The 121,896-nt window shown below is 34.8% G+C and overlaps 10 protein-coding genes and 1 long non-coding RNA gene across 15 annotated transcripts; 7 read left to right on the forward strand and 4 right to left on the reverse strand.

Annotated features, from left to right (window-relative positions):
- The first annotated feature begins 25,017 nt into the window (after nucleotides 1-25,017).
- LOC126778593 (uncharacterized) lies at nucleotides 25,018-26,604 on the forward strand. Its single transcript, XM_050502273.1, has 3 exons — nucleotides 25,018-25,160; nucleotides 25,744-25,944; nucleotides 26,319-26,604. The coding sequence occupies exons 1-3, from the start codon at nucleotides 25,101-25,103 to the stop codon at nucleotides 26,580-26,582; spliced, it is 525 nt and encodes a 174-aa protein (XP_050358230.1). The 5' UTR covers nucleotides 25,018-25,100; the 3' UTR covers nucleotides 26,583-26,604.
- A 1,960-nt stretch (nucleotides 26,605-28,564) lies between these two features.
- LOC126778571 (uncharacterized) lies at nucleotides 28,565-30,557 on the forward strand. 2 transcript variants are annotated; one of them, XM_050502245.1, is made up of 3 exons: nucleotides 28,565-28,725; nucleotides 29,048-29,269; nucleotides 30,134-30,557. In XM_050502245.1, the coding sequence occupies exons 1-3, from the start codon at nucleotides 28,675-28,677 to the stop codon at nucleotides 30,536-30,538; spliced, it is 678 nt and encodes a 225-aa protein (XP_050358202.1). In that variant the 5' UTR covers nucleotides 28,565-28,674; the 3' UTR covers nucleotides 30,539-30,557. The 2 variants fall into 2 exon arrangements, with proteins under 2 accessions (XP_050358202.1, XP_050358203.1); XM_050502246.1 differs by having other exon boundaries at nucleotides 28,572-28,725; nucleotides 29,054-29,269.
- Nucleotides 30,558-31,291: 734 nt separating this feature from the next.
- LOC126778502 (proton-coupled amino acid transporter-like protein pathetic) lies at nucleotides 31,292-46,851 on the forward strand. Its single transcript, XM_050502120.1, has 13 exons — nucleotides 31,292-31,390; nucleotides 33,355-33,387; nucleotides 37,408-37,559; nucleotides 38,398-38,542; nucleotides 38,860-38,987; nucleotides 40,288-40,372; nucleotides 40,559-40,697; nucleotides 43,266-43,463; nucleotides 44,314-44,419; nucleotides 44,887-45,000; nucleotides 45,857-45,956; nucleotides 46,307-46,401; nucleotides 46,723-46,851. Exons 1-13 carry the CDS (start codon nucleotides 31,373-31,375, stop codon nucleotides 46,802-46,804), a joined length of 1,395 nt encoding a protein of 464 aa, XP_050358077.1. The 5' UTR covers nucleotides 31,292-31,372; the 3' UTR covers nucleotides 46,805-46,851.
- Nucleotides 46,852-48,919: 2,068 nt separating this feature from the next.
- LOC126778385 (uncharacterized) lies at nucleotides 48,920-50,650 on the reverse strand. Its single transcript, XM_050501875.1, has one exon. The coding sequence runs from the start codon at nucleotides 50,645-50,647 to the stop codon at nucleotides 48,920-48,922; it is 1,728 nt and encodes a 575-aa protein (XP_050357832.1). The 5' UTR covers nucleotides 50,648-50,650.
- Nucleotides 50,651-50,800: 150 nt separating this feature from the next.
- LOC126778387 (ionotropic receptor 25a-like) lies at nucleotides 50,801-52,638 on the reverse strand. Its single transcript, XM_050501876.1, has 2 exons — nucleotides 50,945-52,638; nucleotides 50,801-50,819 (listed from the first exon to the last, which is right to left on the reverse strand). Exons 1-2 carry the CDS (start codon nucleotides 52,636-52,638, stop codon nucleotides 50,801-50,803), a joined length of 1,713 nt encoding a protein of 570 aa, XP_050357833.1.
- Nucleotides 52,639-64,656: 12,018 nt separating this feature from the next.
- LOC126778500 (proton-coupled amino acid transporter-like protein CG1139) lies at nucleotides 64,657-79,831 on the forward strand. Of its 2 annotated transcripts, none has more exons than XM_050502116.1 (9): nucleotides 64,657-64,751; nucleotides 69,279-69,433; nucleotides 74,822-74,966; nucleotides 75,631-75,761; nucleotides 76,462-76,697; nucleotides 77,659-77,856; nucleotides 78,187-78,292; nucleotides 78,720-78,936; nucleotides 79,455-79,831. In XM_050502116.1, the coding sequence occupies exons 1-9, from the start codon at nucleotides 64,731-64,733 to the stop codon at nucleotides 79,647-79,649; spliced, it is 1,404 nt and encodes a 467-aa protein (XP_050358073.1). In that variant the 5' UTR covers nucleotides 64,657-64,730; the 3' UTR covers nucleotides 79,650-79,831. The 2 variants fall into 2 exon arrangements, with proteins under 2 accessions (XP_050358073.1, XP_050358074.1); XM_050502117.1 differs by having other exon boundaries at nucleotides 64,662-64,751; nucleotides 69,288-69,433.
- Nucleotides 79,832-83,360: 3,529 nt separating this feature from the next.
- Nucleotides 83,361-95,549, reverse strand: LOC126778442 (uncharacterized). Its single transcript, XM_050501983.1, has 10 exons — nucleotides 95,301-95,549; nucleotides 94,070-94,217; nucleotides 90,569-91,683; nucleotides 90,105-90,273; nucleotides 89,705-89,877; nucleotides 88,765-88,988; nucleotides 87,279-87,443; nucleotides 86,704-86,830; nucleotides 85,606-85,695; nucleotides 83,361-85,178 (listed from the first exon to the last, which is right to left on the reverse strand). The coding sequence occupies exons 1-10, from the start codon at nucleotides 95,373-95,375 to the stop codon at nucleotides 84,633-84,635; spliced, it is 2,832 nt and encodes a 943-aa protein (XP_050357940.1). The 5' UTR covers nucleotides 95,376-95,549; the 3' UTR covers nucleotides 83,361-84,632.
- A 1,446-nt stretch (nucleotides 95,550-96,995) lies between these two features.
- LOC126778544 (uncharacterized) lies at nucleotides 96,996-105,640 on the forward strand. Of its 2 annotated transcripts, XM_050502206.1 has the most exons (9): nucleotides 96,996-97,158; nucleotides 97,322-97,381; nucleotides 97,449-97,709; nucleotides 101,538-101,660; nucleotides 101,976-102,029; nucleotides 102,120-102,170; nucleotides 103,939-104,049; nucleotides 104,836-104,916; nucleotides 105,512-105,640. In XM_050502206.1, exons 1-9 carry the CDS (start codon nucleotides 97,102-97,104, stop codon nucleotides 105,623-105,625), a joined length of 912 nt encoding a protein of 303 aa, XP_050358163.1. In that variant the 5' UTR covers nucleotides 96,996-97,101; the 3' UTR covers nucleotides 105,626-105,640. The 2 variants fall into 2 exon arrangements, with proteins under 2 accessions (XP_050358163.1, XP_050358165.1); XM_050502208.1 differs by lacking the exon at nucleotides 97,322-97,381 and having other exon boundaries at nucleotides 97,008-97,158.
- LOC126778495 (zinc finger matrin-type protein 5) lies at nucleotides 105,623-113,183 on the reverse strand. 2 transcript variants are annotated; one of them, XM_050502108.1, is made up of 6 exons: nucleotides 113,031-113,183; nucleotides 112,192-112,966; nucleotides 110,445-112,102; nucleotides 110,012-110,146; nucleotides 108,390-108,668; nucleotides 105,623-106,545 (listed from the first exon to the last, which is right to left on the reverse strand). In XM_050502108.1, the coding sequence occupies exons 3-5, from the start codon at nucleotides 110,569-110,571 to the stop codon at nucleotides 108,412-108,414; spliced, it is 519 nt and encodes a 172-aa protein (XP_050358065.1). In that variant the 5' UTR covers nucleotides 110,572-112,102; nucleotides 112,192-112,966; nucleotides 113,031-113,183; the 3' UTR covers nucleotides 105,623-106,545; nucleotides 108,390-108,411. The 2 variants fall into 2 exon arrangements, with proteins under 2 accessions (XP_050358065.1, XP_050358064.1); XM_050502107.1 differs by lacking the exons at nucleotides 105,623-106,545; nucleotides 108,390-108,668; nucleotides 110,012-110,146 and having other exon boundaries at nucleotides 111,072-112,102.
- Nucleotides 106,760-108,034, forward strand: LOC126778620 (uncharacterized). The gene is made up of 2 exons (XR_007670166.1): nucleotides 106,760-106,936; nucleotides 107,735-108,034. It is a non-coding gene; the product is annotated as an uncharacterized LOC126778620 (long non-coding RNA).
- Nucleotides 113,184-113,411: 228 nt separating the features above from the next.
- LOC126778504 (proton-coupled amino acid transporter-like protein pathetic) lies at nucleotides 113,412-120,355 on the forward strand. Its single transcript, XM_050502122.1, has 10 exons — nucleotides 113,412-113,814; nucleotides 114,204-114,319; nucleotides 115,091-115,235; nucleotides 115,960-116,090; nucleotides 116,509-116,639; nucleotides 116,981-117,097; nucleotides 117,429-117,626; nucleotides 118,152-118,257; nucleotides 119,226-119,442; nucleotides 119,738-120,355. Exons 1-10 carry the CDS (start codon nucleotides 113,812-113,814, stop codon nucleotides 119,933-119,935), a joined length of 1,362 nt encoding a protein of 453 aa, XP_050358079.1. The 5' UTR covers nucleotides 113,412-113,811; the 3' UTR covers nucleotides 119,936-120,355.
- Nucleotides 120,356-121,896: the final 1,541 nt, after the last annotated feature.

The raw sequence follows: 121,896 nt of genomic DNA on the forward strand, positions 1-121,896 counted from the left end.
AACAATATCAAGTACTACTGTTTTGCGGTAAAGCATCTGATGAGTGGGTGGCACCTAAGCAGACGAGCTTGCAGAAAGCCCTACTGTATGTTATATATCAGTTGTCTGGTTTCCATAGTACGAGCTCCACTTAGCTTGGGATCAGATGGCCTTGTGTGAATAACGTCCCAGGCCATTATTATTATAATAAGTTGAAAAATTAAATATTTCTGAAGATACAAAAATTTATATTTCAAATTAAATCAGATAAATATTAAAATTTATATGATACTAATAAAATACTTAGCACCTCTATCTTTGTTTTTAAATAATAAAAACGTTTCAACATTGCAGATAAGCCTAATTTATTTAAAAGGTTTGTAATACTAAATAGACCCGTTTAAATTAACTAAGTACTTAAAATGTATTTTTAACACCGAAATCATGTTTTAACATATTTATCTTCATTATATAAAATAGATCGCTTTTTGCATTTGATGTAACATTTTTTTTTTTTAAACAATATTTCCATAAGATCGGAATTGAGATTCTGTAAGAACTCAATTCGTTACTCAGTAAAACGTTGACAACCGACTTATCGTGACATACTATTTTGTTGCGTGTATTCTCGAAATGCTATAATTATTACGGTCAATGTCGCAAATCATTATCTGACATTTCACGACCGTTTTCAACGGTGAGATTCGAGTTTCTTCTTACAGAACAGGTAATTCATAAATAATTATATAGAGAATAAATTACATCCTCAGAATGGCGTATATACTAAGTTTTATGCTTTTGAATAGTAACATTAGCAATCACTTACGTTATCGCTGATAAGAACCAATGGAAACACCGGCATGGGGTTCTATTTCAAATTTCGGGAACTCAATCGGGAATGTTATGTCCGGTGTATTTCTTCTTAAGCATTTACATTCCTATATTGTAGAAGTCCAATCTCCAATCTGCACACACAACAATCACTGTTTCTGATACGAACTGCTAGAATGAGGAATACTTGATCAGCTTCTGTGTTTTTTACAACATATCACCTGAGTAACTTCAGAACAGGAGTGAATTGTCTTATATGCAAGTCTTTTAGAAACGATTGACGAAGCGACAGCTGATTTTTTACAAAAAAAAATATATAGATAGCTAATTAATAGAGCCCAGCTCTACCAAGCCGCGCGAGTGAAGCTCGGTCACCCGGTAATAGTACTAATGTCATTTACTTTGCGTTAGAGAATTTTAGACTGCTAGGTTAGTCTGAATAAGAGACCTGTGTCTGAATTTATATTTATGAGAAGTAATTAAGGCTCCTACGTGTAGAAGCGGAACAAATAAATAAACTCACTTTAGTAATAATTCTAGATCGAATTACCTTGACATGCGTAGCACAAACTTACTGATCTTAAAAAAATAACACAAGTATAATACGTAAAGCACATAACGTCTAAAGGGAAATTGCGTCAGAATGGTTTCAACCGAACGTTACATGAAAAGCGTTGCACTTAATTTCAACCTTAAAATATAACTCTCATTTAACATCAAGAAGTTTAATTGAAAATACATACGCGAAATAGCAATAATATTGTTTTTTTTTTTTAAATGTTCATTTATCCATCGTGTATAAACTAGATTATTTTGTCAACAGTACAAGATCAATCATTCTCGACCAAGTCTAATTTGATATACACTATAATTAATATGAATACATACACGTAAATGAATACTGAAATGAAATTAAATTGCTCCACAGCTTTAAAAGCTCCTCAAAACAACGGATTAATAAAATCGTTCCACGGCTTTGAAAGACAAAACTATTTCATTATTACGTTGTGATATAAGAAGTTAAGTAAATGAATTGCTGCCATTCCGTATTTAATTTTATTGTTATTCCATATATAACTAAAATTTAAATAAAAAAAAAATCAAGGCGGACATTTCCAACTGTTGAATTGAACTAAGACCTGGAGGCCTGTATCCTCATGAACTAGCTAATAAACCAACAATTAAATTTATATTAATTTTATCATTAAAGTAGTTACCAAAAATACTTAGCTATGTAGCGATAAAGAAAATCTACCCGACACACAAACCACGGCTTTATATTAATTTATTCATTTGTTCAGGATTCAATTTTAATTAATACCCCTTTATTCTTGGTCTCGGGGAAGTCATCGAGTATTTTCTGTATTAGAATTTTACAAAACAATGCGATGACGTCATTATACTTGACTGACGGTTCATTTGTTTCATTATTAGCTGTTAATTGTAAACGAACGCTGTAAGGGATTGTTTACACTAACGGCTTACCTGACTTTTCAATAGTTGTTTTTTATATTAAGACAACGGTACACGTTCTTATGATCGGAAAACAATTCATTTCTGAGTTTTCATATGACAGTGGAGACCACTTACCATAATATGAATGTATTTCTATTTTTTTTAATGGTATGAATGGCAAGGTGTTGAAAAAAATTCATGTGTAAATAAGAAATCTTACGCTGACGTCATCTGTCGCTCGAAGTCTCAGTTAGCCCCTGCAGCTTACCGAGCGCTGAGATATTTATACATCAAAACGAGTTTTTTTTTGTATTTCTAAAGCAATTATTTATTATTTGCCATTTAAGGGTTGTCAGCACTAAAAAATTGTTATTTGAGTGTATATACAAACACATATCAATCATCATATTACCTTTTATTAAACAAAAATATAAATAAAATATTTTATTCATCGTTATCAGATAAAAATAAAACCAAATCATCTAACCATCGTTCCGATCTCAATGCGGTAGTAACGTTGCAACATAAAACGAACATTATCGACAACAATTGGTACTTCTCGATTTACGACTTCTCGATTACGCCTTACTCGATATCGTTTCAGTATCGCAATCATATATAAATAAACTATAGTGGACTTATTTGGCCATATATAACACCATAATTACAATTAAAGTCTGTAAATATACCTCAACTGGATTAAGGCCTCTCCACTTGAGATAAACGCTTTTCTCTCTCTTTTTCTGACTTTCTTTTCTCACGATGATGTTTAATCGAGCACGAGATGAATTATCATATAGCTTAATTAATTGATTCATAACAAGAAGACAGACAAGCAAAGTGGTATCTTATAGTAAGCGGTCCAATCGTTCATTAAGCCTTAAATCCTTATTAATAAAGAGAACTTGTACCGGTAATTACTGGGTCACCTTCAAACCGTAAAACAACAAAACGTAGTATTGATATTATGAAGCAGAATAATTGACATATTGGACGCGTTTGCAATGCAAAAATATATAAATGTATAATTTATATTAAAAAGAAAAATACTCTTGAATTAAGATATAAATATTAAGAAATCGACACGACTTATGTTTATCAATATTCACTCTTAAACGTATTTAAATATGATTCAAATTCGTATATCAGTTCGAAGCTCACTGGTTTCAAACCCCATATATTTTGACCAGTTGAAGAGCCTCAGGAAATTTGAATGCGGGTTTTATTAGCAGAGATATACGGGTTCCACCATAAATGACTTGCCGGTTGATGTTCTCTTCAACGCATAAAAGTCTCACTTTACGATTTAATTTGCAAACACAAATATATACTGGAAGTGATAGAGAAACCATTTATAATTTGGTTTGTTTTATTAAATTAATAAAATTATGTAGCTGATCGTTAAATAGTATTATAGAATAGAAAGGCGGACGAGCATATGGGCCAATAGAAAATGGCATTGTAAGAAATGTCAACCATCGCTTACATTACCAATGCGCCACTAACCTTGGGAACTTAGATGTTATGTCCCTTGTGCCTGTAATTACACTGGCTCACTCACCCTTCAAACCGGAACACAACAATACCAAGTATGTTGTAGTAATGTATGACTGTTAATTGAATTAAAGATTCAGTCAATTAAGTTTTTTTTTAATGTAAAAAACTGTGCATAAAAATATTACCGATCACTCATTGAACCACCAAGGCGAGCATCTAGGTGTTACAACCTAACATTCAAACCCAAATAAGGCCTTTTCCCGTCATTTAAACGTTATAAATTTTGTACCAATTTACTTCTTAATAAACTCAATCACAATTCGAAATTCGAATTATCCGAAAGGTGACGTCACTGAACATTACAGATTCCTAAAAAAAATAAGCCACTTCCATAGTTAACGAAACAGCGTTCACGAGCTTGTCTGGATTATTGAAAGTTTTACGTTAGCCACAAGGAGTACTCGAATACTTAAATGATTGAATAATACATTTAAGGAAACGTCAATAAAATACGCTTTTTATCTCTTAGCAATACTATCAATATTTATGAAAACATTCCTAAATTATTTCTGAGGGAAGATTCAATAATTCCGGAGGTCAGACTGAAGACCGCGTGGCCACGTGGAAATTTTTTTATTATCATTTTGAACTTGTAATGTTTTTAATTTGAATTATTTATAACATTAGTTATATACGATGGATGCTATGGCTTTCTATAATCGAGGGAGCATAGAAATATAACTAGAGTTGTTGGAGATCCTAGTAAAAAAACAATATATCTCTAAGCTCACCCATATTAAATATTGCTGTTTGGCAGTAGAATAAGTGATGAGTGGGTGGTACCCAGAAAGGCTTGCACAAAGCACTACAAACGATAATAGAAATTACCTCAGTGAAAAGATCTTAAAAATAGACCATATATAACATACCATAGACCATACCTTAATTTTCATCTTTAAACATAATATCTATCAAAATTAAGTATTATTCTTGTAATAAATAATACCGAGCATAATAAACAATTACTACCTTATATAATAGCATCGATAAAAGGCTAGTAATAATTTATAATTAATCATTATTATACTTCAGCTTTAGTACAAAAGCTTAGCACTCTGAGAACCTAGGTATAATCAAATTTACCTACAATAAACTTTGTAAATACTAGTGTTTACCATTTTTCGTATCGTTATCGATAAATAATATTTTTCAAATATTTAACTTTAACAAATGCATAGATAAGCATATGCATATAATGCATAGAAACTTAATCGATGATCGTGGATTCAAACCCGGAAAAGCACCACTGAAATTTCATGTGCTTATTTTGTGTATATAATTCATCTCGTGCTTGACGGTGAAGGAAACATCGTGACGAAAGCTGCATGTGTCTAATTTCACCGAAATTCTACCACATGTGTAGTCCACCAACCCGCATTGCAGCACCGTGGTAGAATAAACTCCAAATCTTTTTCTCGAGAAAGGAAATTTACCATTATTTGATTATTATTATGAATTTAAGGTTATTTGTTATTTTTTACTATTTTTTTAAACAAATAATGGTCACTAAAAAATTATCCATTATAGATGCTGAGGTGAACTACATTGTAGACGATTTGAGGATCCAGGAAGATTTGTATTGGGATAATAAGTATCTTCGCATTTGTTATAGTGTTGACGGTATTCGCTTGAAACGCCCCAGATTAACGATTTCGCTATCTGAATACGTTGAAATAATTAACTATATTATCGCGAAAATATATTAAATCAACACTCTTTACAATCTACGTCCATCTAGAAACCATGTTCAATCATATTGTGATAAAATATCAGTCTGTTAGTAATTAAAACACAAACAAACAAAACTTTCCACTTTTTTATATAAGTAATACACACACAAATACACATTACACTAATAAAAATTTAATAAATCGTTTATAATCAAGTGTCTTCTTAACATATTTGCGGACTAGAGTTTTTTTTTCAATTCAAGTCCGTTATAGGCGAATTGCCACACTGTATATAACGGTATGTATATAGGTATTCATTGGGCGATCCAGAATATATATGTCAAATCTATTCTAAGCAGTATCTTGAAAAACAGTTATATCTCTGAGTGTAGCTAGAAAATTATATGCCACAAAAATACAATATAAAACTTAAGTTACTTTTATGTATCTTAGAAATATGATCTTGTATGTTAAACTTCTATGTCTAATGGATAACATAAATAAAAAAACTTCACGTGTTATGAAAATAGTTAATAGTTAAAAATATATTTATCGATTTTATTATATTCGATACTAACATTACATCACTACGGTATTAAGCCGTCTAGCCTTTATAAGAAGGTTAATTTGTTGTTATTTTTTACTAAAGCTTACATTATATTTTTTTATAATTTATTAACATAATTATTTAAAAAAAACTAGATTAAATTGAGTGAAACGGACGGACAAATGAGCCACCTAATAGTAAGTGGTCACCAACACCCAATATCGATTGGCTCATTGGCGATGTAATTGATGGGCAATGTAAGACATATTAATACATCCCACAAATCCATCAATAACATCGCCAATGCCACCAGCCTTGGAAACTAAAATTTTGTGTCCCCGTAGTTGTACTGAACACAATAATAGTAAGTATAGTACCAAATGAACTTTCACGAAGCCCTGCCACCAAGTAGTTATTAAATCAGTTACAATTATATAAAGACACACACACACACACGTCACGTACGTCTAAAAAGCATAAGATGGTAATACATAGACAATTGTAAGCGTTGAATTTGAATAAAATACGAAATTTAAAAAATCGAACCTATTCTAAATTTAAAATGAGAACTGAATAAGTTTACAACTAAATTATTTTTATATTCACAACGGATACCAGTTGTATTGTAGTTAACATTAACTGAAAGTAACATAAATCGCAGTTAACTTGTCTAAACTCGTTTCCACCCTTGCACGGTTCCGACTTCCCACCAGAAACTATAAACGTTAACGTTAAAATTTGTTTATTTTATGAATACTAACTGAAATATCAAATTACGACGGTTTTTATATTAATTTGAAAAGATTTGCTTCATATATAATAATCCGTTATAAATAGCTATATCCGATGATTTTTATGTTATAGGACAAATGGGCCACCTGATGTGAAGTGGTCCATCGCTCATAGACATTGGTGATGTAAGAAATATTAATCATTCCTTACATCGCCAACCGTGGGAACTAATATGTTGTTATGTGCCTGTTACACTGGCTCACTCACTATTAAAATCGGAATACAATAATTCGAAGTATTGCGGTTTAGCAGTAGAATATCTTATGAATGGGTGGTATCTATCTAGACGGGCTTGCAAAAATCCTTTTGACCAATATAATAATAAGAATTTCGTCCAGACCGATTTCGGCCACAGCGGCATCTTAAGAGAGAGCCAACTACGCAGGAGATATTATAGTGCACAAATGTGTGCGCAAACACAGGTGCACTCTCTATTCTTGTTCTTCTCAGGCAATCCGACACGACCGGAAAAAGTTCAGGCGCAGGACCAATGGCTTTACGTGCTTTCCAAGGCACGGGACTGTACACACTTCCAATTTCCGACTCCGGGCTGCTACTGAGAATTTTCTGACAGAAAAACCCAATAAATTTTTATTGGCCCGACCTGGGAATTGAACCCAGGACCTCGGGGTCTGCGGCCTTACATCAAGTCACTAGAACAACGAGGCAGTCGACCACCACCACCAATATATATATTACGTTTATTAATGTCATGAACACATCTTAATTTCTTTCGTTTCTCTCATCGACCTTACGGTAGCCTGTAAGATATTAGCGAGGAGGCCGCCTATTATGTATTTTTTGTATGTTTTTTTATGACTATGTTTATTGATGTATAGTTTATGTATCTGGAAATATGCAGGGCTTCATGTGACGGTCTCATTTTTTCAATAAGAAAATAATTTACGGATTCGTAAATGTGTGTAAAATGCTAGCAAAAAGTTAGTATCTGAATTTCAGTAGATTATTTTGGCGGTAAAACCGTTAAATGTCAAAACATATAATTTATGCAGCCAAAGTTGCTGGCGACGAGCCAGTGTTAGTCTACATTATTGTTTGTAATTAAAGTCTTAACCGTAACCGTAACAGCCTGTGAATGTCACTGCTGGGCTAAAGGCTTCCTCTCCCTTTTTTTTGAGGAGAAGGTTTGGAGCTTATTCCACCACACTGTTCCAGTGCGGGTTGGTAGAATACACATGTGGCAGAATTTCAGTGAAATAAGACACATGCAGGTTTCCTCACGATGTTTTCCTTCACCGTAAAGCACGCGATGAATTATAATCACAAATTAAGCACATGCAAATTCCGTGGTGATTGCCCGGGTTTTTACCCACGATTATCGGTCAATTTTCACGCGTTCTTACCACATTTTTTCTACGCAGTGGAAACCTTCAGAAAGGTACCCAGCTCCCATGGGGGGGGAACTAGGTTATGTGGGATTTTTGCCCACTAAAACCACTGCGATGGCCGACCTCGGCACGGATCGGAGAGGCTGCGGGATCGTGTAAATATAACGCATCCGCGGCCTCTTCCGTGCTTTGCTCCGCTCGTGACTCGGCGGAGCTCTCCTCAGGGGGCAAAGGTAATATCTTATAAAGGTAATAGCCCCCCCCCGCACTCCTCGCTAGTACGTACGACAGCGCGAGGCCATCCCGGCTGCCGTCCACCTCAGGAAATTCTAGCCACTAGGTCATCTCGTCTTATTAAAATATGATAACCTCCATAATATTCCAAGTAAAGGCTGAGTAAGCCAATGTTGTTACAGGCATAAAACAAATGTCAACTTAAGCTTTACGCTCGACAGCGCCTAGCGTATAAATAAAACGTTCCTAAAACAATACTATAAAAGGGATTATGACGTACTCAGTCGACCATCTTTTTATTCCGTTAAAGAGTTTACCCAAAGCCTATTCCGACCAGATGAGGAATATAGACAAATAAACAACTTTGACATTTATTTGACGCAATATCTTTGACTAATATCTTTGACTGATATCTTGAGTAATATTATGACTACGATATTCATTATGGATTCCTGAAAAAATGACGAAAATGACGTAATGTAAATGAAAATAGTAAAATTAATATAAAAATAAATAATTTGAAAATGATATATGTAAAGTCAAAGTAACAGCCTGTGAATGTCCCACTCCTGGACTAAGAGTCCTTTTTGAGAAAAGAATTTATGTAAAATTTAAGTGAAATTAGATACATGCAGGTTTCTTCACAATGTTTTCCTTCACCGTTTACCACGAGATGAATTATAAACACAAATTAAGTACATGAAAAATCCGTGGTGCGATTATCGGCTAAGATTCACGCGTTCTTACCGCTGGGCCATCTCGGCTTATAAAGTCTTAAGTCAAAACATTTTTTAGAACAAAACTAACCAAGCATTACATTCAAAGTTGCTATATATATCATATCACGCGCAACATATCATAATGTAAGTGATGTTGTAGTGTAATCCTACAGATATTCGGCAGTCGAATTCATTGAGAATTTTTTTATACCGCTTGAAAAGCTATTATTTGTCCATATCCAACTAAGGTATGTATGTATGTATGTATGAAGTATTATATATAGATATATATATATGTCTGTATGTGTATATATATATGGTTAGTGGGATGTAGATATGTGTAGTTTATTAAATATTTAGTATCTCCTTTTTATATGTAAATGCACTTACCTGTTCTCTTATAAAATTCTTTCACCAAAGGTTGTCTGTAAGAGATCGCTATAAGCGATAAGACCGCCTTTGCGCACCATTTTTTATTTTTCTTTTTCTTTGATTGTTTCCTACTTCTCATCTTGTTTATATGTTGTGCAACAAGTATTAAATAAATAAATAAATGTAAGATATCAATCTATTAAATCTAGACAAATCAGCGGCTTCACAAGCGTGGAATTCAGATTGACGAAAATCCATTAAAATCAGCCATTTTAACGTACATATGTAAACAAAAATGTACATATATAGGCAATATGTGACGGATGATATCTTCTTGTGATTTCATTTATAAATTACTCTCGTACATATTTTTCGTTAACGTTATGACGTCATTAGAATATCTGTAGCCCTGTAACTAACTCGTGATCCGGCTTAAAATCCGACGATATTTCTTTTTAATATTAATATATGATTTAAAACACATTGTACTGATATTTTTCAATACTGTTTCTTATAAAGTATTTAAGAAAATACAATTATTTCTCATTCGATAACTCATTATTCTATTCTATCTCTTTCTATTACTCTATTTTCTTCTCTTTCATTACACAATTGTTATATTAACTTATCCAACACGAGCGAAGTTAGAAAATACACAGAACCTTTATTAGTGTTGTAAATCTACAGAAATCGTAAATTTTACAGTCTGACCCCAACGAAAGGGCCCGACCCTTTCACCCTAGACGGGTGAGCCCTTGCGGAGTTCATGACATTTACACAACACTATTTGTATAGTTAATAATATACTCTCTTTTATACATTGTGACAGGAATATTTTAACCCAGTGTGTTACTGACTTTAAAGGCGAGTAACTGAAAAAGTGAAAAAATATGAATCAGCGTCATTTGTAGCCAAGAAAAACATTTCACTAAATTGTTGATTACTAATGGTTTTAATTCAAGCTATTATAAAGTAACTAATTAAAATTAAGTCGTATTAATGAATTAATTAAAATGATGACGATCAAGTTTATGTCTAAATAAAGAGAACAAATCTTTTTACGTAAAATGAAAAAACAAACAGTATTATTTTTATTTTTATTAGACTATAAATAAATAACAAAAGAAAAATAATCATCGCGGCGAAATATGTTATATGTTAGATAAAGGCATTTATGATAAATCAAATCAGTTTATAAATTATGAATGATACATATCATTTTTTAATATATAGTGCTAATATCAGTTGTGTTATAAACACAAGAGCGTAACCTAAAATATATTGTGACCAGCTTACCGTCACTTCGAAATTGCCTATTTGAAAAAAAGGCAAAATATTGAACATATTTGTCTTTAGATTTATATATAAAAGCAGTAAGAGAGAAAATTTTCAATAAACTAACCTAAGAAAATAAGGAGGACGGTATTATGTAATTGGCTGTGTTGTAGATTTTGTAAGGAAATTTTTCTTCTTTCTAAAATAGAACATGCAGGCATTATTAATGAACCGTAAAGCTGCGTTGTCAAGTGCGAGCTTTTAAGGGTGCATCGATTTCAAGGCAGTGGGGTTGAATCCAATGTAGGGTAATTAAAAAAAATCTAGGTCTAAGGGTAAAATTTGTCATACTCATATAATAGGTAACTCATAACTTTAGAAACATTTTCTAGATTACTTATCCCATTCAAAATTCCATTCCATGATTTGGTAATCAAATTCCGTACTTTAATAAAAAACACTAATTTTTTTGCTCGGAAACCGAATAAACAGCGGTAGTTATACACGGCAGGATTTTTGACCATTTTTCATAATAAGCCTTATAATTTAGAAATTAGAGAGCCAAGCTAAGAAGGACATGTTTATCCTAATGGCGGCACTCCACTTGGAGTAGCTCGTTCGCATATTTGCATTAATTACCCTAACACAGCTATGTGTAGAGGACCTGTTTCATTATATCTGCTTCATTTGCGTAAATCAGATAATATAATAAGCTATTTGATGATCTAGTTGAGATTGAGATCAATCACAGAAACGACGCTTGGAGTTTTCGTAACTTTTATTTGTCTTCGTAGAAGAGCTACTCAGTAATACGGGTATAAACCTATTTTAATATATTATACCATTGCGAGAAAAATTTTTTAGTCATTATGTACGTTTAATTTTTTAACAGTTTTCAGTGTACAGATTGATTATAAACTAACGCTTACAATTTTACGGCTTACTCGTAAGTGTATATAAAAAAAGGACCACGCGGAAAAAATTGCAAGCATTACGACGATGAGTAAAAATACAAAGTACTGTCATCAATGGAGACGCGTTAATCCTTTTATGAATAAAAATTAATGTTTCTTTGTATGTTTACCCTTGCAACACCATTCATCCAATGGTGGTGAAACTTTGGCTAGTTTTCCTACCGCGAGTTTCCTGGTCCAAAATAATCTAATTTTTTTATACGTTCGTGTTATATTGTGTTGTTCAATAAAAGGTTTAAGGATACCTTTATTCTGTCCGTGGCAATGGTGGAAGCGAGTCATTTTATAAACGTGGTATTCATTCTAATTCATATAAGTACTTAGACGAGATCAGCTAACACCCAATTTTTTAATATAATTATTTCAACTAAACACCATTTTCGTTTGTTTTGACATATTGTTTACGAACGCATATTGCTGTTACATCTTGTGAAATATGTACCTTATGCCCATTGAAATAGAGACTTATAATTCTGGATAACTATATTGCTTCTTCATGTAACATATGTCTGGTGCACAGCCAGTGCATGGGTTCAGTAATGTTTACCAAAAACCATCTATCATAAAAAAAATTACAGCCTGTAAATGAGAGGAGTATGACTATTGGGCAAAGCTCTCTCTCTGTTTTTGAGAAGTTTTGGAGCTCATTTCACCTCTTTACTCCAACTCAGATGGATCCACTTGTGGCAGAATAAATCACAGCAGATTCAAGTTTTCTCAAGAACATCTTGGTTCTTCCGATTTAATTTAAGATTACATAAAAATATTTTCATAAGGCGATATTTCTGATAAAAATAAAATGTTCTTAAAAAGCAGATTCCCTTAAGCCGACATAATTTGAACCAAACCGAATAACATAATTTAATAAATCTTTTCTAAAAGATGGCTCTGAGATAAATCCATCTATATATACTATAGTAGTAATAATATATTTTAAATAATGGTTAATAATTTATTTGTATTATTTCGAGCCAAATACAATAATTTAATTAAAACACTGTGACGATGTGAACGATGAATGAATATATAGATTAATATAGAATAAATATTTTTAAATTGAATGTGCCTCCTATAAAATTATACCAAAAGCATCTAGCCTTTAATTTTCCTAAAACTCATAGAAAAAACCTATGATAAATTTTGTTGTAGTATAAAGTTATGTTAAGTGCAACAATGAATAAATATAAACGTCGTTTAGCGGCTGTCTCTTTCTGTCATTATTAATTTGACATTCGAAGAAAAAAGACACGGCATTATTTACTAATCACCCCATAAACAAAAAGTATAGCTAATTCGAAACTGAATTAATATGTTTATGAAAAATATCAAATATATACAGAACCAATGAAAATCTAAAAGTTACCGCTTGACATCCTCCGTCCTCTATTTTCACCGGCAGTTCGTTAGCACTGCATGTAATTCAGTATACTATTCGCATGATGGTTTCTTTGGATTCCAGTTAGATTGAACTATTTTAAAAGTTCAGCTTTTGTTCTTTTTGGCTATCGGAAAATGTAATATGAAAGGAAACTCTAATCTCATAATTAAATCATAAAAAACAGAATGTAAAAAACCTTTCTTTACGTCTTCCGAAGCATGAAAATTAATTATGAAACGAAAATAAACCATAAACCGGATTAAGCCAGATTAAACTGCATTATTTATTTAATTATAAATGTTTGAAATGAAATGATATATATATATATATATATAATATTCATATATATATATATATATATATTCATTTAATATATATATATATATATATATATATATATATATTCTAATATACATTTTTGATGTGTAAACAACTTAAAGCTATACAACTGGCTAACTGGGATCTCGAGTGTCAAATGACGTCAGCGTAAGATTCAAATCTCTAGAGCCATATTGAATAATTACTGCAGTTTTAGTTACTTTTCAGGGCCTTTCGTCATTACTCACTTGAGAACAGGAGAATTTATTGCAATTATATATAGCAACGAAGTAGGTATTTTGCTATTTTAAATCAATCAGTTCCTTTTACAATTTTTTTTTATGTAAAAACTCCAACAGAGGGCACTTAGGACGGGGTATGACTTTAGAGTAATGCCGTTTGCCGTTACAACATACGAGTCGGTCTTACCACGAAGTACACCTCCAATAGATGTTTCATATCAAAAATATAATATTTTAATTTAATTTAATGGTTCCAGAAATAATAATACTATTCGTAATGTTAGTTAGGAATATTTATTTTTATTTTTGAACGATTGATTTTTGCATGTGCCGATCGCGCCGTGCGGCACATTGGCGGAGGCGGCATTTCACCGGCGGCGGTAAAAAAAATATTTATATTAATGATATGCAATCTTATCAATGTTTTTTTTTTAAATCTATGTTGTTCATATGTAAACAAATGTCAGTTTCACTTTTCAGATTAGCGTTTTTCAATAAGAGAACTCTTTTAGCATACTCCAAATTTTTATAATCAATTGCAAAAATAAGAGGGTCCGCAACGAGTGTTCTATGCTACGCCTTTGCCAGGATGATAAGCTAGTTTGCTATAATACCTCACAAATTTTCATCTCATGTAATACACCAAGTTACGTTCCAAGCTTTCGCTATTTAAGGACCGAAGCACAATAAACTTTATAACGTAACCTTACTTAAGTTAACCTTTACTTAGTAATTTGTGCTTAAATTACATTGTTAGGAACTGCTTAACTTGAAACGGTCGAAAACCATCTATTTAAAGTACCCTCTCGGGCTCTAGGTTATCTAGTTTATGTTAAAAGATTAAATATATGAAAATTTTTACTATATATTACTATATAACAAAATGATTATTATTTTTTCTAATAATGCCAATGCCAAACAGATGGTAGGTGGTCACCATAACTCATAAACGTTGGCACTGTAAGAAAAATTAACCATTCCTTACATAGCCAATACGCGAATCAAACTTGGAAACTAAGAATTTATGTCCCTTGTGCCTGTGTAACATTGGCTTACTCACGCTTCAAACCGTAACACAATAATAAGTGCAGTATTGCTGTTTGGCGGTAAAATAGATGACGAGTGGGTGGTACCCACCAAGACGGGCTTGCAAATTCTACACCAAGTAGTATATAAATAATAAGTTTCTGTATTAGTTATTTCTTGTCTTAATTACGTTTTGAGTTATCTAAAGATTATTTGTGAGAGAGATCTTAAAGCAATAAAACCGCCTTTCTAAACTAAAACTTTAATATTATTTGTATTTCACTTTATTTAATAGCGACGTTTTACTTTTATTCTTTCTTTTTAGCTTTTTAATCCCTTTTATTTATAAATAGCTCTGTTATCAAACCTAGTTTTGTTGCTATTTGTAATCAGTAGGAGAAAATTTCTAATTCTTAAAATCACCAAATCCTATAATATGTTCACCCAGATCAAGTGGCTGGCTGATGAGTCTGCAGATCCTAAGAATCGTGGGTTGTTCTGTCAAGAAATTTGACATGGGTTTATTCTATCTGGTCATGTCGAATTTGCAACGCCATCAGTTTATAAGAGTGAGGAATCCTGGAATGTGAAGTTGGCAACAAACAGCAGGGCATCTGTTTTATTGAAATGAAAAATTCTCGTCGTCCATAACGATAAATCTTACTAAAAATACTCACAAAGAGACTTACTTTATTATATATATAAGAGCACACAACACTCCATTACATAGCGCTCTCACGAATGTATCAGCACTTACATTTAGAAAGTGTACATTAAGACGATTTCAGAAGACATAATTTAGACAGACCGCTTTAAATATGTATCGCTATGAAATACAGGGTTATCTTTGCAGACAATAAACAAAGACATATGGAAATTGTACATCATAAACGTACCTTAGGTATAAAGCTTCGTGCACATGTGAAAAATTGCTTGTAAATTGCTAATACGGAAATGTTACGGCAACTTTATCTACTTAAGCAGTGATGTAGGGCTTTACTTTTATTTATCGAAAAAACAACCTATACTTATGTTTTCGCTACTGAACCATTGAACATTAATATTGATTAAATTTTATATGAAGCCACTGACTTCTAACATATTAAGCATTAAATAATCTATTATAATTTACATCATTATCTACTTATACTAATATTTAAAGTGAAATTACATCTGTCTCTCCGGCTAAACCAGTAATACTTACTCCTTAGGCTACTTTAGGCTACTTTTTTATACCTAACATGTACTCCCCGCTTCAAACACGCGAGTGCGTGTTATATTATATTGTTTGCTTGTAGTATTATATTATAATTTGTTTTTTAATTTTATGTATATTACATAATCATTAAATCACTGATTTCAATAAATAATAATTTTTATTAAACAAAATCATAAATTTATTTTAAAATAATTTACTATTTTCCGAGTAAATAAAAACTCGATATTTATGATCGTGAGTCTAAGACTTTAATCGTAAAACATGCAAACCGTCCACTCGTGCAGTTCAAATGTGTTTTCTAAGCGACCATAATAAACTAGCTTTAGAGATAAGTTTTATGAGACCAAATTCTGTGTCCGTGACTTAGACGTGGACATTGGATATATATAACTAATACTAAGTCTGGCTGCCACGGCTTTCACGGCTAAAACACTGAACCGATTTTGATGAAATTTCATATCATCAAATCTTAAAACATTAGGTTCTTCCTATAGTATAACAGGCTACTTTTTATACCTAACAACTGGCCAGTAATAAAAAAAAGTTTTGGTATGGAGAGTATATATATATGCATTTTTTTATTATAATATTGTTCATACAATCAATTGCTTATTAACTTTGTAAATTACAATGTATATTCCGACTCAGTTATCAACATTATACGTTAAAATGTAACTGTAATTATTTGTTTAGTGTGTAGCAGTAAAAATATTATTTTTTATTTGTACGAATATATTTTAAAAAACAACTCTAAAAAAACATGGCCGTCACGGGACGTCCTGCAAATTGGAAGCGTTTTGATAGTTAATAAAAAAAATATAATTAACGAAAATTAATAAATAAATATTAATTAAGATAACCCAAAACACGGAGTTACGTATAAAATATTTATTTTCTTATTATTTTAATAATATATAGCGATGATTATAATAAAATAAGTGCTACACATGACGCAAGCATAAAGGATTATAAAGCGGCGGCGTAGGCATGACAGCATAAGACAGCATCATACGGGCATACGAGTCTGGTTTGCTCCCAAGGTGTGCTAAATAGATGATTCACGAGAAAAAATCCACTTTGTTCATTATGTATAGTTACAGCATTGGAGTTTTATTTATTTAATTATTTTTTTTAGTTTGATTTTTATAATTTCTTTTTGTCTTTTTTTTCTTCCTTAAATAGTTTAAGTTCAGTGTAAGGTTAAAATTATAAGTGTATTCATTATTTTGTATTATTCAATTGTATTTTTGTAAATGCCTATAATATTGAATGAATTTTCATGTGCTTAATTCATGATTATAATTCATCTCGTGCTTGACGGTGAAGAAAAACATCGTGAGGAAACCTGCATGTGTCTAATTTCAATAAAATTCTGCCACATGTGTATTCCACCAACCTGCATTCGAGCAGCGTGGTGGAATAAGCTCCAAAAAACTCCTCAAAAAAGGAGAGGAGGCCTTAGCCCAGCAGTGGGACATTCACAGGCTGTTACTGTTACTATAATAGTGTATCACACTGTACTAGCCTAGTCTTGTCGCCTTGTAAAGGATTTTAGGTTACATTTATACATAAATAGTTTTTGAGAATCTGCATTATTATTAATTCATTTCTATCCGTGCAGTGACGGAGAAAGAATACATTTCATTATCCGTGCAGTGACGGAGAAAGAATACATTTCACTGCCCCTCTCTTTCCCATGGGTGTCGTAAGAGGCGACTAAGGGATATCTGAGCGACCATCTGCTCATCTGGTGGTAGGATGCTAACATCCGCCTGGCTTGTTACCACCGTACGCATGGTGAAAAACTCGTGAAGTGGCTTGCAGCCGCGTTTCGAGGTCAGACAGCGTACAGCCAGAGCCCGAGCGAGTATTGCCGCGATGGGTGTTGGTCCGGTTAGAGACGGCTGTTGAACCAATGCCGGGGGAAACTGTATTGACCTGCCGGTCAGGGAGACCTGAAGAAACGGCTGTTCCGCTGTCCGCCCGTGGCATAGTACAGGGGCCCGAGCGTGCCTAACCAGCTCGTGAGGCTGCACCACCAGGCCACGCATAATCTCGGGGTGGACCGTCGTGCCGGTTGGTGACCGGTGGGGTCCCGGCGGCCACTTCCGGGGGGGTTCGGGGGCCCTTCCGTCCGGCGAGTCAGTGTATTTTTCCTTTTGGCAACCACTTGGGGAAACACGCCTCCACACTTTGCCCATCCCTATCGTGGCAATACATCGCTCGCTTCACGTCTCTTTTCCATTAATTTCTCCCAAATGGCGCAACAAAAAAGAAATAACGGTCGTACAGCGGTGCTCACCCCCACCATACCCTCGCTGTTTGAGGTCGAGTTCTCTAACATCCGAGGACTCCACACTAACCTCAACGCTGTCCACCACCATCTCGAGACAGCACGGCCAGCAATGTTGTTTCTCACGGAGACACAAATACTCCGTCCTGCCGATACCAGCTACCTTAATTATCCCGGCTACACGCTTGAAGAATCCTTCAAAGCGAAAGCCGGAGTATGCTTGTTCGTCAGGACGGATGTTTGCTGTCACCGACTGCGCTGCTTGGAGGACCCCTCCTTCTCCATGTTGGTGGTACGTGTGGACCTGGTTCGTCAGAGCCGAGTCTACGTGTGCCTCTACAGATCCCACAATGGTGACTTGGAGACAAGCCGACTATTTGACCATCTTAGTCGGGTGGCAGATGCTGCGCAAGAGCAATTTCCTAACGCGGAATTGGTGTTTTTGGGGGACTTTAATGCTCACCACGAATCCTGGTTGAAATCCCTCAAAACTGACCATGCTGGAAGGACTGCTCATGCTTTTGCTCTCACACATGACTTGACCCAACTGGTTGATCAGCCCACCAGGATCCCAGACATTGATGGGCAAGCACCTTCTCTACTGGACCTTCTGCTGACTTCTCACCCGGTGGAATATCAGGTTTTGGTTCAGGCTCCTCTTGGCTCTTTGGATCACAGCCTTATTTCTACCAGAGTGCCACAGGCCAAGCTGCCGCCACTAGCGGTATGCAAACGTCGCGTTTGGCACTATAAGTCGGCGGATTGGGACGGTATGCGCGATTACTAAGCGTCGGTCCCTTGGAAGGAACGTTGCTTCAGTGGGAATGACCCGACAGCTAGTGCCGCTGCTGTTGCTGGCGAGATCATGCTGGGAATGGAATACTACATTCCTAGCTCAGATCTCGTCAGTAGGAGTACGCGTAACCGTTGGTTCACTCGTGAATGTGCCGATGCTGTATCAGCTAAGCAGGCGGCATGTCGCAAGTGGATCAACGGCTGCATTAGCGGGGCATCTAACATTGACTCACTGAAAGCAAACTATAATAAAAATTCCAAGTCCTGTAGAAAGGCATACACGAGAGCGGATGCACAGCGCATTGTACAGATTGGTCATGACCTTATTTCGCATCCTAGGGGCTCCCGTAGCTTCTGGCGTCTGACCAAGTCTGTGCAAAACAATTTCTGCCAACCTTCGCTGCCACCGCTCAGAAATCCGGACGGATCGCTAGCTCACAGTCCGCAAGAGCAAGCTGATCTCCTGGCTAAACTCTTTGCCGACAATTCCGTCATCGATGATTGTAGTGCACTGCCACCTACAATACCTGCATGTGGCCATACGATGCCTGACATTAAAATCAGGCAACGTGATGTGCGTGCGGAGCTGCAATCACTTGATGTACGGAAAGCTAGCGGTCCCGATGGAATACCAGCCATAGTGCTGAAGAAGTGCGCAGCGGTGCTGTCTCCTGTGTTAACGCGCCTGTTCCAACTTTCTCTCTCTTCGGGAAGTGTGCCGGAGGCTTGGAGAAGAGCTAATGTGCAAGCGGTTCCCAAAAAAGGGGATCGGTCTGACCCGGCAAATTATCGGCCAATAGCTATCACCTCAGTACTTTGTAAGGTGATGGAACGGATTTTAAACAACCAACTGATCCATTACCTAGAAGATCACTGTCTAATTAATGATCGTCAGTACGGGTTTCGACCAAAACGGTCCACAGGTGATCTTCTAGCGTACGTAACACACCTCTGGGGTGAAGCTATCGACAAGCATGGAGAATCGTTGGCTGTCAGCCTCGATATCTCCAAGGCTTTCGACAGGGTCTGGCACAGAAGTCTTCTCTCCAAGCTACCGGCATATGGTCTGCCTGCTCAGCTATGCACCTGGATTGCCAGCTTCCTACACAAGCGTAGCCTTCGTGTTTTAGTAGATGGTTGCACTTCACAATTCTATGTAGTGAATGCTGGGGTCCCCCAGGGATCTGTGCTATCTCCCACACTCTTTCTTTTGCATATCAATAATATGCTCTCCCTTGGGAACATACATTGCTATGCAGATGATAGTACAGTGCATGGTGGATACCACGGACGCGCAGTGGCTGGGCGGGCGGAAACTGAGGAGAGGCGGGAGAATCTTGTCATTGAACTCGATAGGACGTTAGATCTCATCGCCAAATGGGGCTCTGATAATCTTGTTGAGTTTAATGCCAAGAAAACACAGGTATGCGCTCTCACGGCGAAAAAGTCAACATTTTCCCCTCTTCCCTCCCTCTGTGGTACTCCGCTGGTGATGCAAAGCAAAATCGCCATGCTGGGGATTGACGTTCGCTGCGACCTTAGTCCAAGGGATTACATCGAGGCTGTTATAAAAACAGCTTCACGGAAACTCGGAGTTTTGAACAAGGTGCGGCGTTTTTTCACGCCACAACAACTGTGCCTGCTGTACAAAACACAGGTACGGTCTTGCGTGGAATATTGCTCGCACCTTTGGGATGGCTCCGCTAAGTACCTACTTGAGGCCTTGGACCGGTTGCAGCGACGTGCCGTACGCATTATTGGCGACGTAAAGGTCACAAACACCCTTGAACCTTTACAATTGCGTCGTGAGATAGCAGCACTGAGCGCTTTCTATCGACTGTATCACGGCGAGTGCTCTGAGGAATTATTCTCTCTAATTCCTGCTTCCCCCTTCCTTCTTAAGTCCACGCGAGCTGGTTCTCGATGTCACCGCCTAACTGTGACATTAATTCCATCGCGAACAAAGAAATTTGGCAACTCCTTTCTTTGTCGCACTTCCAAAAAATGGAATTCCTTACCAGCTCACGTATTCCCCTCCTCTTACAACCCGGGTTCCTTCAAACGAGGCGTGAAGAGGCATCTTGCGGGCCGGCAAGGCGAAGGCGGCTAGTGCAGAACGTTTTTCCCGTCTGTACTGGCCGTCGTCGCGTTTGGACTCTACTACCACTTACCATCAGGTGGAGTAGAGTCATTTGCCCTCCCGGCGATATAAAAAAAAAAAAATTAATCTCTTATAAAATAGCAAATAATATGAAATATAGCATATAGTAAGAGTATAGTATATTCTGAACGAGTATGATAAATTACGTGTGCGTCTGCTAAAAGTGCGCGAAACCTATTCATTGCGAGCTCACAGTTCAGCCGTGCTCTAATATCATGAAGATATCAGACTATAATGTCGATATTACATATGAATTCCAATCGATACTGGTACGTGCGTGAGCTTGCAACGCCGCGACAAACTGCAGTGATATATTATTATATAGAATAGGAAGGCGGACGAGCATATGGGCCACCTGATGATAAGTGGTCACCAACGCCCATAGGCATTGGCATTGTAAGAAATGTTAACCATCGCTTATATCGCTAATGCCAACCTTGGGAACTAAGATGTTATGTCTCTTGTGCGTGTATTTACACTGGCTCATTCACCCTTCAAACAAGAACACAACAATACCAAGTACTGCTGCTGCTACCCAGACCTACCTACCTAATGTACCATGATAGCTATATAGATTGCGTAAAAGAACAATCAAAATTAGTCGTATAATTTTTGGAAAAACCACACAATAAATACACGGGAAGAGCAGACCAACTTTATTATGTCGGTTAATAATTGGTTTTCTTACAACAACTTACATCGTAATATCTAAGATAAAACGCAGACGACCGTTAAAATGACCGGTCTCGTTAAATCAATAGAGATTCAATATATCTTATCTAATGTTATTCCAGACCAGACCAAACTTCAGTCGGTCAGTTGGTTTGGATTCAATTAAGCCTGCGTCGTCTATTCTGAGAACGATTTGATACTGAAATTCACCCATTTTCGAAGGAACGACTTGGTATATTCATGATAATAAAAGAATATTGCATTGAATAAAGTAGTGACAATTACTTAACTAGTTTAATATTATTTAATAAAATCATAAATGGTTTTTATAGAAACTGTGATTCTTAATACCATGGCCAAGCATAAGTTTGTTGTTTTTTATGTCGCCTGCTACTAGGTTAGCAATTTATTTATTTATTTAGCATCTCCAATGAAGGATACACACTTACGAGTATATAAGAATAATGTTTAGTGGAATAATGTTTTAAATAATATATGATCATTAATTTATAAAGGACCACATCAAGCACATTTAATAATGACTAAACTGAATTAAAAAAATATGAAGAAATGTTTTATAGGAGTACTAAATCAATCAATGTAAAAACTACAACAATGCTTAACAATGGTTATTAAGACTGTTGTGCATACGTGAATTTAAGTACATAATATAATATTATGGAACTTGACTTCCTCGCTAGTCTAGTGGCAAGATATAAGGCCGCTGACCCGGAGGTCCTAGGTTCAATTCCCAGGTCGGGCTAATTAAAAGTTATTGGGTTTTTCGTCAGAAAATTCTCAATAGCAGCCCGGGGTCTGGATGTAGGAAATGTATATACTCTCGTGCCTTGGAAAGCACGTAAAGCTGATGGTCCTGCGCCTGAACTATTTCCGGTCGTGTCGGATTGCCGTCCCATCGGATTATGAGAGTTAGGTAATACAGAGTACACCTGTGTTCACGCACACACTTGTGCACTATAATATCTCCTACTAATCTAATCGGCTAATCTCTCTTAAGATTGGCCGCCGTGGCCGAAATCGGTCTGGAGGACATTATTATTAGGGGACAATGTGATGTGTTCGCATTGAACGCTTTTACATGATCCTAGAAAACGTTTAGATGTTCAATTGTGAAATAAAAATTGTGTTAAGATAAAATTCAAAATATTATAAAACTATCGACTTTCTTTATGATAACGTCTCGCAAAAGTACCGAGATTATTGTAGGTCACTACCATCTATAAATATAGCCATATGTTAGTGCCGCCTGTGCCTGTGGTTACATTTTGTCACTCAGCTACCACTCGTTGCTTCGTCCAAGCCACATGTGAGTGGGGTCAGCTATGTGCCTATTAAGTCAGGGTATTAAGTATCCCTATTCAAAATTTCATCCTAATCCGTCTAGTCATTTTTACGTGTTTGAGTAACAAACACGCAAAAATACAAACTTTTATATTTATGATATTAGTAAGGCAGAGATTTCGACTGAGTTTTCTTCGGTTTCGCAGAATTTTGAAAGCTTATTACAGTGGAAACTTTTGAATAGAGTTCGTTCATGGAAAGACTTAATTACTAAAATTTAATGAAAGCAATGTTTAAAAGGATAAACTTCTCTGTGATTTAATTATGTTCGTTTAAATCTCTTATAGAATTAATTTTAAAAAGATAAACAAAATATTATACTATAACATTCTTCCATACCTCACAGTTGATCGATGATTTTTTATAAAAATCATATAATGACATAAATATAACGTCTGTTGTTAAAATAATTATGGAATGAAACAAATAAAACATAGTTTTAAATATTTTCAAACATTTCTTAACAACTCTTCTTCTTCCACATAAATACTTCATCCATTTTAATTTCACCTCAAAAGTTTCGATAACACTGCCGACAATTAAAATGCGAAATATTTGCGAGTCCATAATGATACATACATTATTCAAGATCGACATGATATCGCGTCAATTAAATATCAAAGTTCTTTTTCTGTTAACTTCTTTTTGATTGGAATAGGCTATTAATAGTAAATTATCAAGAAATTAAAGAAAGAAGAAGACCATCCCAAAACGGCACTTGATATTTTAATATTTTATCGTAATACAAATTTACAAAGTTCACAAAACAACTTTGTATAAACTTAAGATAATTAGCTAAACAGATTACAGTGAGGTGACAGCTAATTAACAAATTGGGAATAGTTTCGTTCGTAAGTTTGTCTTGTTTATAAAGTAGCGATATTTTACCTGAATAAACTATTATAAGTAAAACATGAATTAGTAAAATAAAAAAAAATTGGAATAGTGATTAAAAATACTAATGGCCCAATCAGTCACATCTTAGGTATTCATTATGTGCGGAGTGATACATCTAGCAATGCCATCATGTCTTACCAGGTTGCGTATATTAAATAATAATAATAATAATTTATTTATTCAAGTAACAAGACTCATATACAAAAAAAAAACATTTTTTTTAATTCTGTTCTCAATCACACATGAACGATGCAATTGTTTGTAAAAGTCGATTATATTATGAATTATCTCGTTGGATACTTATTATATAGTTTAATAAAGTATTTTGATATTAGGCTTCTATTCTTGAATAAAAAGTCGCTAACGCTCTTCGCTTTCTTGAATTCTTCTCTTAACAAAATATTATTATAAAAAAAGAAAAACATATATTATATATATTAAATGTATGGATGAAGTATTTAAATGCAATAGTATTGTATCATAAATTAAGATATATTAATCTAGAACTGTTTGTAGTGCATAATAATAACAGAGCTAGCAAATCGTGTCGAATATGTAAATTGGAGCATCAAACTGGAATAAGCCACAAAGCTATTCCTCAAAAGGGAAGCCTTAGCCTTAGCTATTACTATATAAGTTAGTTAATCTACACTAATATTATCAATGTGAAAGTAAATCTGTCTATCTGTTATGCTTTTACGACTAAATCACTGAATCGATGAACTTTAACCCCAAGGAAGCATATAGGCTACTTTTTAAACCTAACCTGGGGAGGTTAGGTTTAAAAAGGGATGTTAGGTCCCTCCTACACGAAACGTGCTCTTTCTAATGAAACTAACATTTGAATAAACCTTATAAGTGTGAATCGAGCCTTAGAAAATATCGTACTTGTTCACGTATGCTGATTAATTAAGGTGAATGTTTGTCCTTTAATTAAATCACTTCATGCGTGATCATAAATCTTAGTTTTACTTCTTATCAATATGAAGTTCAAGCAATTGGGTATTGAGTTTATTTTGATTTTTCTAAGTTTTTCCTTAAAAGTAAGTATGAATGTTTATTTTTTTATGTTATAGGTAGGCGGACGGGCTATTGAGCCACCTGATGTTAAGCGGTCACTCCCGCCCATAGACATTGAAGATGTAAGAAATATTAACCATTCCCTACTTCGCCAATGAGCTATCAACCTTGGGAACGAAGATATTATGTCCCTTGTGCCTATAGTTACACTGGCTCAGTCACCCTTCAAACCGGAATTCAATCATACTAAGTATTACTGTTTTGCGGTAGAATATCTAACGAGTGAGTGGTACCTACGCAGACGGGCTTGCACAAAAACCGACCTCCTAGAAAGTGTATGACAAAATTGTAAGCATTTTATATTTTCAAATGCTCGTTAATAGAAAAACATTTATTAAAATTAATAAATTAATGTTTTTTAATATAATTTAACAAAAATATCATCAGGAATGTATGAAAGCAACGTGGTGATTGTTCCAATAAACACCAAAAATCTTCCCATTAAGAGGCACGCAGGTCTTTGCTCAGAAGGACATTTGGTTTTAATTTTTTATCTGCAATTGTACCTTTTTTATTTTGCACTGTTTGTTGTTACATATTTTTCAGAATGCATCCGCAGACAGCCAAGGAAATAACCTGGAGAGAATATTGAATTATAACTCAAAGACACCGCTGATAGCGATACTTTATAAACATGCCGAAAACGTCGGAGCACCAGAGCCGGATAGTGACGTCATAATTCCTAAAATAAGCCCAGTTCAACCACCGCAGGATCAGGAACTTTACAATTTCTACCATATCTTAAGAGTATATTTTTATTTTATATTTTTTTAATGATCAAGAATTTGAACGTAGCAATGACATTTTAAAATTATTTCATAGTAAACAAACTTTTTAAGGCAGCTTGTTTATAATGTACTTGTATCATGTATCATATCTTTAGTTCAAAGAGAAGATATATTCGTCCTTAAGAAAGAATTTAAACAATCATATACAATAACATGCAAATTACCAAGTAATGTGAAAGTTGAAAGTCTAACTTCCTGACATATCTTGGTCTTTGCTTTACAAATTTTACGTTTAGATAGAAATCATTAAAAGAAAATAGAAAATGACTGTTGAGTGTTCTTTTTTTAAAATATTCATGATTGAAATTATCAATTTTAACTTTTACATTTAAGACGACGCAAGAGAACGAAGAAGTCGATTCAGATGCAGCGATGCTCTTTGAGAAGACCGAAAATATTCTCCGAGAAGCTCTACGTGCTAGATGTGAATTATTGGATGTTTGTATGAGGAAATGTCGTCTGAAGAGGTACACTTGTACTATAACGTGCAGGGAGGAATATGATGATTATGACATATGCAAGAAGCCAAAAAAACCGTATTGCAAAAAACCAAAGTGTGGTAAAACCATGCCGCCCTCGTGGCTTTTGAGGAAATAAAACTCAAATGATATAAATTCAATCTTTCTTATTATTTTATCGTTGCTATTTTTCCTTGAGCACGCTAATGACTTGAATAAATATAGATATTAGTATATATTTTCGAATATTGTTGTTATATAAATTACGAAAATAGCAATTATAAAGAAATTCATCCCAATAAGTCTCATCGATTCCATTAATTAAATACTGTACTATAAATACATAATATACGTTAGTACACCAAAACTTGAATTCAAATAACATTTTATATACATGTAGATATACGACTAATATAAAAATACCAGATAAAAAGAAATAAAAAAAATATTAAAACTGTATTATTTATAGTCATTATCAAATATACAATTAAAACAAAATAATTGTTTCGTAGAATAATTTATTAAAGTTCTAATATTCTCAAGACAAAAGTTTGTGTGAAGCTATGTATAAAATTTTTAAGATTAAATTTAATATATTTTACAATATTGTTATCTCATTCATCATAATGCAAAAGTAACAAAGACAAAAAAGAGGAATATTTGAAAACACAGTATTCAAGTCTAGACTTAACTTTATTCTACTAGAACTATTTTTCCGAGACCCTACAACAAATATTATAGACAAGCGACATAAAAAAACCTTATATTAAAGAACAAACATACTAATTCTTAAGCCTTAGATACTCAGAATACCTCATCAAAAGAACAAACATTAATTTTATTTATTAAGAAGATACAACAAAAAACAAAATATACATTTGATTCTAACATAAATTTCAAGTAACACTGACACGTCAGGAGGCTGCTCTTCAAACTGACAATATAGACAGCGCAAAATTTTCACAAGTCAATTTTATTCCAAACGCGTACAATTCAATCTGATCAGGGAACCGAATACGCGAAAAGCACTAAAATGTCGTCTAGAGAAGACAGCGTCGATAAAATATTTTAAGGCGCTCAAAGGCATGCCTGAACGCAGGAATGTCTCGAGGAATGCTTTAGAAAACTCGGGTATTGGAACTTGATATTATATTGCCCTGGAACACGAAATTCTTTGCTCATATCTCAGTTTAGTTTAAAAAGTATTCCAAACGAGCTTTTCCCGCAATTCTTGTTCACGCTGCCGTTGGATATGGGTACAAAGTTTGTTCCATGGAAAACAAGTCATTACTGGAATAAAATAAATTACTAGTATTATTAAGTAAAATATTAATTTATCGCTGGTTGGGCATGAACATTCTACTAAGCTAAAACCGGCGAGAAACTCTTAAGATACACTTTCGTCAATCCACACCCCATATATTAAACATGTACAAATTTTATATATCTTGTTTATAACACCCGAGCCGAGATGGCCTAGTGGTTAGAACGCGTGAATCTTAACCGATGATCGTGGGTTCAAACCCAACCAAGCACCACTGAATATTCATGTGCTTAATTTGTGTTTACAATTCATCTCGTACTTGGCGGTGAAGGAAAACATTGTGAGGAGACCTGCATGTGTCTAATTTCATTGAAATTCTGCCACATGTGTATTCTACCAACCTGCATTGAAGCAGCGTGGTGGGATAAGCTCAAAACCTTCTCCTCAAAATGGAGAGGCGGCCTTAGCCCAGCAGTGGGACATTAACAGGCTGTTACTGTATATAACACTCGAACAAAAACGAACCAACGCTTTTTATAATCCATAAAACCTTTTATTGAATAATGTGTCTTGCTTATTAATATTTTTTAACTTAGAAATATAAAAGTGGTCCTAGGAAGGCTGTACTGCCTTTGCGGAGAAAGAAACTCTAATTTTCACATGTGCAGTAGGGGCAGTTAGTATTGCATAATCTGTTAAACACGGATGCTATAATATTGTTCTTTCGAATGCTAGACCATCAACGGTTACTAAAACATAACAAAATGGATTAGAGCAATTAAAATTCACACTAAACAGTTAATTGGGAAACAATTATCACACACAACATTATATAGTCCAGAACGCATAAAATTTTTATTAGAAAATACGGATTAAAATCGATTAAAATAAGCGAAGCGTAAAATACATTATCAAGAATTTTAAAAACAAAACACTTTTTGGTTAAACGGCAAAGAAATAAGACAAAATGGGCTTATGGAAAAAAATGTTAAATGTTGCCGTCTGTCTTTTGTTTTTTGTAAGTACTTTTCTTTTAATAGACATCTATTTAATGCATGTAACTAATAATTTAATGTATATAACTATATTTCATAAAAAAATTTAGAATCTTTCAAAATTGAGCAACTTAATTTGAGAGTAAAAATTCAGTGCTACAAACATCTTGAAATCTCTTAATTTACTACGCTTATTTAAAGTTTTGTCAATTGGAAGAAAGACAGTAAATTGATTATAAAAAAATCTCTGAAGTCATTTTTTTCCAATTCTGTGATAGGTTGTCAACAATCAATAAGCTATAATAATACAGGTTGGGATATTTAACTTCATATCTTACATTTTAGTTTCAGGTGCAAGCCGATGGTCAAAAATCGAGACGTGATTTATCGAGCCTTATAAATCTGTTAAGTCAAAAACAATCCGGTAACAGGCAGCCTCTTCTCGTCATACTAGAAACTGGTTCCAAAAGGAATGCTGAAAAAGATCAGAAGTATCGTGCTGGTTCTCCGGAAACCAGCGATGAATATGGAATAGGACATATACCGCATCTATTGTTACAACATAAGGTTTTGTGATGTTATATTTCTATTCTTACAATTTAAGTGAATTTTCGACTAGACGTTATTTTATCTGACCGAAAAATCAAACTTTTTTATTTATTGAAGATAAAATTCTGCATCCGCTGAAAGATTTTTAAGGCTGAACAAATATATGACACATGCAATACAATACATACAAACAAAATACACTCATACATAGCAAGAAAAAGATTCTCTATCTTTAAAAAACACAAAATTGAACTCTAGGCTTTAATAAAATATATAGACCGACCTCGGACTATTTCCTAGGTCATTTCTCATCGTCTTATCATCTAGCACAAGGTTAATTAGTTGGATCATACAAATATATGCTGTATTTTTGGAATTATCCGTTAATAATTTATAGTTACTATGTTTTTATTTTGTGTAATAAAAACATAGTCAGTGTTGTAAATAATTCTAACAATATTATTTTAGAATTTAGGTTATACAATCATAGCGAAACTAACGAGAGGCTATCAATCCACGAAACTTCATTCATCAGTTCGTTAAACCAAATCACTTTAACTAGCAAATATCCATACATTCAATTTTGAAATTGAAATTTCAATTGGATTTATTTGAGTACTAATCGAATTTCAGCCATAGCTAATTTTAAAAACTGCGTTCTCCTCTATAAATCACTCTTACAATCCGATGGGACGACAGAGATCGAAAACATGGCAACAGTTTACCTTTAGGAAGTAAGGCCTGACAATTTATTGAAAGAAAAAACTCATTCGCCCGAGGCATAACTCAGGATAAGCCCAGAACTCAAGCGCTTTAAAGCCGCTAGACTTTCGAAACAACTTTGATTTGTTAAATTAAAAATTAAAAAAATTAATCCCAAAGGTAAAAAACCTGTTAAAGAAAAGTACAACGAAATCATATGTCCAATTGAAAAATGAGGCGAAGCAGTTACACCGACTCCAAAAACTTCGAGACAATCAAGAACTACGATTAAATGATAAGAACGTACTAAGATCACCAATTGTAAAGCAACTACTTCGAATCTCAAATAGAATTCAATGCGAAGCGAAAGACGAATGTCAAGATAAATGCGGTAACAGATATAAAGGTAAAAAGGTTGTAACATGTAACATGCAATGTGAAGTCAAATATGAATGTGAGGAGGAAGAATATAGGGATCCTTGTGAACAAGGAGGCTGTGATTCTTGCGGTAATTCACTTGAATGCCTCATGAGTACGAGAGGTGAACGCCTTGTCACCGAAGAAACCAAATGCAAACGTTGTTGAATTAAACTTTGGGCTCATTTATCGTTATTTTATTGTTACCAAATTTCTATAATAAGCTGCTTAGTTTGATTGATAATGGTTTGAAGTATAAACCATAGGTGATCAAGATGGCCGGTTCCCGTGCAAACATCATTAAATTTTCATGTCAAAAATATCTAAGAACAGGCAAACATAAATCGGTTTAGAGCCATTTTCTCCCTGTTTGTCCATTGATTTCCTTTTTTTGGTTTGGCTATTAACGAAGCTTAAGTGTTAACAATTTAAAAAAAATTAAAATAAGTCTAGTAAAATGTTCGAAATACAAATATGATTGCTATAAAATATTCAGATTATTTTCTTTTTCTTTTTTTCCCGGCGCGTATCTTTCAGACTCTTAATGGTATACGTGTTCAAAACCAAATAAAATCAAAAACTAAAACAAAATCAAGAAACAGATAAAAAAGAATGCCTCATTTAATAAAATATATGATTTTTATTACTTTAAAAAAATATACGAATTTTTCATTATATTCCATTAAAGGGCTACATTAAGCCGATTATTATGATTAAACAATACATAACCCTGGCTGGATCATTTCATAGTTGGTATTGTCACTAATTATGAAATAATTCTTATATCCAATTGACGTACTCATCGTAATGATTATGTCAAATGAGTTGTCGAATTATTTCATAAAAATTATAAATAGAGTTATGTCATTAATTATATTATATAAAACAATTAAGTTTAATTGCTTATAAACAATATTTGTACATTCCTAATTTTAAGTCAATGTTATTATGTGACAATATTATCACGCATAGCCAACTTGATTTGTTTTACTAAGAAATAAAATGTCAGCCAATGAGAAGGTAAGAGTAAAAGAAAATTATAATAATTTATATAATATAATTCTTAATATAAGGATATACATATTTATTATACATGAACAATCAGCGGAAACTTTTTTATTATTATTTAACTTAACCTTAATCAATCAGCCTATTTTTTATTGTGCTTTCATGTTTTGTTTTTGTTTTATTTATTTATTTTTCGTACTATTCGTAATTAAATATATAATATTAATAAATTTTTAACTATGTAAATTTCGTAAGTTTGTGTTTAAAATTAACTTAAAAAAACAATTCTATTAAAATTATTAACACTTCCCAACTACCTAAAACATAGTAATAAAGATGACATGGCGAATTTAAATGTACACATTGTGTTCTTAAGTAAGTAATTTACTATCGAACGGCCAGGCAAACGCGACCAAAGTGCCATAGGTACACAGTGGAAATTCCCCACCTACGTACGAAGCGCTTTGAAATTCATCAAAAAACGCTTTGTAATTTACCAAATTCATCATTCGCACTGCGAAACTGTGGAATGCTTTGCCTGAGTCTGTGTTTCCTGATAGGTACAACGTTGGTGTCTTCAAATCCAGAGTGAACAGGTTTCTTTTAGGCAAGCGTGCTACATCTTAGACCGTGTCGATGCTTAAGATCAGGCAAGTTAACGGTCAAACGCTTGCCTATTATGAGTGTAAAAAAAAGTGACTATAATATGTCTTATTGGGAATAAATGTCTTTAAACCTAAAAAATTATGAAGAGAAATAAAAAATACCTCATTTCAATGCCAAGAGGAAAAGATATCGAACAAACCTTATATGTTTAAATAACTTTGCCATATAATGCTACAAACAGTTCTTGGCTAATATAACATCGTTTGTATTGTTTGCAACGCTGTTTCTTTCAATTACTTATTCACTTTAATTTCACTTACAAAGTTGCAATACCAACGCTATTTTTTCACGAAACTATAAGTAATACAATAAATTTTTATTTTACATTACGTCCAATAATATCGTATCATTGCGAATATAGGCTGTTTTAACGCATTAATGCGAAAAAGGTCATCCTTGCTTCACAGGGTGCGGGCCAGCTCCAACAATTTTCTAATCATGATTGCTAACAGACTAGTGTATATTTATAAACCGCTGTTGTAAAGTTTTAGCTAGACCAGTAAATTATATAAGTGGTAGATAGTAGTCTATTTTATTTTTTGTAATTATGTTTATGAGTTTTGTTACTTGAATAAATAAATTATTATTATTTTCTAATGGAATAGGCTATATACGTATAGATAGATATTGGTAAGCAAAGTCTACATCTAACCCCTACGTCCTACTTATAATAAGTATAAATGAGTATTAATGTTATAAATGCGAAAATCTAATTGTCGGTTTGTAAAACTGGTGGTAGAGCTTTGTGCAAGCTCGTCTGGGTAGGTACCACCCACTCATCAGATATTCTATCGCAAAACAGCAGTACTTGGTATTTTTGTGTTCCGGTTTGAAGGGTGAGTGAGCCAGTGTAAATACAGGCACAAGGGACATAAAATCTTAGTTCCCAAGGTTGGTGGCGTATTGGTGATGTAAGCGATGATTAACATTTCCTAATGCCAATTTCTATGGGTGTTGGTGACCACTTACCCTCAGGTGGCCCAGATTCTCGTCCGCCTACCTATTCTATAAAAAAATCATATAGTTTATAGACCCGAGATTGTAATATGTTAAACTTAGCTATATATACTTATTGTTATAAAATAAAGCTTTAATTCTAAGTAATTGCAGATAAAAGCATTCCATCTTAGTTCCCAAGGTTGGTGGCATATGGTGCTAGTTATGATTAAAATTTCTGCCAGTGGCAATGTTGTCAGGGTCTAGGCCCATTTTCTACTGTGCTTTCTTATTCTAAATACAAAAACTAAATTGAATATGTATGAGTAACTTTAAGTAAGTAAGTGTATAAGTAATTTTTTTTTTATTTACAGGCTAAAGAAAACAAAACAGCTCAAAATGAAACTGTGAGTATTAAAATTATTTTTAATATAATCATATACTTATTTGTTATTAATATATACATATATATATTATTATGTTTTTTGTATTCTAATTAGTACATATATACTATGTTAATAACCTTGGAAAATTTCTCATCGCTGTATTTTATCCTTTGTTGCATAAGAACAACAACAACAACAACAAAATTAAATTTAACAAAATTTAACAAAATTCTTCTCGTCGTCCGTACTCTAATGAGGAATACGCTGACATCTTATTTTGCTATGTATATTGTAACGGTGACGCCGCAGCTGCTCGTCGTGAGTATAATCGTCGATTTCCGGATCGCCGGACACCTGACAATAGTGTCTTTATTGGTGTGTATCGTCGAATTAGAGAAACTGGTCGCGTGCAAAGGAGAAAATCTGATTCCGGACGCCCTCGTGTCCGTTCTCCAGATGAAGAAGATGTAATTATTCGTCATTTTCGAGAGGACCCTACAGTTTCCACCAATATTGTGGCAAACCGACTGGGCGTATCTCAATGGAGAGTCTGGTTTACTGTCCACGCGGCTGGATTGTATCCCTATCATTACACACCCGTACACGTGATTGAAGAAGGAGATCCTGCAAGACGTTTAGATTTTTGCCGATTTATGCTACACTGTGATGCAGAAAATCCCAATTTTTTGAGAAAAATTTTATGGACAGACGAGTCAAAGTTTGACAAAGATGGTATTACTAACTACCACAATATTCGATATTGGTCTCAAAAAGAACAGGGAAACCCTCACAAAAAGCGATTAAGCGGTTCCCAAAGACGTTTCTCGGTAAACGTCTGGATGGGGATTATCAATGATAATCTTATTGGGCCACATTTCCTACCTGATAACTTAAATGGTGAAAGTTATGAAAGCTTGCTTAGAGAAATCCTGCATGAGTTACTCGAAAATGTTTCGCTGAAACTTAGGCAGAGAATGATATTCCAGCATGATGGTTGCCCCGCACACTTTCGAATGTCCGTAAGACAGTGGCTAGACAGCAATTATCGTAATAGATGTATTGGCAGAGGAGGACCAATCCCATGGCCAGCGAGAAGTCCAGATTTGACTCCGATGGACTATTATGTCTGGGGGCATATGAAAAGCCTGGTTTATGATGTTTCACCAGTACAAACAATTGAAGAACTCAAAACAAGAATAATGAATGCTGCAAATTCTATTCGACATAGCTTGAGTAGTGTTGTAGTAAAAAGTGAATTAAGAAAAAGAATGCGTATTTGTATACGAAATAGGGGATCTCATTTTGAACACGAATTATGAATAATAAACAGTGTAATTTCGAAAGTATGGAGTAACTAAAAAGATTAAGTATTTTGTTTTTGATTTAAATTCAAAATTGCAATGACAGCTCTGGTTTATCTCTCCTTTTTTACCTATTACCCCTATTAAAAATAATCTTTAACTACTTTGTTGAGGTCCTTTTGTCTTTGATCCAGATTTAATTTCTTAACAATAGCATTTCTTAGAATTTCCTACCTGGTCTCTTTGTTATCTAATTTTCTCCTGAGTTTATAATTGTTACTGTATTTTTTATGTACCGATGGATAGCTAAGGAAACGCAGATGTTTTTAAAATGATCCGCACGATAAGAGCCATAGTGATTTTTACAAAAAAATTGCGAGTAACTTAAAGAATCAAAATTAAAAATCGAAAAGTTGTACAGTTTTGGATCTGTAATTTAAAAATGCTTGAAGATTGTTTCTGTTTTATAACTGGTTATTATTAACTAGGATGTACCCTAGCAAGAAATACAAAAAAAATAGGGAAAATACGTTGATTTTTTTTTTATTGAATTTTAGAATCTTAAACATCCTTTAAATAAAAAAATTATTAAAAAATTAATAACTCGAAAACGATACACTTTTGCATAAGCATTTTGGGGGTCATTTGATAGCTATTGTCCTGAACTATAACCCTTTAAAAGGATCGTGACATATTACCCTGTAACCCTGTATATGACGACACGTTACATATTTTTTATTATTTAATCGATATATTACAAAAAAGCAATTAATTTATGTATTTATAACATTCGAACCCGGTTTACTGGTATACTGGAGACTATAATCGTAGTGTAGGTTTAATATTGTGTGTACATTTTAATAGTGCTGTTACTCATGCCAACAGATCAAATGGATAGCTGAGCTCTTCCAACATATATATTGGATTAATAATTATTATGTAATATGAAATACATCTGACGCATACTTCGCAAAATATCCTGCATTATAAGGCACTTAAGCCACATAAGCTTTAATCAAGTTGTGCCTTTCCATTGTTGCAATTGTCAATTCAGCATTTTATATTACATTTCATTTCGTATTTTATGTTAGACTCAGAGCGCCGTTTAGACGGTTCACTAATTCTGTATCCAGATTAGAACTCGGAACTTAGAATATATGTGTTATTGGATTTAAATCTTGTATTTAGATTTAAAGATTAACGCGGTCGCCATCCTAACAGCACGTATACTGCAATAATATACATATATATATAGATATACGCTAGTAAACGCTTGTAGACAGGCCGGTTGGCGTGGTTGGTATATACTTGCATTTCACGCCGAATGTATTTACAAAAGTAAAGTAGTATATGTAAAGTATCAGTTGTCTGGTTTCCATAGTACAAGCTCAATCTCTTCTTACATCACCAATGTGCCACCAACGTTGGGAACTAAGATGTTATGCTAGTGCCTGTAGTTACACCAGCTCACTCACCTTCCAAAGCGGAAGATAACAATACTAAGTATTGCTGTTTAACGGTAGAATGTCTGATGAGTGTAGTACACCCAGACGGGATTAGACAAAGCCATATTACCAAGTAACAGCATGTACAGTGCGATAAGAAACTTTGGCCAAATGAATTTATTTATTTACAATTTTTTTCGTTATAAATTTGAAATGAACATGATATCAGTATTTTATTTATTAAAATTATCTCATTACATAATATAGCTATCAAGTCGAAAACAGTCATTGCAAATATTTAATTATTTATTTAATATTATCATCTACGTGATGATGTTGCTAAAATGTTTTTGATGTGTAAACATCTTAGCGCTCGGTTCAATTAAATAATATACTTCAGCGAAATGTGATTTATATTGGAAATGTAAAATACTCCGTAGAAATGTAGTCCGTATTTATTTAATAAAAAAAAACACTCTATTTACAAAAGCTTGGATACAAACATAACTAAATTTCGATCCATGTATTGTCCTGGAAATATATTCTCATTAAAATGACCGTAGAATTTCAAATTTAGCCGAAACGCTGATTTACAAAGGCGTCAACTGTGTGACGGTCAAAGTGATTTATCTAGGAATTTCCAAACAATGAACTTAAATAGAAACAATGAGCCGCTATTGCATATTCAACGTGCTCAAAGGAAAATCGAAACAGTCACAAAATATTAAATGAAATCCTAAATTGTTCATATCAGTTTGTAGCGATTAATGATAAGGGAGGTCAAAGGCCTTTGAGCGATTTGTTATACTTTGATATGAATATTATTCAGTGGTTAAAACACGTTAATCTAAAGCGAAGATTATGGGTTCAAACCCGGGTTCGCAAACGAAGCACCACTGAATTTTTATATGCTGAATTTTTTGCTTGTAATAATACTTTTATCTGCTGATGTTGATATGCATCCACGAAATCGCATTTAAACAGTGCGGTGAAATAAACTCCAAAAACAAAAAAGGAACTCATATATTATTTCCGCCCGAGGCTCACGTGTAACGTGCTCACACACGTGAGTATTTAAAGACAAAACAAATAAACGAACAAAATCACATTCGCATTTTAAATTATAGTTTGAATTAAAACTTAATTAACTGTACATTGGCTTAGCAGCTATTTTAATAAATCTAAGACAATTATTTTTTTAGAAATGTTTAGTTTACATTTTAATATTAAATTATATAAAGTTATCGTAACTATATTTTTTTAATAATAATAAAAAATATTCCGTTTGATTTCAGGACGATGATATTTCTTCTTTACGCACTCTAGAATTTGAGGTGTCCGAATATTTGGGTAGAAGTGACAGCACCGCCTACCATGAACTCTATCCCGGTGTTGAGATGATTGATTATGACTTTGTTGGAGAGAGACAAAACCTATACGCCACGAAGTAAAACGTCATATATCCATTATAAAACTCGTTTGTTTGAAATATTACAAACCAGAATAAATTGTAGTGTTGTCATCTTAGTATTGTTATGTTCCTGTTGGAAGGGTGAGGGTGAGCCAGTGTAACTAGGGACATAATATTTAATTTCCTAAAGTTGGTGTTGCATTGATTATGTAAGTAATAACAATAATAATAATATCTTGGGACATAATTCTCACACGGTCATCTGATTTCAAACTAAGCAGAGCTTGTGCTATGGAAACCAGACAACTGATATACTACATATACTACTTTTCTTTTGCAAATACATACTCATATAGATAATTACACCCAGACTCAGGAGAAACAGACATGTTCATGCATACAAATGTCTGTCCTTGGTGGGAATTGAACCCACAACCTTCGGCGTGAAAGGCAAGTATCTACTAACCACGCCAACCGGCCCGCCAAAAGTAATAGTTAATGTTTGTAACGGCGTCAATGGTCTACGGTAGTAATCACTTACCATGTCATAAAAAAATATTACTTTGACTACTAAACTTCACCTATTACAAAAGCAAAGAAAGCAAGATGTAACAAACTCCACAGGTAGTTATTTACTTGTAACTTGAAACTATTGAAAACTAATAAACTTTGTAATTTATATTTTAAGGGTATTTCAATATCTTCATACAAATAACAAAAGTACAATGGGTACCTCTTTTTTAAATAACCTCTTTATTAAATATAATTAAACTTACGGATTTTCCTATCCCCTATTAATATATCTGATAGTTTTAGGTTCTATCTCCGTCTGTTTACACGCTGTGTGGTAAAATTACATATTAATCGCTTTCAGCCTCGTCGAATCGACAGCCCATTTAGTAAAAGGCTGTATCGGTGCTGGTATATTAGGGATACACGAGGCTTACATGTATGGGGGGATTTGGACATCACTATCAGTCACCACGATCTTTGGATTCCTCATTTCATATTGTATGTTAGTAAGTATATATAATTTGGAGAAAACTAAATTATATTTTAACGATGCCATAATATGTGAAAAATACTATTTTTTACATAGAATTATTGGTAGCTAAAATATTACTTGCTAGATAGAACAAGTGCAACTTAAGTGAAAACCACGGGTTCACATTCAGGCTGTGTCTTTATGGGCTTTTTGTGTTTATGTTCTTGGCGATGTCATTAGGAAATCAGCAACCGAACCGCAATAGCAAAACCTGGTGAAAAAATTACAAATCTTTTTAGAGAAGTCTTTGAGTCGTTGTTAAGATAAATTTATTCCTAAAAATATTTTCAGATGTTGGTGAAATCAGCCCAAAAAATGTACTTAAGATTGCGTGTGCCGAGGCTCTCCTATCCTGACTTGGCGGAAGTAGCTCTGGCCACGGGTCCTTTAAAGTTGCGGCGATTCAGTAAGGCATTTAGGTGACATATATTTAACTTTACTTTCTTATATTAAGTGATACTGGTCTTCAAATTCAGGACCACAACCGCACCGGAGCTAGGTACTATTTTCCAATTAGCTTACGATAACACAGTGATGTGCTGTTTTCAGTGATTCGGTAGAAATATCAAGCTGGTTTAATCACTATAATAATATAATGATATGACAGCTTATATTCTGTACTAAATAAATGTCCCGGTTTCGCATGGGTACATTTGATAGGATTTGTATAGAATCCGTTCTCAGTGAACGTCTACGTCGTGAAAAGAAAATTGCAAGTCTATCGGACCGTATTTTGACCGATTACGTAGATCTCGTGATTAGTCAGCCAGTCAGAGGTATTTCGCTATAATGATTGACATATAGCATCCGATAATCGCTCTCACCGTTCGGTGATCATATTGCTTTTCTACTTTTTTAGCATTGAAAGATAGATAGAAAAACGGTACCATAAATATTCTAATAACAATAGCTGATGCTTGAAATAATAAGAGCTCCTAAAATATTTATGAGTTAAGTTCGGTTATAGCCGTTATTATCGAGTTGAAAATATTTTTATACATAATGCTCGCGTTCCATTTATTTTATTACTTTAATATTTATCTTATTACTGAGCACATACATTATCTATTCACAAATAATATATTTATTCATAAATTTGTTCAAAGACACTCTGGTTAACAGACGACGTTATCTCCGACGCCGAAAACAAGATGAATTGTTGAAATTTAAAAACTGGTGATGATTACTTTATTTAAATATTTGGTTACCCACTCATCACAAATTCTACCGCCAAAAACTAATACCTATAATTGTTGTGTTTCATTTGAAAGGGTGAGTGAGACAGTGTAACGACAGACACGAGGGTCATGACATCATAGTACCCAAGATTAGTGGTGTATCGGAGATGTAAGGGATGATAAGTATTTCTTGTGGTGATAATGGTGATGATTATATGATTTGATTAAAAAAAACTATAACATTTCGTCCCTTGCGCTTGGCTTAGTTAAAGACTAAGTTGAAGCTTCTGCCTGCAGATGCCTCACCTATTTAACAACCCTTGTCACTATCATAATTATCCTATTTTTATAAGATTAAAAACCATTTAATACTAAATAAGCTATATTTTTATTTAATATTAGATATGAAAAGAACCAACTGATTTTCCATTACTTTTATTTATCAGTCGGCGACGGAAACCGTTGGCTTCTCAAAACATGTCAAACACGGGAAATAAAAAAAATTAAATACATTAACGTAGCTTCAATTTTTTTTTTTCAGATATCTCGTGGACATGTTTTTATTTTTGGAATTCAATGGAACATGTTGTATTTTCGAAATAATAATTGCAAAGACATTAAAAGAGGTTCATACTTATGTTTATCATTAAAGTAATTGATCGTATTTTCGTTCCATTACTTTTATCATTATCACCAAAATCATATAAATGTCTATTTCCATATTACACATGTTTTTGAAAAAGCAGCAGTGTTTTCTCATCTCTACGTTTAAGCTTTATAGTTTTTTATTTACTTAATTTGTATTTTTTAAGGTACTGGAAGCGGCATCGAGTATTAAAATTTCAATAAGTCTCTATATTTTAATAGTGACACTTCCATTGATAGCGTTAAGCTTGATTCGAAGTTTAAAATATTTGGCACCATTTTCTCTCGCAGCTGATCTGATTATTGGTATATTCATACATTTAAAATTCTATTTATATAATAACTAAGATATTTCTAATTCGAATATTTTGCATATTAAATATGTTATGTTAGCGCCTCTGTGTAGCCCTTAGTAAAACTACATTCAGACATAGATACATTAAAACGAACTTAAGCAATACTGACGTAGTTTTACAAAATTATAATAGATGGCGTTGTATAAACATTACAAACGTTTTTTTAAAAAAAACTATTTAATATTTATTTACTATATTTTGGTGAACAGTTTCGGGGATATTACATCCCCCTGTCTCACCCCTCTACGCAGTTGGATCGCCTTCGTCTTACAGTCCTGGATGTGGACAGTCATTGTAGCGGCGTTGTACAGACATCTCAGTACCTCGATATATCTCCAATCGATATGACATCTCTGCAATGAGTCGAGCACTGCCCAGGTTTCAATGGAGTTGAAGGCTTTCTCGTAGTCCACAAATGCCATACACAGCGGCTGATTGTACTCTTCGGTCTTCTGCACAATCTGCCGAACAGTATGGATGTGGTCCACGGTGCTGTAGCCTGATCGAAAGCCGGCTTGCTCTGGGGGCTGGAACTCGTCAAGTCGTCTGGCGAGACGGTTCGTGACGACTCTTGAGAACAGCTTATACACGTGACTCAGGAGGGAGATTGGTCTGTAGTTTTTCAAGAGGGTTTTATCACCTTTCTTGAAAAACAGTACCACCTCACTCCCGCTCCACGTTTCCGGGGTCTTGCCATGTTGGATGACGGAATTAAAGAGGCTTGCTAGCTCTTTCAGGACCGGAGTCCCGCCTGCCTTAAGCAACTCTGTTGTGATTCCGTCATCTCCCGGAGCTTTGTTGTTTTTAAGCTGTTCTAGAGCCGCCCTAATCTCTCCTTGGTCAACGACCGGGAGCTCCTCGGAGTAATGGCGCATAAGAGGGGCGCGCTGGTCTTCAATACTGATTTTTGTATTAATAAATTAATATAAATAATCAATTGGACTATGTATGGAGTCAATGTAAACGGCGAGTACATCTCACACCTTCGATTTGCCGACGATATCGTCATCATAGCAGAGTCGCTGGAACAACTCACCGAAATGCTGCGTAGCCTAGGCGAGTCTTCCCGGTGTGTCGGTCTCGGTATGAACTTGGACAAGACCAAGGTCATGTTCAATAGGCATGTCGTGCCGGGACCGATATACGTCGAGGGGAAACCTCTCGAAGTTGTTAGTGAATATACCTACCTAGGACAGATAATACAAGTCGGTAGGAACAACTTCGAGAAGGAAGCCGATCGAAGAATTCGCTTGGGATGGGCAGCATTTGGCAACCTTCGTCAAGTCCTCAAGTCGTCTATACCGCAATGTTTGAAGACGAAAGTCTTCAACCAATGCGTCTTACCTGCCATGACATACGGTGCCGAAACGTGGACACTAACTGCGGGACTAGTCCACAAATTCAAAGTCGCTCAGCGTGCTATGGAGCGAGCTATGCTCGGAGTATCTTTGAAGGATAAGATCAGAAATGAGATTATCCGGAAAAGAACCGGAGTCACCGACATAGCTTGCAAAATTAGCAGGCTGAAGTGGCAGTGGGCTGGTCACGTATGTCGTAGGACCGATGGCCGTTGGAGCAGACGAGTCCTAGAGTGGAGACCGCGAATCGGCAAGCGCAGCGTAGGGCGCCCTCCAGCCAGGTGGACCGACGACCTTAAGAAGGTGGCGGGCACCAACTGGATGCGGAAGGCGGAGGACAGGGAGCTTTGGCGCACCTTGGGAGAGGCCTATGTTCAGCAGTGGACAACGATTGGCTGTTGATTGATTACTATATTTTTAGGACAAAAGTTAAATATCAATTAAAACGAACTAATTTATCACGAATTTAACGACATTTCATCAATATACGAAAGGAACAATTCAAATTAGCTAATTAGGCTATAAATTAAAATAAATACCATTTACAGATGATATCGATATCTTGCACTGCTTTCTTAATATATTACACCCCCCCCCACCCCAATAATCGTTACTATAGCCACCGCTAACATAAAAAAGAACAATAGGAACAAAATATGTCCGTGACAGCTACGATAGGTATATCAATGCCAGGTCTATTGCCCAGAGATCGTTAACAGTTTAATAGGGCTTTGTGCAAGCTCGTCTGGGTAGCTCACCACACCACCAACTCATCAGATATTCTACCGCAAAACAGCAGTCCTTGGTATTGTTGTGTTTCGGTTTGAAGGGTGAGTGAGCCAGTTTAATTACAGGCGCAAGAGATCTTAGTTCTCAAGGTTGGTGGTGCATTGGCGATGTAAGCGATGGTTAACATTTCTTACAATGACAATGTTTATGGGCGTTGGTGACCATTTACCACAAGGTAGCCCATATGCTCGTCTGCCTGCCTATTCTAAAAAAAAATTAAGTACTTGCTGCATTTTATAAACAGGTATATATATTTAAACGAAATAGCATAATATGATACCGTCATACTAGTACGCCATACGTCATTTGTTACGTAATTTAAATACTGAAATCAATAAGTATTTAATACTCACTTTAATACCAACTTTCAGCATTATGCGTCGCGACGACAATGTACTACAGCCTAACAATCGCGTCAAATTTAAGCGAACGTCCCGCGTGGAAAAGCATACATGGATTCTTTAATATGCTCGGCGTTTGTATGTATAGCATTAACGGCATCGGTGTAGTTCTACCGATTGAAAATAACATGAGAAGACCACAGTACTTTAATACTGTATTGCAGTTCGGTAAGCGACAGTGAGCAATTAAATATTTTTGAAATCGTACGAATATTTTAAACGCGATGGATGGATGGATCTTGGTTACTTTTTCGTGCAAAAACTAGTAGACGGATTCGGATGAAATTAGGAATAGATATAAACTTACACTGAACTTATGAGTTCAGTGTAAGTTTACCTTTCATACAGGTATTAGGTACCCTATGGGGTACCTAATACCTGTATGAAAGGTTCCTAACACGCAGACGTAGCCGCGTTCGAAAGCTAGTCCAAACTAATATTATAGATGCGAAAGTGAATTTATTTATATTTTATGCTTTTAAGTTTAACTACTCAACATATCGTAAAGTATCGGTCGGAAACGTATCTCATTGGTTACAAGAAGAAATACACCGTTCGGCCATTGTGTGCCTTCCAAGAAATTAATAATCCGGCCATTTTTTTCTTAACAAAAAAATACGTTCTAAGAAAGCCGAGGTGGCCCAGTGGTAAGAACGCGTGAATCTTAACCGATGATCGTGGGTTCAAGCCCGGGCAAGCACCATTGAATTTTTATGTGCTATATTTGTGATTATAATTCATCTCGTGTTTGACGGTGAAGGAAAACATCGCGAGGACACCTGCATGTGTCTAATTTCACTGAAATTCTGCCACATGTGTATTCCACCACTATGCGGGTTGCATTGGAGCAGCGTAGTGGAATAAGCTCTAAACCTTCTCCTCATAAAGAGAGAGAATGCCTTAGCCCAGCCGTAGGGCATTCACAGGCTGTTACTGTACGTTCTAAAATTTGATGATAATACAATGCCATCAATAATGAGTATTTGTTTTTATTTATTTTAATGTGAAAATATTCTAGGTATGCCCATCGTTATATGTTTCGTTATGATAATTGGATTCTTTGGTTATTGGGCTTGGGGAGAAAATTGCCGTTCTCCCTTTACGATACATATGCCGTCGTATCTGTAAGTATGTAGTTGTAAATATTACAGGTAATCATTTTTTTAACTTTGGCTAGCTTATAATTTATTATTATATATTTTGGTTAACTTATAATGCTGAAGATCTCGAGTCCTGGGTTAAACCCCTAAGTTAAGTCAATAAGAAGTTATTTGAGATCTTAAGAAATTCTCATTGTCAGCTTGGGGTTTTAAATTTCTTCTCATTACAAAGTATAAATAGTATTTTTATAAATTGTTTATAAATCAAACAAAATAATAAGTTTCTGTTTATATGAACTGTTTTTATAAATAGATAGTAAATTCTGTTTTTATAAACAGGTTTCTTTTAGGCAAGCGTGCTACATCTTAGACCGTGTCGATGCTTAACATCAGGCACGTTAACGGTCAAACGCTGGCTTATTAATTGTAAAAAAAAATATGTTTTTTAAATAAGACCAGTTCACACACTTTGCACAAAATTTTGTTTACAGATCCCTGCTCATAATGCAAGGGCTCTTAACCATAACCCTAGGAGTAACATTTGCTGTACATTTCTGGGTCCCCTTTAGGATTATTTGGCATTACGTTGGAAAAAACCATGATACGTAAGTTAATATAATCCTATATACTAAATACAATTGACGTTAAACACTAACTGATGATGCTGTCCTCTTGACCGATTTTGGCTGCAGAAAGAGAGAGAGAGTAGCCTACTGCGCAACTCGCAAGACATATTAGATTTCAGACTTCAGGCGCAGAAAAACATAGTAGACATCACCAAGTTTCAACTAGTACTTTTTTTTAAAGAAAAGTTGTCTAGAACCAGTCTTCGTTTGACAAAATGATGATATAAATAAATACAACTTCACAATTAACTTATTGGTAAGGGCGTCTTTTGGGTTTTTTGGTGGCTTTGTAAAGTCATTCAAGCGGTTGTTCTTCGGACATGACCTGTCCTTGCGAGCAATCGTGTCGGCGATGCTTCGCAGGGAATTGGCATGGAGGACCGTAGCCTCCTTCTGTTAGACTGTCATGGTCCAGAGGGAGACGGCGGAGCGGGAACGGAAAAAGGCTGATCCTGCTCGCATAGTCCAGACGCCCGGGGCTTAAAAGATAATGATAATGGGGCTTAAAAGGGATGACCACTCACGGGGGGCGATATTACCTTCGCCTCCTGAGGACAGCTCCGCTGAATCACGAGCGGAGCACAGCACGGGAGAGGCCGCGGATGCGTTATATCAACACGATCCCGCAGCCTCTCCGATCCGTAAAGAGGACGGCCGTCACAGTGGTTTTAGTGGGTAATAATCCCACATAACCCGGTTCCATCCCCATGGGACACGGGACCTTTCTGAAGGTTTCCATAGCGAGAAAAAAAGCGGCTGTTCTTCCCAAAAGGGTAATAGTATATCACAATAAAACAATTCTATTAACGAAATTTATCATTGAATATATTTTCAGGCGTCGTGAATTATGGGAGCGTCTGTATCGAGCCCTACACGTGATGGTGATCGCTTGTTTATCTATAGCTCTACCAAATATTGTTACATGGATGAGTTTCGTAAGTTCAATTATATTCGTATAACCCTTACTTTACCCCATGATAACTAAATCAGCTTGGAGACGTTTTTGCATTTGTAGTGCACCGTCAGCAGATACATACATAAAAAATATTTTTTATATTTTATTATTTTTATTGACAGATACTTAATATTATACTTAGTTAAGGTAATTTTTAATCATAATTTCAGTTATATATCAGAAAGTTTTATATAAACATTTTCGTTAGAACACTTCTTTTATATCATCAAATATGTTCATATATATTTTAATTTTATTATTAAAAGTTTAGCTCTCGAATTTTACAATGATTAAATAAAATTATATCAATTTAACTCATTTCCATTTTAGCTGGGAAACTTCTTTTCGGCGGTCATGGTATTTATATTCCCATCGCTAATAGAGATTCTGATCACATGGAAAGAACCGAGAAAATATCGATTAAGGTAAATAAAAAAGGTAACAACAGTTAAATATTATTGCTATAAACATCTCGTTTTATATCATATATTTTATTACAAACTAGCAAAACTCATGCCAAGCGCGGAATTCATTTGTGACGAAAATCCTTCAAAATTTAACGTATATAATGCCTATTTGAATTATACATAAATAATATTTAAATTATTAGGTTGCAGCAGTAATCTTATATAAAAATTATATATATATATATATATTGAATTAATTGAGACACTTTTATTTTATTTATTTGTATTTCTTTATATTATACTAGTTTTAATGATTCTCAATCTATTTTATTGTTATAGGTGGTCCTTGGTGAAGAATATAAGTCTTGTAATCTTGGGAACAGTTTTATGTGGAGGCGGTTGGGTTTTAATCATATTATGAAATATATGATAAACATATATGATTGTTTAAATTACATTGTAAATAAAATAGTTTTTGTTTTATTATGTCTTCACATAAAATTCGTATTGAAAACGTGAATTTTAAACAAAGATTGCATGTTCCAATTTTGTTGCATAAAATTCCTGGCCTTTCAGTTAATTTGTTATATTTGAAGTGATGGACAGGATGTAATAAGATAGAATGGGAGAACATCGCAAGGAAACCTGTATCTGTTAGACGAAAATTTGCCACAAGTTTATTCAGCAATGCGCACTGGAACAGCGTGTTGGTATATTACATCTTTTTTTTAAGATTAGAGGAAGCCTTTACTCAGTAAAAGGGTTTTAACGTGTGGTTATTTTATACGTACGAGCCGAGATTGACCAGTGGCCAGAACATGTTCAAACCAGCGCAAGTGGCACTAAATTTTCATTTGTGTATATAATTCATCTCGTGCTCGTCAGTGAACGATCGCGAGGCAACCTGCTTTGTCGGATGAAAATATAACTCATGTATATTGAAGCAGTGTAGATCAAAATAGGTGAAAGAAAAGGAAAGAGGAGATCTTTGCCCAGCTGTGGAATATTTTCATGCTTATCCTCTACTAGAAAACATTATCTTAGGTTAATGTAACAATATCTTATCTAAAGTGACTCTCATGAATAGTTATCGAACTCGGAAAATAATTTATTTAGTATATTTATTTTATTTCCAATTACTAATTTCCATTAAATTTAAATGTAAAACATGTGATGAGTGGGTGGTACCTATCAAAACGGGCTTGCACAAAGCCCTACCACCAAGCAAATATATAGAAAAAAAAATACAACTTACTCAATTAAAATTCAGTGACGATTGAACCCGCAGTCATCAAATAAGATTTCTGACAACGCATATAATATATATATATATGTACCATATGTAATATATATTTGTAATAAATTTCAATAATGATTTTATGGTCGAAATTACACAAGGCATGCAATTACAAATGCATTTAATAATTAACAAACGCGTAGCATTTTACAGGTGATAAAATTTATTTATTTGCCATTGCTTATTAACTGAACAAGCGAATCCACATAGCTAATTAGTATATAATACATTCAAAATAGATGTATAATTTTTCGCTTCTATATTTACCAAGTCGCAAGTCCAAGAGTACATCGATTAAGGAGTGTTGATTGGAAACAATGAATGATACTTGTCAAATTGAATGTTATATTAATATTGATATGCAAAATGTGTTGAGACCTAATTAAACTGCTTTTGGAATTTTTAATATAAAACTTTAACAATTTAGGATTTTAAGTCTAATATTACTTTTATTGTCTTGTTTTTTAAAACTGTAACTCGAAAAGTACATTTAGGAATAATTTATCAATCAAAAATAAACCGACATAGCTTACACTTTTATCTTAATTGATGGTCGCAATTTCAAATACAGAAAGTTTTGAACTCCTTAATTTGTTTTTGTAATTTTGTTAAGGATATCGTGAGGAAACCTATATGAATGAAATTTAATATTTCCACGTGTGAATCACCGCTAGAAGTAACATAATATTATATAATATATATTTATATAATGTTCTATGATGTGAATTTACCAACCTGCAATGGTGCACCGTAGCTGAATAAATAGCCAAAATCAGTCAGTAGACGGTCTCACCCTACATGCGTACATAGAAAGTACATAAAATTTTAATTTAAAACACGAATTTTCTCTTAAAATCTCTGGGTCTACTTTAGTTTTTTATTTTCGCTATAAATTATATTTCTTCCAAACAGTATATATTCTAAATATGAAATTCATATTCAAAGTTATATCATTTATTCATTTAAACATTAACATTAAATCTATTATATTTAATACTTAACACAAACAATATTCCTTAAACACTATATATATGTAATAAGTAAAAATCTATTTTCTAGAACCAAAAACACTGACATGAAAATTCAAAATACAAATGACATAAGCGACTAGTTGACTATAATTATTATATTCGATGTCAAACAACAACAAGAATTATGTGAAGTTAATTTCTAATAAACTCCAACAAAATTGCAATTAAAAAATTTTAAAAAGACATATTCGGTTTCTTATCTTTTTGGTTAAGTCTCATTATCTTGGAGTCGACCACAATATGCTTCAGCAACAAAAAATATAACAGACAAAAACCAACCAAAAACCAATAACAACATACAAGCATTAAAATTTTCTAATGTAAGCGGCACATTCTCATTTTTTATTGTTAATTGAAATAAATGTTTTTTATGCCTTAAATATCTCGCGTGCATTAGTTGACAAAATCCAGCTTCCACTAGAATACTTAGAACACGACTGACTGGTTGTGCTAACACTGAATGCTTCTTAAAAAACATGACTGTTGGACTATTCACAATTTTCTCAGGTAAAATTTGCAAATGCCTAGCACCGTTATAATCAATTAAATGTTCGACAATTATTTCTTTATTGAACGCTAATACGAAATCAGATTTTCCTTCTGATATTTCATCTAGAAACTGATAAGCCTGGTCGAATTCCATAGTTTCCCAATTATCGTAAATATAGTTATCATCAGCATAATAATCTCTTAAATTCGCTAGACCACCATATGGATATTTACCTTTTAATACGTCTTTAAAACTTGTAAAATATTCTTCGTAATTGTGTTTTTTTAGTGAATTTATTAGTGCTGCTTGGTAAGCATTTTTAATAACAAAACTAAACCATATCCAACTGTACATAACTAACAAGAACTGACGATTCGACGGATTTCTTAATATTGGTATTCCTAAAAATAATGCCCACGAATAAAACAATAGGCTAAATCTTGTTGGTCCAATCTTGAAAATTTTTCGAAGTCTTTCCCATTTCTTCAAAGTCATTAAGGAATTAATAAAAACGATACCAACAAATGTAAAAAATAATACGATTCTTAAATTGGTTTCCAATGGATTTAAAAGTTTCTGCCAAGCTGGTTTTTGTACAGGCAGTTTTGCAGTCCAAACTATATCCATTGAGTTATATACAAAGGATATTTGAAAATTTCCGTACTTATCAGCGGTTACAGGAAGCGAACACATCGATGCGTCAACGCGATCGTTAAAAACATCACCTAAAGAGCCAGTCCAATTGCCATTATCATATTGACCCCAATCATTTCCTTCCTCCGGTAACTTTATTTCTAACGTAGCATTTAAAGCATTAGCCACAATTCTTAAAATATCCCCGTCACCTCCAGAAGGTTCTAGAGTATCGTTGCTCAAATACATAAACGGCGGTTGCTCGAACGTTGAAACAAGGAGTGAACACTTGTTGAAATTATTTAATTTCTCTGGAAATACGGTTTTATAGCATTCATCTTCTAAACAATTCTCAGAAACATTAACAATATAGGGTTCACTGTTTATACATTTCCCTGGGTGAACGATATCGTATGAAAATGAAACAAAATCTTCCGGGCTTTCTTCTCTCATATATATAACGTTTATAATTCTAACTTTCGCCAGAGTTGAAAAAATTTGATTTTCATCACATTTTTCATAATCATCTGCCGTACATATAATAATGTATTTTCCGGCGTTATCATAATTCTTTTTATCAAGCCACATTACAGTTTCCACTATTTCAATGGAATTTTGACCAAAAATCACAAATTGTGGTACAGGGAAACGATTACGAGGAATATATTTTCCTAGTTTTATAATAACCGATTGCTTATAGATTTTTAAAAACGTTCCCAATGCTAATGTATATTGAAATGCATTGAACATTACCAAAGTGATGTAACGCCAATCAAAATTGTAATAAGCAATTTTTGCTGCTATTTCTCCCATCCGTTCTAAGGAGTAATGTTCTTCTTTTAAAAATATATCCAAGCTATTATTCATTATTAATCTCTGCAAAATTGTCAAAGCTACAGTACTTTTCTAGTCCAAGCTACATCTATAACGTCTTATATACTCGTCATACAAATTAACCACTGATTGCTACATTACGTGTTCAGAACTAATGGTTATTATATTTTTATCATGGTTTATGATTTTGCGTTTAACTGACATTTAGAAAATTAATTTCTATACGAAGTGTCTCTGTTTTGTTTTTTTATATAATATTTCTCAATAATTAATAACATTAATGATGACGTCCAACCAACAAACAAAATCACATAACATCCTGTAAAATTACTTAATTTTATTGGTTTATCTACGTTTTCAGACCTATCGATATTTTTAGTCATGGTGTTATTTTTATAAATCATATCAACCCATCCAAATTCGACTAAACGTTCAATTATTCTATTAATTGGTGGCACTAAAGGTGAAAACTTTTTGAAAAATATTACTGATGGACAATTAATTATTTTATGGGGTAATATATGTAACCTCCTACCGGGTTCTTTTAGAAAAACTTTAGCCGTAGCTAGATTCATCGCTAAAACAAATTTCATTCCTTCAGAGAGATTGAGCATTATCGAATGATATTCATTACTGTCCATATGTTTCCAATTATCGTATACTAAAGAATTATCAATATAATAATCTTTTAAAGCAGAGCCACCGCCAAAGGGATATTCGGCTTGTATTGCTTCTTCTATACTTAAAAGTTCTGTCAAATAAATATCAGTTTTTAATGAATTTATTAAATGAACTTGATAAAATGTTCTCATTAAAAAGCAGTACCAAATCCATATCAATACCAAATAAGATAATGACATATTTGAGGAAAAAGGTGAAATCGGCTGACCCATGCACATTTCCCATGAGGAAAATAAAACTTTATCGGGAATTCGACCAAATTTCATTTTCTTATATATATATTTACAAATTCTTGTTTTAAAAATCAAAACAATAACTATAACAAGTATGAACGAAATTAAAAAAGCAATTTGTGTATCTAATTTGAAAGGTCTTAAAAGTTTACAGTAAGACATCTCCATTTCGGGTGGATGTGTTACCCACCCTAACATGATAGCGTAATAAAAATTGGACATTTGAAAATCCAAGTATCTTGACTGAGTAATACTTGCAGATGTCATTGAAAAATTAGCTAAATCATAATATAAGTCGCCAAGAGAGCCGACCCACATCCCGTTCTCGTCCAGGTTTCCCCAACCATTACCTCGATGTGGTGTCTTTATAACAAGCGTTGCATTTAGTGCTTCAATTAAAATACGCAACAAATCACCATCAGCTCCTGATGGGACACCATCATTGATATTCATGTAAGGCACTTGAATGAACGTCGAAACTATGATCGGACAGCGGTAAAGATTTATGAATTTCACTGGAAACATTTTTTCACAATCGTGACCGTCACTTATACAGTTATCCCAATATTTCAATTTCGTTGGAGGAGAATTTTTACAATCAACTCCAAATTCATAAGTATAGCCAATTGCACCATAGTTTGGTTTATGTTTTATAAAAACAACATTCACAACCTTATGATTCCATAAAATTTTAACAGCTTCTGTCTCATCGCAGTCGTTAAAATCATTTGATTGGCAGATTATCAAAAAATCGCCAATGTAATTGAATCCATTGTCCTCTAGCGATTGTATTAAATAAAGAACATCATTCATAGTTTGTCCAAATAAAACAAATTGTTTTGTGGTATCAGAAAATCTTGGTATAAGGTTTAAATTCGCAACAATCGCAGTCTTGTTATATGCTTCCAGAAAAGCACTTACACCGCATGAAACTATAGAATTAATTAGTACCAAAGTGACATAATGCCATTTAAAATTGTGAAATGCTATTTTAGCCGCACTTTTTGATAGATTCTGTATTCCGTCACATTCATCTAATTGTACATTTGTTTCCATAAGGCTGTTTATCGACATAGCTTTTGTTACGTTCGTGTTAAATAACGGCAATTGAATAATAACCGTCGCTTAATGTACTGATTTTATCGAATTTGGAAATCAGGGTAGGGGTGAAAATTGATTATGGTAATAACGATTACTTTTTGAATTGATAAATGTTACTAATGTTGACATTTTCTTTTATATTTTTTGATTTATAGAAGATATTACTTTGTTATTTTTCGTTAAGTTAATGGTTCTATATCAGAAAACTACTTACAAGTACCGACGTAATAACGACGACGTATAATATAGTATAGTATAGTAACAGCCTGTAAATGTCCCACTGCTGGGCTAAGGCCTCCTCTCCCTATTTGAGGAGAAGGTTTGGAGCTTATTCCACCACGCTGCTCCAATGCGGGTTGGTGGAATACACATGTGGCAGAATTTCGATGAAATTAGACACATGCAGGTTTCCTCACGATGTTTTCCTTCACCGAAAAGCACGAGATGAATTATAAACAGAAATTAAGCACATGAAAATTCAGAGGTGCTTGCCCGGGTTCGAACCCACGTTCATCGGTTAAGATTCACGCGTTCGAACCACTGGGCCATCACGGCTTATAATACTACTACTTTAATTTCACCACCGGTCATCGCGCCAGAATTCTAAATTCCGTCCTCACCACCTCGATGTCTGCAAATCCACAACAACGCGAATTTTAAGGCAAATGCCTTACCAATACTTAAAACCTACCTCGTACAACCACTTTGTGGAACCAGTCTTCGCTGCCGACTTTTCCGAACCGATATGCCATGGAAACCTTCAAGGAAAGAGTGTAGTCTCATTCTTTAAAGGCCGGCAACGCACTTGTAAACCCTCAGGTGTTGCAGGTGTTCATGAGTAGCGGTAGTCACTTTCCAAAGATGAGCAAGTTTGCCTCCCTCTTACTTAAAAAAAAACTATGCAGTTTTTTATGTAAAACATGTATTAACGCGCCTTGAGAGTATGACTACCTCGCATGCCGTGACGGTGAACACCATTACCATTACGTTTTCTTATGCCGTCATATGATGCCGTGGAGTACCGGCTTAGAATAGTACTCCCCCAATCTCATCCCGTGGGTGTAGTAAGAGGCGACTGAGGGACGGGGAAAAGGGGAGATGGGCAGCAGCGTCCCCCCTCCCATAAACATCTTACCCCCCCTACTGCGCTCGCCAACACGCCTGCCCAGCGCGGCGAGTATGGGCAAACCCCTCCATTAATGGCAGATGCGCCCAAAAAAAGGCCCCCAGTTACAGGCAAGCCCGCTAGGCCCGACCAAGGTAGCGGTCGCGGTATCGGCAGGGCAGGGGGTGCTAAGAATCACCGGTTCACGGCAGGCTACCGTATAAAACGACTGAACATGGCAACGTATAATGGACGCTCGATGAGGCTGGACCATCACCTCGCCGAATTAGAAGTAGAGTTAAGTCATATAAACTGGCATATACTGGGGTTATCTGAAGTCCGAAGACAGGGGGAGGACACGATAACTCTAAAGTCCGGTAACTTACTCTACTTCCGCGAAGGTGATAACCTCTTCCAGGGTGGTGTCGGTTTTCTAGTCAAAAAGGATCTCATTAGCAGCATTGTGGAAATCAGTAGTGTGTCGAACCGGGTAGCGTACCTTGTCCTAAAACTTTCCGACAGGTACTCCCTGAAGGTCGTACAGGTATATGCGCCAACTTCGACATACTCTGATGATGTGGTCGAAGCGATGTACGAGGACATCGCAAAGGCCCTCAACGACACCTCGAAGGCCCACTACAATGTTGTTATGGGAGACTTTAATGCTAAAGTGGGAGTACAAGATAGCGGTGAATCGAAAGTCGGACCTTACGGCTTGGGCTGCAGAAATCACAGGGGGCAAATGCTGGTAAACTTTCTCGAAGCGCAGGGGCTTTTTTTGATGAATTCTTTCTTTCAAAAGAAGCCTCAGAGGAGGTGGACCTGGCGAAGCCCCGATAACGTGACAAGGAACGAGATAGACTTTATCATTTCGAATAAAAGGCACATATTTAGAGATGTTTCAGTGATCAACAGGTTTAATACCGGAAGTGATCACCGCTTGGTTCGAGGCACTCTAAATATCAACTTAAAAGCCGAAAGATCGAGAATGATGAGGTCTACTCTCCGACCTACCATGCTCCAAGCTACTCAAGGCTCCGAAAAGTTATAAATGGAACTTCAAAATCAATTCACCGCGTTGGAAACCATAAGCAGCATTGATGAGAGAACCGACACGCTGGTCAAAATACTGCAAAACACATCCCGCAAGTGTTTTCCGCCACAGAGAAGAGACAACGCACCAAAACTCTCTGCTGAGACACTCGAGCTCATGAGAAAACGACGAGAACTACCATCGTTTTTGTCAGATAAGGCCTTAAACCGAACAATAAAAACGCTGACGCGACGCGATCTCCGACGCTCCAATACCTGTGCCATCAAGGCTGCGATTGAGCAAAATCGGGGATCGAAAGTGTTCGCTCGCAAGTTTGGGAGGCCGCGTCTGACAAAACTTAAAACTGAAAATGGTGGGGTCGTTACCTCTAGGCCTGAGATTGTCGGAGAAGTAGAGAGGTTTTATGGGCAGTTGTTCTCTTCAAGATCGGATAAACCCGTGGGAATCAGTATTGATGACCAGCGCGCCCCTCTTATGCGCCATTACTCCGAGGAGCTCCCGGTCGTTGACCAAGGAGAGATTAGGGCGGCTCTAGAACAGCTTAAAAACAACAAAGCTCCGGGAGATGACGGAATCACAACAGAGTTGCTTAAGGAAGGCGGGACTCCGGTCCTGAAAGAGCTAGCAAGCCTCTTTAATTCCGTCATCCAACATGGCAAGACCCCGGAAACGTGGAGCGGGAGTGAGGTGGTACTGTTTTTCAAGAAAGGTGATAAAACCCTCTTGAAAAACTACAGACCAATCTCCCTCCTGAGTCACGTGTATAAGCTGTTCTCAAGAGTCGTCACGAACCGTCTCGCCAGATGACTTGACGAGTTCCAGCCCCCAGAGCAAGCCGGCTTTCGTTCAGGCTACAGCACCGTGGACCACATCCATACTGTTCGGCAGATTGTGCAGAAGACCGAAGAGTACAATCAGCCGCTGTGTATGGCATTTGTGGACTACGAGAAAGGCTTCGACTCCATTGAAACCTGGGCAGTGCTCGACTCATTGCAGAGATGTCATATCGATTGGAGATATATCGAGGTACTGAGATGTCTGTACAACGCCGCTACAATGACTGTCCACATCCAGGACTGTAAGACGAAGGCGATCCAACTGCGCAGAGGGGTGAGACAGGGGGATGTAATATCCCCGAAACTGTTCACCAACGCGTTGGAAGACGTTTTCAAAACGCTGGATTGGACTAGGTATGGAGTCAATGTAAACGGCGAGTACATCTCACACCTTCGATTTGCCGACGATATCGTCATCATAGCAGAGTCGCTGGAACAACTCACCGAAATGCTGCGTAGCCTAGGCGAGTCTTCCCGGCGTGTCGGTCTCGGTATGAACTTGGACAAGACCAAGGTCATGTTCAATAGGCATGTCGTGCCGGGACCGATATACGTCGAGGGGAAACCTCTCGAAGTTGTTAGTGAATATACCTACCTAGGACAGATAATACAAGTCGGTAGGAACAACTTCGAGAAGGAAGCCGATCGAAGGATTCGCTTGGGATGGGCAGCATTTGGCAACCTTCATCAAGTCCTCAAGTCGTCTATACCGCAATGTTTGAAGACGAAAGTCTTCAACCAATGCGTCTTACCTGCCATGACATACGGTGCCGAAACGTGGACACTAACTGCGGGACTAGTCCACAAATTCAAAGTCGCTCAGCGTGCTATGGAGCGAGCTATGCTCGGAGTATCTGTGAAGGATAAGATCAGAAATGAGATTATCCGGAAAAGGACCGGAGTCACCGACATAGCTTGCAAAATTAGCAGGCTGAAGTGGCAGTGGGCTGGTCACGTATGTCGTAGGACCGATGGCCGTTGGAGCAGACGAGTCCTAGAGTGGAGACCGCGAATCGGCAAGCGCAGCGTAGGGCGCCCTCCAGCCAGGTAGACCGACGACCTTAAGAAGGTGGCGGGCACCAACTGGATGCGGAAGGCGGAGGACAGGGAGCTTTGGCGCACCTTGGGAGAGGCCTATGTTCAGCAGTGGACAACGATTGGCTGTTGATTGATGCCGTCATATTAAGATTCTGTAGAAACATAATATTATGTAAGCAAAAACTCGAAAATAACTGTATAACGCAACCGTGAAATCTTAGAAAGTATTATGCGATATTTCACGAGTGAAATACGAAGTGATTTCTTAAAGAAAAGTACTGGTGATTTTAGTTTTCAAAGATTATAATTCAACTTTATTGTGCAGTTCAATCATTGTCACATCTAACGGGAACCGGTCGCCCGATAAAAGCAGGTTAACCCGTTGGTCATATCTCTAAAATCTCTTCACTTGGATTACTGTATGAGAATGACAGAATCGAGAGTGCGCCTATAGTTGCCCACACTTAGATATGTACACTATAAATATGCCCTACACAATTGGCCACTTTCCATTGACCAGATGAGGTTGAAACATAAAACTCAATGGCGTTTACTCAGGTAACCCGCAATCATTGATCTCGTCTCAGTGAAACCTTTATTATTAACAAAGATTTTCTCTTGTTATCATTTATATTATTTCAAGCTTATAATTAACTTCCTCTCTTAGTTATCTAAGTATAGATCAAAATTTGCTATTTTTTTGGTCTGATGACAAGATTAAATAGTAGTTATACAAAGCTTTTTTTTAATGTTTCAACCCTACTTGATAGACTAATTAAAAATATGGCGATCCGTTAGTATATCAATTGTTATTAAATCATTCGCCATGAAATATAAAACATTTTTTATTTACCAAAGTAATTAAATACATGCAAATTGTGTTAATAAATGTGCGCCATACTTTTAGATGTATGTTACTTTGTAATACAAATTAATTAAGAATTGAAATCGTTTTTCTTAATAAAATAAAAAAAAACTAGTTAAATATAAAATAAATTCTTCAAAAAATGTGGGAAAACACCGGTAAAAAATATTCTCAATAACATGTTTTTATATTGTGACCATTTTAATATTATTGTGTGAAACTCTCAGACACTGTGATTTGAATTTATAATCGTTTCTTCAATTATAAAGTCTTACTAAAAAATAAATAGATATGGAATAAATGACTAAAAATATATATCAACGAATTCCACGCGTCTTGCACACATAAGGAAGATAGCGGCGGTGATACCCGATAGATTTTTAGATTAGGCGGCAATAGATTTTTCACATAGAAATAATAATAATAACAATATCCTGGGAAATTTTTTATACACGGCCATCTGATCCCAAATTAAATTAAGCTTGTACAGAGTTTGTACTATGGAAACCAGACAAGTGATATACTACATATACTATTTTTCTTTTGTAAATACATACTTATATAGATAATTAGGGCTGAACGTGCGGGACTTTGCTTCCGGTGCGGCGTCGATGGCCACAAATCGGCGGGCTGCACGGGGAAGCTGCGCTGCGCAGTGTGCGCGGACGCTGGAAAGCCCTCCGGGCACATGGAGGGGTCGAGGGAGTGCAACCCACCCATCACGAAGGGTAAAGTGGTCTTAGGCACACAGACCACCACCAATGTTGGACGGCACCAGGCCAAGGAGGAAGCTGCAATGTCGTCATGAGAGCAGAACTCAGCTTCCTTCAGACAAACCTAAACCACTGCGCCGGGGCTCAAGACCTACTGCTGCAGTCCATGGCGGAGTGGGAGATCGACCTGGCAGTGGCCTGTGAGCCCTATTACGTCCCTCTCCTACCTCATTGGGCAGGCGACTTGGACGACACCGTGGCGGTCCTCACTCGCAACGGAACAGGTCCTCCCCTCTCACTCATTAAGAGGGGCTTAGGTTACGTAGTGGCGTAGTGGGGAGAGTACATAGTTGTGGGAACGTACTTCTCCCCTAACCGCAGCTTGGTAGAGTTCGAGACATATCTCGGATCGCTCAGAGCTGCGGTGGCCAGGCAGTCGCCGAAATCTATTCTGGTTCTCGGCGACTTAAACGCGAAGTCACGCGCCTGGGGCAACCCCGCCACGAATCTGCGAGGAAGGGCTGTCCAAGTGTGGGCGCTACTCTCCGGCCTGTCCCTACTGAACATGGGGCAGGCTCACACCTGCGTGCGCCATAACAGACCCCCGTCTGTGGTGGACGTCTCCTTCGCCACCCCTGTCGTAGCACGCAGAGTGTTGGAATGGAGGGTAGAAGAAGAGGTGGAGACTCTGTCGGACCACCGTTACATCTGATTCGAGGTCTCTACCTCTCGCAGGCTGGCGGAACCCCAGAGGGTGCCGACCACTTTGCCGAGGTGGTCTCTTGGCCAGTTAGACCACGAGCTAGTCAAGGAGGCCGCCATTGTGCAACGGTGGGGTTCCGCGGGACGGAGGGAGGGTGCCAGCGTGGAAGAGCTGGCGGGCCGCAAGAGCCGTGCCCTCAAAGAGGTCTGCGATGCGGCCATGCCGAGGATCTGTCGCAGAGCCCAGCGCCGGCATGTGTACTGGTGGTCGCCCGAAATAGCCGAGCTTCGGGCAACGTGCAATCGGGCGCGGCGGGCCTACGTCCACTGTCGAAGACGCAACGGCCTCGATGTGGACCTGGAGGGACAGCTTTTGGCCGCTTTCCGCCAGCTGAAAAAGGACCTGCAGCTGGCAATAAGTCGGGCCAAAGAGAAGGCGAGGGAAGAGCTGCTGGTTAGCCTCAACCGAAACCCATGGGGGCGAGCATATAGAGGGGTTCGCGGAAAATTCCACACCCAAACTACCCCCGAAACGGAGACGCTGCCGCCGGAGCTCGTTCTGCGTCTAGTCGGGAACTCTTTCCCCACCCAGGCGAGTTTGTCCCTCCACAGATGGACCCTCGCTCTGTGATAGAAGACCTAGAGGATCCACCATTGATCACGGAGCGAGAAATGGAGATGACCCTTGGCCGCTTGAGGGCCAAAAACACGGCGCCGGGTCCGGACGATGTTTCAGGGCGTGTTCTGTGCGATGCCCTGGAATACCTAGGTACAAGTCTTCGGGAGCTGTTCAACGAATTTCAAACTAACGAACAAACAAATCAACGAACAGCGGGCAGTTTCCGAAGCCTTAGAAGCAAGGGAAGTTGGTGCTCTTGCCAAAAGAGGGGCGGGCACCAGGCTCCTCTTCGGCATACAGGCCGATAGTACTGCTGAACGAGACGGGCAAATTGTTTGAGAAGATTCTCGCAGCTCGTCTCGTTCAACACCTCGACCGGCTGGTCCGGGTCTCTCGGAGGCTCAGTTCGGGTTCAGGGCGGGCCGTTCAACGATCGGCGCCTTGAAGGCCCTGAAGACTCGGATCACGGAAGCAGTGGCCCAGGGGCAAGTGGTCCTGGCGGTGTCGTTAGACGTTGCAAACGCCTTTAACAGTCTCCCATTCGAGACGATCAGGGAGGCACTCCGATACCAAGGGGTGCCGATCTATCTGAGGAAACTGATGGAGACGTACCTCCAGAACAGGGAGGTCGTTTGGGCAAGAGGCGACGGGAAGTTGGTCCGGCGTCGGGTAGGCTGCGTCGTTCCACAGGGGTCGGTCCTCGGCCCAATTCTGTGGAACGTCGGCTTTGATTGGCTTCTGAAGGCACCCGTCCTTCCCGGTATGGGGGGTGTTCTGTTACGCAGACGACACCCTCATTACCGCGACGGGGCGGGACTTTGGGGAGGCGGCCCGCCTGGCCGAAGTTGGAACAACTTTGACCGTGGACCGAATGGAAATGCTGGGCCTGAGAGTCTCCAAATCCAAAACGGAGGCTCTCCTTTTCCACGGTCCACGGAGAGGCCCCCCTCGGGGGGCGAGTATCACCATCCACGGGACGGTGACCAAGGTGCAGGCCCAGATGAAGTATTTGGGCTTGATCCTAGACGGGCGATGGAGCTTCAGACAGCACTTCGTGCAACTCGGCCCGAAGCTCATCAACACAGCTGCCGCCTTGGGTCGCCTCCTACCCAACGTGGGAGGACCGGGATCGCTATGTCAGCGCCTCTATGCCGGCGTAGTGAGGTCGATGGCACTGTACGGTGCCCCGATATGGGTCGATGCGCTCACTGCTCACAACCGGGCCCTCCTACGGAGGCAGCAGAGGGTCATAGCGGTAAGAGCGATAAGTGTCTTGAACAGCGGCGACACTCCTCGCGGGCGATCTGCCCTGGGAACTCCAGGCGGAGGTGCTCGCAGAGGTGTACCACCTCCGGGCCGAGGCGCGAGAGCGCGGCAACCGCCCAGGGTCAGCGGATGTCGGGCGGATCAGGGATCTAGCCCAGCAAGCCCTGATAGCCCGATGGGAGGAGGATCTGGGGTCCCCCACAGCGGGCCTGGCGACAATGGAGGCGGTATGTCCCCACTTAAGTCGCTGGGTCAAAAGAAAACGAGGCACGCTCTCGTTTAGGTTGACGCAGGTACTTACCGGACACGGCTGCTTCGGTAAGTACCTGCACAAGATAGCACGGCGGAAAATGTCACCTTCCTGCCACGAGTGTGGTGCGCCAATCGACACGGCGCAACACACCCTGACGGAGTGTGCCGCGTGGGGGCCCCAGAGGCGTTCTCTGGCGGCAGTTGTCGGCGGAGACCTCTCCTTGCCGAGCATCATCAACGCGATGCTCGGAAGCGATGAGTGCTGGTCGGAAATGGTCTCCTTCTGTGAAAATGTAATGTCACAGAAGGAGGCCGCGGAGCGGGAGCGGGAAGAAGACACCGCTGCAAACCTGCTCCGCCGAAGAAGACTGGGGAGAAGAATGAGGCGCTATGCGCACCTTCTCCCTCCGCCGCAATAGGCGTCGCTGGGCTAGGGGGTTCTCAGTACCCTTGTAATCCCCCTAGAGAATGGAGGCCTGCATACGCAGGCCGCCCGTCAGAGCGACGCGGTAGTATGCGTAAGCGATCCCGTGGCGCTCCTCGTTATGACGGAAAGGGTACCGCTGGTTTTTTAATGGGTATTCCGTTGTTCGGGGCGCACTCGGCGCCTCGGACATCGGTGAGCCCCACATACCCCCCCCCCCCACTGTTCCCGTGGGGGAAACGCGTAATGGCTTTTTCCAGCGTAAAAAAAAGGACAAACAGACCTGTTCATGCACACAAATATCTGTCCTGGGCCCACCCAGGACAGATATTTGTGTTCGGTTCGATTCCCAAATCGAACCCACAACCTTCGGCGTGAAAGGCAAGCATCCACCAACCACGCCAACCGGCTCGTCAAAGTCAAGTTATATATGTATATGTAATAGGGACCAATTTATAACAGTTGCGATACGTTCCCGATCCAACTTCGACCAAGCCGCAACTGGATCGTTGCGTTAAACGGCAACGATAACCTTTTGATTCGATTGCGATAAAGTGACAATTTGTTACTAGAATGGCGGCCTGCCTGGCCCATGATACATCAAACAAGCGCTATGGAAAGACATTCGACATTTTAAAACATTGCAATATATGTACCGCTTGGAAATATTATGTCCCTTGTGCCTGTTATACTGACTAACTCACCGTACAAACCGGACCACAACAATACTAAGTATTGCTGCTTAATATTTCCTACAGCGAAAATGTCTATGAGCGATGGTGCCCATTGACCAAGAGTCCCATCAAACCGTCTGTATTCCTATTTTATAAAAAAAGAAAGTTACCTAATGCAAAGACCTTTTTAATCCGACTCTTAGATTTTAATATTAGCGCTTTCAACGAAAAAAATTAACTGTATAACTTTATATAACATTGTGCCTTTGATTGGCCTCTTGGCGCAGTTGGCAGTCTGCCTTCCCGCCCCGATTCTGGGTGTATTATGTATAAAAGTATGTATTATACATTTATTTAAAATTATATTGTATCTGTAAATAAGTTTATCAGTCGGCTGTTACCTATAACACAGACATGAAGCTGCCTTAGACGACCGTGTGTAATATACGAATACATATTATTATTACATTATATATTATATTATTTAATATAATGACGAGAAAATTTAACTCGAAGTGAAACTAACTCAGATAACGAACCCAAATCATGTATATTGTTTTTATCAAGCATGCATAATAAGTACAGTCAGCAAAATAAAATCATGACAATTTAAGATTTTACTTACGTCGTGTATAAACAAGTTTCATTCTTTCAAATATTTCTCTTATTTAGTTCAAAACTGGTTAAAACTAATAACTATGTTCTCAATAAGTCTTATCATTTACGTTAAAAACAATAATGTCATCATTATAAGTTATGAAAAAGCAGAAATTACCAGAAAGCTTCTCTTCTGGCAATTATTTTTGGTAAGTATCAATGAAATAGTATCCAAAGCCTAATGAATCAAAAAGTACATGTTATACTTATATAAATAAATATATACTATTTCGTTTACTCTTAAAACATGTTGATATTCACTTAAAGTTAGAAGTATTAGTAATACTAGATATCCCCCAAGAGTGGACGTGTTAGTATAAAAATGAAGTCATATGTCCTTCCTTGGACTTCAGATACCATGATTTGGTCAAAGTCGAATTCACCTCATGACGTACTTACGACACGTATTTACGACTTACCGAGGAGAGCAGGACCTCCAAGGCTTCAGATACCAAATATCACCACAATCCCTTCAGTAGTTTAGCCGTAAAAGAGAAATAGCAGACAGTTACTTTCCCATTTATATAGATTCTAGGAACGGGCACTGATATTATATCGTTTAAAATATAAACATCACCATCATTGTCTATTTATTTACAATTTCGTTCACATGAAAAACATTGCATAAGGAAAAAAATATTCAGAAACGCGATCTTATCGCTTATCACGAAGTTTGGTAAAAGGAGATCAAAGTAAGCAAGAGAAAACGAAACTATTGTAAATATTCATTAAAATACATACACATTATTAATGACATTCTAATATAAAGTATAAGTATTTGTCTTACAACATCATCAAATATTATAAGAGGATACTAAAGTTGCAAACAGTAAATGGTGCACTACTGTATACATCCTCTCCTTTTAAAGAAGGTTTGGAGGTGGTGATTGTGGAAGATCGGTGGTGACAAATGTCATCCAAAAGTTGCAAGTATACTCACGATGTTATCCTTTATCGTCGAATACAATATGAAATATAAACACATATTAACAGGACAGACAAATGGGCCACCTGTTGGTAAGTCACCACCGCCCATACATATGGACTGTAAGAAATATTACCTATTCCGTACATCGCCAATACACCACCAACCTTGATAACCAAGTTACATACCTTATAATTACACTGTGCTTATAATTACACTGGCCCACCATTAAAACCGGGAGACAATACTAAATAGTACTGTTTAGCAGCAGGTATGAGTGGATGTTACCCACATACTTGCACAAAAGTTTTGGTTCAAAAAAGGTTTCATTCAAAATCTACGTGTTAAAAAATTATAAAAAATATCATAAAAGTAAAATAATGTTAGATTGTATAAATTTAATTACAGAATAACATAGCTGTCAAATCAATGAATGCCGTATTCATCATCATACTCTATGTAATCCTTATTCGAGTAACATACCTTGTTAAACTATTTTTGATGTGTAAACATCTTAGCGCTTGGTATACGGTAGGGGCTAACTAAGACTTCAAGCGTCAGACGAGTAAGCGTAAGATTTCGAGCGTCAAATGACGTCAGCGTAAGATTTGTTATTTACTCATAAATTCTGATGAGTACCCTGGCATTCACACCTTTTTTTTAACATGACATTAAAGGTATGAATTGGCAAAGCTAAAAGTATTTGATGAATTTTATAATAGAAAAAAAAAAAAAAATACTACATGTACAGACATACACAAGTAGGGATGCTTAACTTTTTTTGCTGTCAACTGTACATTACAAGGACAGCGAAGGCTGCTTGAAGCATCTTTATAATTGATACAAATGTCGACTCTTCACAATTTAAGTCGTTTCACAGTGTTTGTGGATAAATCTGGTTTTTATTATCGTTAATTATGGAAATGAATTCGAATCACGTGAGTTAATTGCAGTAATATTTATTATTATTATTATATAATATATAAACGTTACTTTGTAGTGTAAGTCATATGTGAAAGCGTATTATTCTGAGATTCGATACAATTCGTTATTTCTATATAATGTAATATTCAAATTGTTCCCTTCACTGTAACTTTTGTGTAATATTACTCATAAATAATTTTATTTATAAATTAAAAACATTAACGTAGGACGTTCTTAAAGTAGTGACTAATTTTGTAAATACATTTTGCAGTAAGGGTAGCGACAGCAATGACAATCTTTTTTAAAAACCTTTTTTTCAGTTAAATATTATTCTATCGCATTATTTAATAACTTATTCGTCTATTAAACTTTGTAATTTGGTGAGAAGCTAACTCTCAAAATATAAATTAAAGAAAGTTAAAAAAAATGGCCGACTAAAATAATTACGTAAATTGCACTAAAAAGTAAAAAATAACCGAAAAAAAGTTTTTATATGTTTTACAAGATTGTCTGAAGTGCTTTCCGCGGCACGGGAGTGTACACACTTCCAACTTCCAGACCCCGGGCTGCTATTGAGAATTTTCCTGGGACCTCCGGGTCAGCGGCCTTATATCTAGCCACTAGACCACCAAGAGGCAATATGACATTATATTCCAAATAAAAATCGACTTCTACTTATGACTTTAATTTGAATAAATATAGTTATTCGAGCGTGACTTAGCAAGAAACATCCAAACATATATATTACATTTCCAAAAATAATAAATACATAAGATACATGATAAACACTCATAAGATAAAAGTCTTATCCTAACACTAAATAAATTTGCCGTAACTTAAACACGCTAGCCTTTTTTAACGTAGAAACATTACATTTATAAATTGATATTAAATAAAAACTGCCGGTCCGTATAAGAAAATACCCTGACTTGATGAAACCAGAGAAAGAAATACAACAGAGGGAGTTTGTGTGCGCTGGGAAACCTGTTTTAAAACCAGTGTATATCACTGCCCCACAAAAATGCCTTGACAATATACTAAATCTAAGAAAGGAGCACTTATGTTCAAAATTGGTCATTAAATCTTCAATATTTAGTCACTGATAATATTCCAGTAACAGGTGTAGATAAAAGCTTGTAATTACAGTTTAGGAATTTATTTCGCAAAAAAAGCATACAACTCACTTTAGAGATTCGAGAAAACAAGATTAACATACTTAAATATATATATTATACGCTTTAATATACAACACAGGGGCGGTACACAAAAATAAAGAAAAACAAATTAAACTCTTCACTTAACATAATTTTTTGTATTTGTTTCTTGTACAAATTTTATGTATCAATATTTTCAAAGGATGATACCAAGATTTGTATGACCTCTGGTCCCACCTCCAATAGCGACGTGTAATACATCGTTGGATAGGTATTTTTAAGCTGAACAAAAGTTACGATAGCGCTAATTTTCAAATCTTAGTCCGTTGAGAGTTATGTTTTACTAAACACTTAACAATAGATACAATTATTTAGCGATTGTTGTAATATTTAGCGATAGTTGTAATATTAATGAAATGGTAAATAAATTTTATAAAATTGTTCAAATGATTATTTGTAGGCACGTACCAATTAATATTCACAAACTTCGATCTTACCAATATGGTTTAGAGGTCAACTCATTTAACTACTTAAATTAAAATACAATTCCATGTAAAAGTAAGAAAGTACAACAATCGATTAGACAAATAAGTTTCAATATTTGCGTAGAGATTGTGATAAATTGACCCTAAATTGCTATGACAATTATATAAATACCATAGAAAATGAAATAGGAAAACATCCAAAATATTTCTGGACGCACTTAAAAAATATTCGAAAAAGTAGTTGCACATACCCGCCTGTTATGTTTCTAAATAATGTGAAAGCATCCGATGTCAACAATATTAGCTCTTCGCAACTAATTTTTCGTCGGTATATGAGTATAATAATATTATGTTGGATGAGACAAATATCAGTAATTTAACCAAGTGTGATAAAATCGACCATTTTATACTTAAACGCGATGCAGTTTACCAAAAGTTAAAGAGACTTGATCTATCTAAGGGACCTGGACCTGATAGTACACCACCAATATTTTTGACTAAGTGTGTAGCAGTTATATATACCCCTTACGATGATTTTTTAAAATCATTGTTAACGGGCCAATTTCCAGATGTATGGAAAGAAAGTACTAATGTACTTATTTATAAATCTGGTAAACAAAATGAAATAAAATATTATCGTTCAATATCAATAATATCCACGGTAGCTAAAGTCTTCGAATCATTAGTTTATCCCTTTCTATATATTCCCGTTAAAAAGTATCTTAGCGAAAGTATCAGCATGGGATTCATGACTGAGCGATCGACACATACTAATTTAGCTCTGCACGTCTCAAAGCTTGCAGATTTTATTATGGTGGTTATCAAGTTGACGCCATTTATACAGATTATTGCAAAGCTTTTGACAAAGTAAATAATTCTTTGCTCCTAAAGAAATTATCGGTTTACGGATTTACGGTGTAGAAATGGTGCAGTTCATATCTTGAATGCAGACACTCTAAATTAGTTATAAATGATAATAAGTCCAATAACTTCATAGCTTGAATCCCGGAGGTCACTTTTATTTCTTACTTTTTTATACAATATTTTAATAATAATATTGATATTCCCGAGTTATTGGCCACATTGACATTTAATTTACCTCGTAGCAATACAAGACGAAAAGGTAATCTTTTACACACCGGAACAAACAGGACGCAATTAGGAAAATTAATCACTTATACCCCGTTTATCAGATTTATACAATATCATTTCAAAACTAGTAGCTGATTTGGATATTTTCCATAATAGCTTGTCTCAGTTCAAACGCAACATTTTGAATTACCTAAACAGTTCCCCTCGTTGAACTATCTTGCAAACGACCCAATTTGACTTATTATTCACTAACTTATATAGACTTATGACATATTTTTTTGTTTTCCAAAATTGTTATTCGTTTTTTTTTTGTTCTCTAATTTTTTTTTCCTAAATTAATATGTAAGTTTATATAAATATCCAATTGTAAATTTAATAATTATTTCAAAATATTTTTAATAATGTTAATGTATTTGTATTTTTATGGACTTGGAATTGTTAACGATTAACTTTATTTAATGACTACGTATAATGCGATGCTTTTACGAATGATGTGATAACCTATACTTAGTAGAACATTTGTCAAAAAACCTTTTCAACCTCTATATAACTATCTATCTAATGTATCTAATGTTGGTTGTCTAAAATAAAATAAATAGATGAAAATAATGTTTTACCCCAAAACAATGCATTCTGTTAATTAATACTAATATATTTACTAAGTGGCTTTGTGCAAGCTCGTTTGGGTAGGTTCCACCCACTTATCAGAAATTCTACCGCAAAAAAGCAGCACCTATTTGTTATTTGGAGGTAGGACCAAAATTTGCATCCTCCTTTAATATATTCCGAATACACATCAAATTACATAATGTGTGTATATGTATATTTATTTTAATTTATGCTTTAATGATCCTCTAGCTCTTTCTAACATTATAAATGTGGAAGTGAAATTTGCGAAATTTTGCATTAACGTTCGGGTACAGAAAAGGACATACCCTATCTAACTCCTTCTCACACGCGGCTTAAGCCACGAAAACTGGTAGGTAATTACATCGGTAACCCCAGCAGTGCAAAATATATCGTAAGGATTTATTTTATATTCCAAAGAATTCATATTCCGAATCGGTGCTAATTTTTAATTATATTATATTTCACTCGTATATTGTAATTTTATATGTATTGATAATATAATTTATTTATTGATATATAATATGTGTATTTCATATGTACATTTATATATTAGTTTGTTTTATTTATAGATGAATGTTATTTTATTTATAATTCAGCACCATCTACCCCATATCATATGAGTTATTACTTATACCGTTGGTTGCCTGGAAGGTATCGCTATGTAGCGATAAGGTCGCCAAAATTGTATGCTACTTTTATTTAGGCTGTTCCATGTATTTTTATTCTTTTTGTGGTATACAATAATGTATGAGGTATAATGTAAATTTAGTTAAAGAAAAAAGTGCTCGTAAAGGCCTACTTGCATGTTTCATTTTGAAATAATTTAATTATTAACTGTAATTTTCTGCGCAGTTAGATTACCCTTATAAATATTTATAATCTTTTTTATCTTATTGACATAACCGAGATCTTTTATAACATCTTAAAATAAATAATCTGTTCTACTTGTAATCATTAAATACATAATATAGAGATAAAATAAATGTATCATTCATCTGTTGTATGATTTTTTTTCAAAGGTATGTTAATAAGCTGAGACGGAATTATTATTATTATTCATAGTAGCTGTGACTGGCCATGACAAAATGTTTTGTAATAAAAATATGATATAACATAAAAAAAGTTAGGTGAAGCTTATTTTATTTTTATCTTCTTCAATTACAGTATTTGTTTTTTATAGGTATCTCAGACGCAAACTCGAATAGAATTTGACCCAGCATCCAAACCACCTCCACAACCTCCCCCAGATGAAGGAACGAGGCGAAGATTCGTACTCCATTCAGATAAAGATCCTTACGATTTTGTTGCACACAGACAGATCGCGAAACCAACCAAGTTAGTATAACATTGACACAGTTTTGATCAATTGAAGAATTAACATGTTGCCGGTTGGCGTGGTTGGTAGATACTTGCCTTTCACGCCGAAGGTTGTGAGTTCGATTCCCACCCAGGACAGACATTTGTGTGCATGAACATGTCTGTTTATCCTGAGTCTGGGTGTAATTATCTATATAAGTATGTATTTACAAAAGAAAAAGTAGTATATGTAGTATATCAAGTGTCTGGTTCCATAGTACAAGCTCTGCTTAGCTTGAGATCAGATGGCCATGTGTGAATAATGTCCCAGGATATTATGTACATATGAACAGAAAATTCATATTATATAACATAGTCATCATATTATATTCTACCACCGACAAGCAATACCTAGTATTGTTGTTATTGTTGTAGCAGTTCTGTTCCATTTCCAAAGGTAAGTACAGTACAGTAACAACATGTTAATGTCCCACTGCTGAGCTAAGGCCTCCTCTCCCTTTTGTGGAGAAGGTTTGTGCTTTTATTCCATTACGCTGCTATAATGCGGGTTGGTAGAATTTCAATGAAATTAGACACATGCAGGATTCACGCGTCCTAACCACTAGGACATCTCGACCATCCAAAGGTAAGTGAATAATTGTAACTACAGGCACAAGGGACATAACATCTTAGTTCCCGAGGTTGGCGCATTAATGATGTAAGAGATGGTTAATATTTTTTACAGTGCCAATGTCAATGAAAACTATCATAAATTGTTTCCTATTTTGTTACTTAACGACGTTAGTAGTGACCGTATTAGTATTAGATCCTTACATATGAAATTAGCGTTTTGTCGTACTGACCACTTTGATTTGAAATATCTCCTCTTTGGTTAAGAATTCCAAATTTAAATTTATAAATTTATTTAGCTGGTACATTTGAGTTTTGAAAACATTTGTTTTTTCCTCATTATTTTTGTCTTTGGCGTCGCTTATTACCGCACAACGGAAAACATGAAATATTGGTATATTTACGAGTACGAGTTCTACCGTGGCACCAATGCTGCAGAAACAGCTCGAAGGATTAATGATGTGTACGGTGCTGGTGTCGGAAAAGAAAGCACGGTACGTTTTTGGTTTCAACATTTTCGTTCTGGAAATTTCGACCTTCAGAACCAACCCCGTGGACGGCCGCAGACCAAAGTGGAAAATGAAGAATTAAAGGCTATTGTGGAAGCGTATCCATCACAAAGTACTTCAGAGATAGCTACAGGCTTCGGGGTAAGAGATAAAACTGTATTAATCCACTTGAAGCAAATCGGAAAAGTAAAAAAACTTGAACACCTCATGAATTGAGTGAATCGAACTTGTAAACACGCGTCGACTGCTGTGTTGCTCAACCGACACAATAATGAAGGAATTTTAAAACGAATCATTACTTGTGATGAAAAGTGGATACTGTACGATAATCGGAAGTGCTCGTCGCAGTGGCTGAACCCTGGAGACCCAGCCAAATCCTGCCCTAAACGAAAATTGACTCAGAAAAATTTACTTGTGAGTGTTTGGTGGACTAGCGCCGGTGTCGTTCACTACAACTTTCTAAAATCTGGCCAAACGATTACGGCAGATATCTATTGTCAGCAATTGCTAAACAACCGAGATTGGTCAATCGCTCTAGGCCACTGCTGCTTCACGACAACGCAAGACCACACACTGCACAACAAACAACCACTAAATTAGATGAGCTACAATCGGAATGTCTGCGATATGCACCGTATTCCTCGGACCTTGCTCTAACAGATTACCATTTTTTTCGGAATTTGGACAACTTGTTACAAGGAAAAAATTCAACTCCGATGCGACAGTCCAAACCGCCTTCAAAGAGTTGATTCATTCTCGCCCCCATGGTTTTTTTAGTAAAGGGATCAATGAACTACCCATGAGATGGCAAAAGTGCATAGATAACAACGGTGCATACTTTGATTAATTAAATATATTTTACAAAAAAAATGACTTTATATTCCTCCCGTACAAAACGCCAATTTCATATGTAAGGACCTAATACAAATATGGTCACTATTAACGTTGTTAAGTAACAAAGTAGGAAACTATTTATGATAATAGGATAGTAGGATAATACAAATAAATCAAGTTGAAGTGTCTGTCTGTGATTACAACGAGTAATCTACCAAAACTATCTTTTATTTTTAATTCAGCCAACTACTTTTACTTAATAATATTTTAATATTTATATCAATAATTCGAATACGCATTATTTACTTACGTTAAAATGTCAGATTTTTAAGTCGTCATAAACTGATTCTACTGTGGCTAAACCGAACATTTTTTTCAGTAATATATTATTATCAAAATATCCTCTTTGAATCGCAAATTTTATACTTATATAAAACATAGTATTTGCTTAAATCTCTATTTTTATATAGCACGTTTAAAGTCATGACTATTATATGTTAAGTATTTATTTTATCTGCTCTATAGAAGTACATGTTATTTTCATAAAACGAGTTATCTTTAAGTATCAGTCATTACTTTTTAAATAATTTAATGCATTTCATGCCTCACAATATCGCTATGGTGTCCTCGTGACATTACAATGTCACTAAAACGAGGCCGTTAAATTGCAAGAAATGAAGTCGATTAACAAAATACCCTTTAACTATATCACTAGTTAATTGTAATATCACTTTGACAATATACCTGCGATATATCTATGAATTTAGTGAGCGAATTAATCCTCTCGTATTCGCTGTTATTTGTAAAATTTCAAAATGTTTATTACTTTTAAATATTAAATGAACAATTACTTTTTATATTTTGACTACTACGGAAACGACTATAAAGATTTAGGCTCAAATTTTGTATTTATGTTTTACTGTTTATATGTGTATTTCTTATGGTTGAAATTTCTTCCAGCACTAATGTCGTTGGGCAATGATTAACACTTACAATGTGACGCATTTGCTCATCCAACATATTTAATTAAAAAAACCCACACAAAAAGCCCGGACAATGTAAGGACTGTTATCTTAGATCTTAATTTTCAGCGTTTAAATATTGAAGAATCGATTAGGCACTTATATTATTGAGTGTTGATATAAACAAATGCAAAACATCTGATAAGTGCTGCTAGATAAATTACTCATGTTACAAAGTTATAAGCAATTTATGAAATCGATCCAAGTAAACAATAACGGCCTTACTTGTAAACATTATTTAGCGTTGCTAAACATTGATTTCTCTCTTTCTATTATATTTTAACAATAATAATATCCTGGTACATTATTCACACACGGCCAGTTGATCCCAAACTAAGCAGAGCTTGTACTATGGAAACCAAACAACTGATTTACCACATATACTACAATTATCACAAAAATGTCTGTCCTGGGTGGGAATCGAACCCACAATCTTCGGCGTGAAAGGCAAGTATCTACGAACCACACCAACCGGCCCAATTATTAAAATCGGCCAATGTTATCGTTCATATGACATTCGAAAGAAGAAGACACACTATTCTTTAACGAATCGCCCCCTAAATAACATTTATAGATAAAGCCATAAATATACATGACATTGACACACATTGAGTTCATTTCATTTCACGCTGTTAAATACAAATGTACGAAATTGTAAGTCAACTTACTGGTGACCCAAACTCGAGTTAACCTGTACAGGCAGCGTTGATTAGTAGATAAGTTGTTATATATATTATATACTAGCTAATTATCCCGGCTTCACAAGGGTAGATAATGAGAAATATGTAGTTTGGATAGGATTTGCGTAAAATCTGTTCTTAGCGAGTGTCTGGGTCGGGAAGGAGTAACTGTAACAAATTTCAAATCAATTGGGCGGATTGCTTAGGAGATTTCGTGATAAGTGGTATTTCGCTTATATATATGGATATAAATATATAAAGTATGTATATATAGGAATATTATCTGATTAATCTGAAACTGTCCTAATTCAAACCTTATAAAAGTTACAGCCTCTTCATTCTACGGTCAAACAGAGGACAGGACGAGATGGCAACAGTGTTAGCAGTTGTAATGTACTTGTTAATTATTTAGAAAAAGTCACACACAAAGCACAGTCGCACAGGGCGGACCGGAGACCATATCCCGGTGGCCATGATCTGTTTATGATGTCTAATATGAATACTGATCGAAGACAACGCGCCACCGTCATGCCAGCATCGCGTCTCCGTCTTGTCCCGTTCTCTGTCTGACCAGGGCTTGAGATTGTTTTAAACTTGTTTCACCAAAATGCTGCTCTAATATGAATTGGTGAATACAGATATTTTCAATTAATAATTAACACAGGTATGCGCTCTCACGGAGAAAAAGTCAACATTTTCCCCTCTTCCCTCCCTCTGTGGTACTCCGCTGGTGATGCAAAGCAAAATCGCCATTCTGGGGATTGACGTTCGCTGCGACCTTAGTCCAAGGGATTACATCGAGGCTGTTATAAAAACAGCTTCACGGAAACTCGGAGTTCTGAACAAGGTGCGGCGCTTTTTCACGCCACAACAACTGTGCCTGCTGTACAAAACACAGGTACGGTCTTGCGTGGAATATTGCTCGCACCTTTGGGATGGCTCCGCTAAGTACCTACTTGAGGCCTTGGACCGCTTGCAGCGACGTGCCGTACGCATTATTGGCGACGTAAAGGTCACAAACACCCTTGAACCTTTACAATTGCGTCGTGAGATAGCAGCACTGAGCGCTTTCTATCGACTGTATCACGGCGAGTGCTCTGAGGAATTATTCTCTCTAATTCCTGCTTCCCCCTTCCTTCTTAAGTCCACGCGAGCTGGTTCTCGATGTCACCGCCTAACTGTGACATCAATTCCATCGCGAACAAAGAAATTTGGCAACTCCTTTCTATGTCGCACTTCCAAAACAAGGAATTCCTTACCAGCTCTTACAACCCGGGTTCCTTCAAACGAGGCGTGAAGAGGCATCTTGCGGGCCGGCAAGGCGAAGGCGGCTAGTGCAGAACGTTTTTCCCGTCTGTACTGGCCGTCGTCGCGTTTGGACTCTACTACCACTTACCATCAGGTGGAGAAGAGTCATTTGCCCTCCCGGCGAATATAAAAAAAAAAAAAAAAATTCCGACCAAGAGATAAATTATAAACATAATTTTATCATATGGAAAACCAAATAGTTCTCGTGTTGAATACACTTGTTTTTAATCAGATAAAGCTTTTAGAAATATACCAAGACCCATGTATCTCATTACGTAGGATTGTTACTCATTTAAACGCTAAACCCTTGTCATGTCCGTCCTCTGAAATAATCGGAGGCTGTAACCTGTCAAGTAAATCAACCTCAACGGAAACCATCTCAGTACAGAAATTGATTTAAATTTCAATGATATAAAATTAAGATGATGTTATTTTCTATTTCAGTACACTAGAGTCAACTGGACATTTAATAAAAGGGTGCCTAGGGGGTGGCATACTTGGCATACATGAGGCGTACATGAAGTGCGGCATTTGGACTTCATTATTTATTACTATTATATTTGGTGTCTACATCGCGTACTGCGTAAATGTAAGTAACTTCGGTTTAGGTTTTAGGTTCTCTGGAATGGACCGCTTTAAAATGCAAAAGCAAATGTCGATGAATAAAGTTACCACTTACCACATGACCCTCACGCCTACTTTCTTTTTTAAAATAACTGAATTGAAGTTCTCCTCACCGAATTACGGCTATGTTGACCGCTTATTAATTTAACTGAGAATTGAAAGAAAATTGCACGATTTCGTCTCATCGTATGATATTCAATAACCGCTGACTATCGTGATCTGGGATTTTAATGCGGGATCCTCGAGATGTACAGCCTTATTCGCGAGCCATAAGTCAAGCACTTAAGCACTCCGAGGCGTAATAAATTGTCAGCATGTGCTTATCTATTTATGTTATATTATTTTTAAAGGTAAAATTTCTTTAATATTATTCTTATGTTATTACTTACACGAGTATAATTATATTATGTATTTTAAAACATTTTAATAGCATAGCTTAATATTTGTTTTGTTTCTTTTTCACTGTTTCTGTCCTTATCATAATATAAATACGAGCGTTAATCGCATATTTGCTTAAAAGCTGTCCATAAGACCCATCACGGCATGCGGCGTTTTAATAAAACGACTTCCCAAAACGATTAGCACTACTGTCATGAGATAATCTTCTATAACCAATATTTGTTTTCTAGTTACTGGTTAAGTCAGCTCAGACTTTATACAAAAGGCTACATCTACCGGAAATGTCATACCCAGATCTCGCAGAAGCTTCGTTAGAAGTTGGACCCTTTCCTAGTCTGAGAAAGTATAGCAAATGGTTCAGGTAAATCGTGTGTTAATAAATTTAATTGAATAACCTATTTATATTAATAGATGAAAACTTTTTTGTAATGCCTAACTGCAAAAACCACTGCATATAAATGATGGGGAAATCTCCGTTGGTATTATTGTTACCTTGGGTGGATTCCACCGTTAATAAAATTTTGTTTTGAAAATTTTTACTATTGTACGAGTCGTGTTTGTAGGGAGCGTATTTATAATAGATAACTTATATGCTAAGCTTGTTATTGTTGTAAGTTGGAAAGACTTAACGTGTATTCCTCGTAATTAGTGTTGCAAGTATTATAAATTAAACAATAGAACTTATACTAAAAGATTCAGCGTTGCTTAGAGATTTATCAAATTAATGTACCTATATCTTAATACTATATTCGTCATTTATTAATTTTTTATAACATATTTAAAGATTACAATTCTTATGTATTATTTTAATACAAATAAATATAATATTAAGTATTACATCGTTGTAACTAGTTACCGCCCTATTTATGAGGTACCCTACATATTTTTATGTACGCCAACAAACGTGTAAAACGATCAATCAAGTAAATCGGCTGACTCAAATAAACAAACTAATTTACTTCTTCTTTATCGGATTCATTCTTTTTTATGTATTAAAATTGAATTATAATTTTGGCTTCATTCTTTAGTCAAATGATTCATTTATTTCTTTGTTCAAACAGATACTCAGTTGATTTAGCCATATGCATCGATCTCTTCGGCGCTTGCTGCGTCTATCAGATAATAATAGCAAAGACTATCAAAGAAGTCGTGGAAAGTACGACAGATGTGACCGCTGGTGACCAGAACACATTGAGGCTCTACATTCTGACTCTTCTCATTCCTGTTCTACTTCTCTGTATGATAACAACGCTGAAGTATTTAGCGCCCTTCTCGCTCTTGGCGGATGTGTTTATAGGTAAATTTCAAGTAATACATTTAATATTCATGTTATATTCAATCATATTACATGTATATTAATTAAGTAGATTGTAATTGTTGTTAATAATCTGTGAACATTATTGGCTTTCTGCAGAAAAACTATTGTATTGAAACTTTCTCTAAAGCAGAGCATGCTCTTTCACAGAATCACAGAATCTAAGATGTTATATCTCTTCTATCCTTACACTCTTTCACGTTTCAAACGGGACCACAGCAATATTAATTCACTAAGGTAGTAAGGTTTTTGTGTAGTCACGTCTCGGTATGTACCATCCGCTAAACAGCAACACTTAGTATTGTTGCGTTATTTATTTAGATCTCCAACAGTTGTACATTCAAAACAGGCTTTAAATTAACTTAAAACCAACTATGCACAACCGATTACAGGAGAACACACTATTCCCAAACACAATTTCAAAAAGTATACAACTGAAACAAAAAAAAAAAACAGAAATAAGAAATATTTAAACAAAAAAAAAAACAAAAACGAAAGCTAGTAACTAATTAAATTTCTAATAATATAACAAATTAACAGTTTATACTAAAAGAAAAATCACATTTTTTCATGAGCGATGAGAGCCCGCCACAACCAATGTCCAGTGTTATTTCCGGTTTAAAGAGTGAATGATGTAGTACATGGGCGGTGGTACCCACTTACCACAAGCCCTGTTTGCCCGTCCACATAACTATAACATTAAAAAAATATATTATGAATTATTACGTGGTGGACCTGCTCCATGCCCTATCAACGCCTATATTCCATGTAATAGGATAATAATCTCTGTATTTACTTTTAGTTACCAACAGGTTACAAGGGTTTGCAATAGTTGTATGTTCTGAGTACGCTTTATGGTTAAACAACTGAATGGATTTATATCACAAATCACCAAAAGTTACTGAGCTGTACTGAAAATTTAATTCCATCATTAATTTTCCAGTGGCATGTGTCGTGGCAACCGTGGTTTACGGCTACCAAAACGCACCCCCCTTGTCATCTGTACCAGCGTGGAAGGACGCGATTGGATTCTTTGAGTTCTGCGGCATCGTTATCTTTAGTATGGAGGGCGTTGGTGTTTCTTTGCCAATTGAGAATAACATGAAGGACCCTACCAAGTTTCCTTTAATATTGTGTTCAGGTATGTCTTTATCAAGTTAGTCATTTAATAAGTAAATATAAAACTAAAAGCTAAAATACAGGAACGTATGTCGCCCATAGTTTTCGACAACATAATAAAAGCGAATATTTCTTATTCCGAGAAGTTCTATGTGTCATCAAGTTGCTACTTAAACTTTCTCCAAAGAAGTGTTACATCAAGCGAAAGTTACCAGAGATACTAATTGATATCACAGCATAATATCAGGCTTGACTGGTCCATCTTATAATACCAATTTTCTATGACCACCTTCATTTTAACTTTAAATGACTTCGGCTGTTTTCACTCTACCTATTCTTTATGTTTTTGCAGGAATGACCATCGTTGTTTCTTTTCTAATATTGGTAGGATTTTTTGGGTACTGGGGTTTTGGAGAAAATACGATATCACCAGTAACTTTAAACTTTCCCAATACAGTGTAAGTTTTTATTTTTAATAACGCTATCCTAAACATAGTGAGAAAACCCTCTACTGACTAATATCTGTTATATCGAATTATGAGTGTAGTACTAAAGAGTGCACCAATGTCTGATGAAACACTTTTGTTAGCCTCCTCTCGAGAATAGCCGCAATGGCTGATATTGGTCTGGTGATTATCATATATTTTTTTACATAACATGGCATCTTATTGGATAATTTTAAATATTATTTCCTGTTCCTATGAAGAGTTACCAATTTTGTTTGCATACTGCTTTTAGTGCTAAGCGACGATGCTGGATTTTGTGATTACATTCCAATTTCCACGTCCTGCCAAATGAGAACGCAGCGAAAAGTTTTGCCACATAAATAAAACTATTTATTCAATAAAACTTACACACACATCTACATGAATTAATATCCCTCAGATTTCCGACTATCCTCAAATGTTTGATGGGCGTGATGATTTTCATAACATTCGCTCTAAACTTCTGGGCACCTTTCAACCTGGTCTGGTTCTACATGTCCAAGAGACACGATCCAAGCAAACACTGGTTTTGGGAGAGGATTTACAGAGCCACATTCGTTGTGGTTATAACAGCGATTGCAATTGCCTTCCCTAACATTGGAAATCTAATGGGTTTGGTAAGTTTTCTATACTATTAAATGTATTAATTATTATTATTAGGAATATGTCAAGTCATAATATCAAATCTTATTGTCTTAGAACCGTACAAGGCTTCATGTAAGTTCATGTGAGTTAGGTCTATGCTGGGTACTTCTGCCTAACTGATACGTATATAGTGAATTGATAGATAAATAAGTCTGAAGACATATATTTATAATAATACATGAATAAATCGTCATATTACAGTATCGATTTAAATGTAAAACTACCGAGAATTGTCAAAAAACTCAGTGGTTAATCTTTTCCATACTTTTAATTAGTCATTAAAATACTAGCAATACTACTAAGCAAATACTAACTCCACCCTATTTTTATCATTAATAAATTTAGTATATTTTTATCACAAAATCACAGCTCTGCATATTTTTATCACAAAATCACAGCTCTGCATATTTTTATCACAAAATCACAGCTCTGCATATTTTTATCACAAAACCACAGATAAAATACATTTTAACAGATTGTATTGTTTCAGTTGGGGGCATTTTGTTTATCAAATATGGGATTTATATTCCCAGCGCTGATAGACCTGCTAGTTATTTGGGAGAATCCTGGCCTGGGTAAATGGAAATGGCGTCTATGGATCAATATATTTGTAATATTGATGGGAATATTATTATTTATCGCTGGCACATATTCTAATGTTAAAGGTTTAATAGTCAATTTGTAAATACAATTTTATATATTTAAATGTATTTTTCTTATGTGAAACTAACTAAAGGTACCTAGGTAAGAAACCTAGTTATCATACAACTTTGGCGGCCTCATCGGTACATAGCGATCTCTTCCAGACAACCAAGAAATTTAGATAAATACGTACAAAAACTATTTAAATAAATGCATGTTTCTTGATTTCATTTACTTTCAATATTAAAAAAAAAAACTTAATTTTATTACTACTAATTAATATTGAAAATATTTACTTTGTAAATTATAATATATATAATAATTTTTTTAAATATAATAAGCATCTAGTTGTTACGCGTTACAAGTGTTCAATAAATAATATAATAATAAATAATATAATATATATATCACTAGAACTAGAATAATATATATATTATATTATTTATTCAATATATATATATTATTGGTATTCAATTCATATATATATATATATATGAATTGAATACCAGTCGAAGAATGAAACTCATAATTAAATAATATAACTCATACAAATAAATAATTTATTTCAAAACAAACGTTGATTATCTCTCATGGTTTATGACAAATAGAACTCTATTACAATACAATTAAATCACTATTTACATTGATCATACACAATTATATCAAGGCATATTACGTTCTCGCTTTAACGTAACCGCCAGTGCTTTTGTCTCTTTCACACGCACAGAGGACGCAAGTCTAAGCAAAACGTTTTGAAACGTTTCAATAGAACAAAAGTAAGCACTGGGGTCGTTTGTCTCGATTACATATAGAAATAATATGGTTGTTGAGGTCATTTGAAAAATAGGAATATTTCTGTCTCGCTTCAGCCACGAGCGTATATAATTACATAAGAAAGGCGAATTAAGATGGCAAGGCGAGCATTTTTTCTTCTATTTGTTAACCGATTTTCTTTTTTTTTTTTTGTATTGTAACTATTGACGAGATTTAATATTATTAATAAAAAACAAGAAATAAAAGTAGAAAAATAATTATTATGATCGAATTACGACCCCCGTGGTCGTAATTCGATCATAATAATACAATTCCCAACACTACAATTATTGTAGTAGAAGATAAAATAACTGTAATTAAGTAAAATGTGGATCATTTGAATTGTAACAAATAACGTTTCCAACGTCAAAAGAACTAAATTAAATCGTCGAAACAAAAGCATAAGACTTTTCGACTTTCAATATAAGTTCAATAACGTTTTTAACATTTAAAACAATCAACGATTTCAAGTTCCTATTTTAAAAATGCGCCAGTTAACGTTACATATAGCAACGTTGCACTCATGTTTGATCTCCAAAAATCGTTAACAAAAAATCTTAATTGTATCACATTCACACACATGACATGAAAACCAATTTTATTAACGGCATAAAATATTTTATCATCCACACAATTAGATACAAGTACATTGGCTAGAGTCTATTGAACTTCAATTAAGCTGCATCTTTAACCTAAAGGTATGTATGACAAGAGCTCCAGGTGCTTGAGCCCCGAAAACAGCGATAACAAGCGCCGTTTGGTTGGCTTTATAAATGGATCCAAAATCTCACATAAGACAGCCCAGCTGTATAAGGACATTATCTGTCAATATCTTAAGTTTCATTAACAAAGAAAAAAAATGTGTTATAGAATTTATATTGAGAGCACAATCTCACGATATTTCTAAAGATATCCATTCACGAGCTTGTCTAGGAGAAAATCTACAAACAAATTGTTCAGTTGCGATTCGAATGTAGCCAGGTGGACCGACGACCTTAAGAAGATGGCGGGCACCAACTGGATGCGGAAGGCGGAGGACAGGGAGCTTTGGCGCACCTTGGGAGAGGCCTATGTTCAGCAGTGTATCTTAACCGTTACAAATTAGTAGAATTGTACATATAGCCGACATATATTGGAATAATGAAATATTTTCCATATATTAAACTCAATACCCAAACATACATTTCCTTAATCATTCCATTAGTATAAAAACTTATCCAATGATATAGATTACAATCGTTCTAAATTCTAATTTTATCACTAGAACTAGAATAAATAATTAAAAATTTAAAAAATAATTAGGACACTACGTAACAATGTTACATATTTAAATTACATATTAAAAAAAAAAATTTAACAAAATTTCAATTTAATTTTATTTTATTTTAAATAATAGTTATTTCAAATTTTCTTTTTTCAAATTTTTACAATCGTTCTAAATTCTAATTTTATCACTAGAACTAGAATAAATAATTAAAAATTTAAAAAATAATTAGGACACTACGTAACAATGTTACATATTTAAATTACATATTAAAAAAAAAAATTTAACAAAATTTCAATTTAATTTTATTTTATTTTAAATAATAGTTATTTCAAATTTTCTATATTCATTAATATAATAAAAAAAAAACAAAGGAAAATAAGTAGTTGGGATTTATTTACATTTTTTTAAAGTTGACATTTTTATAATCTATAAAATGACATTTATATATACACACTAGAAAAAATATAGATTAAAAAAAAAACAACACTGACTCAAAATGATAAGTGAAAAAAAACTATACTATGAAAAAAAAAAAATAAGACGAATAACTTGATAATATTTTCTTTTATATAATCTACTATTTTATACCCATACTTTTTCCTGTGCATTACTTTTCATAACAAATGTAACTTATAGGCCAACTTAACCTAAAAATTTTAAAATGTGGTGGCATGACTTTTATAGAGGTTGAATATATACCAAGTTTATAAGAATCATATACATGTCATTACAGAATAATAAATTATATTCAAAACAATTTAAAATGTCATTTATTTCGTTTATAAGAATTTGTGACAAAAAAAAAAAAACAAATTAAACTACATTTTTGAATATTGTTAAACTACTAAAGGCATTGCAGGTACACATTACAGATTTGTTATTCGTTTATTGTTATATAAAAGAAAAATAAATATGTATTTTAAAGTAAGATAATATTGGCCCGATTTTTTTTTCTACTATTAACTAAAAAAGTAGAAATGGATTGATAGCTTATATCAACTTAAAAAATATTCTCAAGTCCATTCAATCTTGTCTATGAATAAACAATAATATAAATATTTTAATTTAAATATTCAATCTTGTCTATGACCAAACAGAGACAATATAATGCGTCTTTCACAATGTAGTCGGAAATACTTTTATAGAATTCATAATTATTTTCATACAAAATTATCTTTAATATAAAAAAATCTATTATTATTAGAAGACAATTGCAATCATAATAGTAATCATTCTTTTGAAATTGATTAGTTTAAGAAATACATAAATTGTATACGATATATATTATGTGCGGTGGATGAGAGAGAGGGTAGGGGGTGTCTTTATAGGGAAATAACGAAAAGACTATTTACGTATATAACATAACTATTTACTTTTGTTATATATCAATTTCATAATGTTAACAGTTATGGTCGCGATAAATAAAACAATATTGTTTGTATATACATAATTATATATAAACCCGATAATACTTTACCTAGGATATATATTTTTAATTACAAATTAAGTATTAATTGATCCCCAATTATTAAGTGATTAAGAAATCTGCAATGTGTGCCGTTTAAATAAACTTTTTATGTATAACAAAATCAAACTCATCTAATTTCTCATAACGTACAAATCTTCTATACCATGTATAGAAAAAAAAATATATATTTACAATTTATACAAATATACGTTTAGAAAATCGTTTATCGTTTATTATAAATAAATTAATACACGAAACACAGCCGATATATTTATTTTATTTAACAATTCATTTTAAAACTAGTTGATAAATATCGTGTTTACATTTTGTAGTAGATGGTAATGAATGATTTATCTATAATTAATTTTGCTTCTAATCATTTCAACGGTAAGACTAGTGTTCCGAATTGCCAAATTATGGTATCCCATACTGGTGGTAAGTGGTGTGGTATATGGTTTCCATCTCGCATGTGCTCCATTTTGTCCCTTTCGTGCTGACTTAGGCAAAATGTAATCAGATTAATGATTACCGATTACAATTGCAAAGTGTAATCAACAATCACGATTACAGATTAGATTTGATGGTTTCCGAAGAGGACGAGGATGCCCTGGGACAGTTACTCGACTCACTCACTCACTTTACTTGTTTTGATTACTTTATTTATACTGTAATCGTTAATTATTACTTTTTGTTCAACACTGCATTCATCTTTCGTGTCGAATTTATTTTTTTGAAATGTCGCGTTTTTGATTTAGAGGTATTTATTTATATTTTAATATATTTTTACATATATATATATATAGAACGATATTAATGTTATTTATTTTGAAATATGAAATCTTGCAAGAAAAATGAGGATAAAATTAAGAGCAAAAAAGCTACTTAAAAAAATTAATCTTAAAAATTTGTTTATGCTATGTTAATTTGAAGTTTAAGAGTAAACCAACTGATTACTTTTATATTAAGTTGTCCGCAGAGATTTATATATATATAACTTTATAAGTTGGTACCATACCCACAATTTAAATTATTCTCCGCTAAAGTTTTTTTTTTATGAATATTTAGTGAGTCAGTATATGTATATGTATAGAGACAAGGACACATCAAAGATCATATTGCAAATAGGATAATTTTGCTATTACATAATTGAAAAAAAGCCAATAAATAATATCTATAACGCTATATATATAAATAGGCAAAGAAAAAACAGTTCAATGCATTGTTTACTCTGTTTAACAAACAATTGTCTTTTGTTTATCAGCTATCGACGAACTTTAGTGTTATCAGTAACAAAAAATGGAAATAAGAGTAAAAACAAAACATGCCAATTCATATATTACTCAAATTACTTTCTTTTCTAAAATTTTCAATAACGATTATGTTGGAACTTAAAAAACGTCGTTCGTCTTACACGAATTATATTTAAAAAAAAAAACAGAAACCGTTACAAACCGTTTTTATATCACATAACTGAAATTTTAACCGTTTTGTTCCTCTTCCAAATTCAAACTTTGCCCCGTATCCAAAATGGCTTCCGCGCTCGGTATAACGATGACATCCCTCACGTTATTAGCACACGCTATATCGCAGACTCCACTCTTATTATTATCACAAGTATCACAAGATATATCAACATCTTCTATTTCAACACTAACTTTCCTTTCCATATATTTAGCTATATCTATATCGTTTTTAGGGAAATCGTAACTTTTTTTGCTTGAATTCGAACAGAAATCGGTTATTTCCGAACATATCCTTTTAACGTTTTCGTCCAGACATGATGTACATGTGATCTCGTCGTCGTTATTGCTTGATATTCTTACTAATTTCTCGTCCGCTACGTCGTCGTCGCCCAGTGTGAACTGTACTTTACTTTCTGTGAATTGTTCTGTTAGTTTCGCTATTTCTGAGTCGGAGTTATGAGGTTTTAAACTTTGAGAACATTCCGATTTCGTTAATTTCATGTTGTATATGTTTGACTCGCTTCCCATTATCGACATTGTCGAATCGTTAAGTGATAAATCCTGGAATATAAAACATAAATTTATTTCTTAAAAAAAAAGAAAATTAATAGCTTAGCCCATTTCTTTTTTAAGGATCGCTAATATTCGTATTTACCTCTCCAATTAAGCATACAACTTGTATGGAGTGGGGACGACAATAACTCAAGGGGTGAGATAAATAACTTGTCAATTTACCTGATACGTTATTTGGCATTTATTATTCAATGGCAACATTCCATTATAGTGTTGCCACTTTTACTAATATTATACTGCATAATTTATTAGAAAAATATGAATGTCAATTGTTAATATATAAATGGGTTTGCTTCTTTCCACATTTTCTTTAACCAAAACGTATTTAAAAATATGTATTATAAATTTCTTGTTATATATTGGAATAATTGTATATAAACACGAGTTACGTTCAATAATTAAATCAATTATATACCTGATCTTCGTGATAGCTTCCAACACTTCTAGAATGTTTATGCCTCTTGATGATGGCTGTCTTCTGTGGTGTGTGACTATCGACTGATTCCTGTTATTATAATCACATAAATTATTTACATATATATATATATGTATATAATCAAATTATTTTCTTTTCATTATCATCATATTGCATTTAAAAAAAACAGAAACCGTTACAAAACGGTTTTTTATCATATATCTGAAATTTTAACCGTTTCGTTTCTCTTCCAAATTCAAACTTTGCCCCGTATCCAATATGGCTTCCGCGCTCGGTATGATATTATATATATAATAATTTTATTTTTTATCTTATTCGATAGATATAAGATTTCTCTTAGAAAATTATATGAATAGTGCCATAACATATCATAAATATAAGGAAAATTTATATACAAACTTCTGCTAAAGAATATATCTATAGTCTATTCCAACCAATAGAGTATCATTGGCTGAGATCTTAAATAATCTATGATGTCTATGGAATTGCGAATAAATGGTAATTTTTGCTGGTGGTAAGGCTTTGTGCAAGCTCATCTGGGTAGGTACCATCCACTCATCAGATATTCTGCCACAAACAGCCGTACTTTGTATTGTTGTGTTTCAGTTCGAAGGGTGAGTGAGCCAGTGTAATTACAGGCACAAAGAACGTAACATCTCAGGTCCCAAGGTTGGTGACGCATTGGCGATGTAAGCGATAGAATAAATTTCTTAAAATGCCAATGTCAATGGGCATTGGTGACCACTAACCATCAGGTTGCCCATACGCTCGTCCGCCTATCTATTCTATAAAAAAAATGGCATTTTGAATTCTGACGAAGTTGTTATCAGAACTTTGCTAGAAAAATTAAACTCGATATAAGTAATTCAGTGGATTGTATTTTATAATCATAAAGATATATTAATCAAAAACAATTTGTAGTGCATAATACAGCAGATCTATTGGCAAATCATTGAACATAAAAATCTAAAGCTTGTATATAATTAATACATAGGAATAAGCTATACATATATTCGTCATCGTTATTCTTAATGACATAAAGCATATTTTAGCTTGTATTATTATTAGATGAATTACCTTAAACCTATTGAATTGCCTAAATTTCCCCCTCTCCGATGGCACGAGACTCCGTAGAGACTGCGTCCTTGGGCACAGACTGTCAGCCAGCCATCGATAAGTGCCGAATAACTTTGATGTGTCGGTTCTGTAAAAAATAACTATTTAAAAAAAAAGTTTTACCGGTGTGTAAGAGCAAGGAGTGAAACTTGGTGGTTAGGCTTTGTGCAAGCCGTCTTGGTAGGTACCTCCCACTCATCTTATATTATAAGCAGCACTCATTTTAGCAGCAATGCTTAGTATTGTTCCGTTTTGCAGGGTGAACGAGCCAGTGTCATTACAGACCCAAGGGATATAACGCCTTGGTTCCCTGGGTTGGTTACACAATGACGATGTAAGGGATGGTTAATGTTTCTTATGCTGATATCTATGGGCGGTGATGACCACTTAACATCAGGTGGGAGACTTTTTCAGTGCCTGCCTAACTAGACACTAAAATTTAAAAAATAAAAAATCATTTGGCGTATTTAAAAAGTTAAAGAAAGAAATTGTGTAGTTTTTTTTAATTAAAAATTATAATAGTTAAACAAACTCACAGGTTACTAGGCGTCGTCAACAATCGTTGCAAGTTAGCCAGCGTTGGCCTCATGTCATGCACAGACAAACCTCTCCCCCAGAGAAGCTGTGCAATGCACTTGTTTAGGAGAAACATCGCGTAACGGAATAGTGTTATATCACCACCCCTTGCGAATAGTGGTATACTGAAAAGGGTATTTTTTAATTTATTAAACATACGTTTTACATCATATTTAAAGATCAGCCTGTTTATTATTTATCTGTATAGAAAAAAAAAATAAAAAATTAAATATGTGTATATTATTGGGATATCTGAAACAATCTCGAAATCTGCTCGTCATAAATCAGATGTTTTTTTTTTTTTTGAGGATGAGGCTTTTGCCCAGCAATGTAATAATTACAGGCTGTTAGTTATTTAACTGTGAATATATCAACATGTTATATATAATAAAAAATCAAGTCAAAAAATCTGTATAGTGTTATTTTATTGACAATGGAACTTATAGTTTTTTTTTTTTTATAGAATAGGAAGGCGGACGAGCATATGGGCCACCTGATGGTAAGTGGTCACCAACGCTCTTAGACATTGGCATTGTAAGAAATGTCAACCATCGCTTACATATCCAATGCGCCACCAACCTTGGGAACTAAGATTTTATGCCCCTTGTGCCTGTAATTACACTGGCTCACTCACCCTTCAAACCGGAACACAACAATATCAAGTATTGCTGTTTTGCGGTAGAATATCTGATGAGTGGGTGGTACCTACCCAGACGAGCTTGCACAAAGCCCTACCACCAGTAATTACTAAGATATAGTAAATATTTACTAAGATATAGTAAATATTTCACCTACACTAACCTCTAGGCAAAAAATTACATACAATTTTTTCTGTATATAATATCGGTTTCTTAGTTGTCCTTCAGTATTGCTTAGTTTAGATCCTGCAATCTTCAGTTAGGATTGACGTTATCTAGACCGTCATCGTTCAGAAGGAGACGGCGGGGCGGGAACGGGAAAGCGCCGATCCTGCTCGGCGGAGACGACGCCGTCGTCGTCTCCGCCGAGCAGGACTCCACTCGTGGCTCGGCGGAGCAGCCACGAGTAGACCAAAGCACTGGAGAGGCCGCGGATGCGTTATATCAACACGATCCCGCAGCCTCTCCGATCCGTGCTGAGGTTGAGCATCGCAGTGGTTTTAGTGGGTAATAATCCCACATAACCCGGTACCACCCCCATAGGACCCGGGTACCTTTATGAAGGTTTCCATTGCGATAAAAAAAAAAGAAAAAAAAAAGGATTGACGTTATATAATCACTGGGCTATTTCAGCTGACCTTAGCTCAGTAAATACTAAAAAAAATGGTGTAAGTGCTAAGGTACTCGCGAGAACTGATGTGTAAATGAAAAATCTTACGCTGACGTCATCTGACGCTCGAAATATTACGCTCACATGACTACCGCTTGAATCTCAGTTAGCTAAGATGTTCACAAATAAAAAACTTACTTTGGATCCGGTAAGTCCGGTGTGATGTCCAATATCTTACTCGCTGATCCGAGTAACGTGACCTTGTAACGTAAAGGTTGATTCAATATCGCCGCGGTTAGGGATGTCGCCTGGGCTACGAAACCGGCCGCGACAGAATCTGCCACCGGATTCGAAACTCGAGGATTCTCATCGCCGCATATCGGTAGAGGCACGTTACATATCGACCAATTTGTTGCGTCTTGCTGTAAAAATACAAGCAAACATTTTTTTTTTGTTATAGAATAGGAAGGCGGACGAGTATATGGACCTGATGGTAAGTGACGCCCATAGACATTGGCATTGTAAGAAATGTCACCCATCGATTACATCACCAATGCGCCACCAACCTTGGGAACTAAGATTTTATGTCCCTTGTGCCTGTAATTACGCTGGCTCACTCACCCATCAAACCGGAACACAACAATACCAAGTACTGCTGTTTTGCGGTAGAATAACATTATTCAACTAGGCGCTTAAAGCATTTTAATATTAAATGTCTGTCTATCTATCAGAACGCGATAAACTCAAAAACTACTGAATAGATTTTCATATGGTTTTCACCAATGGACGGGGTGATTTATGCGGAAGGTTTAGGTGTATAATTAATTAATATTTTATGAAAATTGACTAAAATATGACAATAGATGTTGAAAATGTCGAAAAAATCATGCCGCCGACTGGGAGTTATACTGACGTGTGCTGGGTGACAAGAAGTTGTTGGATTTTTCTGTAAAAATTGTCAGTGGCAAAGTTTGGGAGTTGTAAGCGTGTTCAGATACACTCCTGTGCCTCGGAATGCACTGAACACTTAAGGTCGTGTCGGACTGCCGTCCCGTCGGATTATTAGAGTGAGGGAATAGAGTGCGCACTTGTATTTGCGCACACACTTGTTCATTATAATATAAGACCGCATCCTCACCTGATCTATGTAGAAGATCTTAGACAATTGCATTAGTAAAACGCTTCTGTAACTCGCTAAAGCAGCGTGGGATCTCGCCGCGAGTTCTCTTAGCGCATAACACGACTCTCTTGTCTCTTTCAACGCTTCAGTACGACGAGAAAGCGTGTGATAGTTTTGCATCAACTCTGTACCTGGGGATAAGGGCCATAGTAATTAGAGTAACACATACAAAAACTTGTTTTTTTAATTAGATAAGTAAAATGATAATACAAAATTGTAAAACAAATTTCATTTAAGTAAGTTACCATCGAGGCTATTATGTCACTTTACATTTATATCAACAAAGACGATTTTTCTGATTTATTTAATCGATAACCATTAATAAAAATCCGGCTCGAAGGACTAAAAAAAATCTTACCAACATCTTGATTCTCTTCAAATAACTTAGCGTGTTTCTCTTTTAATCTTCTAATATTTGCTAATTTGCTATCTCTCTCATCCGAAAGTATAAGTCTTTTGAAATGTAATATTTCTAATTGTTTTGTTAGTCTAACATATTCTGCTCTTTGATATGGAGAAGGTTTAGACTGAAAATAAAAAGATTATTTAAATTGCTTTCATTTTACATTAATAAAACTATATTAAGAATTTTTTTTTATAAATAGCAACAAAATATTACTCATCTACAATTACAGATACTTAAAAAATTAATATGAAAAGAAATAAATAAGTAGGTTTTTATAAATTAGTAACGTCAACACGCTGACAGTTACCTAACGCATGTAACATCATAATATTAAAATTGCCTCTGCGGCAGACAGCCCAATAATATTATTGGGAAAAATCAATTTAGAAGAAAAAAATTATAATAATAAAAGTTACCTTATAGGATAAAAGATCATTTAATTTTAAAGTCAACCGTGGACCGTTTGAAACCGGTGTTTTTTCTTCTTTTATTTTACCATTTTTAACAGTCAAATCACTCTGAGAAGACGATTTTTCTTTCAAACCTTCACTTTCGTCAGGCGAAAACAAATTCTTCTGAGACCTACTTTTACCCTTAAGTTTTAATTCAAAATCGGAAGACCAGCTCTCGCTTAAAGCTGATTTCTTATATATCCTTTCCTTTATTTCCTGGACCGCTTCTTGTCGTTTTTTTATTGAATACTGTAGTAAATGAAGATTTTGCAACTTGGTTGCATTGTAACTCGGCCTAATTTCCGATTTGAGGAAACTCAGCGCCAAATATCTATATTTTGGCGCTCCATCTGATTCATTGCGTAAATCGTAACTTTCGGCCGTCTCGCTCAAGTCTACTTTATTCGATAGCTCCTCTTGGGAAGCCGATTTATCACAGTTGAGATCACTGGTTGTAAATTCTCTAACATCTATATTATCGGGCGAATGTTCATATATATGGTTTGGATCTACTGTTTTCTGTTCAGTACTTTTGTCTCTTCTACTCTCTCTATGATTTAAAGACATATTTAAACTCGACGAAGATCTTACAGTAGGAATATTTTGTTTGAAACCTCTTTCGACAGGACTGTGACTTTTTGAATATTCCTTTTCGGACTTCTTTGAAAATCTAGCCGGTGATAGCGACCTGGATTCATTTGTGATCCTGTGACTTTGTAAAACTTTTGATTCTAAGGTTATCTTTGATGTATTCGTTTTGACCGATGAGTCTGACGAGAGAGAACCTTGTTCTAATTCATTTTCTGGCGGTATTACATCCAATTTCAAACTCTTATACGAACAAAAGTAACCACCGTGCATTTGGAATACCAGAGTGTTGCTTTTGAAGCAATCTGAGGTAAAATTTAAAGCTAAATTAGCCCCTATATATCTGAGCCCACTAAAATATACACCCCACGTTTGAATGACAGTATCCTGCACTTGTTCGCATTTCTCCTCGTCATCTTTACATGGAGGCATGAGAATATGACACCATATCCGAATAACTACGTTTGTTGATGACATACGATGCGTTATTTCTGAAATGTAAAAGTTCATCCTAATTACATATATACATCGTCTACATTTGTGATACAAATAACGCATTTTCTGAACACAATCTAGCATAACCAAAGAAACTTTACATTTAGTTTCATAATTTCTTTTTCTTTGCAATTACAAATTTAACAAACAAACACAACCTTCTATAAACCCGATATCAATTCATTCAATCTAGGCCATAAAACATGAGGATTTATCATAATTTCTAAATAACGGGTCAAGTAAAACTTATAAATTAATCAATTTAATTGTTAACAGAATTTCATTAATTTAGATTTTTATATTATTTAAAATGTTATTATATAATTATGTTATACATAAATGAAAGTTAGCGCAATAATTGTTCTGAAACATCCCTTGGATCTAAATTTATTATTATTGTAAATATCAAATCATCTAAAGAAACATTCCTGTGACACAGTTATAATAACGTTAATACTATTATTAAGGCCTCCCTCCTTATAAGTGTTTTCTTTCCCCTGTAATATTTAAAGATTATATCAAGAATTTAACTACAGCAGGCATTTTTGGTTAGTAGTTATTTTTATTTAGCATAATTGGCGCGTTAGGCACGAAAATCGAAACAAAACTCAAATACTAACAATTATTATACGCACGAAATATTTCAGCCGAATATTCGTCATAGGGAGTTTCCAGTGCATAAACTCATACTAATGCAAAATTACTGGTCATTCTATGCTCATTGATAAGATTAACGTGGATGGACATAACATATCAATCAACTGCATGAATTGAATTTAAACCTTATTGTTACAACATAAAGATCAAATTTCAAAACAAATTTTATATAATATACATCTAGATAGGTCACGAAAGCCGAGTTTAGATGGAAACTATAATGAATGTCTGTACCAAATGATTCATGTCTGATATTGATAATATTTACATTTCACACAATATAGGTCATATGCTATTTACTAATAACAAGTCTGTCTCTATCATTAAGCAATACTTCCAACGTATTTTTTTTTCAATCGATAATTTGCAAATTATCTAATGAGCCTGTAGCCTTCTTAGATTTAAATATGATAAAAGAAAAAAATAACATTTCAACAATGACAATTTAAATTTGATTAATTGTTGTATCTAAAAAAGCTGATCCATTTATCTTGGACATCTAACAATTAACTGTGCAAGCAATAACAAATTAAATACACAAGTATTTTTAAAATTAATTCAAAATTAACGGAAAAAGGAAATTAATAGAAAAAGAAAGTTAAATGAAATTAAATTTAAAAAAAAAAATAGTTTTTATTTAACACGACGAGATGTTTCTAAAAGTTTGCCAATGCAGAGGCGAACTTTTATTATCAGGTCCACAAAATCATCATAATATTAACTAAAAAAATAAATAAAAAGAAACCACTTAAGATAATACATAATTGAATATTAAATTTCTCAACATCTTATTCAACATTTACCTTGAAATGTTTCTCAAACAACCAGCTTTTCTTAAATTCAATGACCTTGACAAAATTTTAATGTACCAACAATCACTTTTAAGATTATATAAATATTTAAATATAATTTAATTTTTATATATCATTTTAGGTAACAATGAATCAATATGTCACAAAAACGCTAATTTAGTGCAAATTACACTGGTGGTAGGGCTTTGTGCAAGCTCGTCTGGGTAGGTACCACCCACTCATCAGATATTCTACCGCAAAACAGCAATACTTGATATTGTTGTGTTCCGGTTTGAAGGGTGAGTGAGCCAGCGTAATTACAGGCACAAGGGACATAAAATCTTAGTTCCCAAGGTTGGTGGCGCATTGGCTATAAGCGATGGTTGACATTTCTTACAATGCCAATGTCTAAGGGCGTTTGGTGACCACTTACCATTAGGTGGCCCATATGCTCGTCCACCTTCCTATTCTATAAAAAAAAAAAAAAATTAAAAAGAGTGAATGATTGACCCCAGTCGACTGAAAGTTTCTGAATATAGCACACAGATAATACATTCCATAATTAGTATTCTAGTTTGTACGCATACTCAATAAACTATCGTGAGTCCTTTCATTTGGTCATCTGAATATATGAATTATTATACAAAACAGAGATTCATTAAACTGCTTTCTTCATGCAGGTTTTGTCCACCACCAAGCACAACAACAGCTCGTAAATACAAGCAATACACCTAAATATTCTGTTACTTTCATCACATATTCTGTGTGTTAGTATACACACACCAAAAATTATCATCAAATATTCATAACAAAAAGAGAGAAACTTATGTCACTCTAAAGCTGTGGATGTGTGTGCATGGAGATGCAAAACAAAACCAAGAGTAAAATATTTCATATATGTATATATATATACTGATTATATTTAATTCCTTACCAGAATCAATTTCTTTCCACTTAGGATGAGGTGAGCAAATCCTCTCACTAGTGTAGAATGGTGCCGACATTGTAGTATGATGCAGTGTAAGATAGTAACTACATTGAAGTGTACACCTCTCCGGTGGCCTTATGTTATATCCTACAATCTGTAAAAAATATATATACAGCATCAATTAAAAAGTTTTTACTATTGAACTTATATAATTATGCAAATAATATTTAATTTATAAGTGTAGGCTGTTAATGTATTTTAATTCTATCTAATATTTTTATATATAGACATGATAGACAATGAATTCTCAAATTGGCAAAAATTTTATTTGCACAAAACAAAAAATATAAATTATTGAAAACAAAATTAAATGCTTTTTCCTTACATTCCAGATTAAGAGAAAAGTTTGACAGTGAGAACATAAAGTTTATTGTTTGTGACTTCAAATAAATAGCATTGATGTCATGTGTGGGTCATTGTAGAATATGGTAAATTTGAAATTGGAATTGGATTTAGGAGCTACATAATGTATAAGGGGAACTCATAAGCAAGGTGGCTTACAGATCTATGTTAAATGCAATTTATTATTATATTATATAACTATCAAATAAGCCTATGTTTTAAGAATTATTTCAAGTTAAATATGCTCAACAGATATTATCATTGTTTATATATTCTTGATGAGACTGAATCTTCAAAATATTGTGAGGAATTTCTTATCAATGTGACTTGAATTGCTTTTGATATGGCTCATAGTTATGTCATTAAAATGCATCTTTTGATAATGTAGTTATGTTTAATATTTTTTAATCTTTTGTTTTTAAATTAATTTTCATTACAATTTAAAATTATAATAATTACCATAAAATTCAAAATTTATAATATTTGAGTCGTGAATTGTTTTGATTATAATGACTAATTCTTATTATAATGATTAATCATCATTAAAATTAAGAACATTTTTATTATGTGTTAAATTTAAATAGTTATAAAATTCATTTTATAAAAGATTAATTTCGTTTTATGCTAAAAATTACCTAATTGCAAATAAATAAGTAAGTAAACAATTTCTTCGTTATAAATGCATAATTATATGACAAGTATTCAGTTTACAGAAGACAAAACAAGAACATGACGTATGCTATAAAGTGTAGGCGTTTGTTGGTAAATTTTTTGCCTAACCATTAAGAAGTTATAGATAAAATACTTTGGTTTATTTTGAAAAACTTTTTTTTACCTGAATTAAACTACGGAGACGAAGTTGTTGAGTCGTTAGAGGTGTCCACTCTCTGCATCTTGGTCTTCCAAACATTTTATATTAACTAAACACAAATCACAACGTAATTACATTAAATATTAAAAGAAAATATTTCACTTCCTTTATATAAAACATTAGATCAACAAGGTTTATATGTTAATAATACGCAAATGGGTAAATTATTTCAACACAATAAATAAATAAAGGTGCATTGTTCAGCTGACTTTAAATATATTACCTATTGTCAATTGTCAGTAATTATGATCTTGATAGTTGATTTTTAAATAATGTTGCCATATGCAATAATAATAACAAAGATAAACGTATCAAATACATTTTACGCCAATTCGGCGCGGCAACGTTCCGGTCTACCCATGTTTATGGTATCTACTATGTTTTTCACAATAAAAATAAAATAAAGAAGCCCATCACTTAGAATAATATGTAATTTTTTTTTGTTTAATTCTTATTCTATTGGAATAGGATAAAAGAATGTAGGTAGGTCAAGTAATTAGTTCCAAATTTCTTCTAGCGCTTTTAATGTAAGCCTTAGTTTCTTTCGTGGAAAATAATTAAATATATGCATTTTAGGTCGCCTTAGGCTGATGAGCACAATATTAATTCAACTTTATGGCAGTATAATAAGTGATTAAATCAACATGCCGCATACAAAACCTTAACTGATCCAGCAACACTGGATTGCTACATTGGATCAAAATACTAGATCAACGTAAACCGGCCTTAAGTTCCGTACCGTAACAGCCTGTGAATGTACCACTGCTGTCCAGCAGTGAAGGTTGGTGGAATACACATGTAGCAGAATTTCAGTGAAATTAGACACATGCAGGTTTCCTCACGATGTTTTCCTTCACCTGCTTATGCACGAGATAAATTATAATCACAAATTAAGCACATGAAAATTCAGTGGTGCTTGCCCGGGTTTGAATCCACGATCATCGGTTAAGATTCACGCGTTCTTACCTCTGGGCCATCTCGGCTCTTGTTGTTGGTAAATTCCGTGTTCGGCCATATTCCACTTCTTTTCAAAACCATCATCAGCGGACTTTTGCTAATATAGAAATTAATTTAAAAATTAAGCTAATTGTAGGTATAATGGAAAACTGAAACAAAAACTGTTGTCTTGACTTGACTTTCATTTTAGTTTCTTGCTGAGTGAATAGGTACAAGTGGTTAAGTCAATAAAACAATTTGTTTTTTGAAAAAAAATTAGATATTGGAGAGAATTGCTTAATTTTATTGAATCTTATGAAAATATGTTTGATTTAAAGGTTTTCTTGGATATTTATAACACTGAGCGCGCAGTTTAACATCGTTCAATGAATTTGCACGTAGCTCCTGTAATAAGAAATATTTACTTTTCGAGCGTTCACGTGGTAGTAGGGCTTTGTGCAAGCCCGTTTAGGTAAGTTTTACCCAATCACGTATTCTACCCCCAAACAGCAATACTTAGTATTATTGTGTTCCGATTTGAAGTGTGAGGCGAGGGAGAGCCAGTGTAATTATTGTCTATATCATGTACTTAGGTAATTATTAACTTTATAATAATTAATTAATGAACAACAGGAAACCCGAAACATTCAGTATCATACAACATTACTATTCATTTCTTACTATTTTTTTTCTTTTTTATAGTTATTTTATCCAATTACAGAGGCCCATAATGTCGTAAACCAAACAATAATAAGAAAAATATAATTGACTTTGGGATTGTTTAGATTATAAATTATCAAATTCTGTTTAATTCGTCCGTCATATAGTCATGAACAATAAGATTTGTTTTGTTATTTTTTATACGTCTACCGTACTACATTTGGTGGTGAGAAGTTTTTATAAGCAAGATTTCATTTTGATTTTATTTATCTCGTGCTAACTTCCTCATAAGCGTCGGTTTTGTCGTGTCTAAATAGCTCATCATTTTGTTTTTTATTATGACTTGTATCGTAGAGGCCTTAAAATAAAGGCATTTTTTTTAATTGTAGATAAGCGACGAGAAATTAGAAGAAAACAATGAAAATAATGACAAGATGAGCGAGGATGAGGTATTAATTTAAAATTTGTGGCTATTAGTAAACTAGTTTTAACAATATTTGTGTTATGATTTTTCAGATAGTTGCAGCGTTTCAACCAGAAAACACAATCTTGAATAAACTGAAAGACGAAGAAAATTATGAAGAAAAAGAGTTAGCTGAAACAGATGAAGAAAATGATGAAAGAAATGAAATAATCGAATTAGATGAAAGTAATGAATTTGACGAACCAGATGATGAGAATGATGGAAAAAATGAATCAGCTGAACCAGATGACGAAAGCGATGGAAAAAATGAATTACTCAAAGCAGACGAAAGCGATGCATCATTAGATGATATGGTAGGCTTTTTTTTATTATCGCTGGAAAAACGCGTTACTCGTTTCCCCCACGGGAACAGTTGGGGTGTATGTGGGGTTCGCCGGTGTCCAAAGCGCAGAGTGCGCCCCAAACATCGGAAAACCTACTAAAAAACCAGCGGTACCCTTTCCGTCTTAACGTGGAGCGCCATGGGATCGCTTTCGCATGCTACCGTGGTGGTAGGCTTACTTTGATTCAAGTTATTTAAAACGGTTTTCTTGGAAGACTCATTTGTTCATACAGCACCGATACTCTTACAGTGTGACCGATTATTATGACCGAGTATTGCATTCCGTCATGTATAAACAAAACTGAATTAATATATTAAGCGACTTCTTTAAAAAAAACTTGGTACCTTCTTTATAGTCAACACGCATTACCGATAAATGTTTCTGTATTAACTATAATTTCTGTATTATCTATATAAGTATGCGTTTACGAAAGAAAAGTAGTATATGTAGTATATCAGTTGTCTGGTTTCCATAGTACGAGCTCTGCTTAGTTTGGGATCAGATGGCCGTGTGTGAATAATGTCCCATCATCACCAGCCGAAAGACGTCCACTGCTGGACAAAGGCCTCCCCCAAGGATTTCCACGTTGGCCGATCTTGCGCTGCCCGCATCCAACGGCTTCCCGCGACTCGTTCTAAGTCGTCGGTCCACCTTGTAGGGGGCCTGCCCACGCTGCGTCTTCCGGTTCGTGGTCGCCACTCGATAACCTTTCTGCCCCAGCGGCCGTCGGTTCTGCGAGCAATGTGCCCCGCCCACTGCCACTTCAATTTAGCAATTCTTCGGGCTATGTCGGTTACTTTGGTTCGCCTGCGGATTTCATCATTTCTGATTCGATCTCGCAGAAAAACTCCGAGCATAGCCCTCTCCATTGCCCTTTGAGTGACCTTGAGCCTTCTTATGAGGCCCATTGTGAGCGACCACGTCTCTGATCCATAAGTCATCACTGGCAACACACACTGGTCGAAGACTTTCGACTTGAGACACTGCGGTATTTGGGATGAGAAGATATCGTGTAGCTTCCCGAACGCTGCCCAGCCGAGTTGAATTCGACGATTGACCTCTTTCTCGAAGTTGGACCTACCTAGTTGGATGGTCTGACCTAGGTAGACATAGTTGTCTACAACTTCGAGTGCAGAATTTCCAACCTTTACTTGAGTGGGTGCAACATGGATGTTCGACATGATTTTCGTCTTGTCCATGTTCATTTTTAGACCCACTTGTTGGGAAACCCTGTTGAGGTCATCGAGCATAGTGCCGAGGTCTTCCAAGGTCTCAGCCATAATTACAATGTCATCGGCAAATCGAAGATGAGTGATGTACTCGCCGTTAATATTGATGCCATGTCCGTTCCAGTCCAGAAGTTTGAAAACATCTTCCAATGCAGCGGTAAAGAGTTTCGGAGATATCACGTCTCCCTGTCTTACACCTCTCTGCAGTTGGATAGGTTTTGAGTTCTGATCCTGGAGTCGGATCGACATGGTGGCGTTCTCGTACAAGCACTTTAACACCCTGATATACCGATAATCAATTTGGCACCTTTGAAGAGAATTCAGCACGGCCCAGGTTTCGATCGAATCAAAGGCTTTCTCATAGTCCACAAACGCTAAGCAAAGTGGCTGGTTATACTCCTCAGTCTTCTGTATAACTTGCCGCAGCGTATGTATGTGGTCTATGGTGCTAAAGCCTTTTCGGAATCCGGCTTGTTCGGGTGGCTGGAAGTCGTCAAGCCTTTGCTCGAGACGATTCGTAATGACTCTCGAAAACAACTTGTAAACATGACTCAGCAGTGAGATGGGCCTGTAATTCTTCAGAAGGGTTTTATCACCCTTCTTAAAGAAAAGTACCACCACACCCCTGTGCCATGCTTTTGGCGTTTGACCTTTGGCAATGACGGAGTTAAAAAGCCTCTGAAGAGCCCTGAGGATCGGTGTACCACCCGCCTTCAGAAGCTCGGCTGTAATACCATCATCACCAGGTGCCTTGTTGTTTTTGAGTTGTCCGAGAGCCATTCTAATCTCGAAAAGACTGACGTCCTGAAAATCTTCAGTGTAGTGTCGGGTTAGTCTTGCTCTGGGATCTGCAGCATGACTACTGACAGGTGATTGAGCTATCGTGTACAGCTGACCGTAGAACTTCTCAACCTCTTCCAACAGCTCAGATCTTGACGTGACTATTCTGCCATCCTCAGTTTTCAGCCTTGTCAGTTGACTCTGACCAACAGACAGATCTCTGGCGAACACTTTAGAGCCTTTGTTCCGCTCGATGGCCTCTTTAATGCGCATTGTATTAAATTGGCGAGTGTCGCGAGTTAGAGACTTTGAAATCCGTCTGTTGATCAGCCGATAGCCGGCAGCATCAGCTGGGGACGTCAGAATCATTTTCCGTCTTTCCTCCATAAGCCGTAGGGTAGAGGCAGAGATCTTTTTGGTTCCTTTTGTACGGCTGGTCTTGAAGGTCTTAGACCCAGCCGTACGGACAGTTTCCACAAGCCTGTCGTTGTATGTGTCCACTTCCTCGCAGTCTGCTAGGCAATCGAATCGGTTTTGGAGTTCGAGCTGAAAGGCTTCGGGATTTCGGATTTGAAGAGGTGATGGTCGGAGCGTAGACTTCATCAGTCGGGACCTCTGGAGTTTAACATTGATATTAAATATTTGTCTTCTCGTCGACAAGATGAAGTCTATCTCATTCTTGGTTTTCCCATCAGGGCGCACCCAGGTCCATTTACGCTGACCTGGCTTCTTGAAAAAGGAGTTCATCATAAAGAGTCCCTCCTTCTCCATAAAGTCGGCCAACATCTGGCCCCGAGGGTTGCGGTCTCCAATTCCATGAGGTCCCACCTTTAACTCATCACCGAATCGTTTGCCCAGCTTCGCGTTGAAGTCCCCCATTACAACAGTGAAATGAGTCTTGTTGGTATGTATGGCTTTAGATAAATCCTCATACATGACCTCAACCTCATCGTCGGAGTGTGTCGAAGTCGGCGCGTATACCTGTATGACCTTCAAAGAATACCCCTTGGTGATTCTGAGTATAAGGTACGCCACCCTAGCCGACACGCTCTCGATTTTCACAACGTTGTTAACGAGGTACTTGTGGACTATGAACCCGACACCACCTTGAGACAGTTGATCGCCCTCTCGGAAATAGAGAAGGTTACCGGATTTCAGGATCATCGTATCCTCCCCCTGTCTTCGGACTTCGTATAATCCGACGATATCCCAGTGTAACCTGCTCAATTCTTCCTCCAGTTCGATGATCTTCTCGTCGGTCCGCAGTGTACGCGTGTTATATGTTGCCAGGGCCAGAGGTCGTCGGTGTTGGTAACACAAAATCTGCCGGGGATTCTTAGCACCCCCTGCCCCGCCGTTACCACAGCTGTTACCAAGGCTAGGAATAGCAGGGCTGCCGGGGACTAGGGGCCGTGGTTTAGTTGCGCGAATCATGAGGGGATATGCCATAATCGCCACGCTTGGCAGACGGGTTGGCGATCGCAGTAAGTTAGTCATAGTACTCAGAGAGACGCTGCTGCCCGTTCTCTGGTGTATATTCCCTCGGGTCGACTTCTACGCCCCCCACGGGATGAGATGGGGTGGTGATATTCGTCGCCGTCACCACACGGCAATATCCCAGGATATTATTATTATTATTATTACAAATACAAAAATTTACAACTATTTAAGTGGAATCGCAACAAAATATGAAGTTTTCTAAACTAAAGAATAAGTTATTCTGTCATTAAAAATATACGAAAATCAAATAAAGCTATATTGACTTATATTATCATTTTCCAATATTAAGCTACAAGAAGCAAAAGCTGTCGGTGATTACGCAGATTTGTTTGGAACTAATCAACATTATAGTATTCCTGATACGTACCAAGATTTCGGAAGAAGATTTGTATTAAGCTATCCATATTTCGAGGTACGTTACTAGATGTGCCCCATTTTTTTTTATTTTTAGTCGTAGTACGTCATAATCAGTAACGTATACGGACGAATAGACGGACAGAATCCTGGTAGTGAGATGATAACATATCTCCTTGTAGACACTAGCACTGCCACACCGTCAACCATGGGATTTAAGATTTACTGAAGTACTCTAGCACTACACCACAAGGTGGTATGCTAACTGGGCCTGCACAAAACCACCAGGGTTAAGAAAAACTCAGCAAAATCTATAATCGTATTCACACCAAGTCATGATTTTTTTTTTTCATAATTTATAGTATATTTTCAGAAGACACCTATAGCGAAGGATGCCGCTGAAACTGAATTAGACAATGCAATAAAGGTAAGACAATAATTAAGTTAGTAGGTTGATTTGAATTAAATTAAATTAACAATAAAGTGTTAAAATAATGTACAATATTATTATTTGCAGCAACATCTGGAAGCTAAGAAAATATCTGATAGGAGGCTCTTACCACATAAGGTAATACAAACAGCATATATATATATATATATTAGATAATAGCAATAGAGCGTAATAGACGTTCAATTCGAATATTGAAAATGCGGCAACTGGCAAATTTGCCACGTTGCCAAGCTGCTCCGTCATTGCAAGGATGTTTGGTCATATAAATGAATAGAAGGAACTTTGGTCAAGTCGCACATTTTACTCCAGTTTATTCGACCACACATTGAAGATTTTTCTCATATTAGAAAGTCGGAACGCACGGTCTCCATGCTTGTATGGTAGACCCTGCGCATCACCAGAAGTTCCGTTTAGTTTTGACTATTGAGTGCATTTTCTGCTCACTATTGGGTGCTGCGCATCTGCTGATTATGTAGATGTTTTAATAGCATCATAAACTCCAATTTTTGCATTGTTCCTGTCTTACAAGCTTTTGCTAAATTAAGAAGCGGTTCCCAAAGAAGAGGATCGGTCTGACCCGGCAAAATATCGACCAATAGCTATCACCTCAGTACTTTGTAAGGTTCGGATTCTAAACAACCAACTGATCCATTACCTAGAAGATCACTGTCTAATTAATGATCGTCAGTACGGGTTTCGACCAAAACGGTCCACAGGTGATCTTCTAGCGTACGTAACACACCTCTGGGGTGAAGCTATCGACAAGCATGAAGAATCGTTGGCTGTCAGCCTCGATATCTCCAAGGCTTTCGACAGGGTCTGGCACAGAAGTCTTTTCTCCAAGCTACCGGCATATGGTCTGCCTGCTCAGCTATGCACCTGGATTGCCAGCTTCCTACACAAGCGTAGCCTTCGTGTTTTAGTAGATGGTTGCGCTTCACAATTCTATGTAGTGAATGCTGGGGTCCCGCAGGGATCTGTGCTATCTCCCACACTCTTTCTTTTGCATATCAATGATATGCTCTCTCTTGGGAACATACATTGCTATGCAGACGATAGTACAGTGCATGGTGGTTACCACGGAGACGCAGTGGCTGGGCGAGCGGAAACTGAGGAGAGGCGGGAGAATCTTGTCATTGAACTCGATAGGACATTAGAGCTCATCGCCAAATGGGTTTCTCATAATCTTGTTGAGTTTAATGCCAAGAAAACACAGGTATGCGCTCTCACAGCGAAAAAGTCACCATTTTCCCCTCTTCCCTCCCTCTGTGGCACACCGCTGATGATACAAAGCAAAATCGCCATGCTGGGGATGGACGTTCGCTGCGACTTTAGTCCAAGGGATTACATCGAGGCTATTATAAAAACAGCTTCACGGAAACTCGGAGTTCTGAACAAGGTGCGGCGTTTTTTCACGCCACAACAACTGTGCCTGTTATACAAAACACAGGTACAGTCTTGCGTTGAATATTGCTTTTGCACCTTTGGGATGGCTCCGCTAGGTACCTACTAGAGGCCTTGGACCGGTTGCGACGTGCAGTACGCATTATTGGCGACGTAAAGGTCACAAACACCCTTGAACCTTTACAATTGCCTCGAGAAATAGCAGCACTGAGCGCTTTCTATCGACTGTATCACGGCGAGTGCTCTGAGGAATTATTCTCTCTAATTCCAGCTTCCCCCTTTCTTCTTATGTCCATCCATTGCATGTTGTTTTCCATTGCATTTCACGATAAGAAACGAAAATGGTGAGTTGTTGCAGTTGCGAACTCGGCGGTCTGATAAAAACCGCGGCCGATTGTCAACTGCCAACCGTCCAAAATGTGTTTAAGCATAGAGTAAGTAGGTTTTATATCAATGAAATAATTAATATTTCATTTGACAGGCGCCACCAGAATTCGTCCTGGCCGTTGCAAAACAATCAGCTAATTTAGAATCTATGAAACCAAAAAAAAACATAAATAAATATATAAGAAAAGATATTCTTAGAACTGGGGTATGTTGCATTATTTTGAACTAATTAAGTATGTAATTAAATAATACGCTTACGAAAATATATCTACTGTATTGCAATAGCTATGAGATGAATGAGAAAGTTATATTCTTAATTAATGATTAGAAATCGCATTTAAATCGGGATTAAGATTACACGCAAGGAGCAGTGTCAGACCACCAACGTTTTAGCTGGTAGGGGGCAGTCAGGCTGGGGACTTCCAAGTGGCATAACCTTTTGGCTAGAGGACAGTCTGTAGGAAGCTGAAACACAGACACAATAAAAACATTATGCAAAGCAAATCGAATACTTGCATTTAATTAGATTAGGCACTATGGCATCGAACATAGTGTTGTATTGTTCACTTTCGTGTTGTGTCGTTAATCTTCTTATAATATAAATAAGTTTTGGCTGGCGGGGAATTCAAATCTTGCCTGATGCGCTCATGTCCATGACTACGACTTCATTTCACGTGATTGTGTTTATATTAACTATATAATAATAATGTCCTTCAGACCGATTTCGGCCACGGCGGCTAATCTCAAGATTATATTATAGTGCACAAGTGTGTGCGCAAACACAGATGCACTCTCTCTTCCCTCACTCTCAAAATCCGATGGGACGACAAAACGACACGGGAAAGAGTTCAGGCGCAGGACCAACGGCTTTACGTGCTTTCCGAGGCACGCGAGTGTACACACTTCCACAGTGTATCACCATTGTATGATAAATATATAATAAATATGTGAATCTCCAAACTGAACAATGTTTTTCTATAAATATTTTAAGGATTATTGGGATGACGTGTGGAAAGAAGATGTAGACGTCAATAATATATTAAGATCATCTAACAAAAATCAGAACGAATTGGTAAGACTTAAACATTAATTTGTGTTTCTAATTATTCATCTCGTACTCAGCGAGGAAAATTAACATAAATTACATCACAAATAAGTTTTAAGTATAATAATAATACGCTTATAAGCAGAAATAGTCTACAATAGAGAATTTTCGCATAATAAAACATGTAAGAATCTGTTTTGGAAGGATCTGAAAATATATCCATTAACACAAAATGGAATGGAAAGCGGATGACCGTGAGCTTTGGCGCACCTTGGGAAAGGCCTATGTTTAGCAGTGGACTACGATTGGCTGTTGATAAACACACAATGGAATAGCGAAATTATTATTTTATCATGATTTTCTTCTTAAAAGATACCTTTGTCGAAAATTTTAAACTTGATTATAACTTCTACTTATATTAGAATACAAAAAGGTAATATTTATTTATTTATAATCGATAAACTCTAAAACAATTGAACCAATTTTAATAATTCTCTCACCATTAGAAAGCTACATTAGCCAGAATTAGCATAGGCTATATTTTACTTCAGCAAGAATAAGATTCTTAGTCATAAACCGAATTGATACCGAGCAGCTAGTAATGTATATTTTACAATTACAGGAATCTGTTTCGGTTGAAATATCCCCTGGTTCGAAGCTATACGATCTCATTTCAATTCTTCAACAGAAATCACCTCGTCTTCTTTACGTCATAAATAAAAGAAATGATAAATAAATTCGATTTTTTTTTATTTCCTTACAGTTTTATTATTTACATTCTTATTTTACTAATCAGATATTTTACCACATAGATACTAGATACTTTACTTATATAAATATAAAGAGAAAATTGTGTCTATACAAGAGACATATCAAAAAGTTTATAATAGTCAGTCCAGGACGCTAAAAAATGTCGATAAAGTTGCAGGCAGAAGCTATTCTGTAAGAAACAAATTCACTCGATATTCGACCCGATAGAATAACTTACACAATAGCTTAAGTATTGAAACATAAGTGGCCTGTGCTGTTTTCTGTTATTTATTAAAAATTGGCTTCTTGAAAGTACATAAGGCTTGTCAAATTAATATATAGTACAATTATGTTATTTTAATTAATGGTGCCGTCATTATAAGGATCTCTTATCACGTTAATAACTAAATCATTTGTTTTTTGATCCCATATACTACTCTTAGTTTTCTTCTTTTTGTTGCTGTAAAAACATTTCAATACGGCTTCTTTCTCGAATTCATTATGCGGTTTCTCTAAATATGATACCATTTCTCTGAACTTATCTTTGATTTCATCATCTTTTTTAATTTTTTGTACTTCATTGTATAAATATATTGTCGTCAACAAATGATCTTCCATGAAATTTATAATTTCCCTCATTCTTGCTTTATGCTGATTCATTGTGATGTTATTCTTTGTCGTTTTACCTTTTGATTTATCATGAAAACGCGCTATTGGTTTGAAATTGTCACCATTGATATTTTTGTCTTCATAAGTAATTAATAATAGGTACTTATTATTTAAATTACCTAACAATTGTTGTGTAGGTTTGTTGTTTATGTACTTTGAATCAAAATATTTCGACCGATCTATATCATCTTTGAAAAAGTTGAAAACATTGTCGCTTTTGACAAAATGCACGAAGATCTGTAATAAAACAAAACTTTTTAAATAACGACAAATGAATAGCAAAATTTCATTTTGCTTTAGTCACCGATAAATTATTTTTACTTACAAAAAAGATGAATATTGTTAATCTCATTATTAAGCTTATCAAACTATATTTAATCTTCTATGGCTATTATGATTATTGCCGTGTTGCCATGCGTAATAAAAAACTCGTTAAAACGAAAAATTCAATTCCAACTTTGACAGTTCGTTAATAAAAATATACGATTAATGGCGATAAGGCAGTGCGCTCGGTTATAAAACCAAAACATTATAAATGTAATGTTGGAATCCAAATATTACTTATGAGGTAGAACTTACATTTGGTGTCCCAAATAAAAACTAATCGGCGTTACAGACACAACAAATGGTATTAGAAAAATATATATAAACCTTCATACAAATAAATCATCACTGGTGGTAGGGCTTTGTGCAAGCTCGTCTTCGTAGGTACCACCCACTCATCAGATATTCTACCGCAAAACAGCAATACTTGATATTGTTGTGTTCCGGTTTGAAGGGTGAGTGAGCCAGTGTAATTACAGGCACAAGGGACATAAAATCTTAGTTCCCAAGGTTGGTGGCGCATTGGCTATAAGCGATGGTTGACATTTCTTACAATGCCAATGTCTAAGGGCGTTTGGTGACCACTTACCATCAGGTGGCCCATATGCTCGTCCACCTTCCTATTCTATAAAAAAAATAAAAAAAAATAAAAAGATAAATTATTATCTATTTAGCACGTTGCATCAGTTAAGCATATTACCGATTTGGTAATAATCTACCACATCTTAATTAATAAGAAGATTGAAATAAAATAAGATTCCTACCTAGTTAGGTACCAATGACTTATTTATATAAAACTATTATTGCAAGCCGTAAAAATTTAACCATATTACGATAATAAAAACAAAATAGGCGTTTTGCTCCATTCAATGATATAATCGCTTTTAACATATTATTCTACATTCATAATATTGGTAAGTAACATTAAATCTCCAATAGACGTTGGCACAGACGCCAGCGTATTTAGCAACTAGAAAATAAATATGCAAAAGTCGTCGTTGTTATTATTGATTTTATTGTTTATTGCAAATGAGGTTTGTTTTTCTATATACAAATAGGTAGATAGACCAATATCTATTTTTCATATATTTAATACTTTCAGGTAAAACCTATTCGACATGTAATATCGCCTGAATACAGATTTATTAACTATCCAACATTTAAATATGTTCGAACATTAAGAATACTAGCTGGAAGAACTACATTCAGTTTAAGGAGACTTTAATTTCTTTTTGAGGCAACGAAATATATTTAAAAAAAAATTTTGAAAATATAATAACCTATACAGTGTCTGTGAAAAAGCTCTGATTCAGATCCTGATGTGGAAAATGTCTTTTTGGAAAATGAATGGAATTATATAAATATGTTTTTATATTTGATAATAAATAAACAAGTTATATAATTTAATTGTTTAAAAAAATGTATATAACATATCCTATTATATGTTACTATACAGTATATTGTATGTGAAAACACTTATTACTTACAATTTAATTATTTTACACTTATATTTATAATTATTTGGCACTTAAAGTTTTGTAAAACTGCAAATAAAAAGGCAAATTATCAACATGTCATTTGATTCCTTGATTATGGAAATTGTTATTCCATATCAGTAATTTTAAAAAATATATAATGTATTTTTTAAAAAATAATAGATATATATAAGAATTTGACCATGTTTTTGAGATAATTACGATGAAAAATTATAAATAAATAATTGATTTAAATAAACAATTAAATACGTTTTTACTTACAGTGAAATATTTATTTTTGTCTTCAACCCCAATTTGTAATTACTGCATTAGAAAAATCACTGGTTTTTAACTTTTTTATACTCGGTGGTAAATTGTATCCATATACATCAAATACGTGATTATAAGTCCATGGGAGTACATGAGTAATACCATTTTCATCATAAATTATGGTGTTTTTGACATCCTTACTGGACATTGTGTTTTTATCGTTCTGTAATTGGTTGTAAAGATCCTCAAAGCATGGTGGGTTGTTGTCTATGGTTTTACTTTTTGATTCCGCTAAAAATAAATTTTAAATGTACTATATAAAATTACTGCATGATATTCAGATAAAAAAATGTTTTCTACTTTATAACATAAAAATATTAATACACATTTTACTTAAGTTAGTAATTATTATATCATTTCTCTAGATGTGACAGAAAAAAAAATTGCTTTTCTAGCCTGGGTACAATTAAAATAATTAAGAATTAAATAAACCATGTATTAATATAAATTTTAACTTAACAGTTGTCATATCTAGAATAAGCATATAACAATTCATAAATAGAATTTCAATTTATTACATTTTTTTTTATTCTAATATGACGATGACAATCTTACAAAATTAGTAAACAACACATATACTTATATATATTGTAAAGAGGATGTTTAGTTAATATCTCCCTTTTAATCATCATTCAAATGAAAACAAAATTTATAGCATTTATAGGTAAAGTTATTTTCATAATGTCTACTGCAGTACAGTACAGTAACAGCCTGTGAATGTCCCACTTCTGGGCTAAAGCCTCCTCTCCTTTTTTGAAGAGAAGGTTTGGAGCTTATTCCAATTTTTATTTATAGCAATTTGCTTATTGCAATTTTGATGGATTACACGTGTGGCAAAATTTCAGTGAAATTTGACACATGCAGGTTTCCTCACGATGTTTTCCTTCACCGTCAAGCACAAGATGAATTATAAACACAAATTAAGCACATGAAAATTCAGTGGTGCTTGCCTTGGTTTGAACCCATGATCATCAGTTAAGATTCATGCGTTCTAACCACTGGGCCATCTCGGCTTTTTGTCTACTGCACATATTTCAAATGAAGAATTTTCACTATGTTTCAGTCAAAGCACATAATATGGAACAAATTTAATTGGCCAAGAAGCTTAGGCACTACGCTTAACTGGTTATGTGTAAAATTCACAAATTCTTTCATTTCAAAATTGCTTATCCTATATTATTCTTATAATTATTTATCAACTAGTTTGCGCCCATTCGTGTATCCTTCACATTTCGTGCGGTGAAGGTGCTTGGTATATAATGTCCTTTTCTTTACCCCTTACGTTGTGAAAGCGTTAAAAAAACACTTTCTAATTTATAATATTAGTAAGGATGGATGAAATTTTTTTGGATTCCAGTTGTCAAACTGCCCTATACATTGCCCTTAGTTCTGTTGCAATGCAAAATTTTATGATATTTCAGTTACAAAATAATTTATTTTACTTGTAATTGATTATAATCATAGTTGTATTAATTACCTTCGTGTTTTCTACATAAGATGCAAAGTAACATTTTCCGACATTAACTAAAAGCCATTTTATTGAAATAAATAATATTATAAGTTTGTTTACTTACTGTAAGCTCTAAGATTCATAATTTGTTCTTGAGTGTAATGTGAGTATCTACATATGCCACCAAATTGACATTCTCCTCTCGCAAACCTCATACAAGGTTTTTTCATACTCTCTTCTTGTAATATAGTTTCGGGATCTAAAAATAATCAAGAACAGTGTTTTCATTAACTATAATTAATTTTTAAAAACATAATTTAACTTTTTTAAATGCACAGCTACAAACTAATCAAAAAAATAAGAAATAGGAATAAAATATATATTTTGATTGTCCAAAGTTTGTTTGTATGATGTGAACTAAAACATTACTTTATTTAATAAATAATCAAATTTAATGAGTTCTATATGAATATATACACAAATGTTTGTTTTATTTGTAATGTACAATTACATGCCTTATAAATAGGCTATGCATTTCCACCTCAAATGCTACTAACCTTTATACTGTTGGTAATGTTCATTGACCAATTTCTGATGTACTACCCCTTTAATATGAGTTCTTATTATAGATTGTGTAGCTACCATGGTTTTATCACAATAATCACAGTAATATTTTTTACCCATCGTTTCCTTTGCTTCAACTACAAAATACACACTAACCGTTAGGTATAAACAATCAAACTACAGTTTAAAATGGTGAAATATTTGTTATTAAAACAATATGATACGCTTTTTCGCAATTATTTTATGTAAATAGCTATCAAACAAAACAAACTTCAAAAATGACAAGCTTATATTTATGTCACGTGTCAAATCTCAAATTTATTACGCTTCTGTCTATATTTAAAAAAAGGCGCAAATAGGTCAATTGTTCCCTTTTCAGTTATTGCGCGTAAAGGCCAACATCAATCTTAAAATATTATAAATTATAAATTAACGTTACATAATATATATTTGTCAGAAATACATTTTGACATGAATTATATGTTAATTATTAGTAGGTATAATGAAGGGTGCACCATGAAGATTCTTTATAGATTTTTAAGCTTAGAAATAAGGGTTACCTTCGTCAAGTATTAGAAATCAGGATATTTTTGTAACAAAAAACACATATTCATTATAAATTTAAATATGTAAATTACATATATTATAAAAATCACTCTATAAACTCAAGTTTCAATCTTGTATTAATTTTTTTTATACAATGTTAGTAGTTCGTTCGTTTCAATCTTGTATTAATTTTTTTTATACAATGTTAGTAGTTTATACAATGTTAGTAGTACGATTTTTGTCTAATATTAATAAGCACGCTATCGAAATATAATTCTTTATCCAATGTAGTAGTACAAAATATTTAAAAAAAAATTGTTTTATTTTCCTTAACACAATGTTTTCTTTTTTTTTTATAAGCGCCAGAATGGCAAATGACTCTACTTCACCTGATGGTAAGTGATAGTAGAGTCCAAACGCGTCGATTTTCAAATGAAATATAAAAAAAAATATATTCAACATTTAAGATTTGTACAAATTTTGAACTCATATTTTTATTCAAGTATTCCTAATAATTATTAAATAAAGTAAGAATTTGATTTATAATCTTAAATAATTTAAAATTAATTACAACAGCAACTAGCACAACGCTTAAATCTATTTAGATATCTAAACACGTTATAATTTGGTCTTATTGCATTTCTAGGGTCATAGTTATTAAAAAACATTCTATCATATGTATTTGCATTTGTCTTAAATTTCTGACCAATTTTTAAATGCTCAGATGCATCAAATAGTTTTGAAAGTAGAGCAGAACCAGTAATTACTGTTGGTTCATCTAAAGTCGTTCTTGACAATGGAGGCGTATATGCATACGCATTAGAAAATAACTGTGAATTGAAATCATCAATTTGAGGCAGCATAAACTCTACTGGTTCTTGCGCACCAAGTAAAGGTAGCTGTGGATGAAAATAATTATTTCTTGTAGGAGGAATATGGTGAGTATTTCCTAAATTGATATTTTCATAACTTGATCTTTCGTTTAAATCAAGGGGTTTATCATGACGTATATTAAAAAGAGCAGGATTTTGAAGACATTCTCTTTGAATTACAGCAGGATGTAAGTTTGGATGCAGAATGATAGCTGGATTATTCATATTGTCACCTAAAAATAAAAATATGAAGTGATTTAAACATACTTCTAAATTAATTATTAATTTGTTCAAAATTCATTGTAACAAAAAAGATAATAACCGTCAATGTTAGAGATTGCTGGGGTGATAACTCTTGATTCTGGTTTCATATCGGCATTTGCAATGACAACATGTTCAACGTTGCCTTTGTCACCTCCTCCAAGCCTCGCTTTTATATCTAATAGCACATTATTGTCTTTATCCCAGATTAGCTCCTCCTCTTCTTCGTCTTGCTCATTCTCATCTTTTTTCCAATATTGAGCAGTCATCATTCTTCTTGTAAATTCTATATCATCAAGGACTTCTTCCCCATCAGAAGATAATTCGTCATTTGGTTTTTCAATTTCAAAATCAATTCTTTTAGGGTCTTCATCAATAACACTTTTGTTAGTAACAGATTCAAGTTTAATATCAACTTTAAGAGGATTTTCTGTGTTTTCTTCTTCTTTGTCTTTCGTTTCTGAAACTTTTGATGTAACTTTTGTTTTAATCCATTCATTCGCGTCGTGTGATATTTCAGTATTATTGCTTAATTTTTCACTGCTCTCTTCTTCGTGAGGATTAATCGTAACTTTTATTGGTTTTTCAGAGGTCATAAAATAGCTTATCGGACTTGTTTTCATAGTTTTATCGTTTTCCATTTCTGGTTCCTTTAATCTTCGAATTTTGACAAAAAATGTTTTTCTAGGATTATTCTTTCCGATCATTTTGGTTGTGCCTAAAAAATCGTATTTGTTTACGACATTTGATGAATCTTTCACGTAAGAATTTTCTATTGTCACAGTCTCTACTATTTTTTCAGATAATTCATTGCTGTCTTTACTTGTATTAGTTTCCTGTAATAAATCAAATTGGTTTAAACGTTAAAAAAACTACTTTCTAAAAAAATATACCACTCACATTATTCGCTTTTACAACAGATAATATAGAAATTATTAGATTTAAAATGATAGTAGTCTTATTCATTTTTTTAATTATTACTGTTATGTTCGTATAAGTGAAATTAAAGCGAACTACATAGCTTGTTTGTTTCAAGTAATACACTTGCATACTTCTTGGTTTGTAGAACTAAATGGTGCCTCATAATCAATTTGATATGGCTTATTAATTTGCCATGCATAAGCAGTTTTCTATGAAAATATACGTCATCTATTAACTATGTGTCTTGACTTCTATTACAAGAGAATAAGTAATAAGATAGAAAATATACTTTATTGTAATGTGTACCTTGCTGCATCGAATGTATTTGATTATTGCCTTTTAATGTTGATTAATCTTTATGGATATTAACTGTATCAAAGACGTTCTTACTGTGTTGCACTATTAACAAAAGATGGAAATGAAAACGATCCAATTTTTAATTAAAAAGTTAAATCATATAAGAATTGAAGAGTTATTTATTGAATTTGGATCATACGTAGACATACAGATAGCAATTGAAATGAATGTGATGTGTTTTAAGATTTTAAATTTGAAACAAGAAGAATTCAAGCCAATAAAAACTATTTGGTACATAAACTGGTCGATAAAATGAAGCTTTTCATTTGATAGAAGAATAAATTTGACTATGAAAAAAGAATTCTTATTGACGCAGTATTCATTTTTATAGAAAGTTTTTTCTTAGTGAATTTCTTCAATGTTTTTTCTATAGTATTTTTAGTGATCATCGTTTGATAAAACAATGGTATGTGCTTTTATTAAGCTTGTAATAATGAAATAAATTAATCTGCAAATTTGGAGACAATTGGATCAAATTTCTAGTTTGCTATAGATTCCCAAACGTCATTAAGGAAAAATCTTTAACGGGCCGAATCGATTATATTTTTAAACGTTTTATGGGTTTATTAAATGTGTTTTGCGTGACATCGTTTTCCTGGTTTGTTTAAATTTCAGCAGCAATCATAAATTTTGGCTTTTTTGCTTAAGTTATGGCCAATTCTTGTATTTATAAAAAAAAAACACTAAAATCAATGTCTAAAACCTTGAGTAAACCTCTAATGAAACAGATAAACTTGATTTACTTTCGAAGAAATACATTAATACCTACTGATCATAAATCAAATTCTTTTGCAGTCAGGTCCACAGCCATCTGGTGGATGTCGTGGCAACTGGAAAAATTTTGCGAACACTCAAGAGGAGGAAGATGCCTTCGATTATGTCAAATGGAGGAACCAACCCAAACCAACCGGGTGGGTTATTAAAAATATTAAAACTAAATGACCAAAACTGATTATTTTAGCATCAAATAATAACTACAAAAATCGACTAGGTAATCAATGGATTTAAAATTGGAATTTTTTGTTGCTCTACGTGCCGAGGTGTTCGATTCTGTGTTTTTAAAATTGGGTGTGTGTGCGTATTTTCTTATACGTTTATTTCATCTCTTATTTTTCGACTTCAAGATGTTGGCACTCTAAGCAAATTTCATCCATTGCGTTATCAAGAAATTCGATTGATGACTTTTTCAAATATTTAATTTTGTTCTTCTCCCCCCCCCCCTCTTTGGGAGTGCGTTTGCTGGTGACGATGGATTTCTTGACATTTATAGGGGTTGTTAATTAATACATTTTTATGGTATTGTTTCAAATTCAAAATTCTTTATCGAATATGTAGAAGCATTACACGATCTTTAATAAATACACGTAGAAATTAAAACACCCTTAACGAACAGTAACTATAATAAAAAAAATCGTTTTGCGGCTTGCTACTAACGTTAGTACGTAGGGTACCTAAATAAATGAAAATGAGTGCTCCAATATAAAAAGAATAAATTGAAGTCAGTTAGATGATGAGATAACGTCCTGTAAACAATACGATTCGTTTCTTGAATATAGTAACTGGACTTAAAAACCGCTCTAAATGGTTTGAAATGATTTTATTCTTTCCTGTCTTTCGTTACACGCCAAGTGCTGCTTCAAATGTAATAATTGATAGTTAAAATTGTGTTGTCGTTTATATAGGGTCGTTGGGTCCGTAGCGCACATGGTGAAGGGAGCTTTAGGCGGCGGTATCCTCGGCGGTCACGTGGCCTACATGAAGGCTGGTGTATGTGTCGGCATACCATTCAACCTCTTATTCGGAATGTACATGACCTATTGTTTATATGTAAGTATTAGATATGCATTAAAAATATAATCTTGCTTGTTTGCTTTTCTAGATGATTGATGTAAAAATTCATTAATTAATGACAAGTACATACATAATAGCTATGTAAGAATTCACTTCATCGCTCACCCGTGAAATGTTGAAACTCGACTTATGGCGATATACTATTTTAATGCGTGTAATCTTGAAATGTTATAAATATAAAGGTCAATATCGCATATCACTTTTTGACATTTGTTGACCGTTTTCTGCGGTGATTTTCGAGTTTGTCCTACAGTAAACGCTCGTTTTTGAGTTACGTTATTCGAATCGTTTTTTTGAATACAGCAACCATCATCTTTGCTATAAAATATATTACAAAATGCTATATCTTCATTTACATGTTATTTTATTTTTATTTCCTATATAATAGAAGGATTTTGGATTCAGCATATCCGCTTTACGGTAGAAGTAACCTTGAAAATAAATATGTTTTTTACTTCATATTCACTTATTATCAGGGATTATTTAAGTATTAAAGTTTATAAGTGGGAAACGGTTCGGTAATATTTTATTATTTGATGTACGTATTTTATCTTCAAAACGGTTCAACAGCGTTGCATTCCGACATAATAGAATGCTTATTTCTGCCAGTATCACGGGTACAGAAATAACGAATTGAAATGAATTTAAATACTTAGAATATACTTTTTACGTTTTACTATATAAAATGTTACTTTGACAGATATTAGTGATATCAGCTCAAATACTTTATAGAAGAACTCGTGTGACGTCGATGTCTTATCCTGACGTTGGCGAAGCGGCGATGGCGTGCTTTCCAAATCCCAACGTCGCGAAATATTCGAAAATATTCAGGTAAAGATACAAAAAGAATCTAATATGGACTATTGGTAGGGCATTGTGCAAGCCGGTCTGAGTAGGTACCACCCACTCATCAGATATTCAACTGCCAAACAGCAGTACTTGTTATTATGTTCCGGTTTGAAGGGTGAGTGAGCCAGAGTAATTACAGGCACAAGGGACATAACATCTTAGTTCCCAAGGTTGGTGGCGTATTGGCGACGTAAGCAATGGTTAACATTTCTTACAATGCTAATGTCTATGGGCGTTGATGACCACTTACCATCAGGTGGCCCATATGCTCGTCCGCCAACCTATGAGGGGCAGAATTTCACGACCCTTACACATTACACGACCAAGATACAATACAGATATCATAATAAGAAAACTGTAAAATAATTTAAAACATTCTTTGTTTTTTGTTTCTATAAAGGTATACAATTGATGCTATAATATGCATCGATTTGTTTGGTGCCTGCGCTTGTTACCAAATAATTATAGCAAAATCCATAAAACAGCTCGTTGAAAACACGCAGAGAACACCTATAGAGGGCCTTGGTCCAGGTAAATTGCCTCAATAAATATCTCAATTACTAAAAAATAATGTCAATAAATTCGAGCAATAGCGTAGCATTGATGCTGACAATCACAGATATTTATTACAGATGACAAAAGCTATTCTTATATATTTAATTTTTTTTTTCTTATTTACGAGAGTCAGGGATTTGTTCAAGACTGTAACAATAAAGGCAAACTCCAAACACGATACATTTATGAATATTCTGCTTGGAAATCGACAAATACTAGGTCCACGCTTTTTTGATCGCATTTTATATATGTCCAGCAAAGTGTTAAGGTTAAAAAATTGTTTTAATTGCGTTTATTTTCTTTAATTTTGTTTTTAGGTTATCCTGATTTGCGAGTGTACTTGGCATGTATGATCTTGCCAATTGTCCTTATCTGCTTGATAACCCATCTAAAGTGGCTGGCACCTTTTTCAATTGTGGCTAACATAATTATATGTAAGTTTTTTTTTTCGCTTTTTACCATAAATTATGAATATGGTTTAAATTTATTTTTGAAGATTTACGTGTTGTAGTCAATCTCGACTTTACAGATAATTATTCCCATCATCATCATCATTATAGACACATTGATGTCTACTGCTGGAAATAGGACTCTCCAATGGAACGCCACTAAGCTCGATTTTCAGCTCTCAATTTCCACCCCCATATTAATACATAATAATAATTAAGCCTCAGAAATATTTAGACAGACTAGATCGAATGAAAGTATTAAGATTGCAACCGAACTTATTACGATAAGGAACTCGAGTTACGTTTTCCTTTTCAGTATTCTGTATAATGCTGACCGTCTACTACGCATTCCACTTCAACCCGAATTTCGAGAACCTGGTCAAAGTGACAGAGCTGTATAACTTCTTTGAATACGTCGGCATGTCAGTGTTCAGCATGTCATGTTCGGGAGTCGTTATTCCAATAGAGAACAATATGAAAGACCCCAGGAAATATCCTCAAGTGTTAATGACTGGTGAGAAAAATAATAAAGAATAATAATATTGTATTACAGAAATATTGTCCATTTTGTGGTATTAATATTAGAAGAAGATAAAGGTATATTGATACTAAATAAAAGAACTACATTCTGATCTTTCTTATATTGATACCGAATAAAAGCTACCTTCGATTTCATATAGACCATTTTATTAAAATTTTTTAGATATTAATCTGATGTAAGCCACAAAGTTCTTCCTATATAGGAAAAAATCTTCATCAAATAGCAATGTAAATGACATAGACATTAGGAACATACATCTTAGATTCAATGGCTCATTCACTATATAGTGAATATGTTCAGACCGACAGTAAGAATGTCTATATTCATAAGCTTCGGGGATTCTAGCCCAATTTACGTCTATTACACAATAAATTATACAAATAATATAATAAAAAAAAAAAAATGGAATTGAAAACACATATAATTCCTTCACCGATCTTTCAATTGTAAGTATTTTTAATGTTTATCTTTATCTTTATTAAACTCTTATTCTTCTAGGCATGTCATTGATTATCTGTTGCACATTCTCGGTCTCCTTTTTCGGATACGTTGGCTTTTTGCAGGACTGCGAGTCACCCATTACTGTCAACTTTCCAATGACTCTGTTAGTATGCTTCTATTCTTATATTTATAATTATCAAAAAACGGCATACATTTGTCGTCTTATCTATGTATGTTTATTAAGTGTTTATAAAAATGAATGATCTGTATTTGATGACAAATTAGGCGTTCAATGTTTGCTTAATTATGTGTTAACAAAATATGCTGTATTTTATACAGTAACAGCCTCTTAATGTCCCACTTCTGGGCTAAGGCCTCTTCTCCCTTTTGAGGAGACGGCTTGGAGCTCATTTCATCACGCTGCTCCAATGCGAGTTGGTAGAATACACATGTGGCAGAATTTCAATGAAATTAGACACATGCAGGTTTCCTCAAGATGTTTTCCTTCACCGTCAAGCACGAGATGAATTATAAATACAAATTAAGCACATGAAAATTCAGTGGTGCTTGCCCGAGTTTGAACCCACGATCATCGGATAAGATTCACGCGTTCTAACCACTAGGCCATCTCGGCTTTTTATAAACAAGAGAAAATTTAAAAATATTTTCCTTGCTTGTCATGCTTGCTTGTCACATCAATAGTCAATCTAAAGCGGATGAAACTGCGAATCGTAACTATTTATGTTATATTATTATGTACTTAAAACCTTCGCTGAAAGGCGCTGCATCTTGTGGTGTGAGTTATGTAATCGTATGTTGGTTAAGTGTTTTTCAAAAAAAGGCACCCCCCTCATTTATATCAGTATATATATTCTAGCGGCTAATGTTTATCCGAACCTAATCAATACTTACTTTATGTATAATGGCGTATATTACTACTCGGTAGCGATAGATGGCGTTGATTGAATCTCACATTCCTGAATAGCGCTGTCTAGATTCGCTGTTGAGTAAATATAGTGTAGAAGTGGTTATTCTAAGGTGATCACATAAATTTTAGTTGGGGACTTTTAATACTTGATCCCCCTATATTATATAGTTCGGCGCAAATACCTTATTTAATGTATTTTTCAGCTTCCCGAAGATCCTCAAGGGTGGTATCGCCATTATGATCTACGTTACTCACGCTCTCAACTACTGGGTCCCTTTCAACTTATGTTTCTATTATATCAGGTCACGTCATGACCAGAACAAGATTTTGATGTGGGAACTTATTTATAGAGCGATTTTCGTCTTCTTGATTGGTATCGTGGCTATTATATTTCCAAACATCAATGCGCTTATGGGCTTCGTAAGTATACACGTATTTTATTATAGTTATACGTAGAAAGAATACGTAAAATATTTACCAATAATTTTTAGTTGGAAATAAAATTATAGACTTTTTTTGGTATTCAATTTTTGTCATTCATTCAATATTGAAAAGGTGATTGTCCATTTCACGAAAACATGTTATATCATTTATGGCTGGTTAGTAACTCTGCAGCTGTATATGCTAATGTCTATTACGACAGTTTTTGAACATATGGTTCAACATGGGAATTATCTTTCTTTTATATGTTATAATATAGTTATTTTATTTTCAGCTGGGTACGTTTTGCTTGTCAAACATGGCGTTCATATGGCCCAACATGATATATCTAATGACGATCTGGCAAAGACCAGGCCTCGGCAAGTACAAATGGCGTTTGTGGAAAGGGATCGTATTAATTTCTATAGGACTATTCATTTTGGTTTGCGGAACAGTTGTCAACTTTAATGAATTGTTGTCTGTATTTAGATAAAGTAATTGTATTTTGGTCGTTTAATTTTAATATTGGTTTAAAAGTTGAGACCAATTTTGCTTTAAGGTTGCTTGATAATTTTTAGATTAGATGACTCTCCTTATTGACTTGCCCACCTTGCCCTTTTGATCTTTAATGTGTGACTGCTTACAATAAAACTTTGAAATGTTGCGACGAGCGAATGATGGTTTTGACTTTTAGGCGAATATTAAATAATCCCTTAAAAATTAAATCTTTAAATCATCCCTTAAATTGTATTTGTGTTTGGATTAATTACGAATTACAGAGAGTTCCAATCTATGTCTAATCTGAACAATTTGCGAGAGCTTTACAAATTTGGAAGTAATTTTTTTAAATAATCTATATTTGTAACTGTTTGCTTATCGATTGATATATTTAAAATGAAAATATATTTTTTTATTAAAATGCAAGTTTTATTTGTCTTAAATATAATTAATGATTAAACGAACTTACCTGTACGTGGAGTTCTTTCATAATTATATTCGTGCTTCGTCCTCGAGATTGGTAACGTGTGAGTATTATTGAACAAAATGTAGTAACAGCATACGTGACACCACTTCCACACTATAGTATAGAAAAAATAAAATAAAAATGCTCCTACCCCCACTCAAGTCAGTCTACCTGCGCTAAGCTTGAATGCTCGCGGCCATATTTGTGAAAATTTCGTAAATTGCAAAATATTTTTCAAATATAATTAACAACAGTAAAATGATTTTATCATATTAACAAAGGTTCTCGGGTAGGTGTAGAATATATTTGTATATTCTATATATAAAATAGCTTTTTGTACTTCTTCCGCAAAGATTTTAATTAACCCTAAATAAAACTAATATATATTTTTTTTAACTTATCATTCAATTATAATATTCATAATTTATATTTTAATTATTTAAATAAGTTATCATATTAAATTAAGTTCATACATAGGTATTCATCAATCTTTTTAAAAACATTTTTGTATCAAAAAGATTCAGGTGTCAGTTTCAAGTTTTGTTCGGCTCTTACTATTTGTGAACACATTTTATGACTTCATTGTTTCATATACAAGAAAATGAATAAAAAACATAATAATTTTCATAGACACACTAAAGCGAGATTTAAAAATACTTTTCATTTTTAACAGATTTTGTTGTTTTAACTTAATAATCATATTTTTACTTACATATTAATTGGACTACTAATAGAAGATATATACTATATAATTTGTAAAATGGTGTTAATTATGAAACAAAGATATTATTATTGTTTAGATAGAATCTGGATCTATCTAGGATAATATTTTAGACATTGTCTTTTCCGGAATCACAGAGAAATGTTGCATATCATACAAAACATTGATCAGGTCCACGTGCAAAGATCTGAACCCGACAGCTTACAGGCTTGTATTTTTTTGATGCTAACAACAAAATCGGACTAGATTCGTCCAAGAGATTATTGTAAGTATTGATAGTAGGTACTTGAATATGTACACATAATAATCTTATTCATATTAGTTGGTAATTTATAAAACCTTTTTAGAGTAAACTTTTTATGAATTAAAAAAATACCTCTTAAATAAACATATTCCATTGAATTAATGTTTTATGGGGGTGTATCAAAAAATATTTTAATCCTATTTTATACTTACCAATACTTAATAATTTCTTTAGAGCATTCTCTAAGCTGGTTTATTCCTATTCGACTTTTAAAAAAAAGCCTGGTTTAGTTATTTGTTTCAGAAAAGAAACATGACAGTTTTTTACGAAATTCTCGTAATTTTAAGGCATTACTGGAAAAAAAATATTACAGCCACTGAAGCGACTCATGAAATTATTAAATATGAAGGGGAAGGTATGGTATCCTTGACCAGTGCACTGCGCGGTGTTGATTTGAAAAATTTAGCAGTGGAGATACGATGTTGGAAAGGAAGAAGGGCTCCGGGCGACCATTAATGGATATTG

This window comes from Nymphalis io, chromosome 26 (assembly GCF_905147045.1).
Source record: "Nymphalis io chromosome 26, ilAglIoxx1.1, whole genome shotgun sequence".
NCBI lineage: Eukaryota > Metazoa > Arthropoda > Insecta > Lepidoptera > Nymphalidae > Nymphalis > Nymphalis io.

Excerpts from the sequence above, each read along its gene's own strand:
- LOC126778571 (XM_050502245.1), top strand. The coding sequence starts at position 28,675 with ATGGGCTTATGGAAAAAAATGTTAAATGTTGCCGTCTGTCTTTTGTTT. Across the intron at positions 28,726-29,047 it reads CCGTCTGTCTTTTGTTTTTT|TTTCAGGTGCAAGCCGATGG; the intron begins GTAAGTACTTTT and ends CTTACATTTTAG. Across the intron at positions 29,270-30,133 it reads ATCTATTGTTACAACATAAG|GTAAAAAACCTGTTAAAGAA; the intron begins GTTTTGTGATGT and ends TTAATCCCAAAG.
- LOC126778500 (XM_050502116.1), top strand. The coding sequence starts at position 64,731 with ATGGAAATGAATTCGAATCAC. Across the intron at positions 69,434-74,821 it reads CAGATCGCGAAACCAACCAA|TACACTAGAGTCAACTGGAC; the intron begins GTTAGTATAACA and ends TTTCTATTTCAG. Across the intron at positions 78,293-78,719 it reads TTAAACTTTCCCAATACAGT|ATTTCCGACTATCCTCAAAT; the intron begins GTAAGTTTTTAT and ends AATATCCCTCAG.
- LOC126778504 (XM_050502122.1), top strand. Across the intron at positions 116,640-116,980 it reads TATAGAGGGCCTTGGTCCAG|GTTATCCTGATTTGCGAGTG; the intron begins GTAAATTGCCTC and ends TTTTGTTTTTAG. Across the intron at positions 117,098-117,428 it reads TGTGGCTAACATAATTATAT|TATTCTGTATAATGCTGACC; the intron begins GTAAGTTTTTTT and ends TTTCCTTTTCAG.
- LOC126778385 (XM_050501875.1), bottom strand. The coding sequence starts at position 50,647 with ATGGGAGAAATAGCAGCAAAAATTGCTTATTACAATTTTGATTGGCGT.
- LOC126778495 (XM_050502107.1), bottom strand. The coding sequence starts at position 113,180 with ATGCAAGTGTATTACTTGAAACAAACAAGCTATGTAGTTCGCTTTAAT. Across the intron at positions 112,967-113,030 it reads CTGTTGTAAAAGCGAATAAT|GAAACTAATACAAGTAAAGA; the intron begins GTGAGTGGTATA and ends GATTTATTACAG. Across the intron at positions 112,103-112,191 it reads AGCAATCTCTAACATTGACG|GTGACAATATGAATAATCCA; the intron begins GTTATTATCTTT and ends TTTTATTTTTAG.
- LOC126778544 (XM_050502206.1), top strand. The coding sequence starts at position 97,102 with ATGAACAATAAGATTTGTTTTGTTATTTTTTATACGTCTACCGTACTA. Across the intron at positions 97,382-97,448 it reads ACAAGATGAGCGAGGATGAG|ATAGTTGCAGCGTTTCAACC; the intron begins GTATTAATTTAA and ends ATGATTTTTCAG. Across the intron at positions 101,661-101,975 it reads TAAGCTATCCATATTTCGAG|AAGACACCTATAGCGAAGGA; the intron begins GTACGTTACTAG and ends GTATATTTTCAG.
- LOC126778387 (XM_050501876.1), bottom strand. The coding sequence starts at position 52,638 with ATGGAAACAAATGTACAATTAGATGAATGTGACGGAATACAGAATCTA.
- LOC126778593 (XM_050502273.1), top strand. The coding sequence starts at position 25,101 with ATGAAGTTCAAGCAATTGGGTATTGAGTTTATTTTGATTTTTCTAAGT. Across the intron at positions 25,161-25,743 it reads TTCTAAGTTTTTCCTTAAAA|AATGCATCCGCAGACAGCCA; the intron begins GTAAGTATGAAT and ends CATATTTTTCAG. Across the intron at positions 25,945-26,318 it reads ATTTCTACCATATCTTAAGA|ACGACGCAAGAGAACGAAGA; the intron begins GTATATTTTTAT and ends TTTACATTTAAG.
- LOC126778502 (XM_050502120.1), top strand. Across the intron at positions 38,988-40,287 it reads CGATTCAGTAAGGCATTTAG|ATATCTCGTGGACATGTTTT; the intron begins GTGACATATATT and ends TTTTTTTTTCAG. Across the intron at positions 46,402-46,722 it reads CCGAGAAAATATCGATTAAG|GTGGTCCTTGGTGAAGAATA; the intron begins GTAAATAAAAAA and ends TTATTGTTATAG.
- LOC126778442 (XM_050501983.1), bottom strand. The coding sequence starts at position 95,375 with ATGTTTGGAAGACCAAGATGCAGAGAGTGGACACCTCTAACGACTCAA. Across the intron at positions 94,218-95,300 it reads GTCTCCGTAGTTTAATTCAG|ATTGTAGGATATAACATAAG; the intron begins GTAAAAAAAAGT and ends TATTTTTTACAG. Across the intron at positions 86,831-87,278 it reads TTGACGACGCCTAGTAACCT|AACCGACACATCAAAGTTAT; the intron begins GTGAGTTTGTTT and ends TATTTTTTACAG.